General features: G+C 43.6%; 2 protein-coding genes across 3 annotated transcripts; one reads left to right on the forward strand and one right to left on the reverse strand.

The window, feature by feature from the left end:
• Positions 1-9,912: 9,912 nt before the first annotated feature.
• washc5 (WASH complex subunit 5) lies at positions 9,913-89,304 on the reverse strand. The gene is made up of 28 exons (XM_068032436.1): positions 88,803-89,304; positions 86,982-87,127; positions 86,427-86,511; positions 84,382-84,482; positions 78,537-78,729; positions 74,510-74,662; positions 73,879-73,992; positions 73,375-73,546; positions 71,445-71,572; positions 63,184-63,313; positions 56,313-56,425; positions 52,626-52,792; positions 51,391-51,466; positions 49,658-49,768; positions 46,658-46,798; positions 45,504-45,584; positions 41,430-41,531; positions 40,645-40,824; positions 33,617-33,741; positions 27,096-27,258; positions 23,536-23,638; positions 20,562-20,641; positions 18,680-18,783; positions 16,867-16,996; positions 15,453-15,549; positions 11,208-11,364; positions 10,870-10,957; positions 9,913-10,548 (listed from the first exon to the last, which is right to left on the reverse strand). The coding sequence occupies exons 1-28, from the start codon at positions 88,986-88,988 to the stop codon at positions 10,492-10,494; spliced, it is 3,483 nt and encodes a 1,160-aa protein (XP_067888537.1). The 5' UTR covers positions 88,989-89,304; the 3' UTR covers positions 9,913-10,491.
• Positions 89,305-101,842: 12,538 nt separating this feature from the next.
• Positions 101,843-135,793, forward strand: sqlea (squalene epoxidase a). Of its 2 annotated transcripts, XM_068032437.1 has the most exons (12): positions 101,843-101,992; positions 102,301-102,793; positions 109,450-109,705; positions 111,357-111,537; positions 111,835-111,931; positions 116,601-116,714; positions 118,649-118,820; positions 123,057-123,152; positions 124,338-124,480; positions 131,781-131,877; positions 132,733-132,820; positions 133,937-135,793. In XM_068032437.1, exons 2-12 carry the CDS (start codon positions 102,509-102,511, stop codon positions 134,127-134,129), a joined length of 1,722 nt encoding a protein of 573 aa, XP_067888538.1. In that variant the 5' UTR covers positions 101,843-101,992; positions 102,301-102,508; the 3' UTR covers positions 134,130-135,793. The 2 variants fall into 2 exon arrangements, with proteins under 2 accessions (XP_067888538.1, XP_067888539.1); XM_068032438.1 differs by lacking the exon at positions 131,781-131,877 and having other exon boundaries at positions 133,937-134,026.
• Positions 135,794-144,179: the final 8,386 nt, after the last annotated feature.

Here is a 144,179-nt window from a genome sequence, read left to right on the forward strand (position 1 = left end):
TCGCTATCCTTTCCTCTACATCTCTGGAACTATTTGGAGGTCTATCGAAGACTCCCAACAGGGTGACCTCTCCTCTCCTGTTTCTAACCTCGGCCCATACTACCTCAGTAGACGAGTCCTCAAACGTCCTTTCTGCCGCTGTAATACTCTCCTTGATTAACAATGCCACACCCCCTCCTCTTTTACCATCTTCTCTGTTCTTACTGAAACATCTAAATCCCGGAACCTGCAACATCCATTCCTGCCCCTGCTCTACCCATGTCTCCGAAATGGCCACTACATCGAGATCCCAGGTACCAACCCATGCTGCAAGCTCACCCACCTTATTCCGGATGCTCCTGGCGTTGAAGTAGACACACTTTAAACCAAGTTCTTGCTTGCCAGTGCCCTCTTGCGTCCTTGTAACCTTATCCCTGACCTCACTACTCTCAACATCCTGTACACTGGAACTACAATTTAGGTTCCCATTCCCCTGCTGAATTAGTTTAAACCCCCCCGAAGAGCACTAGCAAATCTCCCCCCCAGGATATTGGTACCCCTCTGGTTCAGGTGAAGACCATCCTGTTTGTAGAAGTCCCACCTACCCCAGAAAGAGCCCCAATTATCCAGGAAACCAAAACCCTCCCTCCTGCACCATCCCTGCAGCCATGTATTCAACTCCTCTCTCTCCCTATTCCTCGCTTCGCTATCACGTGGCACGGGCAACAACCCAGAGATAACAACTCTGTTTGTTCTCGCTCTAAGCTTCCACCCTAGCTCCCTGAATTTCAGCCTTAAATCCCCATCTCTCTTTCTACCTATGTCGTTGGTGCCTATGTGGACCACGACTTGGGGCTGCTCCCCCTCCCTCTTAAGGATCCCAAAAACACGATCCGAGACATCACGAACCCTGGCACCTGGGAGGCAACACACCAACCGTGAGTCTCTCTCGTTCCCACAGAACCTCCTATCTGTTCCCCTAACTATGGAGTCCCCAATGACTAATGCTCTGCTCCTCTTCCCTTCTGAGCAACAGGGACAGACTTTCTGCCAGAGACCTGTACCCCATTGCTTACCCCTGGTAAGTCGTCCCCCGCAACAGTATCCAAAACGGTATACCTGTTGTTGAGGGAAACGGCCACAGGGGATCCCTGCACTGCCTGCTGGTTCCCTCTCCTTCCCCTGACGGTAACCCATCTACCTACTTCTTTTACCTGAGCTGTGACTACCTCCCCATAACTCCTCTCAATAACCCCCTCCGCCTCCCGAATGATCCGAAGTTCATCCAGCTCCAGCTCCAGTTCCCTAACGCGGTTCTTGAGGAGCTGGAGTTGGGTGCACTTCCCGCAGATGCAGTCAGCAGGGACACTCTTGGCGACCCTTACCTCCCACATTCTGCAGGAGGAACATACAACTGCCTTAACCTCCATTCCCACTATTCTAAATTCCCAACAAATCTACTGAAAAACCCCAAAAAAAAGTCAAAACTTGTTAGCTTAGCAGTCCGACGGACAGAACTTTTTAAATAAAAAGCTTACCTTATCAACACACAAGAGTCCTTTTTTTTGGTTAGAGGAGGAGGGTGGGTGGGAGACACTACACGTGTAGTGCCTCGGGTACAGCCACCACCCAAATATATAGTTTTCACTTACCCAGCAGTCCCCTGGTCCTCCGAAAACAAAAGGGAATTAACTTTTAACTTTCACTGAAATTGACCTCCCAGCTGTAAGTTCGCTCCGTACCTCTGCTTCTGTCCATGCTGGCTTTTCTTAATTAATCCAGTTTTGTCCAAATGACTGTTAATTTTGTCCCAGATTATCATTTCTAAAAGCTTTCCCACTACCTTTCCCACTACTGACTGGCCTGTAGTTGCTGGGTTTATCCTTACACCCTTTTTTGAACAAGGGTGCAACATTTGCAATTCTCCCCATATCTGACTAGGTTTGGAAGATTATGGCCAGTGCCTCCACAATTTCCACCCTCACTTCCTTCAGCATCCTTGGATCCATCTCATCTGGTCCTGGTGACAACTTTAAATGTAGCCAACTTTTTTCATACCTCCTCTTTTTCAATTTTTAGCCCATCCAGTGTCTCAACTACGTCCTCTTTCACTATGACTTTGTCAGCAGCTTCTTCCTTGGTGAGACTGATGACAGATGACCTCAGCCCTCTGCCTCCATGCTTAAATCCCTTTTTAGTCCCTAATCAGCCCCATCCCTCCTCTTAGTAACTTTTTACTATTTATATGCCTATCGAAGACTTTTGCATTCCCTTTTATGTTAGCTGCCAGACTTTTCTCATACACTTCCCTTACCTCTTATTTCCTTTTTCACTTCCCCGCCAAAATTACTATATTCAGCCTCGTTCTCATTGTATTAGTAACCTGATATCTGTCATACACATCCTTTTTATGCTTCATCTTATTCTCTAACTCTTTCATCATCCAGGGAGCTCTGGGAGCAACTTAATAGAATTCTTTGAGGAAGTGACAATGTTGATTGATGAGGGAAGGGCTGTAGATGTCGTATACATGGACTTCAGTAAGGCGTTTGATAAGGTTCCCCATGGTAGGCTGATGGAGAAAGTGAAGGCGCATGGGGTCCAAGGTGTACTAGCTAGATGGATAAAGAACTGGCTGGGCAACAGGAGACAGAGAGTAGCAGTGGAAGGGAGTTTCTCAAAATGGAGACGTGTGACCAGTGGTGTTCCACAGGGATCCGTGCTGGGACCACTGTTGTTTGTGATATACATAAATGATTTGGAGGAAAGTATAGGTGGTCTGATTAGCAAGTTTGCAGACGACACTAAGATTGGTGGAGTAGCAGATAGAGAAGGGGACTGTCAGAGAATACAGCAGAATATAGATAGACTGGAGAGTTGGGCAGAGAAATGGCAGATGGAGTTCAATCAGGGCAAATGCGAGGTGATGCATTTTGGAAGATCCAATTCAAGAGTGAAGTATACAGTAAATGGAAAAGTCCTGGGGAAAATTGATGTACAGAGAGATTTGGGTGTTCAGGTCCATTGTTCCCTGAAGGTGGCAACGCAGGTCAATAGAGTGGTCAAGAAGGCATACGGCATGCTTTCCTTCATCGGACGGGGTATTGAGTACAAGAGTTGGCAGGTCATGTTACAGTTGTATAGGACTTTGGTTCGGCCACATTTGGAATACTGCGTGCAGTTCTGGTCGCCACATTACCAAAAGGATGTGGATGCTTTGGAGAGGGTGCAGAGGAGGTTCACCAGGATGTTGCCTGGTATGGAGGGCGCTAGCTATGAAGAGAGGTTGAGTAGATTAGGATTATTTTCATTAGAAAGACGGAGGTTGAGGGGGGACCTGATTGAGGTGTGCAAAATCATGAGAGGTATAGACAGGGTGGATAGCAAGAAGCTTTTTCCCAGAGTGGGGGATTCAATTACAAGGGGACACGAGTTCAAAGTGAAAGGGGAAAAGTTTAGGGGGGATATGCGTGGAAAGTTCTTTACGCAGAGGGTGGTGGGTGCCTGGAACGCATTGCCAGCGGAGGTGGTAGACGCGGGCACGATAGCGCCTTTTAAGATGTATCTAGACAGATACATGAATGGGCAGGAAGTAAAGAGATACAGAACCTTAGAAAATAGGCGACATGTTTAGATAGAGGATTTGGATCGGCGTAGGCTTGGAGGGCTGAAGGGCCTGTTCCTGTGCTGTAATTTTCTTTGTTCTTTGTTTAAACTGTTAATTTTGTTGTTCAGTAAAGAAACCTGGTTAGTGTGATCGATTCTGGGGAAAATAGTGTATCTGCTGACTGTTTCAGTAAGTGGGAAAATTTTTAGAAAAATATGTTGTGACCTGTGGAGAAGTGGGACGGAATTAGCAGTGCGCTGCTCCCACCTCGGTTGTAACACTGTCAATACCTGCAGTTTATGTTGTTCATCGCTTAATTGTCCTCATTCTAATTTTTCCTTTGGTATTGATGTGTCTGTTGAATTTTTCTTAATATTCCTTGATAATTTAATCTTGTAGTTCATTTGCTTTCCTTTTTTTTTTAAAACTTCTTTCCTAACCTTTACATATTTCCTTTTGTTATCTTGTCCATTGTTAGCTATGTACTTGGCGTATGTATTTTCCTTTTTTTCAATTTTGACCTTATCTCTTTACTCATCCATGGTGCTTCATTTTAGGCTAGTGTGTACAGATTAAGAGATAAAGGTGGGGTGAAATTGCTTTTGGAGATACAACAAAACTGGCAATAATTGGCAGCCAGGTCTGCACCTCACCCAATTTTCTTGACGTCAATGACCAATTTTACATCTAGGGTCTACTATTTGATCTATAAGCAGGCTTCAGCTGCAGCAGAAGCTTGGAGTAAACCTATTGGATAAAAGTCATATCATTTAGAGATCAAATCAATTGCTTCCTGTGATGAAATTTCCATCAGCAAGTCTCTGCAGAGAAACCTTCTGACTTTCTTGATACAGAACAGCAACTTCCCCCTTTTCAAATTGAAGCATGTTTTCCGAACTGATGAAAGGTAAACCAGAATTTGTAAGAGCTGCTTCAAAAGTAGTTGGCTATTTAAAAGGCGGCCCCGGGGCATATGAAGGAGCAAGTTCTTAGAAGTAACATGTGCTGTGGATAAAAGGGAACAGTTGGATGTACTGTACTTAAATTTCCAGAAGACATTTGATAAGGTGCCACATTGTTACAAATGTGCTTCTTTTAATATTTTTTTTTGGAAGATTTCTGTTAAAACTGAAACGATTCCATGGATGTGTTTTTTTAAATCAATTTCACCGAAAAGACACTTGAGATGTTGTTTGAAAACGACCTGTGCTGGAAACCACCTGTGATTTGGGCTCAGTAAACAACAGAACCCTTGGTGACTTAGGGAAAAATGGTTACAGGGAAGACACATGTCAAGGTTTATGGAGGTCAGGAAGTCGACTCTCTTTGGGGTTTGGATATTGTTTTCAGGTCAGTTGGGGTGTGAACAGTTTGAAGAAAGTTGGGGTTTTCCTGCCAAGGAAAAAGAAACCATCCAGCTCACCACCTTCTCTACCTCTTTGAAGAAATCCTGCAAAAATCCAGCATGAGAGCACTAAAATCCCTGGTGCTGCATAGTTCCTGAGAAGCTGAGAAAAATCCTGCAATTCAAGTGTGTGCTGGTGAAAAAGCCTGATGCCACATTTCTCCTGGAAAGCCTACTAGAATAATTGTCAACATCTCCAGAACCGCTTCTGAAACAATCCCAGTGACCTGACTCCGTATACCCGGACGTCAGACCAAAAAAAAAAGGACAACTGACTTCCTTCCATATCTTTTTTTTGTCAAGAATTAGCAAGTATTTGGCGAAAGTGGTCTTTTATTCTTTGTCTTTTTTTGTAACAGACCTCTGCAGAGAGCATTTCTGTATTTTTCCAGTGTGTTTGTGTGCGTGAGAGTCAGTGTGAGAGAGACAGAGTGTAATTGAGGAATTTAAAGAGGGAACTTTCGTATTTTAATCTGTGTTCATCCTTTGCTTCGTTGCTGGTTAAGTCTTCTTTCGTAATAAACTGATAATTTTGTAGCTCATTAAAGAACCTGGTTGGTGTATTTTATTCTGGGATTGCAAAAAAAAGTGTATGATTGGCTGTACCGTTAACTGGGTAAACAATTAAACATATATTGTGACCCGTGAAGAAGTGGAACTAGAAAAGACAGTGCACCCCTCCTGCCTCAGTTGTAACAACATCAAAGGTTATTGTGGAAAATAAAAGCTCATGGTGTGGGATGGGGGTGGGGAAATAATTTATTGGCATGGATAGGAGATTGGCCAGCTAACAGGAAACAGAGTCGGCATAAATGCGTCATTTTCTGGTTGGCAAAATACAACAAGTGGTGTGCCACAGGGATCACTGCTGGGGCCTCAACCTTTTAAAATTTATATAACAAAGTGATTCCTGACAACGCTGGCCGCCACTGACGTCAGCAGGCTGCGCTGCGGTGCGCACATGCGCAGACGGTCTCCTGCTCTCTGCGCATGCACTGCGTTCCGGCTTGGTTAGCGCATGTGCCGATGACGTCATCGCGTGACATGTGCATCTTCGGCCAACACGCCTGGTCAGCCTCTGCACATGCGCTTTATGCAACGCCAACGGGTATTCATGCATGCGTCAACCTTCGGATAATCATGCATGCGTCAAGCTTCGGCACGAGTTTCTGAAAGTGGAAGGAGGAGAGGTTTCGTCAGGCCTTTTCTCGCATTTTATCACAATTATTTAGTCGTTTCGGAGATTTCAGTCTGCTTCATTTTTATTAGAAAGAGGAGATTGCTCCAAGGTAAATTGCTCTGAAAACATTTCCATTATCTGGGGCATGACATGTGCTCTAGTCCACTGCACTGCACTAAAACCCTTTCCATTGTCTGGGGCTGTATGCAGGCAGTAAATGTGCTCCAGTCCCTGTTGTAATTGGCTCTGAAAACATTTCCATTGTCTGGGGCACTGCATGTGCTCCAGTCCCTGTTGTAAGTTGCTCTGAAAACATTTCCATTGTCTGGGCACTGCATGTGCTCCAGTCCACTGCACTGCACTAAAACCCTTTCCATTGTCTGGGGCTGTGTGCAGGCAGTACATGTGCTCCAGTCCCTGCTGTAAGTTGCTCTGTTCCTGCACCCATCAGAGCAGTGCACATGGACACACAGCCACCTGTTTCCCCATCCGCCCTTGAAACAACCATGCAGAGCCTTGTGAGACTCCGCAATTGCCAGCTGCAACTGTCAAGCAGAGAGGGCGTCCAAAGCGGTCAAGCACTTGGGGAACATTCAGCAAGAAGAAACTGAGCACTGAAAGAAACAAGCATGCCGTGTCTAGTGGTAGCACAAATGTGAATGCTCTTGCTGCGTACACAACTGGTTAGGTGGGAATGCAGCCACAACACACTGTTCTCCATCCTCAATGTTGCTTTAAGGCAAAGGTAGATAACCGCGAAAGAAATGGAAGGTGATGCTGATAGTAGTAGGCTGGATTAAATGGGAGCGGATGGGCAGGCGGAGGAGTAGCATAACCACTAGCAGGAAACAGCTGGGCTAAATGGCCTGCTTTATGTTCATAATCCAAAAGAAATGTGCTTCTTTTTCCAGCACCCTCACATCATTCATGTTTTCCCTGAGAGCAGCATTGAACCATCACGAGATAGGGGCAGTAACATCATCCTGACTCCTACAGCCGAGGTGGGTACTAAGTGATTCATTGGCGGTGTTATCAGTACATGCCTATACTGCAGAACATAAAGCATGTTCAACAGTAATTTCATTGGAGGGAGGGAAGCTCTGACACTGATGTTCTTTCCTTATTTCTTTTCATGTAAAACGTGCCCTTGAGAAAACAATCCTTGAGACTCAAGGACAGCATTCAAGCAAAGGAGGCAGTGCAGGAGAGGACGCAAGGATGTGCTGATTCCTGCATCTGAGGTGGGTAATAAGTGTTCCATTGGCGATGTTATCAATTGGTGCCTTCACTGCAGAACTTAAAAAGGTGTGCGCAACAGTAATTTCAGTGGATGGAGGGAGGCAAGCTCTGACACTGATTTGCTTTATTTCTTTTCATGTAAAACATGCCGTCGAGAAAACAATCCTTGAGACTTAAGGTCAGCATTCAAGCAACGAAGGCAACTGGATCATGCTGCGGAGCTTGTCACGATGTGAAAAGGAACCCTGCATTTATGGATGAAGTGGGAGCGCACATTGGTACGCGCTTGGGGAACATTCACCAAGAATAGACTGAGCTCAGACTCGTGACTTTGCCTTCTTCAGATGGACAATACAGTAGTGGAATAGAGAGCCAAGCGTTCATTCACCACAAGGCTCTCCAGGAACAATCTCTTTAGTTCTGCATAGCAGAGACTCGGCCGGTCTGTGTCACGGGAATGCTGGCGACACAACGCTTATATATCCATGCACAGCAGTGCCTCGAATGCTTAATGTACTTAATAACATTTCTCAATAATTAAACCTGGAATTGTTTAGGTTTTTGATGCTATTTTCCCGACTTTGCAACTGCACTTCAGATATTCAACTGCGGTGTGGTCCTTGGGGGGGCGGGGGGAAAAGAGGGGAGATGGGGGTGGGCATGTAGTGGGAGGGAATTAAATTCAGAAGTTCCTGAAGAGGGGGATGCAAAAGGCAGGGACCAGACAGCTGGAATGCCTACAGTACAGTTGAGAAGTAGGGGAGAGAGCGGCTGGAGGGAACGGCTGGATGGCGGGGGCCGGAAGCGAGAGGCCGTAGAGAGCCTCAGGGAGCGAGCAGCCAAAGACCTTGGTGTCGCCGGGTGCGGAGACCGGCCGGTACGTCTTTTGCTGTTGCAAGTTTATGGCACATGCACAGAAAAACGCACTCCTCCTCCCTCCCCCGCCTCTCTCCGGCCGCTCTGCTCCTCCCCGGTCCATTCGCTTGCCCACTCCGCGGCCGCTCCGCTCCCCCGCTGTCTCACTCCAGCCATGTGTGTGCTGCCAGGTTGCCTCCGTGTGATTATTTGAGCAGCGCCATCTTTAGTCCTGGAAGCTGCCTAAAGTCGCAGACTGTGACGTTTTAGTGGCACATGCTGCATTTGCGCATGTGCCACAGCAGCGCCACCTAGCGGTAGCGTTGTCAGCAAATGCAGCCTTTATATAAATGGTTTGGATGAAGGGACAGAATATATGGTCGCTAGATTTGCTGATGAGATAAAGATAGGTAGGAAAATAGGTTGGGAAGAGGACATAAGGAGGCTAGAAAGGGACATAGATACGTTAAGTGAGTGGGCAAAGATCTGACAAATGGAGTATAATGTGGGAAAATATGAAATTGTCAATTTTGGCAGGAAAAATAAAACAGCATATTATCTAAATGGTGAGAGATTGCAAAGCTCTGAGATGCAGAGGAATCTGGGTGTCCTAGTGCATGAATCACAAAAGGTTAGTAAGCAGGTACAGCACATAATTAGAAAAGCTAATAGAATGTTATTTATTGTGTGGGGAATTGAATACAAAAGTAGGGAGGTTATGCTTCAGATATACAGGGTATTGGTGAGACCACATCTGGAGTACTGTGTACAATATTGGTCTCATTTAAGGAAAGATGTAAATCCCTTGGAAGCAGTTCAGAGAAGGTTTATTAGACAAATACCTGGAATGGATGGGTTGTCTTATATGAGGAAAGGTTGCACAGGCTAGGCTTGTATCCGTGTGAGTTTAGAAGAGTAAGAGGCGACTTGATTGAAACATACAAGAGCCTGAGGGGTCTTGACAGGGTGGATGTGAAAAGGATGTTTCCCCTAGTAGCAGAATCTAGAACTAGGTGTCAATGTTTAAAGATAAGGGGTCACCCATTTAAGACAGAGGGCCGTGGGTCTTTGGAACTCTCTGCCTCAAAAGGCGGCGGAAGCAGAGTTTTTGAATATCATTAAGGCAGAGTTAGATAGATTCTTGATAAGCAAGGGGGTGAAAGGTTATCGGGGGTAGGCGGGAATGTGGAGTTGAGGTTACAATCTGATCAGCCATGATCTTGTTGAATGGCGGACAGGCTCGAGGGGCCGAGTGGCCTACTCCTGCTCCTAATTCATATGTTCATATGCAAGTGCATTATATGGAAAATGTATCCTGTAATTATTTTCCCTTTTTAATAAATGGTCAGCACAACACAGAATGTTAACTATTCTTAAACTAAGTTAAGATGTTAATGCAAGACAACAAAACAACTTTGATTAATCATGCAGTAAAGCTAAAAGTCATGTTGGAGGTTGCTTTTTACTTTCTGGCATCATCGAGACCTCTGCCTGCATTACCATTTACTAGCATCCAAATCAAAAGGAATAAAGACAAAAATTCCTTTAAGTGAAATCCCTACCAACTGTACGTTGTTTGTGGGACAGTATTTAATTTGCACTACAGTATATCTTGGAAAACTACTGAATCTTCCAACACAGTGCATAATCAGAAAGAACTTTTAATGGTCAGCTGTACAGTCAAAAATCTCCTACATTTCTAATGTAAAAATGTATTTTGTTTGAAGGAACAGCAACTTTTTCCCTTCCTAAACAGGGTAATTCTTTCAATTTTGCTTGAAGTTCCAGTTTTTAAACGGACTACAAATGGTAATGTTTTAAACAAAAACATTATTTTTCATAACTTACAGCTCACTAGAATGTAATACATTGTAGCCATGAAATTGTGTTTGTTAATACTTCAAGTAAAAAAAATGTTTTCACAACTTACTTGAATCAGAATTTAGGTTATGTATATCTTGGAGCTGTGAGTTTTTTTTTAAAAAAAGAGGATTCAGCAGATAATGTTACCAAGTCATTTCAAGTACAACATGGGATCTCTTCTGTATTCTCACAATTTCCTTTTTCAGTAAAATTCTCAACAGGAGGAATTTCACCCTTTTAGTGCTTTAGTACTGCCCGACACAGACTTATTTATGTTAACCAAAAAGATTCCAACATTTCATGGACATTAGTACACACTCTGCTTCACTTCATTGCAGGGTAATATCTTCATCTCCGAAATCATTATAGAATCGTCCTGAACTCATCAAAGATGAAACTAGGGACATGAGCTTCCACAACCTAGCAAGGAAATTAAAACAATGTTGGTCAAATCTTCTTATGGACTGCTGTACACCAGCAGTTTAGCCTACCAGAACAATTAAGCAAGGACATTTTGGTTATCAGGTTCTCACATTTTCCTACATACTAGTTGCACCCTCCCTCAGATAGATAAATTAGCACTGAAAATCGTGCTCTGTTACTCACTGGACCAGAAAAGAAATCTATCTGAGCCAGCTGGAATTCTAGAATTCCACAGCTAAAGGACCATCATCTTAATCCAGTGTAGCATAACTCCTTCCTGATGTTGTGCAATATTCATGTTAATGAACATTTCTCTACCTTTCTGGGTAGTTTTGTGTAATAAACATAATTCTCCAAGAACATCAAGGCAGCGACAGCATCTGCAGGCATTTCTGGAATTCTCTGGCTAAATAAGCAAAAAGAAAAGCATCCCTGGGTTAAAAATATCTGAGTTAAAAAGTTTATATACCACACATTTAAAATTATTGCAATAAAATGCAGAAATTTCAGCTTGAGGCTGAACTTTGCAAATTAAATTTGTTTTGGCCTCAGAACTGTAGCGTCCTTAATGAAAATCAGAATCTTAACCATTTAACTGTTTTATGAAACAGTTCAGCATGTAAAGTGTGCCAGCACTGGGTCTTCCCCCACCTTACCTGGTGGTGCACTGCTCCACTGTGGAGCGAACAAACTGGCCAATTAAGGCCAGAAAATGCTCCGTGTAACGTGAGTGGAACTGCTTCAGCAGAGTGACAAGTCCAACTACCAGAGGTGGCCAATCTATGGGATCCGTGGATTTTTTACACAACATTCCTGCACACAGAACAAAAGGCAATGGAACAGTCAAATTATTCTAATGCTTTACATGTTGATTATTTGAGACTTTAAAAAAATCCTTTTTTAATTTTCGTCTCGGACATAAGACCTGCAATACTGCAACACCATCTGCAGATACTAGAACCAAGACATACGTGCTAGATTTTTTAAAATTTACAGTATTCTCTGGATTCCCATTGAAAGCAATACACACTCCACTAATGTTTCTCAATTTTTAAATTAATTTTTATAGTCTTTAATTTCATTATACATCATTTCCAACTGAGGAAACAGGCAAATTGACATTCTCAGCTTTCTGGTAATATTACTTTGGATCTGACTGCAAAATGTCATCCAAATTGTTGGCCTATTTTTATTTATTTTTCATTTTATTTTATTTAGAGATACAGCACTGAAACAGGCCCTTCGGCCCACCAAGTCCGTGCCGACCAACAACCACCCCATTTATACTAATCCTACATTAACCCCATATTCCCTACCACATCCCCACCATTCCCCTACCACCTACCTACACTAGGGGCAATTTACAACAGCCAATTTACCCATCACCTGCAAGTCTTTGGCTGTGGGAGGAAACCGGAGCACCCGGCGGAAACCCACGCGGTCACATGGAGAACTTGCAAACTCCGCACAGGCAGTACCCAGAACTGAACCTGGGTCGCTGGAGTTGTGAGGCTGCGGTGCTAACCACTGCGCCACTGTGCCGCCCATTTTCTCTGGTAACGCTGCAGATGCAGCACTCATACTAATCACCAGTGGCACTACAGAAATTAAAATCAAACCCTGTGTATTTGGCTTAATTCTGTACATAATGTCAACTGTGTTTACCATGGAAAACATTCTTGATCAATATAAACAAATTAGATTTTGGTGAAGATGACTTACTGCAGACTTGAGTAGTCAAGACTTCAGTATCCCTTTTCCAATTTCACAGCCATGCTGAGGTATTTAACCCCACGTTGAGACTGCAACACACTCGAACTACAAGTCATCACCCAGAAGATTCTGATATTAAGATGGGTGGGGTGGGGAGAGAGAAATATCATAGGATATATATTCTCCATACCAAACATAGTTGATTTAGGTGCAGCACAAGATACAGAAATTTACTAGGAATAGCAGAATGAAACCCGCTATTTACTTGGCAGAGAGCAATTCCACACTCAGTATTCATCAGCACAATAAGAAGCAGCGACAAGCAAACAGGAACTTGACAGTTACAATTTCTTGTCATTTGTTGCTTAATTTCATTAGTTCCGCACCAGGAGATGCTGTGACATCAGTAAAGCTGTTCAAATGTGTAGCTGAATGTGGAACAACTTTTAAGCTTTCATAGTCGAAACAAATGTTGGTCAAACTGCACAGAAGAATCTTGGTCTAAATAGGAGCATGGGAAGTTGCTCCTGCAATAATTCTGTTTCTCAGATCTTGGCAACAATGAGGATTCAGGCCTGCTGGGAGGCAGTTTGGGGTGACAAAAGTTTAGCTCCCAAATCATTTCTGGCGAAGCAGAATAATGACTCAACAAATTGGCACAGCAATCAAACATTTGCAATAGGAGATAAAGGTGGCAGTGAGCTGGATTTTAACAGCCCGCCATTGTTCTTGGCGGCAAGCTCAAAAAATGCCACGCCTTAGAGCTGCCACGATCTAACGCGCAGCGGCTCATTTAAATAGCCGGGGCGGCCCACTCCCCCAATCACGTGTAGGGGCCGGGCTATCCGACACCAGCAATGGAGTCAGCTGCCTGTCTGCAGGCGCCATTTTTAAAGGGCAGCCAGCCCTGCCAGCGTATTTAAATTTTTAAAGATACATCCCCCCAAAATTTATCAAATACAATTCCCTTTCCCACCCAACAGTTACATTAACTATTTGCCCTTTCCTCCCCAGAACTTTTAAATCTGACCTTCCCACCCCCACAGACTGCACAAAGTTTAAAGTTCACCCCTTTCCACCAATCCCTACACTCATTACATTTATTTGACCCCATTCATTAACCCCCCCGCCACCAACCCTGAAAATCTTAACTCCTTCCCCCTCCCCACCAGTGTCACGCCAGCTTTCCCCAGAAAGGGAATTGAAGATGTGGTAGTGCCGGCCGCCACACTGAGGACTGCGGCAGGCCCGGAAGATTCAAGGTATCTTCTTTTAAATTTATTCATCTCAATTTAAATATTGAAATTGAGGTCCCGTCGCCCAACGCCAGAGGTGGCTGCCACGGAGCCTCGCTGCTGCCGGGAGAATTGGACTGAGCTCCACGGTAGGCCTCTGCCTCTACCATCTTCCGGCAGCCACCCCACACCCCGCCACGGAGCCAGACGCGTGAGCTTGGTAAAATCCAGCCCAGTATTTTTTCTATAACTGGAAGCAAATATATGGGCCAATCGTGAGCATCAGTCTCCACCTTCATGTTAGTTACAGCACTAAACTGTGATATGGATTAAAAATATCTCACTTTATGCACTGCTTTTTATGACTTTTCAATTGTACCTCTATAATTCATAAGATTATCTTAGTTAGCAAACTTGCAGGAAAAGAAAATGTACAGGCTTTAATATTTGGGACTAAATAGTACCAGAATGCTCTTCAGAGATTCTTAAGACTCTCCATAATCGCTGGTGTGTGTGTCTCTCCCTGTACTTCTTGGACAATATGTTGACCTTGAATCTTTCCCTCATTCTGTTTTCCTAATTTTATAGTCTCTGTGGACTGTGCAACGACTGTGGTGGAGTTATTCCCAGATTTCTGGAGCCAGAGGCTAGAAGGTCTGAAAGAGGTGCCTCCCAAAATGTTGATTTTTCCGTCCAATTTTACTCTCCCTGTGAGAATCTGATTTTTACTTTGGGCTTCCTCACAGCAAGTAATTGGGGTTTGAAACAGTATGGGCAGCAAGCAAGAGAGCAAGCTTAGACTGGGTGGCGCATGTGGGATTAAACACTGGCACAGTGTTTAATAGTGTTTAATGGACTACACTGCCTGTTTCCGTGCTGTGGCAATTCTGATTCTACAAGATTAGCCATATATTTAAAGGCAAGCCCCATCTGACCCGAAAGGAGAGCTGAGAATTCCCAGCCAAGCCACTAGATGGAGCACTGCCTAATATCTGGGGAGAAACTAAAACTGGCACTCACCAGCCTTGCCCTGAAAAACATAGAGCAGCATCAGATCAATCATACTGAGACTCAATCACCCAAACATCTGAAGGAGACAGCAGCAGAGGATAATTAAAAGGAGTAAATTAGAGAGATGGGAAAAGTGACTGACAATTAAAATCAGTAATCAAAAGCATCCAGTTCTGGTTTCTGTAAAGAGTTCAAACCAGAGACACCAAGGGCTGCATTTTCAAAGCGAGGTCAGGAACCCAACGTCTGGATGAATTCTCCCGCGCCTGAGCTGCGTCGCTCTTGCAACACTATTTTTAAACGTAAATGTCCTAATTGGGTAGGAGGCGAACTCAGCGTCCAATTAGTGGCGTCAAACACCTCCAGGAGGCGGGAGCTGCCTGCCTGGCGCCCACGGTAAAGGCAAGGAGTTGCTATTTTGGGGGCTGCCAATGCCTTGCCGAAGAGTGCAGGCAGTTCCTTAGAGAGACAGCAGCATCCCCGGGGATAGAAGTGGCCATGCAAGCTAGATGACGGTTGAGTGCTCAAACCAGCACACATAGGTCAAGGAAAGGTTAGCTTAAATTAAGTTTCCATGAACACACAGCGAACCCAACAGCTGTGCACAAATGTGCAGACTGTTCGGGTTTGCCGAACTGAAGACTGAAAATTCTAATCACGACCACACAGGCCTCTTAACAAGCCCCTTAAAGAGCTTATGGGGCTGTTAATTGGAGGCGAGCCCTTTTCCCGTCCCCCCAGTGCGCCCCCCACCACCCAATGCTAGCCCTTTGAAAATTCACAACTGTCCCGGAAGCGTTGGGATTCCGAGACAATCTCCAGGACCACGATTTTGAAATCTCACTCGCACTGGATCCCAACCCCGCAGCCCTTTGAAAATCCTGCCCCAAATGTCTATTGTGTATTTTACAAAACATACAACAATTTCACAGAATGCTTTACCTTGGTTCTTAATGTATTGCAGTTTTGGCAACTGAGAAATGAGGAACAGGAAGTTCACCACTGGAAAATATGGCAGTCTTTTTGTTGTAATGTAAATCTAGAAATAAAGAAAGTGAATAAAAATACAACTCATTCTAATGATAGCAAGAGAGAGTTAGGTCTCATGTGGCAACTTACACCACTAAGGATATAGGCCGGAATTTTACTTCAGAGTGAAAAGTTGGTGGCGACCCCGCCTCCGGGCCTGGGGATCCAGACCACATTTTACGGTCCCCAGGCCCTTAATTGGTCTTGGGCAGGACTTCCACCTCATTGAAGCAGGAAGTTCTGCCTAATGGAGCTGCTGGCCAATCTTAGTCCCAGCAGCGCCACCGGGTGCGGTGGCCAACGATGGGACTGTAACCCAGCATCAAGAAGAAGAGGAAGGACGCCCAGGGAAAAGGTAAGTTTTTGTAGCCTCCCTGGGGGTGATTGGTCTGGCCCCGGCGAGGGAAGGGTGGTCGATTGGGGGGATGGGGGGGGGGGGCATGTTGAGCATTGGGAATAGTTGGGACATTGGGGGCGGCCCTCTGTAGGGCACAGGGTGCCTGATCATGAGGGCCCACCCGCACTGACCAACCTGTGCTGGTGAGTAAATGTGCTGTGGTACTGAACTATATTGACAAGGAAGATCCCAGGTTTAAACTTCAGATCTATACCGAGTTACCCAATGTCAACTGGGGCAATAACAAAGATTCACATCTAATCTCCGAATCCTCAAATCAGCGAAGGAGTAAAAGAATAGGCAAGGACTCCTGTTCACCACCAACGAAACCTGGACAGAAGGAGGGAGGGAATGTGTACACAGCTATATCTCAGCTGAGATGTCCCACAGTTGAACAGTTTGTTGGCATTCACTGTCCAGGATTATGTTGGAGAATGACTAATTGGCTGAGATACTCCCACTGATATATCCAGACTCCAGCATGAGTTACCAAGTGGGGGGGGCAGCAAATGGCGGGGGAGAGGGAAAAACAAACACAGGGAAAAAAAAAAACAGAAACAGAACCGCACCACAAATTGGCACGGATGAAAAGATGTCATTACAATAAGTTACACACAGTAAAACCAATTGTCAGCAACGTGAGGAAGCATTTAACAGTATGAATAAGCAAAACGCCCTGCAGTAAACCAGAACAGCTAACAAAACTAAAGTTTTAAAGCAGGTATAAAATGAATGAGTCTACCCTAGAAACACAAATACAGTGCAGGGCACTACTGAGTAACCCAACTGGTACCGGCAAAACGAGAAAGGCTAAGGCCTGTCGTCATGAAGCCCATTGATAGTGAGCATTCTAATGTTCCATCAAGCAGCTTAGGTTGAATGTTGCATGATTATTTATGAACTCATAAAAGTATTCCCCCTCCCACTTACTTTACTAAGAGGGTTGTGAATGCCAGCAGCTTCCATGTAAGCTGTGATTTCATAAAATAGTGTGTTATCATCTTTAGGGTATGGCAATGTAGGGTCCTGATAGTGTGCTTCAACGTCAGCTAACAGGGACCTGAAAAGAAAAAAAACCAATCCTGCACGTTACAGAAAGATTACAAAAATGTGAGATTTCTGCTGAAAGTATATGTAATTTAATATTGTTTTTCTTTCAGATACAAGGTTAAATCAAACCCCCTTCTGTCTGTTCAGGTGGATGTAAAACATCCTATGGCAGTATTCAAACAGGAGCAGGGAATTCTCAGTGACCTGGCCAACATTATTCAGCAAGCCATCAAAATGGATTAATTCGTCATATATCTCACTGCTGTTTGTGGGACCTTGCTGTGAGCAGATTGGTTGTATTTGCCTGAGAAGAGATTACACAAAGTAGGGTTGTATTCGCTGGGAGTTAAAAGGTTAAGGGATGATTTGATCAAAGTTTTCAAGATATTAAGGACAACAGATAGGGTAGATAGAGAAAAACCATTTCCACTAGTTGGGAAGTCTAAGACTAGGGGACATCGTCTAAAAATTAGATCCAGACCTTTCAGAAGTGAAATTTGGAAACTTCTACACACAAAAGGTGATAGAAGGTTGGAATTCTCTTCTGCAGATGGAAATTGGTTCCAGATCAATTCCAAATTTTAAATCTGCGATTGATAAACTTTTGCGTACCAAAGGTATTAAAGGATATGGGCCAAAGACGGGTATATGGGGTGTGGGAACAGAACTATGGGAACAGAACTTGGGGACATTTAAAGTGAACTAATCAATTAAGTATAGCCTACTAACAAAATAACTTTAGAGCTTCAGTAGACAGCTTATCAGAAATTAATAGTAGCCTATTCAGTGCTGTAGGGACAACTTATCAGCAGAAACTAACAGGACAGCTGCAGACTGCTTAATAATAACCCTTTGTATAACAGTCAGCCTAAAGGTTCACAAGGAGATAAGGGGATGGGAAATTGGAGTAAGAAGTTAAGACAAATTGACAAGGCAGTACCCCAATCAGGCTCCGACACCAAGAAACTGCAGAAGTTTGTAGACCAATTGGGAACAAAGAGTAGGTGTTACTGATTTGTATGAATAACTATAATAAGGCTTGATTTGGCGCGAAGAGTTCAGTTCGCAGGGGGGGGGTTAGTTCAGGGTTAGTTTAGTGTGTGTGGTGCTTTTAGTTTTAGTTCAGTTCATTGTTAATTGTTACATCTTCAGAAAACTTAAGTACTGCAATAAAGTTTCTTAAAGCTAGTCGGACTTCGTCTCTTTTCGTGTAACCCATGAGATCATAAAAAACTGAGATCCAACAGGGGTTATTGCCACAATCTCACTGAATGGTGGAACAGGATCAAGCAGCTAAATGGACTCCTCCTGTTCCTATTTTAATAGCAGTAAATACACTTCAAAAGCAATTCATTGGGCTCCAAAATGCCTGCTCCTGCCTAGCTCCATGAAACAAATGATTCCAGAACTCAGTGAAAATGACTGAAAATAAAAATCCAAACATTGATCTTCGTGGCAAGAAATAACTCAACTGGTAAGTACCATTCAGCGATGCCTTCTAATGCATTGCCATGTGAAAATAAAAATCAAGATTGGACCTGCACGGACACAGCTACCTTCCCTTTTAATCAGCAGGAGAGTCATCGAATGCTCCATGTACTATTGGCACATGGAAGCTGTATGTAAGGGACTGAAGTTTTGTGCTCCGATAAACATTCTAGTTTGTAGTATTCAGGATGACACGTGTTCTTACTGGTTGAGATTTTCCAGTGCTGCTGCAAGATGCTTCGAGTCAAACTTGCACGAAAAGCTCAGTTCATTGGCAATCTGCTGCCTTAATATCTGCATCTGTCCCACCTGCACATTGAAAATAAGCAAGATTATAAAAATTTAGCCCACAAGTTAACAATACAATAGATTAAGACCACATTTCACTACTGGATATGTATTCATCAGCTGCAAAGCAAGTTTAACTTAGTAGGAAATATAATGGATAGGTTTAAAATTCTTCCAACCGAGGAATAATCAGGGATTTTCATTTGCAATTCCACATAATTTCAATTCACTGTTGGCAAACTCATTAATAAATCAGACATTTTATGATGTGTAAACTAGGCTATGAAATATTTTAGATTGCAAGCAGCTTAAAAGTTTAAGTGAATGAGTTTTGACTCGAGTTAAATTTGGGCCCTAGGTTAAACAGGCAAAATTGATGCAAAATACTTAAAAGAAACAAATGTTGTTTCCATGACTCACCATCCTAACCCTGCCAGACAAACAAACTTCTCTAATTAATTATATATAATGGCTACTCGCGCAAGCCACACACAAATACTGCACAGCAATGCACTGGGCTGGATTTTTTTGATGCCGTGATACACTGCGGATTGACATTTATGACTGAGGTCATTCAAGGTTGGCTGGATGACCCAGTGGCATAAAAGCCACAGGGGTGAAGTACTGCCTTCTAATGCATTGCCATGTGAAAAATAAAATCAAGATCGGACCTGCAAGGACCCGTGTGGTGAGTAAAGTAGTGACCACACTTGAAAAGTGCTGGCAAACTTACCTGCTGGAAATACACAGCAGGTTAGGCAGCATCTGTGGAGAGAGAAACACAGTGACCTTTCATCACCAACCTAAAAAGTTAACTCTGCTTCCCTCTCCAAGGATGCTGCTTAACCTGATTATTTCCAGCATTTTCTGTTTCTATTTCAGATTTCTAGCATCTGCGGCATTTTGGTTTAGCTTCAAAAGTACTTAATTAGCTGCAAAGTACATTGGGGCATCCCAAAGTTGTGAAGGACGCAGTGTGTTGGAAACCAGCATTTTCCCGAACATCACACTCTACGTTCCTCCAATTTAGCCTCGTCTATAATCCTCATCCTCTGCTCCTTTTCATAATACAGGCAGATAGTATAAGGTAATTCATCTCTCCATTTCAAAATGTTACTTTTTATGCAATACACTGCAAATAGCAGGAGACGACGTCATTGAAGCTCTCAAGTAATAAGATGCCCATCTCTCAGCTGCAGATGATGCATAGTGCAGAAAAGCTCAAAAAACGATGAAAGACAAAAACCTCAAAAGGGTCTGTTCTCTCCCAATGGGTGTGAGATAAACTGAGCCATCAACAGTAATGAATGAATTAACACATTAATAAAAATGCACTAATGTTCCATGCTCCTTTTTACCTTACTTCCAAGGGTGGCTCTCAAAAAAAGATCATCCAAGTGATGTTTTTATGTTTACTAAAAACACAAAGGTCTCCTTTGGTCAGAATCCTCCCCATCAGAAGGAATGGCTGAATGACCAGCTCCCAGTTCTCCGGCCAAGCCCTTCTGGATGACTAAGGAAATGTGGAAATCAGCATCTGGACAATTCAGTTGCCATTTTTATCGGCATCCCGGCAGCTTCATTTGCTTTGCCAGAGACAGAATAAGGAGATTATCTTGTGGAGAACTGCAAGATCATTAACTTACAGTGTCAAAGCACATTGCTGCTCTGACACTCAAATAAACAAGAACACATTTTAAAATTTGTATCTACTATAAAACAGAAGGTTCTGAAAATAAAGAACACAACTGAAATAGAAAACCCAACATGATCATAATGTATGAATATAAAGTGAATACCTTTAGAATGGAATCCTGGTAAGATGGCCAGACCTTCTGAGTTTTTGCCACAGCAGCAGAATAAACTTTGCTGGAATTTGCTATAAAGTTGATGGAATGAAAAGTAACCACAGTTAACGCATCCACGAATGAAGGTTTGTGTCGCTTTTTTCCCCCACAAGTCTTTTTCATCCACATTACGTACCTTTATTCTTTCCCCCTAGACAGAATCACCATAGCCCCTCTCCTTTCTGAAGCAGCAAGGAACCTGACTCACTCTTTGCTGACGAACACTGATGGACACTCCAAGGGGCCCACAAGGGCGGCACAGTGGCGCAGTTGTTAGCACCGCAGCCTCACAGCTCCAGGGACCCGGGTTCGATTCTGGGTTCTGCCTGTGTGGAGTTTGCAAGTTCTCCCTGTGTCTGCGTGGGTTTTCGCCGGGTGCTCCGGTTTCCTCCCACAGCCAAAGACTTGCAGGTAATAGGTAAATTGGCCATTGTAAATTGCCCCTAGTGTAGGTAGGTGATAGGGAATATGGGATTACTGTAGCCTTAGTATAAATGGGTGGTTGTTGGTCGGCACAGACTCAGTGGGCCGAAGGGCCTGTTTCAGTGCTGTATCTCTAAATAAATAAAATAAAAAAATAAGGGAGCAGAAATTATGGGGGTTACTTGAAGGATCGTTTTACTCCCACAGTGTTTCTACAAATCGTCCAGAAAAGCACCAGGAAATGCAACAGTGATAAATGGAAAGTAGTATTATAGTCCAGGCCATCTCCCAACACCCTTTACTCAAGCTTTATTGTAAATGGCATTTTCCACAAACAGTCCCACACTTATGGTCCAAAGGCTATGTACAATAAATGGAATGCAGCGCATCTCACATTCTATGCTTTTGCTACAGAATTAAACCAGATTACAACAGGACAGCATAACTTAAGAACATCACCAAAAGAACACAAGGAAGGAATAGGAGAAATTGTTGTACACAATAGGTTTGCTAAGATAGAACAGAAACAGTGGTGGAAGTAGAATCAACAACAACGTTTAAAAGGGAAGTTGATAAATAATGAAAAGAAAAAAAAAATCTGAAGGGAAAAAATTTGCAGGGCTATGAGGAAATGGCAAAGCAATGGGACTAGGTGAATTGCTCTTGCCGAGAGCCGGCACAGGCACGATGGGCCAAATGGTCTCCTGTTCTGTAACCATTCTATGATTCTAAATGGCAAAGAAGAAAGGGAACAAAAGTAAGACTAAGTTAATAGCTTTCAGGAAGCCAGTACAGGCTCAATGGGCTGAATAGACTTTTTCTATGTACCTGACTTTCTTTAATACATAGAATTTACAGCACAGAAACAAGCTGATTGGCCCAACCAATCTATGCCGTGTTTATGTTCCACACAAGCCTCCTCATACCTTACTTCTTTTCGTCCCATCAACACATCGTTCTATTCTTTACTACATCACCTAGATTCCCCTTAAATGTATCTATGCTATTCACCTCAAATACTCCATGTGGTAGCAAGTTCCACATTATAACCACTCTCTGAAGAAGTTTCTCCTGAATTCTTCGCAACTATCTTATATTTATGGACTCCCACAAAGATGAAAATCTCCTCTGCATGTCTGCCCTATCAAACACCTTCATAATCTTAAAAGATCTCTATCAGGTCAACTAATAATCTTCCCTTTTATAAAGAAAACAGCCCCCGCTCAGAAAACAGCTCAGTCTTTAAACATTACATTAAACTGTTTTTGTGAATCCAATGCAAGAAGTCATTCTGAGTTTCATAATCTTTTCAAATTCTTGTGCTGGCATTTTACAAAAAGTATACACCTTTACATTCACCGAGTTGTCTTGCTTCATCTGATGATACAGTTGGTCTAAATGAACTCAAGAAATAGCCAACACACAGATATATCACAACCAAAGAGACCCCTGGATACAGAACTGTAAATGTAGACTGTTCAAAGACACAATGGGATGTCAGGAACATAGGGCCACATGATAAGCACATGGTCACATCACTTCCAGGCCTAGCATGTCCAATAAATGCTCGGATGAGACACAAGATTAATTTTCAGAACATTCCATATGACTGCAGATCGAAGAACCTGATTTATACTTTGCAAAGTGCCCCCTTCCAGGCTAGCATAATATTGTGACTAATAGATGAGGTAGATACCATTTTAACACACAGTTTATTATTCAAAGTTAAAAGTTGGATTTAGAAAATTAAAACATAATGCCACACTGTTGTTCTTTTCAGCAGGATGGTGCTCAGCTTCAGTGCAGCAATTTGAACTCACAACCTTCAGGTTGCACAGAGAGCCAGACATCACACTGAGATAATACAGTCAGTTTAATTATGTTTCTTCTTACTCTTGCCCTTTCTTGGTTGAACAGATGGATTAATTAAACATCTCCTTAGATCTCAGCAATTCACTCCTTCAGGTGGCATGCTTGTGAAATGTGGAAAGTTTTCCATCTGTACTTTCCACAATCTGGCAGTGTCATTGAAAATGTCGCTCAGTGGGGGGTGTGAGGTGGGGGAGATCAGCATATGAATCCAATACCCTCATGTGTATAGGCTTGACTTTCTATGGCAAGAAAAACATGCAGATGTTTGGGACACAGTAAGGGAAATAACTAAACTCAAATCAACAGGCTTTTGGGCTTCCACTAAATATGAAATGGTAGCATTTGTAGAGAAGCAGAAAATGAGTCAAATTCAAATTTTGGACTATTGTCAAGTAATAAGATAGAAACAAAATAATTTCAAAAAAATCTTCACATAATTTTTCCCTCCGGAGAATTAAAACCTCTGACAAATTTTAATAAATGCTTTCCAAATTATTTTTCCATTCATGTAACTTACACTTACATTAAAGTTATCAACTAACCAAATACTGTGAATTCAGTTGGATGAGATAATGCCGGAAGCTGCCATACAATATACCCTCCAAAAGCCTCCCTTTCCAAAATGACTTACCCACAATTCCTTTTACTGGATTGACATGACTCTGAAAGGGTTTAATCGTGTCCATCATAACCTTGTCCCTTAGCACATTTCTATGCAGCATATCTAAGAAAATCTATAAAACAAAATAATTATTTTCCAAAACCAGCACCAATAATCTTGCAAACTGAACTCTGCCTGCTTCGTAATGCTGTCCAAAACTTTAAACTAGGTGACTGAACAGAACATTCCATGTTCAATAACTGAAAAATTTTACAAGCAGTTAGTTTGCTTAAAAGTTGCCTCGCACTAAATCATTGCTTTCTGCTAATTATTTGAACACTAAATGGAAAGTTTTCGCTATTTGTACCAAAATTATAAACAAGAGTAGAAAGAATCCATTTACAATTTTTCAACAAAGAGCAAACTCTTCCCTATTAGTATTTGTATTGCTTTCCCAATCTATGTAAGTATGAAAAAGAACAGGAAAAGATCATCTAGCTTGTCCCGTCCACAGTGCAGCATACATACACCACCCCCATCACATAATCGCCCAAGAGGCAGAAAAACTTAGGTAAATTTAGGGGGGGTAAAAAACATGAGGAAATTTCTCTCCGACCCCCAAAGTCATTCAAACAAAATTCCATTGGACTGCAGTAAGTGCCTACACACCTATCCGCTATAACTCAAGATATGTTTCACTCTCAGGAACTTTTCCAGCAGCCTTTGGAAAGCTGGTAGTGAATCCATACATACTGCATGCTCTGACAATCTGTTTCAGAGGTTGATATTTCTCTGTCAAAAGAAAGATCTTTCCAGCATCCAACCCAAGTCTATAGCCTTGATTTTGACTCGAGTGGAAATCAGGTGAGCGTGGGCTAAGACAACAGTCAAACCCTGGACCTCGGCAGCACGAGGCCTGGGAAATTTCAACTTCCAGACCTAACTTAGATGCCCCCTCCAAGACTGTCCAGAAGCAGCAGCTGACATCATCGCAGCCCGATCTGCATATTTACAAAAAGATCCCGTTGCTTTCTGGCAGGGGTTTCTCACCTGTTCAGACAAGCAGGTTAAAATTGTAAACTGCAGGAAGGGATTGGCACATCGGCAGCTATGTCTCCTGCCTGTTCGACAGTTTCCTCTGGGCAGGCAGGGTTAAAATCGTTCCTTGTGTTTTCATATTATCTAACGATGCCCCTCTGTCCTTTTCTCATCTAACTCAAATAACCAATCCAACCAATTACAAACTATTATAAATAACAACAAGAAATGCTGGAAATATTCAACAGGTCTGGCAGCATCTGTGGAGAGAGAAGCAGAGTTAACGTTTCAGGTCAGTGACCGTTCATCAGACTGGCAAAGATTAGAAATGTAATAAGGTTTAAGCAAATAAAGCAAGGGTGGGGCAAGAGATAACAAAAGAGGTGTTGATAGGACAGGGTCACAGAGAATAACTGACAAGGTGGTCATGAAGCAAAGACAAACAGTATGTTAACAGTGTGCTGAAAGACAAAGCGTTCATGCAGGGAGGGTGTGAATTGACAGAAAAATGAACAGTCCTGGCTCCAAGCACAAACATGAAAAAAAGTGGGCAGGCGCATGGTAAAAAAAAAATGATGACACAAACTAAAATAAAATTTAAAAAAAGAAAAAATAACTGAAAACAAAAAGGGGGGGGGGGGGGGGCCGTCATGCTCTGAAATTACTGAACTCGTTGTTTGCTCCGGTAGGCTGTAGTGTGCCTGGTCGGTAAATGAGATGCTGTTCCTCGAGCTTGCGTTGATGTTCACTGGAACACTGCAGCAATCCCAGGACAGAGATGTGAGCATGAGAGCAGGGGGGGGGGGGGGGGTAAGTGTTGAAATGGCCAGCAACCGGAAGCTCGGGGTCATGATTGTGGACTGAGCGGAGATGTTCTGCAAAGCGGTCACCCAGTCTGCGTTTGGTCTCCCCAATGTAGAGGAGACCACATTGTGAGCAGCGAATACAGTATACTACATTGAAAGTAGTACAAGTAAATCGCTGCTTCACCTGAATGGAGTGTTTGGGGCGAGGGTAGAGATGTGCGAAATGGGCCGGATACAGTTAAGGGCCCTGTCAACAACAGTGAGGGGGAATCCTCGGTTAAGGAAAAAAGACATATCAGAAGCACTGTTGTGGAAGGTAGCATCATTAGAGCAGATGCATCGGAGACAGAGAAACTGGGAGAACGGAATGGAATCCTCACAGGAGGCAGGGTGTGAAGAGGTGTAGTCGAGGTAGCTGTGGGAGTCGGTGGGCTTATAATGAATACTAGTAGACAGCCTATCCCCAGAGATGGAGACAGAGAGGTCGAGGAAAGGAAGGGAAGTGTCGGAGATGGACCATGTAAAGGTGAGAGAAGGGTGGAAATTAGAAACAAAGTTGATAAAAGTTTTCCAGTTCCGGGCAGGAGGAGGAAACGGCACTGATATAGTCATCAATGTACCGGAAAAAGAGTTGGGGGAGGGGGCCTGAGTAGGACTGGAACAAAGAATGTTCGACATATCCCACAAAAAGACAGGCATAACTAGGATCCATGTGGGTACCCATAGCAACACCTTTTACTTGAAGGAAGTGAGTGGACTTGAAGGAGAGGTTATTCAATGTGAGGACAAGTTCAGCCAGGCAGAGGAGGGTGGTGGTGGATGGGGACTGGTTGGGCCTCTGTTCAAGGAAGAAGCAAACAGGCCTCAAACTGTCCTGGTGGGGGATAGAGGTGTAGAGAGATTGGACGTCCATAGTGAAGAGGCGGCAGTTAGGGCCAGGAAACTGCAAATTGTCAAAATGGCGTAGGGCATCTAAAGAGTCACGGATTTAGGGTGGGAAGAGACATATTCCCTTTCTCATTTTAAAAACCTCCATCACATTACCTTGATAACCACAATTAAACATTGGAGACAAAAATCCCTAGTTGCCAGAGCCCATTGAGATAGTGACTAGATATCATTCTGGTGTCCCTTCTCCAGACCTTTCCCAAGGCAATGTTAAAGCCCACATGACTTGTTTGTCTCATTTTATTTTGAGCTATCCTAACTTTACATTGCAACAAACTATTAGCTTTCCTTATGGCCTTGCAACACTGGACATAGAACATCAATGTTGCATGAACTATAACAGTGAAGGTCTCTCTCTTCTCTTGCAGTCTTAAATGGGTAACCTGGCATGATTATCACAGACCTGGAGTTACTATGTCTAAATGCATCATGCTGTTCCTATTTCATACTAAAATTAGCAGTGGGCTGATCATATATGCACTTGAATTGTTTGGGAAGTACTGAAGGGGAATCAGCAAGTGTATGTATGCATGGGGAGGGAAACTGCACCTTCAGTCCCTGAATGCTACAGAATATATTTATCAACACTGCCCTAAATTGGTTCATGCAGGGAAAAACACACAAAAGTAGTTAAAAAAAACATTATTGCTACTACAGGCAACAGGAAAAATACATGAGTTAAAAAAAATATAAACCCTCACACATTGCTAAGCACTGATTGCTAAGCAAGTACACAGAATCAGACAAGAGTTAAAATAAGAGTGTGGGAATATCAGATCTACATTAGGGGTACCTTACCTGGATCTCCTTAACAATCATGAAACAGAGCAGTCTGTCCAGCCCATTCAACCCAAACGTGCCTAAAGAATTTTGGATTTCAGCAAAGAGCTGTTTGTTCGTCACTTCCTGGTGAGACTTCATGTCGTACCACGTGTTTATCTGGTCAATGTAGCAGGTCATTCTGAGTAAAAAGAAAATCGAAAAAAAGGATTGCCCTCCTTCACTTTAACTGGATCAATGTGTAGAAAGTGGCCAGAGAATAGTACAGAGGCCTGGAGTTTCCACATGTTTTCCGCTCAGCTATCAGACCATCTGGGTGGAATCGACTGAAATAGCGAAAAAGATCGCAGAACTTAAAACACGAGTTACGCCCATAACCATTTGCAGTCAAGTTTCTGCGATCTTTAACGATGAGTTAAAAGTCAACTTTCCTGAAGCAGACCCCAGCCACATAACTGGCCACGTCACGGCAAGTTTATACTGGTTGTACATTCATCAAACTGGACCCAGATTCTTGGTGTACAGGTACTGCAGTCACATTAATCCAACCTTAAGGACAAGAACATAAGAAATAGAAGAGTAGGCCTTTCAAACCTGCTCTGCCATTCAACAGGATCTTAGCTGATCTTCTACCTCAACTCCACCCTCCCACACTATTGCCATATCCCCTAATTCCCTTAGTATCCAAAAGTTTATCGACCTTTGTCTTGAATATACTCAACAACTTAACATCAGCAGCTCTCTGGGGTAGAGAATTCCAAAGATTCAGTCCTTTGAATTAAATTTCTCGTTTTAGTTCGACAGGCCAATCCCTTATTCTGCCATTGCAGTGACCAGCAGTCAACTGAAGCCTCACTCAGATCTACTTCTCATACTGAGGCTTTTAAAGTAATTTTCAAGTAATTTATAATGAGTGCAAATTCAGTCAATTGATTTGCCCTTGGTACATTAGACCTGTAGCCAGCTATCAACTGAAACCACTGATTGGCCTGTTTCTACAGTTGCAGCAATGTCTTGAACGCATTTTCCATGTAAATTAGTCTAATTCCGTCACTTTGTAGGATCCATTGGCCATGTTCCAGATACTAACCAATTACGATCCTTAGCACTGTTCGACTGCACTGATTCATGGAAGAGTTTGCATTCAGACATATGCAAATTAATCTGAGCAGAAACTTGGGCGTAACTTTACTTCAATGAGGCCAACACATTGTCCAGCGCATTTCAGACACGTTTTATCAATTGCACCCCGAGTGGATGCTCCAGAGCAAAGAGTTTATTCATTCTAAAAATGCATGAAGAGGACTGGGGAAAAGAAACAACTATATGGGAGTTGAGGAAGTGGTGTACATAGAGTTTGAAGTTGCTGGGTTAGACAGGGTGGGAAAGGATTATCACTCCTGTTAGCAAGACAATGTACCGCTCAGAGAGAACGGTGCTGGACATGATCATTCTTGAAGAGCTGAAACCCCAGAAAATTTCATGCCAAGGAATGCAGTGGTTCAAGGATGAATAATGGAGGATACAAGATTAAATAATTGGTATTCTGGACTTCTGCTTGATTTATCACTGAGTAAGCTGGAGAATCCTTCCACTACCTTTTACTGTGACACAAAATAAGCTGGACACAGCAGATTATACATAACCTAAGGAAGGGGCATAATGCCTTTTTCTCAGTTCACATTTATTTTCTAATGAGACCATATTTTCAATGATTCTACTACTAAAAATGGCAAACTGAAGCATTAAGGCCACCTTATGATACATCATTTTTTAGGTCCTAATGTCAATGCTTAGATATTTAAGATCCCATCACAATGCTTTTATATTTTAAGAAGGATGACATCCTGACCAACAAAGCAGTGGAACTTGAATGGCAGCTGGCGACACTGCGGTGCATTCGTGAGCATGAGAGCTATATGGATAGCACGTTTATAGATGTGGTCGCCCCACAGCTTAACAGTATGCAGGGAGAGATGGAATGGGTGACCATCAGCCAGTCAAAAAGAATCAGACAGGTAGTGCAGGAGACCCCCCTGAGTGTATCTCACTCTCCAACAGGTATTCAGTTCTGAATAGGGAGGACCTTGATGCTTCACCTGGGGCGGGCAGCCAGAGCCAAGTCCATGGCACCACGGGTGGCTCAGCTGCAAAGTGGGGTACAGGCAAGACTGGAAGAGCCATAATGATAGGTGATTCCTGGGAGATTGGGACCGGCTCTGGGGAGATGGGATCTGTACAAGCCGGACGGGTTGCACCTGAACAGAGCCGGGACTGAGTTCCTTGCGGGACATTTTGCTAGTGCTGTTGGGGAAGGTTTAAACTAGGTTGGCAGGGGATGGGGACCTGAGGGCAGACTCAGTTGGGACAAAATCAGAAATGAAAATGGAAGGCAGAAAATTAATGGATGAGTCTGGAAGACAGAGGAAACAAAGGCTTGAAAATTAAAAAAAGTTTGGCTGTGCTCAAGGGTATCTATTTCAATGCAAGGCATATAACAAATAAAGCAGATGAGTTGAGGGCACACAGAGACACATGGCAGTATGATATCATAACTATTACAGAAACATGGCTTCAGGAGGGACAGGAATGGCAGCTCAACGTTCCTGGTTACAGGGTTCTCAGACGCAATAGGGAGGGGGATAAGAAAGGAGGGGAGTGACAATTTTGGTCAAGGAAACTATTACAGCTGTGAGGGGGGTTGATATGTTGGAAGGTTCATCAAATGAGGCCATATGGATTGAACTAAGGAACAAAGAAGGGGCAATCACACTGCTGGGAGTGTACTATAGACCCACAAACAGTCAGAGGGAGATGGAAGAGCAGATATGTAGGCAAGAACAGACAGTAATAATTGGGAATTTTAACTAACCCAATATTAACTGGGATAGTTTTAGTGTGAAAGGAACTGAAGGAGCAGAATTCTTGAGGTGCATTTTTGGCCAGTATGTAGCAAGTCCAACAAGAGAGGGCACAGTTTTAGACTTAGTTTTAGGAAATGAAGATGGGCAGGTGGAAGGAGTGGCAGTAGGAGAGCATTTTGGTGGTAGTGATCATAATTCAGTGAGTTTTAACAATTATAGAAAAGGAGAGATAGAACAGGAGTTCGAGTTCTCAATTGGGGAAAGGCCAATTTTACTAAACTGAGGAGTGATTTAGCAAAAGTGGACTGGAAACAGCTACTTGAAGATAAATCAGTGTCAGAGCAGTGGGAGACATTCAAAGGGGAGATTCAAGGGTTCAGAGTAAACAGGTTTCCACAAAAAAGGGGAGACGGCCAAATCTAGAGCCCCATGGATGTCAAGCAGCTTACTGGGTAAGATAAGGCAGAAAAGGAAAGCTTATGTCCGACACCAAGAACTCAATACTACAGAAAGCCGAGAAGAGTATAGAAAGTGGAGGGGTGAAAACGAAGAGGAAATTAGGAAAGCAAAGAGAAGGCATGAAAGAATATTGGAAAGCAAGATCAAGGTGAACCCAAAAATGTTTTATCAATACATTAAGAGTAAGAGGATAACTAAGGAGAGAGCAGGGCCCATAAAAGACCAAAAAGATAACCTATGTGTAGGGCGGAAGATTTTTGTATGGTTCTTAATGAATACTTTGCGTCTGTCTTCACAAAAGAGGGGGACGATGCAGATATTGTAGTTAAGGAGGAGGAATGTGAAATATTGGATGTGATAAACATAGGGAGAGAGAAAGTATTAATGGGATTAGCATTCTTGAAAGTTGATAATTCACCAAGGCCAGATGAAATGTACCCTAGGCTGTTAAAAGAAGCGAGAGAGGAAATAGCAGAAGGTCTGACCATCATTTTCCAGTCCTCACTGGATACAGGTGGGTGCAAGAGGATTGGAGAACTACTAACATTGTCCCTCTGTTTAAAAAGGGAGCGAGGGATAGACCAAATAATTACAGGCCAGTCAGTCTAACCTCAGTAGTGGGCAAATTAGTGGAATCTATTCTGAGAGACAGAATAAACTGTCATTTAGAAAGGCACAGATTACTTAAGGATAGTCAGTATGGATTTGTTAAGGGAAGATCTTGTTTAACTAACTTGATCAAATTTTTTGAAGAAGTAATAAGGAAGATAGATGAGGGCAGTGCACTTGATGTGGTCTACATGGACTTTTAGCAAGGCTTTTGACAAGGTCCCACATTGCAGACTGGTTTAAAAAAAATAAAATCCCACGGGATCCAGGGAAATGCAGCAAGGTGGATACAAGATTGGCTCAGTGGCAGGAAACAAAGGGTAATTGTTGACGGGTGTCATAGCGACTGGAGGGCTGTTTCCCGGGCTCAGTACTGGGTCCCCTGCTTTTTGTGGTATATATTAACGATTTGGACATAATTGTAGGGGGCATGATCAAGAAGTTTGCAGAAGACACAAAGATTGGCCGTGTGGAAGATAGCGAAGAGGATAGCTGTAGGCTGCAGGAAGATATTGATGGTCTGGTCAGATGGGCAGAAAAATGGCAAATGGAATTCAACCCGAGAAGGGAGAGATGATGCATTTGGGGAGGTCAAACAAGGCAAAGGAATATACAATTAATGGGAAAATACTGAGAAGTGTAGAGGAAGTGAGGGACCTTGGAGTGAATGCCCACAGATCCCTGAAGGTAGTAAGACAGGTCGATAAGGTGGTTAAAAAGGCATATGGAATCCTTTCCTTTATTAGCCGAGGTGTAGAATATAAGAGCAGGGAGGTTATGCTGGAACTGTATAACTCATTGGTTAGGCCACAACTTTAGTATTATGTGCAGTTCTGGTCACCTCATTACAGAAAGGATGCAATTGCACTAGAAAGGATACGAGGATGTTGCCAGGACTGGAAAAATGCAGCTATGAAGAAAGATTGGATAGGCTGGGGTTGTTCTCCTTGGAACAGAGAAGGCTGAGGGGAGATCTGATTGAAATGTACAAAATTTTGAGGGGCCTGGATAAAATGGAGGTGAAGGACCTATTCACTTTAGCAGAGAGGTCAGTGATGAGAGGGCATAGATTTAAAGCAATTGGTAGAAAAATTAGAGGGGAGATGAGGAAAAGCTTTTTCACCCAGAGGGTGGTGGGGGTCTGGAACTCACTGCCTGAAACCCTCAACTCATTCAAAAGGAGTCTGGATATGCACCTCATGTGCCGGAATTTGCAGGGCTACAGACCAAATGCTGGAAGGTGGGATTAGAGTAGGTGGATTGTTTTACGGCCGGCACAAAGATGGACCAAGTGGCCTCTTTCTGTGTCTTAAACTTTCTATGATTCTATGAGGAGGAGAATTGAAGTTTACTTTTCACAAGCAGCATATTGTGACTGCCATTATTTTATTGCATCTTATTTGCACTTGAAGCTTTACTGAAGGTATAAAAACCACACTGATGCAAAATTACTCATGGAAACGATACACAATATAAAAGCACACAGTTTAAAAGCCTATTACTGCAGAAATGGTATCAGAATGCTTGAAAACGGAGTTGTACATTTACAACTTGAATTAAATCAACCTCTTTCTGACCTGTAGCAGCAACCCTTTACACTCAGCATTGCCACAAAGACAATCCTGCAGCTTTACTGACTTCATTCCATTCAATAGCATAGGTCAAAACTGTCACCATTTAGATTTTTTACAAGGCACACTTGTTATCTGAGATCACAGATGATATTTCTGTTCACTTTTTAAAATTTATTCTCAGGATGTGGGCATCAATAGCATTTATTGCCCATCCCCGAGAAGGTGGTGGTGGCCCTTCTTACTGAACCACAGCAATTTGATACAACTGAGTGGCACACTGGGTCACTTCAGAAGACAGTTCAGAGTCAACCATTTCTGTAAGTCATCAGAATGAGAAATGTAATGTTAAAAAGTTGTGCAGGGGCTTGAAAGTGATGGGACAAAGATTCATTGCAAATTCCTGACCACAGCCAGGGAAGGCACTGACTGGAGATTTGTTTGGCAAAGAGAAGGGGCAGAGGAAGAACATTAGAGGGAAAGTGGTCTTTCTCTTAAAACTTCCCTTGGAAGAAGCCTGGGAGCAGGTTGTCTTTTTGATCACTGAGAGAAAAAGCGAAAGTAGAAAATAAATATCACACTATCTTGTGCACACACATACACACACACACACTGTAAACAGGGAACGCAGGTGACATTATGGGAGGTGAACTGAAAGCACCATGATGCTGTAGCATATTGGGAGCATCACTGCATTTTATCACCCTTGGCTCTGTTTCTGCGACACTCACACACCTCAGGACTACTCATTCACAGCAAGGTTTGAAAGTGCTGAATGGAGGCAAGACATTATCCACTGAGGATGTGGAAAAAGAGGGACAGTAAGAAACTTGGGTCAGACACACTGACACCTCCTAGCATCCGGTTTGGAAGAACACGGTGAGGTTTAAGGGAGGGAAGAAAGAAATGGGGGTAAATTTTGTTCTGGCCTCCCAGCTTTCAACCAGCATTTAATTATTATTACGATCCTCAAATGAAAACAAAGAAGTGCTCAGAGATTATCATGGTCATGGGACAGAGATTACAAAACACTCACTTGGGATCGGTGATTCTCAGAATTTCTCTACAAAGCCGACCAATGAACGTCACCGATTCATCGACTGGGTGGAATTTGGGTATGGGAATGTGGGTGGACTGGTACATGCTCTGCCAGTCTAGAATCTACAAGAAAAAAAGAATTTGTTAATCAGATGTGAAAATCTCAGAATGAAAACCTTGCCCTTGACTTGGTTCATCAACTAGGATTCAGTTATCACTCAGAGAGGAATTTCAAAAATGTTTTCATTTAATGCAAACAACAAGGTCCAGTCCGTAATTCAAGTGAAAGACTGATTTGAAAATTCAAAGCAGGCCAAGAAAATATTTAAGGTTTATAAGTTAAAAGGTATATAGCCAGGTTGGAGTTACTCTGCATCCTGTTGTCAGATGGCCTCCTTGTGGGGATCTCACAACATTTGGGTTTCTTAAGCTTGGGAGATACCGCAACTTTAGCATCAATATTGTTACAACCAAGATGGGAAAAATGCACTGTTAATTCAGTCCCATTTCTCCAAGGGTCACAGCATATCAATAGATTTTCCACCTACCGAAGAATAGCCAATTAGACACTCTATTTGTCCCCCAGAATAAAGCACACCAACCAGGTTTCTTTAAACAGCAGCATTAACTATTTATTAGAAAAAAATTCTTAACCACGAATGAGATAAATATATATATGAAAAAACTCCTAATTTCCCTAGCCCTCATGCACACACGCATACATTCAAAAAACAGGTTAACCGGAGGAAGAAAAAGGATTTTTGGTTTACAGCTGTTTCATAGGAATAAAATGGAAAAATAATTCAGTTTGTCATAGAATTATAGAGAGATATAGCACCGAAACAGGTCCTTCGGCCCACTGAGTCCGTGTCGACCATCAACCACCCATTTATACTAACTCTATATTAATCCCATTTTTCCCTCTCACATCCCCACCTTCCCTCAATTCTCCTACCACTTACCTACACTAGGGGCATTTTTTTACAATAGCCAATTTACCTATCAAACCGCATGTGGGAGGAAACCGGAGCACCCGGAGGAAACCCACACGATCACAGAGAGAACTTGCAAACTCCATACAGGCAGTACCCAGAACCGAACCCGGCTATGGTGCTAGTCACTGCGCCACTATGCCGCCCATGTTCTGGTCGGAAATTCCTCGCTTGAGTGAGGTGTCCCAAAGTCAAATAGTCGGATGCCACTTGAAGTCTCTCCAGACAAGGTTGATGAACAATCTGTGATGAGTAGGCGTTCAAGGCAATTTGACTACAGTAGGCATCACATAGATCTTTCAACAGGAGTATAACAGGTCTGCTTAGGACTCACAGCAGCAGTATCGCAGCAGAAGCTTTCTTCGGGTTCCAGAATTTCCCAAAACACAGGAGGCAACACAAACCACACTGGATGCAGGAATTCTTCAGAGTCAGGAGGCAATATGAATCTGACACCTTTCAAATACAAGATTTATATTCTTTTCAAGAGATGCCAGTTTCCTTTAGAGAGAGGGGTCTTTTCTGGGTCTTCCACTTTGATCTCCAGGCAGGTCAAAAAGCCAAATTTCAAATGCCTGCTCTTTGTGCAACTCACTGGATTTTAAAAGGGTCCAAAGTGAAAGTAAACCTTCCTGAGCCGATCACATGACCAGACAGAGTTTCCCTGTCATTCAAAGTGTTGCTCTAAGGAGGTCAAAACATTTGCCTGGCTTCCTCGAAACTGCTTGCTTTCCTATTCTTGTATAGAAAGTCAACATTCAAAATTTTCAGCTATTTACAGGTGTCCATGTCCACCGAAAATCCTTTTTCAGTTCTTTTCAAACATACAGAATTCTAAGATTTTAGTACAAAACTAAAACCTCTTGTAACAATATAAAAGTGCGCCCATTACATAAGCTGTATTTTTAAAAAAAATGTTTTTAAAAACTTCAGGGAATTAAGAGGGTCCTAACTATATCGGAATGTAAGAATCGTTAGACAAGAAAAAAGCCCATCTAGCTCCCCCTCTAGCACCCTAGTCATCACACAATGAAGTTGTTGACCGATCATCATTATGATGGTGAAGATCATGGGAAGATTTGTCTCTGTGGTAGCTGGCACGATTGTTGGTGACTGAAGAGGCTAATTCCTATTCTGCAGGCTCATGAGCAATTCGGGCACAAGAACTCCTGGTCTGGAGGGTCCCTGGTATAAGCAGACTCCTCCCGTTGTTTGCGCTTTTCTTCAGCAGCCTCGCGTCTGTTTCAGACTTGTAGGTTGCTTTCCTGGTTGTTGTGCACCAGTTGTCTCTGTCAGCGGCCTCCTGCTCCCACGCCCATTGGTCAATGTCAGCCAGAGGAGCTGTCTTTTCAGCAGGTCTTTGAAACGTTTGTGAGGTGCACCTCAATCTTGCTTACTGAGCATAGTTCACCATCAAGCACTGCTTTTGGCAGTCTGGAATCCTCCATGCATGGCATGTCCTGCCCAATGCAATTGGCATCGTAAGAGATTGCATCCAATGCTGGGCAGATTGAAGTCCTCGATAGAGCCAATGTTTGTGATGTAGTCGCGCCATCTGATGTTCATGTTTATGTTTAGAGATACAGCACTGAAACAGGCCCTTCGGCCCACCGAGTCTGTGCCGACCATCAACCACCCATTTATACTAATCCTACACTAATCCCATATTCCTACCACATCCCCACCTGTCCCTATATTTCCCTACCACCTACCTATACTAGGGGCAATTTATAATGGCCAATTTACCTACCAACCTGCAAGTCTTTTGGCTTGTGGGAGGAAACCAGAGCACCCGGAGAAAACCCACGCAGACACTGGGAGAACTTGCAAACTTCACACAGGCAGTACCCAGAATTGAACCCGGGTCGCTGGAGCTGTGAGGCTGCGGTGCTAACCACTGCGCCACATTGTTTTTCCATCTCTCAGCGGCCCCTTGCTACAGCGCTGTACGCTTTTTAACTGGACATCTTTTGTGGAACTCCCTTTTATGTTATATTATACTGACCCATTTATGTGACATTGAGAGAATAGTTTAAAAAATTACTCTGGAAGAAGCTTAGGAGTTATTCAGCAAAAGTGGACAGGAAAAAATCTACTTGAAGATGAATCAGTGTCAGAGCAGTGGGAGACATTCAAAGGGGAGATTCAAGGGCTTCAGAGTAAACATATTCCCACAAGGAAAAAGGGTGGGACGGCCAAATCTAGAGCCCCATGGATGTCAAGGAGCTTACAGGGTAAGATACAGAAGAAAACACCGACACCGAGAACTCAATACTACAGAAAGCCGAGAGGAGTATAGAAAGTGGAGGGGTGAAATCGAAAAGGAAATTAGGAAAGCTAAGAGAGGGCAAGGAAAATCAAGGTGAACCCAAAGATGCCTTAACAATACATTAAGTGTAAGAGGAAAACTAAGGAAAGAGCAGGGACCATAAAAGACCAAAAAGGTAACCTCTGTGTAGGGGCAGAAGATGATGGTATTGTTCTTAATGAATACTTTGCGTCTGTCTTCACAAAAGAGGGGGACGATGCAGATATTGTAGTTAAGGAAGAGGGATGTGAAGTATTGGGTGCGATAAACATAGGGAGAGAGGAAATATTAAAGCGATTAGCATCCTTGAATGTTGATAAATTACCAGGGCCGGATGAAATGTACCCCAGGCTGTTAAAGAAGCAACAGAGGAAATAGCGGAAGGTCTAACCATCATTTTCCAGTCCTCACTGGATACAGGTGTGGTGTCGGAGGATTGGAGGACTGCTAACATTGCACCTCTGTTTAAAAAGGGAGCAAGGGATAGACCGAATAATTACAGGCCAGTCAGTCTAACCTCAGTAGAGGGCAAACTATTAGAATCAATTCTGAGAGACAGGATAAAGTGTTACTTAGAAAGGCACCGATTAATCAAGGATAGTCAGCATGGATTTGTTAAGGGAAGGTCTTGTCTGATCAACTTGACTGAATTTGTTTGAAGAAGTAATTAGGAAGATAGATGAAGGTAGTGCAGCTGATATGGTCTACATGGATTTTGACAAGGTCCGACGTGGCAGATTCCATTTCCATGGAATCCAGGGAAATGCAGCAAGGTGGATACAAAATTGGCACAGTGCAGGAAACAAAGGGTAATTATTGACGGGTGTTTTGGCAACTGGAGGGCGGCTTCCAGTGGCGTTCTGCAGGGCTCAGTACGGGGTCCCCTGCTTTTTGGGGTATATATTAACGGTTTGGATGTCGATGTCGGGGGCAAGATCAAGAAGTTTGCAGTTGACACAAAGATTGGCTGTGTGATAGATAGCGAGGAGGATAGCTGTAAGCTACAGGAAGATATTGATAGTCTGGTCAGGTGGCAAATGAAATTCAACCTGGAGAAGTGTGAGGTGATGCATTTGGGGAGGTCAAAAAAGGCAAAGGAATACATTATTAGTGGGAAAATACCGAGAAGTGTAGAGGAAGTGAGGGACCTTGGAGTGAATGTCCAAAGATCCCTGAAGGTAGCAGGACAGGTCGATAAGGTGGTTAAGAAGGCATATGGAATCTTTCCTTTATTAGCCGATGTATAGAATATAAGAGCAGGGTGGTTATGCTGGAACTGTACAACTCATTGGTTAGGCCACAACTTTAGTATTATGTGCAGTTCTGGTCACCTCATTACAGAAAGGATGTAATTGCACTAGAGAGGGTACAGAGGAGAGTTAAGAGGTTGTTGCTGGGACTGGAAAAATGCAGAGATGAGGAAAGATTGGATAGGCTGGGGTTGTTCTCCTTGGAACAGAGAAGGCTGAGGGGAGATCTGATTGAAATGTACAAAATTGTGAGGAGCCTGGATAGAGTAGAGGTGAAGGAGCTATTCACCTTAGCAGAGAGGTCAGTGACTAGGGGGTACAGATTTAAAGTGATTGGTAGAAAGATTAGAGGGGAGATGAGGAAAAATGTTTTCACCCAGAGGGTGGTGGGGGTCTGGAATTCACTGCCTGAAAGGGTAGTAGAGGCAGAAACCCTCAACTCATTTAAAAGATGCCTGGATGTGCACCTCAAGTGCCCTAACCTGCAGGGCTATGGACCTAATGCTGGAAAGTGGGATTGGGTGGCTCGTGTTTTGGCCGGTGCAGACACAATGGGCCAAGTGGCCTCTTTCTGTGCCGTAAACTTTCTATGATTCTAAAACTCTAGAGTAAGGAGGTTTCTTACATAATGGATCAAAAACAGCCTTGATGGAAGCGTTCCAACAGTTGCATTTGTTTTCTGTACAGAACCCATCATTTTGACCCATACAAGCGGATGATCATGATAACCGCTTTGTATAGCTGAATTTTTGTAGAGATGTGTAGTGAATGGTTTCGCCAGTCACGCTTGGAGAGGCGGCCAAAGGAGCTGTTGGCCTTGAACAGTTGATTGTCTATATCCTTATTGACAGTGGCATCATTTGAGATAATGAAACCCAAATAGGTAAACTGTTCTACTGCATTGAGGTTGCTGCTGTCAATGCTAATCTGCGGTGGATTGTAATTTCCTCGGGGCCATGGTTGGTGCAGCAATTTTGTTTTCTTTAGGCTAATAGTAAAGTCAAAGACATTTGCTGCCTCAGAGAAACAGTTTCATTGCGTCCTCCGTGTGTGCCAGAAGGGCACAATTGTCAACAAAGAGACGCTCCAAGATAAGCTCTTCTGTGGTTTTGCTATGTGCCAGTAGTTTTTCCAGGTTGAAGAGACTGCCGTCTGTTTGGAGACCAATATATATGCCCTGTGTCAAGCCTACTTTTACCTCTGGATCATACTAAAGAAAATAGAGAAAATGGTCGGTGCCAGATAACACCCTTGCTTGACACCTTTGGTGATAAGGAAGCTGTCTGAGAGGGCTCCATTCTGCTTGACCTGACCTTTCTGGCCTTTGTGCAGTTGACAGAGAATGATGAGGAACCTTGGAGGGTACCCTAATCTAGACAGTACCTTCCAAAGTCCATCCTGGCTGACTGTTTTAAACACCTTGCTGACGCCTACAAAAGTAGCATATGGGCCGATGTTTTGTTCTCCTGGATCAAAAACAGCCTTGATGGAAGCGTTCCAACAGTTGCATTTGTTTTCTGTACAGAACCCATCATTTTGACCCATACAAACATCATGATAACCGCTTTGTAGTTCGCAGTTCCCCTATTGGGTCTGAATCAGCACTGTGACTTCCAGGGAGGCTTTCTTCAGCTATTGTCAGAACAAGTCTATTTAGAAGCACTGCAGACAAGATTTTCCCTGCAATGGAGAGCAAGGTGATGCCTCTGTATTTTGAACAGTGAGGCTTCTCGCCCTTTGATCGAGTTGTTGGCCTATCATGGTAATCAATCTCCATGAATTAGTCTACAGCAGATCCAGAAATGGCACGAGGTAAACCTCATTGGTGGAAAACTTTGGGGACCTTAAGTCCAAAGTCACCTTTGTCCTCCCAAGCATGTTACACTTAGCACGTGTCATTAATCATGCACGATATCCCAAAATATTACTTTCTTTAAGCAATCTATCTAGTTTGCAACATCTTTTGAAAACTTAATTCAAGATTACAATTGAACATGTAGTGATTCAAAACCAGAGGTTAGACATAATGCAAAGCAGGCAACATACCAAAAATATTTTTAAAACCCTGTAACAAAAGAATCAAATTAATAACTGATACTATTCTTGCTTTGAAGTCCTGTAGATTGAGGATAAATATCTAAGAGGTCTGTTCACTATTTTACCTGTAGCTGACATCTAAAAACAATGATGAGCACAAATATGCAAACTGAAATTACTACTGTATATTTTCTGGCCGGGAGGTGGTTGGGGGCAGGAATTGGGAAAATAAAGGGAAGACGCACACCTAGCAGTGCCTGGTGCTTTCAGGTGGGTGCACTGACAACAAGCTGCCTTGGCTGCACAAGTGTCAAGCCAGGTGGATAGAAAAAGGGGTTAGCATGACAGGGAAAATAGATTAGGTGAAAGAAACCAAAATATTTCAGAAGAAAATATGATACAATTAGTTATGCTAATTTACATATTCCCTGTGAATTACCTTTGTCCTCAGGAAATTATTGCACTCTTGTTCCACATTGTAGTTGATAATTCGAGACACCTCCTCCTGCCATATCTTCAGCCCGTAGATGCTGACGTAATCTTGTATGTATTCGAACGACCGGTAGAATCCATCCATTGTGGCAGCCATCTCTTTCAGTTTGGGCATCAGTTCACTAGTCTGTGTTAAGGGAATGCAAAATGTTTGAGGCTTGTAAAACATATTTTCACCATACATCAGTAGGATTAACAGTATTTTCAGCTAGGTTATCAGTACTTAGAAGCAAGAAATTCTAAATAATGAGCAATATAGAACTCAACCTAAAAAATGTACACATCAAAAGTAGGTTCTATAAAACATGGACAGCCTTCTGAAATAAAAACCTCACTGAATTACATAATGAGATGCAAGAACGGTAAATGATCTTAATCTTAAAAGGGGCCTGTGCTCATCTTTTTTCCCCAGTTGAAGGGTCGTCACTCAAAAGTTAACATGAATTTACTCTTTACAGTCCCATGCAGGGCAGCTCGCAACATGCCTGTATCTTTCATACTCCACACGTCTAAATCCAATGCCACATATCGTTGACATGAGGCTGACTCCACCTCATGTCACTACAGGGTACTGAGTGATAAGTCAGCAGAGAACAGAGCCCTCTCTCCCAGCAAGTTTTCCTTTTTCATCACAAATCTAACTCAGAGCTTTAAAATAAATATCCTTGCAATGCACACCCGGAACCTGTGAAGCATGAAGAAGTACTTAGCATAACTGCCATATCTTCTCACCTTAGCTTTAGGGTTAAAAATGAGCCCTCTGTGAAGGGCAAAGGCAACCCTTCTGACCAGTTCCTTCCGAATCCCATCTTCTAACAACTGCTTCGGATCCACCTATTTGAAAAAGAAAACACAAAATGAAGGGATTTTTAATTCACAGCCTCTTCGAGGCTGAGCTCTTCTGAAAAAAAGCTGAAAAGTTAAAATTCCCTGTAAAACTGTCTTACCCTCAGCAGATCCTTCATTAAAAAAAACAGGCAAACCTGACTGAACATCTGAATATCAGAAAATCAACACAAAAATGAAAACAATGATGTTGGTAAGTCGGTAACTGAATTGTTGTGGCAACAAATGGGTTACCTAGTTTAATACTGACATTTATGGATGGTAATGCAGCTGTTACAAATTGCTGGGTTCTTTAACACTTATCAGTCAGCTCCACCGATGAAACGTTTAAAAAAAAAATTCTGAAATTTCTTGATCCTCAGATTTTTGTTTCAAAAAAGGGGCGTTTCGAATTAGAATCCCCCATCCTTGTTGAAACTAGCTTTTAAAAGCAGCTGAACAGAGTTACTGAATAATGTTTATGATGCGATTAGGCAAGATTTAGGATGTGTAGGATGGGGAAGGAAACTGCAGGGGATGGGCACAAACGAAATGTGGAGCTTATTCAAGGAGCAGCTAATGCGTGTCCTTGATAAGTATGTACCTGTCAGGCAGGGAGGAAGTTGTCGAGCGAGGGAGCCGTGGTTTACTCAAGAAGTTGAAGCGCTTGTCAAGAGGAAGAGGGCGGCTTATGTTAGGATGAGACGTGAAGGCTCAGTTAGGGCGCTTGAGAGTTACAAGCTAGCCAGGAAGGATCTAAAGGGAGGGCTAAGAAGAGCAAGGAGAGGACACGAGAAGTCATTGGCGGATAGGATCAAAGAAAACCCTAAGGCTTTCTATAGGTATATCAGGAATAAAAGAATGATAAGAGTTAGAACTGGGCCAATCAAGGATAGTAGTGGGAAGTTGTGTGCGGAATCAGAGGAGATAGGGGAAGCGTTAAATGAATATTTTTCGTCAGTATTTACAGTAGAGAAAGAAAATGTTGCCGAGGAGATTACTGAGATACAGCCTACTAGGCTAGATGGGATTGAGATTCACAAGGAGGAGGTGTTAGCAATTTTGGAAAGAGTGAAAATAGATAAGTCCCCTGGGCCAGATGGGATTTATCCTAGGATTCTCTGGGAAGCCAGGGAGGAGATTGCAGAGCCGTTGTTGTTGATCTTTATGTCGTCATTGTCGACAGGAGTAGTGCCGGAGGACTGGAGGATAGCAAATGTTGTCCCCTTGTTCAAGAAGGGGAGTAGAGACAGCCCTGGTAATTATAGACCTGTGAGCCTTACTTCGGTTGTGGGTAAAATGTTGGAAAAGGTTATAAGAGACAGGATTTATAATCATCTTGAAAAGAATAAGTTCATTTGCGATAGTCAGCACGGTTTTGTGAAAGGTAGGTCGTGCCTCACAAACCTTATTGAGTTTTACGAGAAGGTGACCAAACAGGTGGATGAGGGTAAAGCCGTGGATGTGGTGTATATGGATTTCAGTAAGGCGTTTGATAAGGTTCCCCACGGTAGGCTATTGCAGAAAATACGGAAGTATGGGGTTGAAGGTGATTTAGAGCTTTGGATCAGAAATTGGCTAGCTGAAAGAAGACAGAGGGTGGTGGTTGATGGCAAATGTTCATCCTGGAGTTTAGTTACTAGTGGTGTACCGCAAGGATCGGTTTTGGGGCCACTGCTGTTTGTCATTTTTATAAATGACCTGGAAGAGGGTGTAGAAGGGTGGGTTAGTAAATTTGCGGATGACACGAAGGTCGGTGGAGTTGTGGATAGTGTCGAAGGGTGTTGTAGGGTACAGAGGGACATAGATAGGCTGCAGAGCTGGGTTGTGAGATGGCAAATGGAGTTTAATGCGGAGAAGTGTGAGGTGATTCACTTTGGAAGGAGTAACAGCAATGCAGAGTACTGGGCTAATGGGAAGATTCTTGGTAGTGTAGATGAGCAGAGAGATCTTGGTGTCAAGGTACATAAATCCCTGAAAGTTGCTACCCAGGTTAATAGGGCTGTTAAGAAGGCATATGGTGTGTTAGCTTTTATTAGTAGGGGGATCGAGTTTCGGAGCCACGAGGTCATGATGCAGCTGTACAAAACTCTGGTGAGGCCGCACCTTGAGTATTGCGTGCAGTTCTGGTCACTGCATTATAGGAAGGATGTCGAAGCTTTGGAAAGGGTGCAGAGGAGATTTACTAGGATGTTGCCTGGTATGGAAGGAAGGTCTTACGAGGAAAGGCTGAGGGACTTGGAGTTGTTTTTGTTAGAGAGAAGGAGGAGGAGAGGTGACTTAATAGAGACATACAAGATAATCAGAGGGTTAGATAGGGTGGATAGTGAGAGTCTTTTTCCTCGGATGGTGATGGCAAACACGAGGGGACTTGGCTTTAAGTTGAGGGGTGAAAGATATAGGACAGATGTCAGAGGTAGTTTCTTTACGCAGAGAGTAGTAGGGGCGTGGAACGCCCTGCCTGCAACAGTAGTAGACTCACCAACTTTAAGGGCATTTAAGTGGTCATTGGATAGACATATGGATGAAAATGGAATAGTGTAGGTCAGATGGTCGGCGCAACATCGAGGGCCGAAGGGCCTGTACTGCGCTGTAATGTTCTAATGTTTCTGATTCAAAGGTATAGACTACCTTTTAAATACAAATGAAGAAACATTCTATGATTCAGAACATTTCCTCGTGGAAAATGCATTATTTAAAATTGCAGTTTTTTTTTAAAAAGTCAACGCATTTCATAACTTTCCCTCTATTTGCATCACTATTCAATCGAAAAAATGGGAAGGCAACCGCCTCCAAGCTTCTCTTTCCCTGTAAGTGATAGTTAGGAAGTGAATCATAGAATGGTTACAGCCGAGAAGGCGGCCATTCAGCTCATCGAGTCTGTGCCAACTGTCAACGAGTAACTCAGCTAGTCCCACTCCACCGCCTTTTCCCTGCAGCCCTGCAAATGTTCGCTCTTTAGATAATTATCCAGTTCTCTTCTGAAGGCCTCAGTTGAATCTGCCTCCATAAGTGCATGAAAACTGCTTTGCAAATCACCCACCCACCCTCCCTGTAACAAAACACATGGCCTCTGCTCAGCATCATGCTATGGTGATCAGGAACTCTGTGCAAGAAACTGCTACAAATCCACATATTGTCAGTAAGTGGCACAGCACACTGAAGCTTGCTTCAACATCACCCTATAATTAGCTATTTTAGCAGAGCCTGTCAGACACTGCATTGCCACATTTTGATCTTTGTACTGTTGAGTGTTATTCAACCAGCATCATTGAGAATAAAATTAGATGAGCAATGTAACGTGGTGTTGGAATATGGCATCATGCAGCCGGGAATGGCACCTTTACCCACTCAATGACCAAGGAATAAGAAGCATTTGACAAAAATGACAGTACAATGTGGGGTAGTCTCTATTGAATAGTTTCCATTGCAGAATGAAACAAAAATCTTATGAATCAGCACAACGAGGAGCCGTGAAGCAGAGCTAAAGCTAACAGCAGGATCAGACTTTATTCTGAAAAAGCAGACAAAAAAAAAACTTTGTTGTTTTACCATCAACGACGTTAAAATCTCAACCAGTTTCTCCCAACCCAATCTACTTCTTTCGTGTAACACGCTTACAACAATGGAGCAAAAATAGGATGTACTTTGCTTTTTGTTGGGAAATTTATGAAGGAAGTTTTAATTATGTCCAAAACCTTTATGCTTTGAGATTATCGATCAATACTGCCCTTTCCCCAAATGTTATCCAATCCAGTTGTGTAAATACGGATTCAGACGACGACCCTGGAATGCGCCCAGTAGCATTTGGATTAAATATTTATGACCCTCGTTTGTTTCCATCACAGACTGCCAGAGGAAAAGTCAAATACATGTAACAGTTGAAACAGTGAGTAGTACTCATGTTTGAGAAAGCAGAATGGAAAATAACCTCAACATCTCCACTGTGATACAAACATGGCTCCAAATGTTTTCACTTGCCTTGATGATGCCAACAAGAGTAGTCTTCATCATGAGAATGCCTTCAGTGAAAATTGATATTGCATGAGTAAGTCTTGCAACCTTTGAGTGAAGAGGATACAAAATAAAATAGCAATAATGATTAAAAAAAACAATTAATTTTCTTTTGGTCTTTTGACATGTCAGCTGGTAGTACATTCACCAGTGGTTTGTGATTTCATAGTCCACAGCAGGACCCAAGCTCATAATCTAGACCAACTGTTCAATGCAGCACTGTGGGGCTTTGGCAGATATAGCCATGCAGGTAGATTATGGATAGGATAGGTTCTGTTATTAAAGGGACACTGCATTCATGCAAAACTGACTGGCAACTCTTTCATTGTTTGGGGAGAGAGACAGAGACAGAGAGACAGAGAGACAGAGACAGAGACAGAGACAGAGAGACAGAGAGACAGAGACAGAGAGAGAGACAGAGAGAGAGACAGAGAGAGAGACAGAGAGAGAGACAGAGAGAGAGACAGAGAGAGAGACAGAGAGAGAGACAGAGAGAGAGACAGAGAGAGAGACAGAGAGAGAGACAGAGACAGAGAGAGGGAAAACCAATGCATCATTGTCACCATGAGACCACCTGCAAATGATGTGACGAAACAAAAAAAATTGCCTAACACTTGAACTTGAGCCCCTTTAACAATTTATTTTAAAAATTGCATAAGACACAAAAAATAGCAGAGGCCACTTCAAAGGAAAACTGCTTTTAACAGCACCGCATAAGACTAGAGTTTTTAATAAAAGCAAAATACTGCGAATGCTGGAAATCTGAAATAAAAACAAGAAATGCTGGAACCACTCAGCAGGTCTGGCAGCATCTGTGGAAAGAGAAGCAGAGTTAACGTTTTGGGTCAGTGACCCTTCTTCGGAACGCTTCGGGGTTCCGAAGAAGGGTCACTGACCCGAAACGTTAACTCTGCTTCTCTTTTCACAGATGCTGCCAGACCTGCTGAGTGGTTCCAGCATTTCTTGTTTTTATATTAGAGTTTTTAATGATGTTCTCACCACCCTCCTTAAGCTCTACCCACAGTGTCTGCACAAGCCAAGCAAGAACCCTGCACCATGCAGACATGTCCAATGGCTACTGCACTCTCTGACCAATCCAAAATCTGTCAGTGCCCTCATACCTCGTATCTGGCACCAAGCTGGGCATAGTCCTTCAGCTTGTCTTTATCCAGTCGAGTTGGCACTTCGATAATGTTGTGCGTTTGAAGCTTGATAATCTTTGCCAAGGATGTAAACATACTCTCTGGAATTATCTGCAAAACCTAGAACAGCACACATGATTTCTTTTGAAATAACACTTATGATTTTCAGTGACATAAAACATAACAGACAAGTTGCATTTGGTTAAAGGCAAGGTTTTCCATTTATATTACAGTACCATGTTTCTCAAAAAAATTTAATCCAGAAGGTGGAGTTAATTCCTAATTAAATACTGAACCAAGATGGAACACTACGAATTTGGTGAAATGAAACACTAAACAAATACATAACTATGCACAGAACCAATACTAAACAAGAGACATTGGATGGGATCAAGTGTCCATCGAACCAATAAAAGCATCAGTAGCTTGAATTTATATAGCCCTTTAAGAGAAAAAAAAATGTCTTAGGGTGCTTCACAGAGGTATAGGGAAAAATGGACACTGAACCAACAGATATGTTAGATGGTATGACCAAAGACTTGGCCAAAGGAGGGAATTTTAAAGGTAGAGGTTTAGGCAGGGATTTTCAGAGTGTGGGGCCTAGATGGTTGACAGCATGGTCATCAATGGTGGGACAAGAGGGAATGCAGGGATAAGCCAAGAGTTGGGGTGTGGGGGAGTGTGAAAGAGTTGTAGAGTTTGAGGTGGTTAGAAAGATAGGGAGGAGTGAGGCTGTGAAGCAACTTGAACAGAGATCAGAATTTCAAATTTGAGACAGTGTGGGACTGCTGGACATGGATGATGACCAAGTGCAACTTGGTGTGGGACCAGAATAAAGGCAGAACAGTTTTGGATGAGCTGAAATTTACATAGATTGCAGGACAGAGATCAACAGGCAAGATTAGAGGTGACAAAACCATTGTTGGCTGCAGGTAGGGACAAAGGCAGGAAATGTTACAGAGCTGCATGTAGATGTCTTTGTGATGGAGAGGAGACTGAGTTGGAAACTCAGCTCAGAGCCCAACAGGATGCAGGGTCTGCGAACAGTCTGGTTCAGCCGGACACAGTGGTCAAGGAGGGAAATGGAAGCCAGAGTACGGAGCTTGTGCCAGGAGCCGAAGATGATGCCTTCTTTTCTTGAGAAGGAGGAGGTATTAATAGCAGTTCTGAAGGGGAGGAGGACGATGCCCAAGGAGATGGAACCATTTACCATATGAGATAGCATGGGGACCTGGAAGGGAAGACGAGTAGCAAGGAGTTTAGTGGGAAAGACATTGACAGAGCAGCAGGAAGATCTCAAGTAAGATAAGGGTAACCTTCCTGCTTTTGTATTCTAAGCCTCGCTTAATAAAGGCAAGTATCCCATAGGCCTTCTTGACCATCTTATCTACCTGCCTAGCCACCCTCAGGGACCTATGGACATGTTCCCCAAGGTCCCTCTGTTCCTGTACACTTCTCAGTAGATGCTAACATTCATTGTGTATACCTTCCCTTGTTAGCCTTCCCCAAATGAATTACCTCACAGTTCTCTGGATTTAATTCCATTTGCCACTTTCCGCCCACCTGACTAGTCCATTGCTATCTTCCTACAGTCTACAGCTTTCTTCTTCATTATCAACCACACGGGCAATTTCTGTAACCATCAGCTCTATCTTCAATATCCTTGTACCCAGTAAGGCTAGCATCTTTACACTCAAATCTGGACCATTAACATGACCATAACTGGTGCACAACTGGCTTGGCCATCCATCATCACATCTGGCTTGCGTGCATAAAGTTCTACTAGGTCCAGTTCTCCTCTGCTATAATTGCTCATTACTCAACCATCATTCTGGAAAACAAAATTGATTACAGTCTTCTTTTACTTTACTACCAGCAACCTCCTTATGCTCTTACACCTTCACCTCTAACAACAACTACAAGAACCTCTTGGATTTCTTTATTCACCGATAGATCATCGGTTCGGCTCCCTCTGCTGCTTTCCCCCGTTCCTAGTGCCCAATGTCATAACTTTCCCTCCTACTCTAGCCCTGAACTTTTATCTTTCTCTCCATCATAATTCACCTGCTGTATAAAACACTAGTTAGGCCATAGCTGGAGTACTACGTGCAGTTCTGGTCGCTGCGCTATCGGAAAGATGCCACTGCACGAGAGAAGTACAGAGGAGATTTACGAGGATGTTGTCTGGACAGGAGAATTTTAGTTATGAAGAAAGATTGGATTAGCTCGGGTTGTATTCTTTGGAACAGAGGAGGCTGAGGAGAGACCTAATGGAAGTGTGTAAAATTATGAGGGAGACTAGATAGAGTGGCGAGAAAGGCCTTATTCCCCTTGGTTGAGGCATTCAAAATCAGGAGGGATTGATTTAGGCTAAGAGGTAAGAGGTTTCGAGGGGATTCAAGCAGAAATTATTTCACCCAGAGAGTGCTGGGGATCTGGAACTCACTGCCTGAAAGGATGGTAGAGGAAGAAACCCTCATAACATCAGAAAAATTCTTGGATATGCACTTTAAGTCCAGTAGCCTTCAAGGCTACAGACCAAGAGCCAGCAATTGGGATTAGGTCAAATGGCCTCCTTCCAGGTTGTAAACTTCTATGATTTCTATGAGCAAATCAGCGAAAGCAGAGTTACTGTAACAAATGATGAAGAGGGGAGGAGGGAGAAAGGAGGCAGGAAGGGAGAGCGAGAGGGGGACAGGAGGTAGGAAGGGCGAGAGGGGGACGGGAGGAAGGGAGAAAGGTAGAGTTGCAGTGAAAGTTATAAGTGGCTGAAGACAGCTTGGCTGGTGACTGAGATCACAGGAGATATATGATGGGAAATGGGGAGACTGAGGGGATGAATGTGGGTGAAATAATTTTTTGTGCGGGGAGAAGTTTACAGGGAAATATAAATATGCAGTTCTGTATTCAGTGCACAGCTAACTGGCATAATTGAATATTTTGAAGTAGACATATATTCCTCAAGCTCACAAGACTCACCTTTCGAACATAGGCCACAAGCTCTCCGGAATAATACTGGGACACGCTCAGAAGGTCAGGACTATTGGCCTGATTTATTCGCATCAGTGGAAGATCGAGGGCTGATGCCAACTGAAACAACAGAACAAATTATCCACCAATATAAAACCTTATTCATAAAACCTCAGGCCTAATGACAATATGTAGAACAGTGGCGCAGTGGTTAGCACCGCAGCCTCACAGCTCCAGCGACCCGGGTTCAATTCTGGGTACTGCCTGTGTGGAGTTTGCAAGTTCTCCCCGTGTCTGCGTGGGTTTCCTCCGGGTGCTCCGGTTTCCTCCCACACGCCAAAGACTTGCAGGTTGATAGGTAAATTGGCCTTCATAAATTGCCCCTAGTATAGGTAGGTGGTAGGGAAATATAGGGACAGGTGGGGATGTGGTAGGAATATGGAATTAGTGTAGGATTAGTATAAATGGGTGGTTGATGGTCGGCACAGACTCGTTGGGCCGAAGGGCCTGTTTCAGTGCTGTATCTCTAAATAAAATAAAAATAACTATCAGTTTCACTTTCAAAAGATTATTTTTTAATTCATTCTCAAGATATGTGCATCGCTAGCAAGGCCAGCATTTATTGCCCACCCCTAGTTGCCCTGAGTAGGTGGTGGGGAGCCTTAGATGAAGGAATCGAGTGCCATATATTCAAGTTTGCTGCAGACACGAAGTTTGGGGTTACAGTAAGTACTGTAGATGGGAACAGAAAGTTGTAAATGGACAACCATTAATTAAATGCGTGGGTAAAACTGCGGCAGAAAGAGTTCAAAGCAGGCAAGTGTGAAGTCGTACACTTAGGACCCAAGAAAGATAAATCAGAATTATTTTCTAAAATGGTAAGAAGCTTGGAACTGTAGATGAGCACAGTGATTTAGCAATCCATACACAGAAATCATTAAAAGCTAGCAAACAGGTACAAAAGTAATTAAAAAGACTAATTCTTGGCCTTGATCTCAAGGGGGCTGGAATACAAAAGGGTGGAGGTTATGTTAGTTACAGAAGACTCTGCTTAGACCCCATCTTGAATGCTGCATTCAATTCTGAACACCATACGGCAGTAAGGATACACTGGTCTTGGAGGGGGGGTGCAGTGCAGATTCACCAGAATGATAGCAGGGCTATAAAGGGCAAAAGGAAAAATGGAATTACATCCAGGTATAATATTCAAAAAGCATGATTTCCAAGGACAGCACTATGTTTAGGAAAATCAACGATCTGCACAATACACTGCTAAGAAAAAGATGATACCTGCAATTCACCACATAATGAAAAGCCAATCTCTGGCCAGCAAAATGCTTTTTCAGGCATCAGTCGCTTCGCTCCAGCAAAGGAGGAGAATCTGAGCACAATTCTTTCCTCTTCATATTTAGATAAGCAACGGCAGAAATCAGGGCACACACTGCCTGCTCATCTTCTCAGCTGTTGTATGGTATAAAACGCAGGGCAATCAAAACAAAAATGGAAAGGGACAAGGGAAGGATCAGCTTTTAATTAAATATGAATCAAATTCTTGTCATTCCTAAGATTGTTGGTGGCATAATGACATAATCATAGTGAGGCTTCTGGGTGACCCAGAGAAATTTAGTGTCAACTATTTCAGGGCAAGCTTGTTACCATATAACAACCCTCACATTCATCATGTGATTCCATCAGTTCAATCCATTTCTGATTCTACTACTCTCTCACTCCTCTCCACTCACCTTTAAAAACGTTGCTTTAAGTTTCGTTACCATGAAGGGGCTGACTCGGATACCTTCTTGCATGATAGTTGTGTAGCTGTGGATAAGTAGTATTATGTTAGCCATAGCCCAAACATACAGGCTAACTGCAGCAATGCACATCTTGATAGGCACAAGTGAAAGACAAAAAAGTAAAACAAAAATTAACTTAAATAAATAAGGAAACCGTTATCAGCCAGCCACTTCATGGCCAGAAATAGTTTTATGGAGTTTGGGAGTTAATCTCATGCACCTCAGCTGGCGACTTCCAAAAGCAATTCATTATTTTGATTTTAATGTATTCGACTTTAGAGCTTCCAACAATTCTGGCTGAGATTGCTGAAGTTTCACATTTTATCTGAAACCTGGAGCATATAATTGCATCGCAGCTATATTCAAGACTTTTGAGAGGGCCGAAGGAATTCAGAGTCATTACATAGAGCCATTATGGCACAGAAGGAGGCTATTCAGCCCATCGAGTCCATGCCAACTCTGTAGAGCAATCCAGTCAGTCCCATTCCCCCACTCTCTTCCTGTAATCCTGCATGTTTATTGGATGAGTACTTGAGGTTCCGATCATTATATCCCAGGAGTGTTGAGAGCTACTAAGTCCTAATCTAGTCGTTACAGCAAAAATTTGTGCCTGGAATTTCTAGCTGCCGGCACAAAGCTAGCCAAGTGTGCAACCCACTAACTCCCTTTTGAAATTACTGATCTTCTCTGCTTCCACTACCCTCGTAGTCAGCGAGCTTCAGGTCATTACCACTCGCTGTGTAAAGAAGTTCTTCCTCACATGCTTGTACCATCAGCTATTCTTGCCTACCTTATCTAAACCTGTCACAATCTTGTACAGCTCTATCAGATTTCCCCTGAACCTCCTTTGCTCCAAGGAGAACTCCTCCCAGCTTCTCTAACCTAATCGACCATTCTGGTAAACCTCCTCTGCACCCTCTGAAGGACCTTCACATCCTTCCTAAAGTGTGATGACCAGACTCCTTTTTCAATAACTCTAGGCAACGTCCCCTCTGATTTTCTTTTATTGTGCGCAGCCAAGTGCACTGGACCTTTAGATTTTTTGTCTGGTCATGCACGCGCAGTAATTTAAAGGGGCCGACTTTAATCCAACACAAGGTCTCCGGGGAGATTCACTTATATAAACTCGTAACATTTAAATGTCAGATTTCAAGACTTCTCTCAAGATCTTAGAATGATCTTACCTGTCAATAAGCTGCCAGGCATATGACAGGTCCCCAATAATCTGCATGGTGATGAGGACCTCTTCTTTAATGTTTATGGTGCGAATCATCTGATGGAGAAACTTGCGAGTGTCAGCCAGGAACTGGCAGATCTGCAAATTTGATTCCAGTTGATGGAACTCTTGTACCTGTTTAAAGAAATTACAAATTCTCACCATTAGCAACACAGAGATACTGAAAGTTAAGACTGTACTTTAACCCTCAAGAACACCAAAATCTCTGCCACACCTCAAGTTCCTTAAAAATATCCAACACTGGAATTTTAGGAGTCTTTCTGGAAATTAAGAATATTTGATAGTCCCTTAATAAATTTATGAACTTGGAGCAACAGGTAGACATGTACATGAATATAACTGAATCTTTCACTGCCACTTTACTGAAAGTATTTATATGTCCTGTCACTTCCCACTTTCTCTTACCGCAGATAGGTTTTAAGGAGTAAATTTAAACACGTACATAAGAAATAGAAGCAGGAGTAGACGATATGGCCCATCGAGCCTGCTCTGCCATTCAACATGATCATGTTGATCTTAGGATTCAGCTCCACTTGCCCGCCCGCTCCCCATAACCCTCGATTCCCTGAGACACCAAAAAACTGTCTATCCCAGCCTTAAATATATTCAACAACGGAGCATCCACAACCCTTTGGGGTAAGAATTCCAAAGATTCACAACCCTTTGAATGAAGAAATTTCTCATCGCAGTCATAAATGATCGTCCCCTTATCCTGAAACTGTGCCTCCGTGTTTTAAATTCCCCAGCCAGCAGAAACAACCGCTCAGTGTCGACCCTGTCAAGACCCTTCAGAATCTTGTCTGTTTCAATGAGATCACCGCTCATTCTTCTAAACTCGAGAATATAGACCCAATTTACTCAGCTTCTCATCATTGCACAACTCTCTCAACCCAGGGACCAAACTAGTGAACCTTTGCTATACTGCTTCCAATGCAAGTACATCTTTTCTTAAATAAGTAGACAAAAACTGCACACAGTATTCCAGGTGTGATCTCACCAAAGACCTGTACAATTATAGCAAGACCTCTTCATTCTTCTACTCCAATTCCCTTGTAATAAAGGTCAACATGCCACTTGCATTCCTAATTGCTTGCTGTACTTGCATGCTAACTTTGTGTTCCTTGTACGAGTACACCCAAGTCTCTCTGAACATCAATATTTACCAGCTTCACACCTTTTAAAAAAAATATTCTGCTTTTCTGTTCTTACGACCAAAATGAATAACTTCACACTTCCCCACATCTGCCACCGTGATGCCCACTCACTTAACCTGTCTATATCTCTTTGCTACCTCTCTGTATCATCCTCACAGCTTGCATTTCAATCAATTTCTGTATAATCACCAAACTTAGAGACATTACTCTCTGTCTCTTCGTCTAAGCCATTGTTATGAAAGTGATTCTTTTTTGTAAAATAATATATTTAAAGGAATTTATGGTTAAGCTGAATTTTTAAAAGTAAGACATCAAGAGGACATAGAGAGCCAGATTGGCAACAATGTTGCTAGTTGTCACATAGCTCAAGTCGGAGAAGCAGCGGAAACCCTGGTAACAGGGGCAGAAAAGTGACAAGTGCTCCTTTGATTGGACAAGCCCTGTAGTAGCAGAATACCTGGGAAGGGCAGAAAAACTGACAAGCTTTCTGGTTGTCAGTCAGAGTGAGTGTGTTTTACCTTCTGGAAGGCGATAAGGTCAAGTGCTGAAGAAGTGTCAAAAAAGGACAGAAGACCACAACTCGGCTCGCTTTCCAGAAACTCCCAATAAAAGACCCTGTGAAGTCCACTGTGTCGATTCATCTTGTTTCCTGTATTTGAGGAAAGCCTGCTAAAAATAATTCTCAAAGCCGCCTGAAGAGAACTGTTCTAAAGATTCTAGTGACCTGTCTACATGCACTCGGAAGTTAGACTGTTTGCCAGTTTGGAACAACTTATCTCATCTGTTTTCTTCAAAAAAAATGAGGAAGTAATCTGCCCAAGTTATTATCCAAAAATCCCTTTTTATTTTTCCAGTTAACTGGTGTGTGTGTGTGTGTGTGTGTGTATGTGAAGGGGCTAAAGGTAAAAAGGGACTTCAAAATTTAGTTAAGGTAGAAAGGGGACTTTTAAAATTTAATGTTGGAACTTTAAAAATTTGATCAGCGTGTTTACGTTTTACTTCATTACTAGTTAGACTTGTTCTATAATAAACTGTTAATTTTGTTGTTCAGTAAAGAAACCTGGTTAGTGTGTTCTATTCTAGGAAAAATAGTGTATCTGATTGACTGTTTCAGTAAGTGGAAACATTTTTTTTTTAAATGTTGTGACCTGTGGAGAAGTGGGACTGAATTAACAGTGCATTCCTCCAGCCTCAGTCGTAACACCATTAATACAGTTTGTATCTCTACTGAGCAGAAGTTACAGATTTCCCCATCCCTCCAGGTTTGTGATCTCAGTTCCACTGTTGCATATAGTTACTGGGTGGAAGACAGAGGGGATGTGGAGGGACTCACATTGCTGGACCCTGCCACTCATTTTCTAGTAACACTCGTAGAGGCCTGGATAGAGTCATCCACCAGTTCTCTCAATTAGTGCATGACCCAGAGAAATCAAAGGGGCTTTGGAACACTTTTGAGGAATTTCATGTCATCAAATAAATTTGAAGTAACAGGAGAAAACAAAGAAAGCCAGAGAAGGTAAAATAAGAAAAACATTTTGAAAAATGATTTTAATATTTTTGTGTTATTGTTACAAGGTTCAGGTCTGCCTTAGATATTTTCTCGGGCACAGCAATATTGGTTACTTCGATGAACAGTCTGACTGTCCCATGTTCAGAAGTGTGCCCACACTACTCAATATCTAATTATACAATAAAGTAACCTAGGGATGTAACAATAAGGCGCCTTTGTGATCAGAACTCAGTACACTGTCTTTCAAACATGCCCTCACTTCTGCTTTTCCAATCTTTTTGAACGCGGGCAGAAACAGTTTAGAGAGACAACGCCAGGTACTAATTATTAAACTGCTTTAACAGAGTAACAGATGTATTTAAATATCACCTAAATTCAACCAATTACAGAATGTTCCTGTTCCCAAGCAATGGGAGGGCAATCGCTCTTGACTTTATCCTGGTTCAGTGATTTGTCAGTAGGCCTTGAGGTTAGGGAAAACATCTCCCATTATTCTCACAATGAAAAAAGGGTCCTCCTGGCTTGACAGGCCCGAGACGAGACAACGAATCCGCACTACCTCAAACTGAAATAAGACTGAAAGCCGCGACATTCCACAAACTGGCTCATATGGTTTTAATATACGTCTTCAGTGTCTGACACATAAACAAATAAACCCTTTAGCCAAGTGGCTTCAGCTGCTGATTTAAAAAAAAAAATAGGTGTGAAATAATTGTTTCAAAAAACAACACATTACTGATTTCCAACTCCTTTGCGTTAAGGCAATGAAAATCAACAAATCCTAGAATGTGACAATTCTACTATTAGATATTTTAATGGCAAAACCTAGCAAATACATCTCTCCTGTTCTTCGGCGACTTGAGTGATATTCTCGGAGTGGGGCTGAATTTCTTTTTTTAAAAAGAGTCCTCAGTAAATTTTCATTTCAACTTGGAGATTTTAAACACATTTTCACAAAAGTTCACCTTACCTCATCCAAAGCCTGGATTAGCTGCACAGTCTTCCTCCCAGCTGCTGTTGAGTCTTCGTAGTTCAAGGAGGAAATCTGCTTTGAGATCTCCCTAAACCAGGCTTGCAGATTTTCTAACAGCAAAAAAAGCATTTGGAGAGGATAATGATTCTGTTGCATTACAATAAAATGCAAATATGTAGAAGACATCACAACAATTTTACATTTTTCTCCATCTCCATGCATCCCAGACCTCCAGCAGGAGAGAGGGGAAGGGTATGGGCCCCAACAACATTCCGACAATAGTACTGAAGACCTGTGCTCCAGAACTTGCCACACCCCTAGCCAAGCTGCTCCAGTACAGCTACAACACTGGTATCTACCCGGCAATGTGAAAAATTGCCCAGGTATGTCCTGTACAAAAAACGCAGAACAAGTCCAACCCGGCCAGTTACCGCCCCATCAGCCTACTCTCAATGATCAGTAAACCGATGGAAGGTGTCATCAACAGTGCTATCAAGCAGCATTTGCTTAGCAATAACCTGCTCTGTGACGCTCAGTTTGGGTTCCACTAGGGCCACTCAGCTCCTAACCTCATTACAGCCTTGTTTCAAACATGGACAAAAGAGCTGAACTCCAGAAGTGAGGTCAGAGTGACATCAAGGCAACACTTGACCGAGTATGGCATCAAGGCGCCCGAGCCAAACTGAAGTCAATGGGAATCAGGGGGGAACCTCTCCGCTGGTTAGAGTCATACCTAGCACAAAGGAAGATGGTTGTGGTTGTTGGTGGGCAAACTTCTCAGCTCCAGGACATCACTGTAGGAGTTCCTCAGGGTAGTGTCCGAGGCTCAACCATCTTCAGCTGCTTCATCAATGACCTTCCTTCAATCATAAGGTCAGAAGTGGGGATGTTCGCTGATGATTGCACAATGTTCAGCACCATTCGCGACCCCTCAGATACTCAAGCAGTCCGTGTAGAAATGCAGCAAGACCTGGACAACATCCAGGCTTGGGTTGATAAGTGGCAAGTAACATTCGCGCCACACAAGTGCCAGTCAATGACCATCTCCAACAATAGAATCTAACCATCTCCCCTCGACATTCAATGGCATTACCATCGCTGAATCCCCCACTATCAACATCCTGGGAGTTACCATGGATCAGAAACTGAACTGGAGTAGCCATATAAATACTGGCTACAAGAGCAGGTCAGAGGCTAGGAATCCTGCGGCAAGTAACTCATCTCCTGACTCCCCAAAGCCTGTCTACGTACAAGGCACAAGTCAGGAGTGTGATGGAATACTCTCCACTTGCCTGGATAGGTGCAGCTCCAACAACACTCAAGAAGCTCGACACCATCCAGGACAAGGCAGCCCACTTTGGGCAACTCACTCCCTCCATCACTGACACACTGTGGCAGCAGTGTCTACCATCTACAAGAGGCACTGCAGCAATGCACCAAGGCTCCTGATACAGCACCTTCCAAACCCGTAACCTCTATCTAGAAGGACAAGGGCAGCAAATGCAGGGAACACCACAAACTGCAAGTTCCCCTCCAAGCCACACACCATCCTGACTTGGAACTATATCACCATTCCTTCATTATCACTGGGTTAAAATCCTGGAACTCCCTTCCTAACAGCACTGTGGCTGTCCTACCCCAGATGGACTACAGCGGTTCAAGAAGGCAGTTCACCACCATCTTCTGTAGAATCAGTTTGGGTGGAAATAAGGAACAGCAGGAAAAGAAATCACGGGTGGGAGTGGTCTATAGGCCCCCCGAGGAGTTGCCTCTCTGTTGGACAAAGTATTAATCAGGAAATAATGGAGGCGTGTAAGAAGGGCACTACAATTATCATGGGTGATTTTAATCTGCATATACACTGGACAAATCAAATTGGCAAGGGTAACATGGAAGACAAATTTGTAGAGTGCATCAGGGATCGTTTCTTAGAACAATATGTTGCAGAACCTACTAGGGAACAGGCCATCTTAGATTTGGTAATATGTAATGAGGTAGGATTAATAAGAAAGCTCGTAGTTAAGGATCCTCGAAGGGGAAGCGATCATAACATGGCAGAATTTCAAATTCAGTTTGAGGGAGTGCAATTTGGGTCTCAAACCAGTGTCTTCAACTTAAACAAGGGCAATTACAGAGGTATGAAGAAAGAGTTGCCTAAAGCGGGCTGGGAGAATAGACTAAAGGGAAAGTCAGAAGATGAGCAGTGGCAGATTTCTAAGCAGATATTTCATAACACTCAACAAACATTTATTCCGGTCAGAAGGAAGGGCTCGATGAGAACGATGAACCACTCAGGGATAACAAAGGAAGATAAGGAGAGTATCAAATCAAAAACAAAGGCGTACCAAGAGGCGAAAGCTAGAGGTAGGCTAGAGGATTGGGAATTTTTTTTTTTTTTTTTTAGGAGCAAGCTGCAGATGACTAAAAAACTAAGAGGGGGAACATTGATTATGAGAGTAAAATGGCAAGAAATATAAAAACAAACAGTAAGAGCTTCTATGGGTATATAAAAAGGAAGAGAATAGCTAAATTTGTGGGACCCTTAGAGGATGAGACTGGGGAATTAGTAGAAACATGGAAAAAATAGGAACAGGAGTAGGCCATTCGGCCCTGCTCTGCCATTCAATACGATCATGGCCGATCATCCAAACTCAGTACCCTGTTCCCGCTTTCTCCCCGTATCCCTTGATCCCTTTAGCCCCAAGAACTATATCTAACTCTTCCTTGAATGTATTTAATGATTTGGCCTCAACTGCTTTCCGTGGTAGAGAATTCCACAGGTTCACCACTCTTTGGAAGAAATCTCTCATCTCAGTCCTAAATGGCTTATCCCTTATCCTTAGACTGTGACCCCAGGTCCTAGACTCCCCCGCCATCGGGAACATCCTTCCTGCATCTAGTCTGTCCAGTCCAGTAATAACAGGGAAAAGGGAAATGGCAGATAATTTAAATCAATATTTTGCATCGGTTTTCACAGTGGAGGACACTATAAATATCCCAACAATAATAGATGAGCAAGGTGTAAATGGGAGGGAGGAACTTGTAACAATCTCTATCACGAGGGAAAAGGTGCTGGACAAACTGATGGGACTAAAGGCAGACAAGTCGCCAGGACCTGATGACCTGCATCCAAGGGTTTTAAAAGAAGTGGCTGCAGAGGTAGTGGAGGCATTGGTCATAATATACAAAACTCACTGGATTCCGGTAGGGTACCAGTGGATTGGAAAACCGCTAATGTGACGCCCCTATTCAAGAAAGGAGGGAGACAGAAAGCAGGAAACTATAGACCAGTTAGCTTAACATCAGTCATTGGGAAAATGCGAGAGTCCATTATTAAGGAAGAAATAGCAAGACATATAGAAAAACATAATGCAATCAGACAGAGTCAACATGGTTTTATGAAATGTTTGACAAATTTGTTAGAGTTCTTTGAGGATATAACAAGCAGAGTGGATAAAGGGCAACCGGTAGATGTCGTGTATTTAGATTTTCAGAAGGTTTTCGATAAGGTGTCAAATAAATGGCTATTGCACAAAATAAGAGCTCAGGGTATTGGGGGTAATGTGTTGGCATGGATTGAGGATTGGCTAACACACAGAAGGCAGACAGTCGGGATTAATGGATCTTTTTCAGGTTGGAAAGCTGTAACTAGTGGGGTGCCACAAGGATCGGTCCTAGGGGCTCAACTATTTATGATCTATATTAATGACTTGGAGGAAGGGACAGAGTGTAGAGTATCCAAATTTGCAGACAATACAAAAATAGGTGGGAAAGCATATTGTGATGAGGACACAAAGAATCTGCAAAGGGATATAGATGGGTTAAGTGAGTGGGCAAAAACTTGGCACGTGGAGTTCAATGTGGGTAAGTGTGAGGTCATCCACTTTGGTAGGAAGAATAAAAAGGCAGATCATCATTTAGATGGAAAAAGATTACAAAATACTGCAATATAGAGGGATCTGGGTGTTCTTGTGCATGAAACACAAAAAGTTAGCATGCATGTGCAGCAAGTAATTAGGAAGGTGTTGGAGAAATTTTCTGAGCTTTGCTAATTAAAACTTTGTAGAAGCAGAAAAGCAGGACACAGCTTGTAGCTAATCTAACCACAACCAACGGTCATAAATTGTAGACAGAGCAGCTAACCACAATCAGACATTATGGCCAGATATGGTGTCTGGAGTGGGCATTGAATTAAGGAAGTAGCTTGTTATTGTTGAAACTGATGTTTCGCTGACCTCGGACCCTGCATGGTGCACCGTTACGTAGGCAGTCTTGTGGGTGCTTATCTAATTGTGAAACTGTTAGCTCTGCCTTTTTTATACTATATAAGTCCACGGCGATCTGTAGCTCTTTGGGAGTAGCGCTGGACCGCATTTAGGTAAGGTGTGCTCCCCCATGATATCATGCAATAAAGGGTTTGATTCTCAACGTCTGAGTCCGGAGAATTTGTTCAACAATTGGGCACAATCTGGATTTTCTCCAACAGAAGGCAAATAGAATTTTGGCCTTTATTGCTAGGGGGTTGGAGTTTAAAAATAGGGAAGTCTTGTTACAACTGTACAGGGTGTTGGTGAGGCCACACCTGGAGTACTGCGTACAGTTTCGGTCCCCGTATTTAGGGAAGAATATACTAGCATTGGAGGCAGTTCAGAAAAATTCACTCAGCTGATTCCTGGGATGAAGGGGTTGTCTTATCAAAAACTGCTGAACAGGTTAGGTCTTGATTCATTGGAGTTTATAAGAATGAGAGCTGATCTTATTGAAACAAGTAAGATTCTAAGGGGGCTTGACAGAGTAGATGTTGAGAATATGTTTCCACTGGTGGGGGAATCTCGAACTTGGGGACATAGTTACAGAACAAGGGGACATACATTTAAAACTGAGATGCAAAGGAATTTCTTCTCTGAGGATGGTGAATCTCTGGAATTCTCTACCTCAGGGAATTGTGGAGACTAGGTCACTACATGTATTTAAGGAGGAGGTAGAACGATTTTTGAAATCTTGGGGAGTCGAGGGGTATGCGGAGCAGGCCCGAAAGAAGAGTTGATGCCTGGGACAGACCAGCCATGATCTTATTGAATGACGGGGCAGGCTTGATGGACTGAATGGCCTACTCCTGCTCCTATTTCCTGTGTTATGTTCTCAAGGGTAATTAGGGACGGGCAATAAATGTTGGCCTAGCCAGCGACGCCCACATCCCATGAATGAATAGAAAAAAAGTGGCCTGCTGCCAGGAGACAGTTACTCTAAGCCAGTAACTGGCACATCCAGGGGAAAATCAACTGGACATCAATTTTCTCCCTCTTTTGAGGACGCAAATGAAAATACTCAGCCCAGTACCACCATGTAGCAACATGCCAAGATTGGCAATTCAATAAGGCAATTGAAGATCCTATGATTCTGTAGCTTCACTGCTCATTAAATGCACTTTTACCTAAAATATACTTCTTAGTAGCAACATAAGAACACTAGAAATAGGAGGAGTAGGCCATTCGGCCCCTCGAGCCTGCTCCTCCATTCAACAAGATCATGGCTGATCTGCTTGTGGCCTCAACTCCACTTTCCTACCGTCTCCCCATAGCCTTGACTCCCTTGTAGATCAAAAATCTGCCTAACTCAGCCTTGAATATATATTCAATGACTCAGCCCCCACGCTTCTCTGGGCAAGGTCATTCCAAAGATGAACGACATTCAGAGAAGAAATTCCTCCTCAATTCTGTCTTTAAAGGGAGACCCTTTATTCTGAAACTGCGTCCCCTGGTTCTAGATTCCCGTGAGGGGAAACATCCTCTCAGCATCTACCTGTCAAGCCCCCACAGAATTTTGTATGTTTCAATAAGATCACCACTCATTCTTCTAAAGTCCAATGAGTATTGGCCCAATCATCAGGAGACAATTAAAAAAAATTTTTTGATAACATTCCAGTTATAACACATGCCCGCAACCACATTCAGCAATGATATGTGAAATTATCAATGGTGGGGGGAGGGGGAGGGGAGGGGGGGGGGGGGGAAAGAGAGGAGAGTAAACAGAGAAATAGTGCATTGGCAAGATGTGAGCTTCATCTGCAATTCCCCACTAGCTGAGGACCTGATTTTAACGGCCATATTGAGGCATATCCCACTGCGGAGAGAAGGAAAATCAAAACGCAAGTGGAAATGTTTGGTTCTCTCACGACTGCTGATGCTTGGAAATAACAAGATCTCTGAAGGCAAGCTCACGCACCCATCTTCCTTCCTGACATATTGCGTAGGGTGTACAGGAGCCTCAACGGAAATGAATAAATGGACAAAGGGATATATTCTGAAGATTGTACAACAATATACAGTTAAAGCACTCAATGGGCTAAATTTTCCCCACAGGTGTTGGGAACTCGACATCGGGACCATTTCCAGATCCCAAGTCTGCATTTCTTGGCAGTCTGTCCGCCAGTGTAATTTGACGGGAGGCAGTCAACGAATAGGGATTCACCGTCCAATTAGGGATGGCAGACATCAAACAGACGTCGGAGGGACAATTAGACAGCCCAAAGGGATGATCGGCTGGCCGCCCCACTGAAGCAGGTGAGCTACAGCTCAGGCATGAACAAGAGGAAACAGGCAAGTAGGAGGAAGGAAGAGAGAAGTCCACATTGCTACAACAGTTCAGTACAATAGCGTCCGACAGTCTCTGCTTAACGGCGATCGGAATTTATCTGATTAAAAAAAAAATCAGCACTTGTCACCACAGGGAGGAAACCCTACTATTTTCTACACCTTTGGCAACAAGATAGAATATTTCAACAGAATCTTAACTAAAACCAGAAACTCAGAGAATGTAGTCATATAATTCATGTATGCATAGAGCAATCTGAGTGCTAATCACATACCATTTTTTTCCACTCTGGTGAGAGGCTTCACTCCAGAGAACACCTCAGCCAGCTCGGTCATTCTCTCAGAACCCTCTTTCTGATAGCTTTCCCATTTGGTTTGCTTTTCTGAGAGCATTTGCTTGAACATCTAAGTGATAAATGAAACAAATGTTATTCAATCACAGACAAACTAGCCTTTCGTGCTGCAAAATGAAAAGAAACTGGAGTGACCATGAAGAAAAACATTTCACCAGGCTGGGGTGACAATGATATTGGACTTTGGAGCAGTAATATTCAGGCCCAACTTCACTGATCCCTGCCATACAGCACCGACAGGCATCTCCCTGCTTGGGAATTGGATAGAAAGAACAAGGAACAAGGCGGCACGCAGCATTGCACACCTGCTGTCCAGCCAAGGGAACCACCCACTCTGTTTACCAACATTAAAAATGTGCACTATACTCCATTATTTACGAGGAGGAGGGAAAGAGAAATCGCTAAACTGCAGATCTGTCAGTTTAACATCAATTGGGGGAACAGTTAATCAGTTTATCATCAGGACAGAGTGACTGAGTACTTGGGCAGGTATAAGCTAATGAAAGAGCGTCCGTACAGACCGGACCACATCGGAAGTACTGTTCAGTGTAGGACAGTGAACCGCGGTGTAGAGACAGAGAGACAGAGAGAGCAGTGGTGGGAAAGAGCGAGAGAGCCGGAGAGTTTAAAACAGCGGATGCTGCAGGAAATAGCGAGAGCACGTGAGACTCGGAGAGTTTAAAACAGCAGCAGGAAACAGAGAGCGAGAGACAGAGTGATTAAAACAGCGGCAGCAGCGGGAAACAGCGAGACATGGAATGTTTAAAAGAGTGGCAGAGGGAAGGAGAGAGGCTGAGCTGGCCTCGCCGGTCCAGGCCACCAGAGCAGACAGACCGCGTTCCGAGAAAAATCAAAGTGAGATTGTCACGGGAAAACAGGTAGTTGATTGGTTGGTGAGTTTTTCTCATTTGTCTCTCAAAAACTCAGCTAATTTTAGCAATTGGAAAGTTTATTTGCTGATGGTAGTAAAGCTTAATAGATTGTCTGGTGAGTATTTCCTATTAATTTAATAAAGTTAATTAAATATTTAAACCACAATAAAGATGACAGGTGATGTGTTGCAGCTGCAGTATGTGGGAGCTGGTGGACACCAGTGTGATCCACAGCAAACATGTCTGCGGTAAGTGTCTGCGGCTCGAGGAGCTTCTGCTCACAGTTAATGAGCTGGAGGCCAAGCTACAGACACTACAATGCAACAACAAGGGGGAAAGTTACCTGGCCACTTTGTTCCGGAAGGCAGTCACACCCCATAGGAAAGGGTCGTCTGAGTTATTAGAGGTGAGGGACAGGAGGGTATGACTGCGAGTCAGGCAGGTAAGGGGATCGAGAAGGTGGGAGTGGACGAGCCTCAGCCCTTGCTAATTGTGCAACAGGATTGAGGTTTTTTCAGCTTGTATGGATGAGAACGAAAGCTGCAGGGTGTATGAGATAAGTGACCATGGCACCCTAGTGCATGAAGCCCTTCAAGCAGGGGGAGTTAATAGGAATGTAGTGGTAGTAGGGGACAGTATAGTAAGGGGAATAGACACCATTCTCTACAGCAAAGAGTGAGAGTTCAGAAGGCTGTGTTGCCTGCCCGTGCCAGAATTCGGAACATCTGCTCAGGACTGAAAAGAAATATACTGCGAGAGGGGGAGGATCCAGTCATTGTGGTCCATGTGGGTACCAAGGACATAAGCAGGCCAAGGAAAAAGATTCTACGTTGCCAGTATGAGGATCTAGGCACCAAATTAAGCAGAACCTTAAAGGGACCTGAATATTGAAGGGTATATAACATTTAGGAAGGACAGAAAGCTAGGAAAAGGTGGAGGGGTAGCTCTGTTAATTGATTATGGCATTAGCACAATGGAGAGGGATGACCTAAGTTCAGGAAAACTGGATGTAAAAGCGTTTTGGGTTGAGATGAGAAATGATAAAGACAAAATCTCACTTGTGGAAGTGATGTACCGGTCCCCTAACAGTAACCACATGGTAGGGAGAGGTATAAAGGAAGAAATTATGGGAGCTTTTCAGAAAGGTACGGCGATAATCATGGGGGTTTTTAATCTACATATAGACTGGAAAAATCAGATGGGCACAGGTATCCTAGATGAGGAGTTCACAGAATGTTTTCGCGATAATTTCTTACAACTGCACGTTCTGGAGCCAACCAGAGAGCAGGCTATACTAGACCTGGTATTGTGCAATGAGATAGGATTAATTAATGACCTCAAAGTTAAGGCGCCCCGAGGCAGCAGCAATCATAATATGACTGAATTTTACATTCAGTTTGAGGGACAGAAGAATGGGTCTAAGACTTATTTTAAACTTGTATAAGGGCAATTATGAGGGCATGAAAGAAGAGCTAGCAAAAGTGAACCGGCAAATTAGGTTAAGAAATAGGTCAATAGACATGCAGCGGCAGATATTTAAGGGGATATTTCAGAATACACAGAATAGATGCATTCCAACAAGAGAAAAAGATTCCAAGGAGAGGACCCACCATCTGTGGTTAACTAAAAAAAAGTTAAAGATACTATCAAACTTAAAGAAAAGGCATATAATTGCACAAAGATGGGTGGCAGGTCAAAAGATTGGACAGAATATGAAAAACAGCAAAGAATGACAAAGATTAATAAGGTGGGAAAAATTAAAGAGTACGAGAGAAATCTAGCTGGAAACAAAAACGGATAGCACGAGTTTCTACAGATATTTAAAAAATAAAAAGAGTTAAAGTGAGCGTTGTCCCTATAGAAAGTAAGTCTGGGGAATTAATAATGGGAAATAAGGAGATGGCAGATGAACAGGTATTTTGCATCAGTCTTCACTGTAGTGGATACAGGTAAATTCCAGAAATCGTCAGGAAAATTACAATCACCAGGGAAGTGGTACTGAGCAAATTGTTGGAGCTGAGGGCTGACAAGTCCCCGGGTCCTGATGGATTTCATCCTAGGGTCTTAAAAGAAGTGGCTAGTGAGACAGTTGCTGCATTAGTTTTAATTTTCCAAAATTCCCTAGATGTGGGGAAGGTTCCATTAGATTGGAAATGTAACTCCTTTATTCAAAAAGAGAGGGAGACAGAAACAGGAAACTACAGGCCAGTTAGCTTAACATATGTCGTAGGGAAAATGTTAGAAGCTATTATTAAAGATGTTATAGCAGGACACTTAGAAAAATTCAAGGTAATCAGGCAGCGTCAACATGGTTTTGTGAAAGGGAAATTGTGTTTAACCAACTTATTGGAGTTCTTTGAAGAAGTAACATGTGCTGTAGATAAAGGGGAACCAGTGGATGTACTGTACTTAGATTTCCAGAAGGCATTTGATAAGGTGCCACATCAAAGGTTATTACAGAAAATAAAAGCTCATGGCGTAGGGGATAACATATTGGCATGGATAGAAGACTGGCTAGCTAACAGGAAACAGACAGTTGGCATAAATGCGTCATTTTCTGGTTGGCAAGATGTAATGAGTGATCAGTGCTGGGGCCTCAACTTTTTACAAATTATATCAGTGACTTGGATGGAGGGACTGAAGGTATGGTTGCTAGATTTGCTGATGACACAAAGGAAAGTAAGTTGTAAAGAGGACATAAGGCTACAAAGGTTAAGTGAATGGGCAAAGATCTGGCAAATGGAGTCTAATGTGCAAATATGTGAAATTGTTCATTTTGGCAGGAAGAATAAAAAAGCATTTTATCTAAATGGGGAGAGATTGTAGAGCTCTGAGATGCAGAGGGATCTGGGTGTCCTAGTGCATGAATCAAGTAATTAGGAAAACTAATAAAGTGTTATCATTTATTGCAAGGGGAATTGAATACAAAAGTAGGGAGGTTATGCTTCAGCTACACAGGGTATTGGTGAGACCACATCTGGAGTAGTGTGTGCAGTATTGGTCCCCTTATTTCAGGAAGAATGTAAATGTATTGGAAACAGTTCAGAGAAGGTTTACTAGACAAATACTTGGAATGGGCAGGTTGTCTTACGAGGAAAGGTTGGACAGGCTAGGCTTTTATCCGCTGGAGTTCAAAAGAGGAAGAGGCGACTTGATTGATACATATACGATTCTGAGGGGTCTTGACAGGGTGGATGTGGAAAGGATGTTTCCTCTTGTGGAAGAATCTAGAACAAGGGGTCATTGTTTAAAAATAAGGGGTCACCCATTTAAGGCAGAGGAGAAATTTTTTCTCTGAGGGTCGCGAGTCTTTGGAACTCTCTTCCTCAAAAGGCAGTGGAAGCAGAGTCTTTGAATATCTTTAAAGCAGAGGTAGATAGATTCTTGATAAGCAAGGGGGGGGGGGGGGTGAAAGGTTCTCGGGGGTAGGCGGAAATGTCAAGTTGAAGTTTCAATCAGATCAGACATGATCTTATTGAATGGCAGAGCAGGTTCAAGTGGCCAAGTGGCCTACTCCTGCTCCTAATTCATATGTATGTACATATGTGGCAGTACAATGCAGATTTACCAAAATTATTCCGGGCTTTAAAGAATTAAATTAATGAGGAACGGTTGCAAAAACTTGCTCTGTATTTGCCCGAGTTTAGAAGTTTAAGGAGCAATCAAGCCTTTGAAATGATAAAGGGATTTGATAGGGTAGACACAGGGAAACTATTTCCTCCGATAGGAAAATCCAGAACAAGGGAGCACAATTTAAAACGCAAGAGCTTGGCCATTCAGGAGATAAAACAGAAAGCATTTTTTCACAGAAAGAGCAGTGGAAATCTAGAACTTGCTTCCTCAAAAGACAATGGATGCTAGAACAATTGAATTGAGATTGATAGATGTTTGTTAGGTAAGGTTAATAAAGGCTATGGAGAAACGGTGTGTAAATGGAGTTGAGGTACAGTTAAGCCATGATCTATCTGAATGGAGAAACAGGCTCAAATGGCCTACTACTGTTTTTATGTACTGGCAGTAAGGAGCCAATGAATCCAGAGGAAACGGGCAAAACAGAAGGATTTTTTTTTTTTAACTGGAGTTTATATCCCTTCAAAGCAAAATTAGCATATTGGATAATACCAATGAACTGATGAGAACTTATTCCCAACTGTGTAGCATAACTGTCAGAATGTGGGAGGCTTGTGGGAAGAGGGAGACAACAGTATCAAATACTCTATCAGATGAAAGATGATAAGAGTTACAAGTATAGCACTTCATCACATCTCTCAGGAAAAAATGTTTCACGTAAGGAGTATTTTTTTTCTGAAGTGCCATGAATATTGCTATGTTGGCAAATGTGACAGCCAATTTCACAAACAATCCCACGAGCAGCTAGATGAATGGCCATGCTACCTATGTTGGGAGGTTGGCCAGGACCCTTTGCTTTTCCTCAAATAGTGCCATTAGCCAACTAATGTCTACCTGAAACATCACAACAAACAGGCAGGACCCCTGGGGTTTAATGTCTCTGCTACAGAATGGCACTTCCAACAATGCAGCATTCCCACAGTACTGCACTGGAGTGTGCTTAGATTATGCCCTGAAGTGGGACGTGCACAATCTTCCAACTCAGAGTTAGGATGATCCAAAGAGACTGAGATGCATCATATTTAAAAAGATTGGGCTGAATTTTACCAGCCCCTTGACGCCGCGGTTCACGGCATGGGGGCTGGTAAAATTCTGCAGGGAGAGGCCAGCCTCAACCCATGACATCAATACAGTCCCCCTGTCACCTGGTGGCAGACCCTTCATCTCCATATGTAAATTAACATTAATAAGATGTAAATGAAGTTACCTGCAGGCGGCAGCCATCCCACGCCGATTTTATGGCCGCCATTTGTGCTTCGCGCACCTTCAGAACTCCGTATTGAGTTCCAAGGTGAAAACCTGGTGTGGAGGGGGTTGGAATAACATTTTCAGGGCAGGAGGGGTGGGGCGCCGGGAAATCAATTTTTATTGGATGTGGGATGTTGGGAAGGGGTTGAAGGGCAAATGTGAAGAGGTTGGGGGGCGGAAGTGCGGGTTGGTAACAGATTTTCTTTTTCGGCCAACGTCCTCAAAAAAAAACAATCGGGGAGGATGGGAAAGGGTCTACATTATGTATTTAATTTTTATTAAATAATCCTTCACAATATTCCTTTAAAAATTAAAATTTCTCCTAAGGGCTTGCAGCCCTTTAAAAATGGCGCCAGCATGGTGTCAGAAAGTCGCCAAGTTGAAAGCGTGCTGCACAGATAACATTCAGGCAATTCTGTCTGCTATAGTACAATCTGTTGTGCGGATTTTATCCTGTGGAGCACTCCTTTTTTCAGCTATTCTGGAGGATCCCTACGAGAATCACAGAATTGTTACAGCACAGGAGGCCATTCGGCCCATCATGTCTGCACCAGCTCTCCGAAAGAGCAATTCACTTTGTTCCATTCCCCCGACTTCTCCCCGTAACCCTGCACATTCTTCCTTTTCATATAACTGTCAAATATTCTGATGAAGAGTCACAGACCTGAAATGTTAACTCTGTTTCTCTCTACACAGATCCTGCCAGACCTGCTGAGTATTTCCAACACTTTTTGTTCTCATTTCAGAATGCCAGCACCTGCAGTATTTTGCTCCCCACCTTCTCCAATCTCATCTTCATAACTGAAGTTCTTCAGCCCTGGAACCATTCTTGTGAATCTTTTCTGTACTCTCTCCAACGCCCTCACGTCTTTCCTCAAGTGCGGCGCCCAGAACTGGACACAATATTCCAGCTGAGGCCGAACTAGTGTCTTATACAAGTTCAACATAACCTCCTTGATCTTGTACTCTATGCCCCTATTAATAAAGCCCAGGATACTGTATGCTTTATTAACCTCTCTCTCAACCTGTCCTGCCACCTTCAATGACTTATGCACACATACACAAGGTCCCTCTGCTCCTGCACCCCCTTTAGAATTGTACCCTTTATTCTATATTGTCTCTCCATGTTTTCCTACCAAAATGAATCACTTCACATTTCTCTGCATTGAACTTCATCTGCCACCTGTTTGCCCATTCCACCAACTTGAATATGTCCTTTTGTAGTTCTACACCATCCTTCACACAGTTGACAATGCTTCCAAGTTTTGTATCATCTGCAAACTTTGAAATTGTGCCCTGTACACCAAGGTCTAGGTCATTAATATATATCAGGAAAAGCAAGGGTCCAACATTGATCCCTGGGGAACTCCACTACAAACCTCCCTCCAGCCCAAAAAAGGTCCAATAACCACTACTCTCCGTTTCCTCTCACTCAGCTAATTCCATATCCATGTTGCTACCATCCCTTTTATTCCATGAGTTACAAGTTTGCTCACAAGTCTGTTGTGTGGCACTGTATCAAGTGCCTTTTGAAAGTCCATGTACACCACATCAACAGCATTGCCCTCAGCAAGCCTCTCGGTTACCTCCTCAAAAAACTCCAGCAAGTTAGTTAAACATGATTTTCCCTTAAGAAATCCATGCTGGCTTTCCTTAATTAACTCACATTTGTCCATGTGACTATTGATTTTTGTCCTGAATTAATCATTCTGGAAGTTTTCCCACCACTGAAGTTAAACTGACTGGCCTGTAGTTGCCAGGCTTATATTTACACCCTTTTTTGAACGAGGGTGTAACTTTTGCAATTGTCCAGTCCTCTGTCACCAATCCCAAGTCTAAGGAAGACTGGAAAATTATGGCCAGTGCCTCTGAAATTTCCACCCTCACTTTCCCTCAGTATCCTTGGATGCATCTCATCCAGTCCTGGTGCTTTATCCAATTCGAGTACAGACAGCCTATCTAATATGTCCTCCTTAACAATTTTAAACCCTTCCAGTGTCTGAATTACCTCCTCTTTCACCATTGCCTGGGTTGCATCTTCTTCCCTGGTAAAGACAGATGCAAAGTATTCATTTAATACATCACCTATACGCTCTGCTTCCATGAGTAAATCCCCTTTATGGTCACTAGTCTGCTTAGAAAGGAAATAATAAAATTTCAACATAGTAAACCACATAAAATGCCTAATGCTGGCAACTACAGAGCATGGAAAGCATTAATGAGGTTTGTAACAGGAAAAGTACTGACCCCATGGCAACAAAAGGAATCGCAAAATAGAAATTAAATGCTCAGGAAATGGAAGTGCTGAGCATTTTCTCAAAAGGCACAGGAGTACTAAAATTTAAATTGTGCATCGACAGTGTAGACTTTTTTGGATATATGCGTCCTTATTATTTATAGAAATGAAAGCCAAGAGGAGCAAGGGTAGCATACCTCCTTCAAAACAAACTCAAACTGGGCACTGTCCAACAAAAGCTGAAAGAGGGTTTTGGGATTGTATTTCGAGTCGACGAAAACTTGATCCTTAATCTGGCGCAGACGTTTGTTGTTTGGATCATACACTGTATAAAAGGAAAACAAAATGGTATTCAAACAAGAGAGAGTCTAACTACTTCTCTGACATTCAACAGCATTACCATAGTCGAATCCCCCACCATCAACATCCTGGGGGTTACCATTGACCTGAAACTTAACTGAATCAGTCATATAAATACTGTGGTCACAAGAACAGGTCAGAGGTTGGGAATTCTGCAGCGAGTGACTTACCACCTGACTCCCTAAAGCCTGTCCACCATCTGTAAGGCACAAGTTAGGAGTGTGATGGGATATTCCCCACTTGCCTGGATGAGTGAAGCTCCAACAACAACACAAGATGCTCAAAACCATCCAGCACAAAGTAGCTCATTTGTTTAAGGTGGTGGATGGGGTGCAGATCATTCACTTTCTCCACCACTGGTGCACCATGACAGCAGTGTGTACCATTTACAGGATACACTCCAGCACTCGCCAAGGCTTTTTCAACAGCACCTCCCAAACCTACAACCTCTACCTTCTAGAAAGAAAATGGCAACAGACTCGTGGGAAAACCACCACTTCCAAGTTCCCCTCTAAGTCACACACCATCCTGACTGGGAAATATATCCCTGTTTCTTCATTGTCGCGGAGTCAAAATTCTGGAGCTCCTCCCAAACAGCATTGTGGGACTACCTTAATCACACAGATGGTTCACCATCACCTTCTCAAGGGCACTTGAGGATGGGCAATAAATGTTGGTCTTGCCAGTGATGCCCACATCCCACAATTGAATAATAAAAACATTAATTGAAAACAATGACTGAGTGCAATGCATACAGTAGCAAAGTGGGACTGTGTTGCATTATTTGAGAACTGAGATCATGGAGGTTACAGAAGTGATTTTCTTTCACCAGTGGGGCTACAAGAAGCAAGGTCTGAATCCAGCCGAGACCAAGGGGATAAAATCTTTTCTCTATATTGGGTGCAATATGAAAGTTTTCATTAGCCTCGACAAATACTTCTTTTATTTTAGCCTTCCACCTTCGTGTAGGCAGGTCTTGCACAACCACACAGCAACACATTAAACATAAATCTACCAGATTTCTTGGACGGATACCCAGCGGAGCCCAGGGTTTTTTTTTTTAAAACTTGGTTTTCCTCACTGCCCCCAGCCGAGACAGGACCAGCACACGCGCTACTCCAGCCGTGTCAACAGCAAGCGTTAGCGATGACATCATGACACCCGTGAACCAAGTCATGGGCAGAATGGCAGGCCCACACAACAAATGGGGCTACATAATAGAAACAGTAAATGTCAGACCGCAGCATAGTTAGCTGCTTCTCCCTGCACCCAGGCGGCAACACAAAAGTGGTTCAAGTGCCTAGTAACTGCTAGGACCACAAAGATTTGGAGAAACTGCAACGGAGAATCAATGCCAAATCACAGAGTTCCCACTGAATTCTGTACCTAGTCATGGTATACCTAAGCAGCTGTTAATTGAGCATAATATCAAGGCATGGCAACTTTAACAAATGTTATATGTAAGACTTTCTATTTTGGGGGGTGGGCGGGGGGAAAGAGAAGATAGTTCAAGGGTCTCAGCACTAATATATATTGTTCAATATTTTATCAGACAATGTCTATCTCATTTATGATTTCCTTTGAAGACCCCTTTTTATCTTGTGATGCTCCTTTAATGCAATGTTTTCTGAAAGATTTTTACACTTAGCAATTAGAAATAAATCAGGTAGGTGTTGGACACTTTCAATATAGCACTTCCTTGAATGGTCCCAAAATATTCCAGGATCTCAACTGTCCTTCGTTTTGAATAGGTTCTCAGACATTTACCAGATTCAGCAGTGTGAAGCATCAACCAGCGAATCGTCACATTACAATCTCTCAGGCAGTTTAATAGCTTAGGGATGTGGTCCAGCACAAACTCTTCCCTCAAGAAACCTTCCTTCAGAAACTGCTGCACCTGCTGGCGCAGCCGCTCAACACTCACACCGTATCGACCTGCCTGCAAAAAGAAAACCCAGGTCAACCTAAGCATCACATACAATGCATTGAATTTGTGTTTTTATACAAACAGTGGGGGTGAAATGAAGTCTTTGGCAATGACGCAAAATGGCAGATAGCAAAACGGCATCCCGTTTTGCACCCTGCCTGATTTTCTTTGCCAATGAGGTCAAAGGTTGTAAAATGGGATGCCAATTCGTTAACGACTGTTATGCATTATCGCCACAGTTCAATTAACACCCCAGTGCATTTTATACAGGGTAAGAAAAGATGTAAAATATCCAATGCATGAATTACAACAAAAAGGGAAGGCCCACCCTTCAGAGATCATACCTGCTCCCTGATGTTCAGCTGCTCCAGTGTATAATTGAGGGCTGTCTTTGCAGCTTTGTATGGTTCCCAGGCCTCAATAAGGTTGACTGTGATCCCCATGTAAATGCTGATCACCTGATGTGAAAAAAAGAAACCCAAAATGCTCAAGTCTTGTTCAAGTATCCTGCCTTTGTAAATTCATCACATTTTGCATCATGTTGCCGACATTACACCAGTGACTGCACTTAAAAAGGATTTTATTGGTTGTAAAATGCTTTGGCACTTCCTGAGGTCATGAAAGGTGCTATATAAATGCAAGTCTTTCTTTCATAAAACAAATTGCACTCATTACAGTGCTATACAATGTTGAAAAACTGATGCAATGGAAGGTTAAAAGAGATCCTCTGGAAACTCATCCAATAGCATGGACTCAGACCTGACCATTAAAAAAAGCCTTCAAAACAGAATTGGTAGTTTTATGATTTCAGCTAGTTGCTCCAAAAGAACATTGTTTTTTTTTCATTGAACAGACTGGCTGCGCGATACAAAGAAGCAGTAAGTAAGTAAGTTTCTGTGCACTGGTTCTTTTTAAACAATCTCATAATATCCTGCAGGCAAAGTTTTGGCATTCATACAGTTCACATTCACTTACCCAGTTGTCTGGAAAGTATTTATCCACTATCTCCCTCATCTTGGCTTGTTGGGTGTGGAGTATGGATGGTTCAAAGTAGAGGATGATGTAAAGCATGGCAGCCTGAGTAGCAAGGGCTGTACTACGGTGTTCTGGCAGTGGATATGCTGAAACCTAATTTAAGAAATACACAAAATTAAAAGGGAAAATTAGTTAAAAATGTACTTTTCACATCATAGAATGATGATTAAAATGACTTTTGCTGGTAACTGAATCAAAGTCTTCATTTTTCACCTGTAAACTGGGCAAATGGCATTGTGGTGGGCGAGGGAGACACATTAGCTGCCCCTAGGTAGGCAATGGCATGCGGCCTTGTAAACGGGCAAGTAGCACACCTCTGTCTGTACGCCACACACGTCCTCATCCAATTATACCAGGTGCTGAACAGCCTAACCAACACTCCTTAAAGGGACCTCTGGGTTTTGTTTAAGGCCCAGAATTTTGCGTGGACTATTTATGTGGGGCAGGAGCGCTCCTTCTGACCCCACAAAATCAAAAATAGCCTGCTGCTGGCCCACTGAACGACCCTCTCCGGGATCAGCTCACCTCCCCTCCCACTGACGACCCTCTCCGGGATCAGCTCACCTCCCCTCCCACTTCCTCGCTGCCACTCCCAGCATGTTCAGCACAGGAGCCAGCCAATTTCCTGCCTTCCCACAACCAACGAGATGCAACAGGGTGCCCACAGCTCACCACTGTCATTCAAATGAAAATGTTTCGGGCCTCCGGCCTCCCAATGCCAGCTTTGGGCAGGCAACATAGTCAATCCGCCAACTTTACCACCATTAACGGGCAGAATTCAACCGCCCCCCCCCCCCCCCATGTATTATTCAGCTGCTAAAGTGAGCGTCTATTCAAAAAGGTAAAAAAAATCAAACTGTTTAGAAAATACAGTACAGGGTTAGAAAGAGATCAATTAAAAAGATTGGAGACATTGTGGAGCTGTTAGAAAGCAGTTAATCTGGCAATAATCCTGTTATTGATTTCTCTTTATATTAATTTCTTTGTATTATCTGTGTCCAGTAACTTTTCAACTGTAGCTGCTGTCGCTCGCAGTTTGATTGTCCCTTTGATATAAATAGATCCTGTAACAAGACCTTGAGAATTCTAAGGCATAGAGGTGGATGTGAAGACAGCATTTAGTAGGCATATTCACCTTTCAACTTCATAAGGATGCAAGAGATATGTGACATTTTTATGGTGGCTGGATGAAGTTGGCAGGAAAGGGTTGTAGTTATCAGACATAAATAGTTGCACATGGAGGCAACCTTTGAAGCCCACATCTGTCAAAGGGATACGGCCTAGGATGATGGAAAATAACACTCTCACAGATGGTTAAAAGGCTTTTGATAGTTACGGAAATTCATGAACTGTCTCCAGCCTAAAGATTTGATTAACAGATCACTCAGGATATGCAAAGATGAAGTTATTTATAAAAGGACACAAAATTAAAGTTAGGTAATGCTGAAATATAGCAGGATTGATAAAAAGTATAAAATAGTGGGTGATGGGGATGGATCTCTCAGAATTCAATGAGGCATGATCAGCCTGGCAAACTTTGAGCTTGAAGCCATTAACATGTGTGAATTCTCCAGTGAATTTGCAAGGTTTTGCCATAGGTGCTGTTAAGTGTATATTTAATTAATGTCAGTAATAGTTATCATATGCTTAATAATTCTGTGAATATCTACCTATAATGCCGTGGAACCTTTATTTTGAATTAAGTAACTTATAATGAAGAACACACAATAGATCCAGTATTGTGTGTTTAGATTAGATTAGATTAGAGATACAGCACTGAAACAGGCCCTTCGGCCCACCGAGTCTGTGCCGAACATCAACCACCCATTTATACTAATCCTACACTAATCCCATATTCCTACCACATCCCCACCTGTCCCTACATTCCCTACCACCTACCTATACTATTGACAATTTATAATGGCCAATTTACCTATCAACCTGCAAGTCTTTTGGCTTGTGGGAGGAAACCGGAGCACCCGGAGAAAACCCACGCAGACACAGGGAGAACTTGCAAACTCCACACAGGCAGTACCCGGAATCGAACCCGGGTCCCTGGAGCTGTGAGGCTGCGGTGCTAACCACTGCGCCACTTGGAAAGCTTTTTTTTTTGAAAGGCAAAAACAGGAAATTAATGCTAGATTTACTGATATATAAATATGCACACACATCCACACGCAACAGATCTCATGTCACACTGCTCACATTAAGTAGGAAGATACACTGCTTCAGAGAGGATAAGGAGTGTTCTCTTCTTAGGCAGTCTCTCGGGAACAGGGATGACTTTCTTCCACACCAGGTTGTGGGTCCTTAGGTGACCGAATAGTCCAATCCTGATATTCCAGGTCCCGAAGATCATTTTGAGGGGGTGGAAGATGCCTGTGCGTGAGTTCTTTTAACGTGGGGTGACCATTACACACCAGAGTGTTATATCATGTTATGGACAATGTATTGATCTGCTAAAATGTCACCTTGAGTCCACAAAGACTAATTATTGAATAAACTGTGGTTCAGGTCAAAGGTCAATTGTTGTTTGGTCAGAGAGCACTGCACATTGGAATATATTTGGCAGTTTAAGAATGTAAGTTAGACAGTTCATGAGCACCCAGTATTTTAAGACTATTTTGCATCTGTAACAAAGTCCGATGTCGGTTGAAGTACTAATTTTTAATTACATGGATGGATTTACGACAAAGCCATTTGTAAATAATAGACAGCAGAACTACTTGACGTTAGGAAGCATATTTTAGTGTGCATGATAATTTACCTATACCAAAGCAATTTGCTCAGGAAATAAACAGAAGACTGCTAAGTTTTCCATTTAGTTTGCATCATGGCTATGGTGATTTGCCCACTTGTGCTATTTTATTGATAAACATATTCTTCAGATCTTAATTATTATTTATTGCCATTATTTGCTACTATTTACCTTAGGTTAGCAGAACATACATAACAGAACATATGCCACATCCAGCGTGATGCCACTACCAAACGCATATTCCCCTCCCTTCCCCATCAGCATTCCGAAGGGATCGCTCCCTCCGCGACACCCTCGTCCACTCCTCCATTACCCCCACCACCTCGCCCCCTTCCCATGGCACCTTCCCCTGCAATAGCAGGAGGTGTAATACCTGCCCATTTACCTCCTCTCTCCTCACCATCCAAGATCCCAAACACTCTTTTCAGGTGAAGCGATTTACTTGTACTTCTTTCAATTCTGTATTTGCTGCTCACAATGTGGTCTCCTCTGCATTGGGGAGACCAAACACAGATTAAGTGACCGCTTTGCAGAACACCTCCGCTCAGTCCGTAAGCATAACCCCGAGCTTCCGATTCCTTGCCATTTCAACACCCCCCCTGCTCTCATGCTCACATCTCTGTCCTGGGATTACTGCAGAATTCCAGCGAAGATCAACGCAAGCTCGAGGAACAGCATCTCATTTACCGATTAGGCACACTACAGCCTGCCGGACTGAACATTGAGTTCAATAATTTCAGAGCATTCTTTTTCTTTTTTATTTGGTTATTTTATTTATTTTTATTATTAAGTTTGTTTCTACTGTGCCTACCCACTGTTTCTGTTTTTTTAATGTTTGTGCTTGGAGTGCTTTGTGCTTTACAGTCTAGTCACACCCTCTCTGTACTAACGCTTTGTCTTTCAGCACACCATTAACATACTGTTTGCCTTTTTTCCATGACCTACTGGTCAAGTTATTCTCTGTGACCCTCTGTCCTATCAACACCTTCTCTTTGGTTATCTCTTGCCCCACCACCCGCTTTACTTGCTTAAAACCTTTACATTTCTAATACCTGCCAGTTCTGATGAAGGGTCACTGACCTGAAATGTTAACGCTACTTCTCTCTCCACAGATGCTGCCAGACCTGCTGAGTATTTCCAGCATTTCTTGTTTTTATTTCAGATATCCAGTATCTGCAGTATCTTGCTTTTATTATACATATTTCTTACCTGATTGTAAATATCATCCGATCGTAGCCGACCAACCACCATTGAGATGAACGTCCTGTTAATTGGCACTCTCTCAAAGTAGCTCTCTGGGTAGTTGGGGGGCCTCTTTGCTCCTGCCAGAGGTGAATACCCTGTGCTACGCACCAGCTTACAAATATCATCCAGATTGGAATCAGAAGAGGAACGAGCAGCACTGTGAAAGACACAAGCACATTATCCTTTTACTGCGAGGACACAAAACTGAAGTCTGTTAGCGAATGCGAGCAAGAGACAAAATAATGTCAAACACCTTCGGCTCACCAGTAGGAATGAATTCATGAATGAAATGATTGGATTATCTTTAACATACTGTCCTTTAGGTTTAAAAAGTTGCATACATCTTTAATTAAATGGCAAGTGGTAGTGACATCATGTGGAAGTGATTGAAGAAACTGATTTACACTTCAGATATAATCCATAACAGATTTCTTCTCATCTAGTCCCTCGGATGAAATCATATTAAAATAAATTCTTCAATAGCTTGGCATGGTGATATTTGTAGTAAAAATGAATGGTAAAACAGAAAATTTTATAATCAGTATAAAATAGCACTGTAATGAGTCGCAAGGATGCAACCATATCCGTAGCAAGGATTGTCACTTGCAAATACAAAGTACACAGCTGGCATAGGCCAACCTGTAGATCTGCAATTTCCAGCTCCATTAGTGTGGAGCAGTAGCAGCTGGAAAACAGCACACTAATGCTGCCAAAGTTGAACAACTTCTCATATCTGTTTAATGTGAATAATAAATCTGTCACTTCTCAGCCTTACCAGGCAGAATAATCTGCTTTTAGGAAACTACCACACCATACCCTTCAACTGAAAAAGTTTCCCCGTCATCGACAGAACTACACCAATGGTCAGAAAAGGTTGAGCAGTATTGAATGTGACCTAGATACAGCTTGCTGGAATGGTAGTGGGAAGGTATGGTGCAAGTGCGAGACAGTAAGTGAGAAATGACTTAGAGTGTGTTTGAAGCTAATGGCACCCAGAGTCCTTACAAATTTGCAAAGCAGATAACACAATTATTTATAGGACTTGATAATTTCAAAGGGCCCTGGTCAAAATCTGCTATATTCTTTAACAGGGGGTGGGGATTTTAAAAACGTAAGCATGGACAGCAATTGAATTGTAGTAATGTGAAGTCACCCTTGTATACTGTTCTAATGAACTGAAAGGACGTGCTGAAAGCCAAGCTTAAAATATGACTCCACCAGAAGTAGATCACATTCACAACTGTACACAAGCACTTACAGCTTTATTAACTACTAAAGAAGCCTGATAATAGATCAGCAGAATTTTCTCTCATTTCAAGTACTCAGCAGCAGAAAGTTGAAGATTCAAGATTGCAGCTGAGCTCTCTGATCGGCTGGATGTGACAAGTAGTGTTCCCGAGGGGTCTGTACTGAGGCCACGGCTGTTCGGCATGTATATAAATGACTTGGATGAAGGAAGAAAGCATTTATATCCGAGTGTGCAGATGGCATCAAGCTAGGAGGCATACCAAGTTGTGCAGCTGGGTGCAGAAAGTTACAAAGGGACATAGATGGGAAAAACCAACGCAGAGGAAGTTTAATGTGGGGGAAGTGTGAGCCGGGGAGGCAGTGGCGGAGTGGGATTGACACTGGACTAGCAACCCAGTGATCCAGAATATTGCTCTGGGGACATGGGTTCGAATCCCACCACAGCAGAAGGTGGAATTTGAATTCAATTCATAAATCTGGAATTAAAAAGCTAGTCTAATGATGGCCATGAAACCATTGTCGATTGTTGTAATGTCTTTTAGGGAAGTAAATCTGCAATCCTTGCCTGGTCTGGCATACATGTGACTCCAGACCCACAGCAAATGTAGTTGACTCTTACATGCCCTCTGAAATGGCCGAGCAAGCCACTCAGTTGTATCTAACCACTACGAAGTCAATAAAAGGGAATGAAACCGGACGGACCAACCAGCATCGACCTACGCACAGGAAACGACAACGGCAAACCCAACCCTGTCGACCCTGCAAAGGCCCTCCTGACTAACATCTGGGGGCTTGGGCCAAAGTTGGGAGAGCTGTCCCACAGACTAGTCAAGCAACAGCCTGACATAGGCATTCTCACGGAATCACACCTTACAGACAATGTCCCAGACACTACCATCCTATCCCTGGGTATGTCCTGTCCCACCGGCAGGACAGACCCAACAGAGGTGGTAGCACAGTGGTATACAGCGGGGAGGGAGTTGCCCTGTAAGTCCTCAATATTGACTCTGGACCCCATGAAGTCTCATGGCGTCAGGTCAAACATAGACAAGGAAACCTCCTGCTGATTACCACCTACTGCCCTCCCTCAGCTGATGAGTCAGTACTCTTCCATGTTGAACAGCACTCGGAGGGAAGCACTGAGGGTAGTAAGGGCGCAGAATGTACTCTGGGTGGGGGACTTCAATGTCCATCACCAAGAATGGCTCAGTAGCACCACAACTAACTGAGCTGGCTAAGTCCTAAAGGACATAGCTCCTAGACTGGGTCTGTGGCAAGTGGTGAGGGAACCAACAAGAGGGAAAAACATACTTGACCTCATCCTCACCAATCTGCCTGCCGCAGATGCATCTGTCCATGACAGTATTGGTAGGAGTGACCACCGCGCAGTCCTTGTGGAGACGAAGTCCCGCCTTCACATTGCGGATACCCTCCATCGTGTTGTGTGGCACTACCACCATGCTAAATGGGATAGATTTCAAACAGATCTAGCAATGCAAAACTGGGCATCCATGAGACGCTGTGGGCCATCAGCTGCATCAGAATTGTACTCAACAATCTACAACCTCCTGGCCCGGCATATCCCCCACTCCACCATTACCATCAAGTCAGGAGACCAGCCCTGGTTCAATGAGGAGTGCAGGAGGGCATGCCAGGAGCAGCACCAGGCATACCTCCAAATGAGGAGTCAGCCTGGTGAAGCTACAACAGAGGACTACTTGCATGCCAAACTGCATAAGCAGCATGCGATAGACAGAGCTAAGCGATCCCATAACCAACAGGTCAGAACTAAGCTCTGCAGTCCTGCCACATCCAGCCATGAATGGTGGTAGACAATTAAACAACTAACTGGAGGAGGTGGCTCCACAAATATCCCCATCTTCAATGATGGGGGAGCCCAGCACATCAGTGCAAAAGATAAGGCAAAAGCATTTGTAACAACCTTCAGCCAGAAATGCCCAGTTGATGATCCATCTCGGCCTCCTCCTGACGTCCCCAGCATCACAGATGCCAGACTTCAGTCAATTTGCTCTGCGTGATATCAAGAAACGTGTGAAGGCACTGGATATCGCAAAGGCTATGGGCCCTGACAATATTCCGGCAATAGTACTGAAGACCTGTGCTCCAGAACCTGCCGCACCACTAGCCAAGCTGTTCCAGTACAGCTCCAACACTGGCATCTACCCGGCAATGTGGAAAATTGCCCAGGTATGTCCTGTACACAAAAAGCAGGACAAGTCCAACCCAGCCAATTACTGCCCCAACAGTCTACTCTCAATCATCAGGAAAGTAATGGAAGGTGTCATCAACAGTGCCATCAAGCAGCATTTGCTTAGCAATAACCTGCTCAGTGACGCTCAGTTTGGGTTCCGCCAGGGCCACTCAGCTCCTGACTTCATTACAGCCTTGGTTCAAACATGGACAAAAGAGCTGAACTCAAGAGGTGAGGTGAGAGTGACGGCCCTTGACATCAAGGCAGCATTTGACCAAGTATGGCATCAAGGAGCCCTAGCAAAACTGGAGTCAATGGGAATCAGGGGTAAAACTCTCCACTGGTTGGAGTCATACCTAGCGCAAAGGTAGATGGTTGTGGTTGTTGGAGGTCAATCATCTGAGCTCCAGGACATCACTGCAGGAGTTCTTCAGGGTGGTGTCCTGGGCCCAACCATCTTCAGCTGCTTCATCAATGACCTTCCTTCAATCATAAGGTCAGAAGTGGGGATGTTCGCTGATGATTGCACAATGTTCAGCACCATTCGTGACTCCTCAGATACTGAAGCAGTCTGTGTAGAAATGCAGCAAATCCTGGACAATATCCAGGCTTGGGCTGATAAGTGACAAGTAACATTCGCGCCACACAAGTGCCAGGCAATGACCATCTCCAACAAGAGAGAATCTAACCATCTCCCCTTGACATTCAATGGCATTACCATCGCTGAATCCCTCACTATCAACATCCTAGGGGCTACCATTGACCAGAAACTGAACTGGAGTAGCCATATAAATACCGTGGCTACAAGAGCAGATAAGAGGCTAGGAATCCTGTGGCGAGTAACTCATCTCCTGACTCCCCAAAGCTGTCCACCATCTACAAGGCACAAGTCAGGAGTGTGATGGAATACTCTCCACTTGCCTGGATGGGTGCAGCTCCAACAACACTCAAGAAGCTCGACACCATCCAGAACAAAGCAGCCCACTTGATTGGCACCCCATCTACAAACATTCACTCCCTCCACCACCGACGCACAGTGGCAGCAGTGTGTACCATCTACAAGATGCACTGCAGCAACACACCAAGGCTTCTTAGACAGCACCATCCAAACCCGTGACCTCTACCAACTAGAAGGACAAGGGCAGCAAATGCATGGGAACACCACCACCTGCAAGTTCCCTTCCAAGTCACACACCATCCTGACTTGGAACTATATCGTCGTTCCTTCACTGTCGCCGGGTCAAAATCCTCGAACTCCCTTCCTAACAGCACTGTGGGTATACCTACCTCATATGGACTGCAGCAGTTTAAGAAGGCAGCTCACCACCACCTTCTCAAGGGCAATTAGGGATGGGCAATAAATGCTGACCTCGCCAGTGACGCACACATGCCGTGAATGAATTTTTAAAAATCCACAAATCAGAAATATTTTCTTAACGATAAGACTAGAAGCGATGGAGTTCAAAGGTATTAGGCGTCCAGGTATAGAAACCACAAAGCTAGAGCAGAGGTACAAAAAGTAACCAAAATCCTAATGGAATATTGGTCTTCAGTTGTATGGAGCCTTGGTCCGACCCCATATGGAGCACTCGGTTAGTTTTGGGCACTGTATCTCAGGGAGGATATTTAGGCCTTGGAAGGAGTACAGCACAGATTCACCAGCATGATACCAGGGCTTAAACAGTTAAATTATGAGGACAGGTTGCATAAACATGGCTTATATTCCCTTGAATTTAGGTGGTTGAGAGGTGATCTAATTGACCGATTTGAAATGATAAAGGGATTCAATAGGTTGGGTATAGAGAAATTATTTCCTCTGTTGGGAGAATCCAGAACAAGAAGGCATAATCATATGTTCCTATGGCAGCAGAAGAACTTGCAAAGGTGAAGCGTGACTGCTCTCAGAAATTTATTTGGGGATCAGCTATTTTAATTCTGATCAATACTAACTATCTTATTGCTTTAATACAGAGATCAAACTACACAATTACTCTGGCTGGCTGGCCAGAAATGCGAGTCACATTGTAACTCTTGCAAACCTAATAGCAAAGGCTGTGGCACTATTATCAACATTCTGGAAGCAGATCACCCACCCAGTGAGAAAAGTAGAAGGCAAGATAATAGGCGTTTTTTTTTCTAAAAAGAAAAACATGTTAAAAAACAAAGTACATTTTATAAATTGAAGCATTTGCAAGTGTTCAAGACAGTGGCACATTGAAGAATTCCAGGTTCTCTCTCAATTTGCAACGGTATCTGGACTCAAATTTGTCGCTGCCTTGTACATTCTGTGCAATAAAAACTTGAAATGACGGGACCTTGTGTATACCGTCTTCATACAGTGTACGCTACCTGTATCTGTAGTAGGAAACCAGCATCCTTTCTCTCAACTCTCCTTCAATCTTGTGGTCAATAACCAGCAGCATGACTCCATACAAGTATAAGGCTTCACACTAAACACCAACATCAAAAGAATATATTCAGCCAAGGGGAAAATAATCAAATAGAAGTACATGATGGCTGCCACAAGTTTATTAAGGCTGTGAGAACACCACAACTTTCACTTTTCTAAGCTTTTGATCAAGAACTTTATAGTTACTGCTTGCGGATAAGAACAAATAAAATAGGAGACAAGGCTGCCCGCAATGACAGAGGTCCACACTCACACTTCCCCAACATACTCCCACTTCTGGGCCTAATGTCAGGGAAAGTGGGGAAAAAAAATAAACACAGCAAAGTCACACTCCTTTACAGCCCCCGGCAACTAAGAGATGATATATGGATTCTTTTTAAAAAGGGGAGGTGATGGAATTCACTATCATGAATGTGCATGTAACTATTTGGTTGTTTTCCCAGCACAGAGTAGGCTAGACTATTACTTGCATATACAGTACAGGGAAAGGGGAAGAATTGAACTGTAATGGACTTGAAATCCAGGCTGAGGACTGGATAAAGAGAAAGAACAAATATTGATGTCAGGAGAAGCTTGATTATATCCCTCATACCTCATCATTTTGTTCTTTCTTTTCCTGCTAAGGATGTAACCACTTACCATGATAAGGAACATTTCAAAGAATTTTGAGTTAAAACAAAATAAAACCAATCTTTCCACTTTTCATTTTGTATTAGTTTACTTTTTGGTGATTTATCCTGCTCATCAAGGTGAATCATAGCAGCCTTGTGAAATGGAATGTTTCCCCACTTTTTGACTTTAAACATCAAACATTCGTTGGTTAGCTACAGTATATGCTGCACATTAAATAAAGATCCCTATTAACAACGTATCTTAACCCTCAACTTTGGATCAATACCTAGTGAGACGATTCCATCTCACATACTAACCACCCTGTAGCCTTCCCTCAAGTTAACTGCCAACTCTGTTCATACACCTTTCAGTTACATTCTCGCTTTCTGTCATGAATGGTTTGAACAGGTCATTTCAAAGTTGGCAAAATTATAGCCCACTAAAGAAATAATCTTAAGCCGAGACCAGTCATAGATACGTGTAGGTCTCTAATTAATTTACTTAATTTTTCTTGATTTTACTTTGACTTCAAATTTGCTGTGCCAGTGGAGAACTAGCTCCGAGACCAGAAGCCAGCACTAAAATGGTGATTGGGAACAAGTGGCCATTTTTTGCCACTTCTTGGATCAGAGGTGTTTCAAATATAAAAGGAAGTTGCTTCATAAATCAGAAGGCAACAAACCTAAATGTTGATCCCAGAGTATGACTCCTGATCACAATATAAATCAGGTATTAAATTTTGGGTGGTTCTAAATTGTGAATTCGTGTTCACTATAAACTGGATTGAGACGGCAATAAAACTTTCTGCAATATCGATAAGATGGATTTATATCCGCTGGAACTTAGAAAAGTAAGAGACGACATGATTGTAACATATAAGATCCTGAGGGGTCTTGACAGGGTGGATATGGAAAGGATGTTTCCCCTTGGGGAGAATCTAGAAATAAGGGGTCGCCCATTTAAGACAGAGATGAGGAGAAATTTTCTTCTCTCGGACGGTCGTGAGTCTTTGGAATTCTCTTCCTCAAAAGGCAGTGGAAGCAGAGTCACTGAATATTTTAAGGCAGAGGTAGATAGATTCTTGATAAGCAAGGGGTAGAAGGTTATCGGGGGTAGGTGGAAATGTGGCCATGAACCTACTGAATGACAGAGCAGGCTCGAAGGGCCGAGTGGCCTACTCCTGCTCCTAATTCAAATGTTCGTATCTAAGTAAAGGATTGTGCACTACAGTTTGCATTTATATAGCGCCTTTAACTGAGTGAAACATCGCAAGATCCTTAACTCACTTGTGTCTCACTCAGTTTGTTTCTCCATCTCCCCGTCCAAATTTCAAACAAAATACTAGTGTTTTGGAAATGCTATATTAACTTACAAGTAGTTGCTTTCCATCTTCATTTAGGAGCACAGTTTCAAGGGTCTGCTGAATGTATACACCTTCATTGAGATCTTCAAGGAATCTGAAATAATCCATCAGAAAAGTAGAATTCAACATTTGATACAAATTTAACTCAACGAGTAAAGCTGAGACAGTCATCGCACAACTCATGGAATTGGTTCTTCATAACACACTCACAGTTGCATCACTTAATTTGTTCCGCAGTTTGGTTCATACACTATGAAATCTTTTAGCACACCTGTATTTGTGCAATATCATATGTACAGATCACAAGAACAAAATCAATTAAAATAAAAGGGAAATCTGCATGTACATTACAGGCTTTGTTCACTACTTATCATATTCCCTTTTGGTGTTCTTGTCAGGCAAAAATTTCTTTACAGTTAATTTTCAAACAGGAAAACAAAACTCTTATCACCTACCAACATTTCAAATCAATCCAGGTATCCAAACATTATTCACAAATTAAGCGGCTGAAATTCAACTCTGTAAATGCAGGGATTAACAACAGGCACATGTACACATTTTTACCTGTTCAGATCAAATATGTATTTGTGAACACTTTCAAAGGCAAGGTAGAACCGTGTCAATATTTCAATGTGATTTTCACGAAATTCTTCATCTAAATCCTGAAGCTCTGGTTTAGACTCCAACTTGCCTTCATAGTACTCAGGACCCTAAAATAAGATTAATTTTATCATTAAAATAACAGAGTCTTTCCTTTAAAAGATATATTAACTCATCAAGGGAAACTAATTGCGATGGAATAATTTAATCAGTTATCAAAGTATAACAACAGCCCAAGATGGCTTTGCCGGATTTTTTCTTCATCCCAATGTTGCTCGTGTTTTCCCAAAGCTATTGTCAAGATAAGGGTTAGGTATCCCACTACTTATTGGCATAATAAGTTTGAGCACCAGTTCTTTCATGGTCCCGGATTTTGCGGTGATAATGATAGTGAAACTGTTAGCGTTTGCGGTCATCATTCCACTGAAATTGTCAGCAACTTCAGGAGTCTACATATGCTCAGAATAATGTGGAAACCCAGAAGTTGCTGACAATGGTTCTGCACTCCACCAAAGGGTGTGCCGTAATGTGCGAAGCAATTGATGAAAACTTCCATTTTTACCCTGTTAGTCTCACTGTAAAAACACTTTGAAAAAGTTACATGTTGTTGAATGAGATGTAACTGGATTTTTAAACAGTGTACTAACTTCATAACTACTGCTGAACACCATCACTGGCCCTGAAAAATGACTGTATATTTGTGGAATATCAAATTTCTCTATTGTGATAAAAAAATTCCACATTTTTAAACTAATATCAAAATTAAAGTTTGTTTATATGATTGGATCAAGATCGCAGCTAAAACATTATAATCACTTATTTCACTACCTGAAAATCACAAAATCCAGATTTTACCTCAATTACCGATAACTTGATTGTGGCATTGCCCACAGAGAATTATGCAGCATAGTTCTTTTTAATATACAGGACAGCAATTGAGTGAGGAGACATTAGAAAAGAAAGAACTTCCATTTACATCGTGCTTTTTAAAACCGTAATATGCCCCAAATGTGGACACGGCACTATTTTGAAGAGCAGTAAGGGAGTTCTTCCTGGTGATCCGGCCAATACTTATCCCTCAAGCAACATAACTAAAACAAATTATTTGGTCATTACCTCATTGCTGCTTCTGGGAGCTTGCTGTGTGAAAATTGGCTGCAGATTTTCCTACATTACATCAGTGTTTAGACTTCATTAGTACTTCATTGGCTGTGAAACACTTTGAGATGTGAAATTATGAAAGGCAAAGGCACTATATAAATGCAAGTCATTATTTCAAACCACATTACAACTCTCTCTTTGGGCATTACAACTGAATGGGAAATAATAGTGTGGCAATTTACAACAGCAAATATATCATAGAAATGCTTAATGGTGACAACAGGAAGTAAAGTTTGTGGGCAGGAAGTGCACATCTTACAGGAGATTTTTATACATGTCCTCAAAGATACTGATAAATATTTCACCTGCAAGAAAAAAATTGAAATGGTGACAGCTCAATGTGTATTTTGCTTTTTTGTTTAGGTTAATGCATGTCTCATGTGTGGTTGCTGTAGGTGGGGATACTGGTTAAAAACTTTCGTCCAAAGATTGAGGGAAGTCAATGAGGTTCTGCTAAAACTAGAAAGCCTGATAAACAAGAGAGAGCTGTACAAAACAAATGTGTTGCATTCATATTTGTGGCCAAATATCACAGGTAGAACGATGTAATGAACTTTTAATCAGGTTGTTTTCCAGCAGATACTGAGAACATGTCCAAGAATACTCAAGACCAGCAGCTCTCACCTTGAAATAACTGAAGTCACAGATGATGTCTCCATACTTCTGCTGCTCGGCCTTGTCTCGGAGTCTGTAAACACTCGGGATGAACTCGGACAGTCTCAAAAGTTCTGCTATGATGGCGTTACCTCGGGACACAATCCTGAGAATTGCCTGCCCGCAGAGGTTGTTCTCTGCCAGAAAGTCCACCATGGTTGAGGGGCAGCTTCCAACAACCAAGGGGGTAGCAGCAGCAGACCAGTCCTTGCACCAAAGGAAGAGCCTGATGCCGCTGGATTTATTGCAACCACCCTGACTTCAAGCTCCAGTCTTCCTCTTCGCTCCGCACAGCGTCTATAGGGAGAATGCAAGCCCCAGGACTGAATCAGCCCGTCTTCGATGCTCGCCCCTGCATCTCTCGCTGAGGTGCAAACAGAAGAGGAATTCTTCAATGCTGTTGTTGCTTGTGTGTCTTTAGCAGGGTTCAATCCACAGTGCTCAGCCCACCTCTTCCATGTTGATCATATGATTTCCTTCCTGTTAACCCAACATGTGACCAGTAGGCGCATTTTGGTGATGTTGAGCAAGCAGCTAAGACAAGTTCTGCCTCTGCTCAGCTTTTTCCAAATCAACCAACGCCCAGTGTAAACAAATAGCAAGCAAAAGTGTCCCTTTTTCTGCAATAGGGCACAACTAATAAAAAAGTAACTTTAAAAAAAAAGGAAACTTGTCCCTTGCTTGCAGAATGTATTTCAAGCCTTACTGCTTTGAAAGTATTTTATTTATTTTGAAAGCTGATCTCATTCAAAATACACCGAATCTAAGCAATCGTTTGCGAAAACAACATTTTGTTAGCAATGCAGTTTTTATTGAATGTACATATTATTCAATGTACAGCTTTGTTTTATTTTTCTATGGGGAAAAAACTGAGGAGATTCAACAATTTTCACTGCTGAAAATCACTCAAATGCAAAGAGCGGGGATGGGTCAAGGCAGCAGTTGCATCCTCTGAAACAGTCACTCTATCCTCCCCTTCTCCTCTTGCCCTGACTAAATGTGAGAGTTGGTACTCTAATTCAGGGTGTTGTTATAAAATCCTGAGAAATTTATAATTTTACATGTAAAATGCTGCAATTTAGTATATTTTCAGGCATGCATGCCAACCTAGAAAACTAGCAAAAGATGGTGAACAGCTTCATAAAATTTGGCACAGGCACCAAAAAGCTGACAAATCCTTTTCTGTATCTGCATCTTAGTTGGTTACAAACCTACAACATAAAACCAAGTAGTTACACAGGTTTCGTGACTTAAGCTGTAGGTACATCAGCATTTCTTCAATCAAATTGGTAAAGACAAAATGGGAGGAGGCTCATGTGGAGCTTAAAAACCAGCATCAACCAGTTGGGCCAAATGACCTGTTTCTGTGACATTGTCGGCTCAATGTAACTTGATGTAATGATGGAGTCACCGGCATCCTTTTACAGGAATGGCTTGTATTTATATAGCACCTTTAATGTAATAATGTAATGCGGCGCAGTGGTTGTGGGCGGCACAGTGGCGCAGTGGTTAGCACCGCAGCCTCACAGCTCCAGCGACCCGGGTTCAATTCTGGGTACTGCCTGTGTGGAGTTTGCAAGTTCTCCCTGTGTCTGCGTGGGTTTCCTCCGGGTGCTCCGGTTTCCTCCCACAAACCAAAAGACTTGCAGGTTGGTAGGTAAATTGGCCATTATAAATTGCCCCTAGTATAGGTAGGCGGTAGGGAAATATATAGGGACAGGTGGGGATGTGGTAGGAATATGGGATTAGTGTAGGATTAGTATAAATGGGTGGTTGATGGTCAGCACAGACTCGGTGGGCCGAAGGGCCTGTTTCAGTGCTGTATCTCTAAACTAAAAAAAACTAAACTAAAATGTTCCAAGGCACTTCACATGAGCATTATCAAACATATGATACCAAGGCAGATAAGGAGATATTCAGTCAGATGAATTTGGTCAAAGAGGTCGGTTTTAAGGAGTGTCTTAAAGGAGGAAAGTGAGGCGGAGAAGTGTAGGGAGGGTATTCCAGAGCTTAGGGCCTAGGCAACTGAAGGCGCAGCCACCAATGATGAAGCAATTAAAATCAGGTTGCTGAAGAGGCCAGAGTTTGATGAGTGCAGATATCTTGGAGGGTTATGGGGCTGGAGGAGATTACAACGATAGGGAGGGATGAGGCCGTGAAAGGATTTGAAATTAAGGATGAGAATTTTATAATCAAGGCGCTGCTTGACTGAGAGCACAGGTGTGATAGGGGAATGGGAGTTAGTGTGAGGCAGCAGAGTTTTGGATGACCTGAAGTTTACAGAGGGTAGAATGTGGAAGGCTGGCCAGGAGAGCATTGGAATAGTCAAATCTAGAGGTAACAAAAGCATGGATGAGGGTTTCAGCAGTAGATGAGCTGAGGCAGGGGCAAAGTTGGGCGATATTACAGAGGTGGAAATGGGTGGTCTTAGGGACAGCATGGATATGTGGTTGGGAAGCTCATCTCGGGGTCAAACATGACACCAAAGTTGCGCACAGTCTGATTCAGCTTCAGACAGTTGCCAGGAAGGGGGATGGAGTCAGTGGTTAGAGAACAGAGCTTGAACAGAGGACTGAACACAATGGCTTCAGTCTTCCCAATATTTTAGTGAAAGAAATTTCTGCTCATCCAGTATTGTCTGTTGGACAAACAGTATTACAATTTAGAGACAGGGGAGGAGCTGAGAGAGGTGGTGGTGAATGAGAGCTGGGTGTCGTCAGCTTACATGTGAAAACTGACCAAAAAGTTGGGCAAAGACACAGGTTTTAAGGAATGATTTAGAGGAGCAGCAAGAGATAGAGAGGTTTAGGGAGGTAATTACAAAGCTTAGAGCCCAAGCAGCTGAAGGCACGGCTGCCAATAGTGAATCAATTAAAATTGGTGATGTGCAAGAGGCCAGAATTGAAAGGGTGCAGGGATCTTGGCAAGACCATGGATGGATTTGAAAACAAGGATGAAAGTAGTAAAGTTGAGGCATTTTAAAATACAATCATATCAAGCAGCAAAATGTAAGCATGAACTTTAATTAACTAAACACAACTCTCGTGTGCATAGCCCTGTTCAATGAGCCTCAGTATGTCTGTGGGCCTTTTGGAAAATACATTTACTGGTTTCACTTACCCTTGTTTGCTTGCTAGCTTTCTGAGGATGAAAGTGGTGCTCAGCAGACTTGGACACTGGGGAGCTCACAAAAGCACAATTTTTTGTCATTTTAACTGATGCAATTTACTTTTTTGTCCTGAACCAAATAGAGACAGACAGCCTCCCTATAAACAAGTCAAACCCTCAAAAATGCATTCTGGATTAGGGAGCCCCGAGACAACATTAGGCTGGCTTAAAATGATCCAATTTCAGCTGTGAAGGTTACAGATGCAGTTAATCCCTTGCATCTTTCTTTTTTCGGTAAAACTTGAGAAAAATTGGGAGACATTCCTGGGGCCACTCTGTAAATTTCACATTTTTTTCTATCCCCAGTATGCTGCTCTACATGTAGGATCACATGTACAAGTAAGAATCTGTTACAGGTGGGGTATATAGAGTGATAGAGAGAGTCGTGCTGCTGTGGAGGAGTCAGGGAAATTATTTTTACTTTTATTTTCACAAGCAGACTGACTGAATAATTTACAAGGCTCAGATGGTGTGATGTGGTTGACATAGAAATCTTCTTCTGTTCCTCTAACCTCCCTTCCTCTTCAATCTCTTATTGTGTTACACATGTTTCAGTCTGTACACATTCTCTTAAAAGATGGAAATGAGACGGAGGGGAACAATTTTTGTGTGGCCAGAAGGAACAGGAGTGGAGGTGTTGGGGACCGAAAAATCGGGATGGACGCACTTGCCTGGAAACCCGTTGTCGTGACGTCGGTTCCGAATTTTGGCAGCGGCGGGAAAGCTTGGAGGCGGTGTCACTGCCCTGATGCAGCGGGACTGCCATTTAAATTGCTGAACAGCTCTTTTAAATACATTTTCATGGAAGTGTTTACTATGTTATGGGAAGTTTTGAATTTTGTCAATGGCGCACTTCTGTTCCCGGCCATTTAAAGATGAAGCCTCAGTGATGTCACGGGAACGCAGCTGTGGGGAGCATTAGAAAGGAAGGTGGGGAGCGGAGCCCATGGTCGGCCTGCAGTGCTGGGTTCTCTGCCCTGTTGGGCCATATCTTGGGTGCAAAGGTTGGGTGGACATTGTATCAGACTTTCCGCCCAGTTGGGCTATATACATCGGGTGCTGGACTAACTGCAAAGGGGGCACAGAGGGGCATTAGTGTGTATTCAGAGGGAGTAGCAAAGTGAAAGGTAACAAGGCAATTAATCAGGGATAGTCAGCATGGCTTTGTCAGGGGGAGATCATGTGTAACAAACTTGATTGAATTTTTCGAGGAGGTGACTTGATGTGTCAATGAGGGTAAAGCAGTTGTTGTAGTCTACATGGATTTCAGTAAGGCTTTTGATAAGGTCCCGCATGGGAGATTGGTTTAGAAGGTAAAAGCCCATGGGATCCAGGGCAATTTTCTAGCAGCCCATTGAGGGAGCAAGGCTGATGGCAGCATCTCCCAATTCAGACATGAAAGATTGAACAATGAATGTGAACTCTATTTATGATACAAGCACAGAAAACAATATGAAAGGCAAATGTAATACACCCGTGAATCCTGAGGTATCTCTATGTGGTTTTCTTAATATGTTTACAAGTGCTTCTATGAGGTGTAACTCCTGCACTAGTAGCTGGGCTGGAGGCAGGCTGCTGATCAGGCTGCCCCTTGGCCTGGGATGACTTCAGCGGCCATCCTCTAGGTGCCTGAGGCCTGGAAGGCCCCGGCTGCCTGAGGGGTTGATGTACTGGTGCAGGACTTTCCTCAGGCATCGCAGCTGCTGGAGCTGGGCTCACTGGCGGAGGGGCTGAAGAGCTGCTGTCCACACTCAGAGCGCCACTGGGGAGCCCCCAGCCTCTCCTCCTCTTTCCAGGCTCACTTGAACCTCCCTGCTGACCAGAGAAGGACAAGGACGTGGAGAAGACTCCAGGCTCCTCATCTTTTTCTTGCCTTGCCAGTGCTGAGTAGAGTTCATGGCCAAGGCGCTGGTGTGCAGTCTGTGCGCATCTGTGGATCTGGCTTTCCATGGGGATTGCCAACCTTTCGATGAAGGAAGCCATGCACTCACGTGCCTGAGACATGACAGCACCCACAGTATGGATGGACTCCTCCAGTGTCTGCCAGATGTTGCCTTACCTCTCTCTGAAACTCCAGCATGCCCTGTGCTGTCGACAGAGGCACATCATCAGCCTGGGGTTCAGCATTGGCCTCGACACCCACAGTCCTCCAACTGTCAGAGGTCTTGGCTGTCTCAGCCTCAGCAGTGCTCTCACCAACTTGTGACCCTGAATCTAAGCCCAAGTGCCTACCTGCTGATGTGAATGTATCTTTGCTGGTGGAAGGTGCAGGAGAATGATGTGACAGTGCATCCTCTGACTTCTTCTGCTCAGAGGTTTACGGCTGTCCCCCGTCACAGTGTCAGCATGATCCTCCTGTGGATGACGACTTGCACGAGAAAACACAAACATTTGTGGGTTTGGTTGTACCGTCTCCTCACCATGTTTGATGTGGATTTCCAGAAGTGTGGTGGAGGACACATGAACACAACCCTCACTCTCTCGTGCAGAGACTCCTGTTTCACCATCCACTATTGAGCAGCCACCCTGGGCCCCCACTAGCTCCAATGCCTTCTCCTCAGCCGAGGACAGAGATCGAAGATCTGGAATGCCTCTGCCAGTCCTCGAGGTCTCCCTGGTGTTATGGGCCCATTTATCCAGCAAGTGGAAAGAGGGGCACAGTAAGACCTGGCAGGAAGAGCAACAGGACAGTTCTGCACGTGGCAGCCCCTCGTCCTCTATGGGGTTTCCAACATGGCTCCTCCCCACATACGCTCTCAGGGTAGTAATGGGGGTGAGCTGTGAAAGAAGGCCTGAAGCAGCCATGCATCTACCAGGACGTGGTGATGCCTCATTCCCTTGCCATCACCTTTGTGGTGCTTCTGTTCCCATGTTGCACTCGCTCCCACATGGCCACACACGAGCCCCAAAGCGGAGAGCGCTATGGAGGACTCATCTTGGCAGAACGAAGGAGGTCATTGACTCTCTTGCAGCACTGAACCCAGTTCTGGGGGGTGACCCCACAACTGCTGACCTCCTCTGCGATCTCAATCCAGACTTGCTTGGTCAGGTGGGAGGATCTCTTCTTGCCATCCCTGGGGAAGAGAACCTCCCGCTTTTCCCTTGCAACCTGGAGGAGAATCTCCAGGGAGACGTTGCCTAACCGTCTTGCCTCGGACATGGTGCCAGGTCACTCCAGCTCTGTCCCAATGGGTTGTTAGTCCTCATGCAGAGGCAGTCCAAGTGTCGTAACAGCTTCAGCAGCACTCCAGCTTCACTGCCTCACTGAAAGGCAGCAACACAAGCAGGGCTGGCACGCTTTAAATATGACATCAGCACCTGTTTTGGAGTCATCTGATGCCGCAATCAGTGCCTTGGAATTCGGTCCCGGCATGCAATAGGACGGGGCCCGTGGCTCCATTATGGTAGGTGGCCACCCATGTGATCACGGTCGACTGGCCGCACACGTCACATGTGGTGACGGCACCTTCTTCCGAGTCCACTGCCAGGACCTGCGATGGGTTCACGAATTCAACCCGTTATTAATAAGACTTGACGTGGAAATATAACTAACACAATTAAAAAGACATGGAGTGATAATATTTCCTATGCCAGTTCCAATTTTATACATTATAATAAATATATGCCAAATATTTAAATAAATCTCCTGCCGTGACCAAGTTCTGAGTAGAACAGCTGCTTCGAGAGTCTGGTGTCAGGCATGAAAATGACATGTCCCGCCCAGCGGAGCTGGTTTTGGCTGATTAGCACCCTGTTACTGGACAGGTTAGCTTGGGAGAGGACGCTGCTGTTGGACTGCTTTTCTTGTCATCGAATTTGGAGGATCTTGCAGATGCACCTCTGGTGGTACTTCTCCAGTTCTTTGAGGTGCCTGCTGTAGGTTGTCCAAGTCTCTGAAGCATGTAGGAGCACAGGGATCACTGCTGCCCAGTAAACCATGATCTTAGTCCCAGGTTTGAGATCCTGATCCTCAAATACTCTCTTCCTCAGTTGGCTGCAGGCTGTCTGCCTTCGCCAAGAGGAGGCTCCCAAGGTATGGAAAATGGTCCACATTTTCCAGGATCTTGCCATTAATCTTGATTGATTGGGGAAGGTGTTGTGCTGTGGGAACTGATTGGAAGAAGACCTTCACTTTCCTACTGTTTAATGAAAGACCCATTTTCTCATATGCTTCGGAGAAGGAGTTGATAATGATCTGGAGCTCAGTTTCAGAGTGAGTGCACATGTAAGCATCATCGGCATACTGAAGCACAGCGACTGAAGTTGGAGTGATTTTGGTTTTGTACTGAAGGCGGCATAGGTTGAAGAGTTTACTGTTTGTTCTGTAGATTATTTTCACACCAGTGGGTAGTTTGTTGGAGGTGAGGTGTAGCATTGCAGCGAGGAAAATGGAGAAGAGTGTTGGCGCGATGACACAGCCTTGCTTGACCCTGGTCTTGACTGAGAGGATCTGTGATAGTTCCGTTGGTGAGGATCACAGCTTGCATGTCATCGTGGAGTAGACGGAGGATAGTGACAAACTTCTGAGGGCAGCCAAATTTGAGCAGAATGCTCCATAAGCCTTTGTGGTTAAAAGAGTCAAAGGCTTTTGTGAGGTTGAAAAAGACCATGTACAGCAGTTGGCGTTGTTCCCTGCATTTTTCTTGGATTTGCCACACAGTGTAGATCATGTCTGTGGTGCCTTTCAATGGGCAAAAACCACACTGCGACTCCGGAAGGAGCTCTTCAGCCACTGGGAGGAGGTGATTGAGGAGGATCCTTGCAATGATCTACCCTGTGGCAGACTAGTTCATGTATTTTATCTCCCACAGGGACTTCACGTGTACAGCAGGATGGGGGGAGGGATGTTCAAGGAAGTGGTTCGTTGCTTACAGAACTACTTTGTGTCAGGGGCATAGGGGTTGGAAAGTTGGAACAGTGGCTCCACTGGTGCAATCTAAATGAACTTTGCATGAATAAGGCCTTACCTGGCATCCCGGACAGCTGGGGGTATATTGCACTCATCACCATCCTCCTCCTCTTCTTCTTCCTCTTCTCTCTTCGAACCATCCGAGGAGGATTTGAGATCTTCGCTTTGGCTCCTGTTGCATGTCTGAACCTCCCTACTGTGTGATGTTGTGCAGGGAACAGGAAACCTGGAGACCCTTACTGGTAAGTACTGAAAGGCACCTCCAGATCTGTTGAAGTGCATCTTCTGCTGATGACCTGTTCAAGAACATATCTGGTGGTGATGTGGCATTCATTGTAGTGCTGTTAGGCTTCAGTGATTGGGTTTCTGATGGGTGTCACCAGCCAAGTTTGCAGTGGATATCCTTTGTCACCTAGCAGCCACCCCTTACGTCTGCTTAATTCCAGGTTGGAAAAGTTCAGGTAGCTGCGACTGCTGCAGGACAAAACCATCATGATAGCAGCCCGGGAATCTTGCCCACACCTACATAAAGACCTTTTCGTGTTTGCACACTGATGGAATAGAAGATTTGCGGTTGATGAATACTCCTGGTTATTCTGGAGTCCTCAGATTGTCATGTGTTTGTAGTTGGTGGTGCCCTGCTTCTGTGGGAAACTAGCCAGAACCACAAAGCTGAGTGCCTGCTCATTCTAACTGAAACCATCACAGGCAAACTTGACATAATTGTTGACTCTGGCAAACAAGCTATCAGTGACCTGTCTTATGCATTTGTCAGTGGCTGACTGCGAGATCCTGGATCTTCCTGTGGCAGAGCATTGGAAGCAAATACGTTGAGGGAGGTAGTGACTTTGGCATCGTGGTCACCAAATCCAGCGGGCAGCATATCTTCTAGGAGGCTGCAGTTGTCAGGCACCATCTGATGTGACATTTTGAGACTTCTGAGACACTGGTGTTCAAGGAAACTGAGGCTTTGCCCGTAGACCCTGTTTCATGTGCTGCACTTTGCTGCTGATGCCCTCTCTGCTGCTGCCCTTTCTGCTGCTCTCCTCTCTCCTGTGTAGCTAAGGTCTGTGACCAGCAGGCTGCTGCAGGTTCTGTTGCTGGTGCTATGGCCGGTTACCTTGGTCCTCTTCTGAGGCCCAATCTAAGGCAGCAGAAGCGTCACCCATCCTGATGTGATAGAATAAATGTCCAAGGTGTAGAAAGTAACCTCTTAATGAAACTACTGTGAATAAACCCTTTCCCACTGGCAGATAAGAAAGCAGTTGTGAGTAATGAGTATTTGTGGGTATATTTCCCCAAGATTGATTCAGCCTCCTCAATTGCCTTTGTGCACTTGTCTTGGCTTCACTGGCGAGTTTCGGGAAGCGCAGGAAACCCGCGAACCCGACGTTAAACTGAAAATTGTGTTAATTTATCACTTTAACTGAACGATAAACATATGTTAATTGGAAACCCGCTTCTCCCGAAAGGGTTGTGCGCACACAGCCTAATGTGCTCAATCGAGTGAAATGCAAAAGTTGACTGTTGGAGCCGGATTCCTGCTTCACTGTCAATTTTGAAGGTTTTAAGCCCCACTCGTTCATCCATCACCCCTGTGCTCGTTTGACCTGCATTGGCTCCCGGTTAATCAACTGCTCGATTTTAAAATTCTCACCCTTGTTTTCGAATTCCTCCATGGCCTGGTCCCTCTCTATCTCTGAAATCTCCCCCAGCCCCACAACCCTGCAATCCTCCAATTCTGGCCTCTTGTGCAACCCCAATTTTGATCGTTCCACCATTGTCAGCCATGCCTTCAGTTGCCAAGGCCCTAAACTTTGGAATTCTCTCCCTAAACCTCTCTGCCTCTCTACCTCGCTTTCCTCCTTTAAGACGCTTCTTAAAACCTATCTCTTTGAGCAAGCTTTTGGCCATTTATAGAGGCAATATATAAATGCAAGTTGTTGTTGGTGTGTGTGCCCCCACACCCTCTGCACTCAATAGCCCTGATATTTAAGAGAGGCAGGAAGTGTGTGGGAGAGGGTGGGAATGACCAGGAAACATGTTGAAGCCAAGACATGCGCATGTCATGCCGAATTCAATGTCAGGACCTCATTATAGATTTTACTCTTCTGTTTCCCGCCAGGCAGCTGAACAAATTGGAAGGCCCTTGGACACAGTCCTGGGGGGGAGGTGGTGGGGGTGGTGGGGATCCGGCCACAATTGTGACTTGCAGTGGTTATCAGTGCTTGGGTAGGGAAAGTCTTTGATTGCAGCGGGCGAGGCCGAAGGTTTCCTTGAAGGGCTGAGGTGGGGGGAGCACTCCTGCTCTGCCTGGCCCACAAGAAGTGCTATAAAAGGCGCTTACCTTCTTGATCCGGTAGCTCCGGCCTCTGTTTTACTGCCCGATTTCCCAAATCCTGGTAAACCCGCATGGTAAATGTTAAATTGAAATAAGGTCCTCTCCAAACCATTATGAGAGAGTTAATACCGAGGCTGGGTGGCTCGTTTTTCAGCTGGCACAGACACAATAGGCCAAGTGGCCTCTTTCTGTGCTGTAAACATTCTATGATTCTATAATTTTTAAGCCCACAGGGAGGTCATCTCGATTTACTGGGTGACCTCTATGTGTCGTGGAGGCACTCCCCGACGCAGGTTAAATTCCAGCACTGGTGGGAAGAAGCCTTTAAATGGCCGTTAATAGGCCACAAGGGCCTCAATTGTCCTCTGTGCAGGAAGGCCATCATCGGCCTATCCCGCCCCCAACAAAATCATGTTGCAACAGGGAAGTGATGAGCCCTCCGCCCACCGCCTCCCGTCACAATTCTATGGGCCCCCCTGCCTCTGAATCAATCTCAGGGGGACCCATAAAATTCTGCCCTATGGGAGGAATTTTCTGCCCATGGGTGGGCTCCCGGCGCCAGGTCAAAAAGGTGGCGGGGAATCCTGCCTTGGCCTGGAGCCCCTCGGAGCGCTTCTAGAGAGCTGGACCAATTAATAGCCCAGGGCCAGGATCCCCGTCCCTTTAAAGACGAAGATCCCATCTCCAAAAGCTTCTGGCCAATCACAGGGCCTTTTTTTAAAATTCCAAAATATACTTTATTCATAAAAATCTGTAAAAAATATATTACAAAACAGTTCCAAAAAGCACCAAGTCAAACAATACAAAGAATGCAAAGGATATCAGTTTCCTTCAATACAGGACTGAGTTGCCTCACAACTCTTCCATTTCATTTTTCATGCCATGTACATTTTACAGCAAACAAATATTTTCTGGATGCAGTTCAAGGGGTTTCCCATGGATCCAGCCCCTCAGTTCACCTTGGTGGAGGGACCTTACACAGTGGTCTTTCCCCATTGAGCCTTTGCCGCGGCTGCCCGAAGCTTCAGTGCATCCCTCAGCACGTAGTCCTGGATCTTGGAATGTGCCAGTCTGCAACATTCGGTCGTGGACAACTCTTTGCACTGGAAGACCAGCAAGTTTCGGGTAGACCAAAGAACGTCTTTCACCGAATTGATAGTCCTCCAGCAGCATTTGGTGTTTATCTCGGTGTGCGTCCCTGGGAACAGCCCAAAGAGCAAAGACTCCTGTGTTACAGAGCTGCTTGGGATGAACCTCGACAAAAACCACCACATCTCTTTCCACACCTGTTTTGCAAAGACACATTCCAGAAAGAGGTGGGCAACCGTCTCTTCCCCACCACAGCCACCTTGAGGGCACACAGGGCCGGGAGTGCCACTGGGAGCTGTGGTCACTGTTGGTACCGCAGAGGCCTCGAACCCAGACTCTGCGCTAGAAGCCCGGACCTCAGCTAGGTGAGGCGGGGTCGCTGGGGCCAATCTGGAAAGCTCTGGAAATTTGGGTGATGGGGGAGGGTGGACGTTGAGTACAGGGGGAGGGGGTTACAGGGTTTTGTTTGCTGGCAGGGGCCCACCGTGGGCCACAGATTGCTTAATGCCAGCAGGGGGGAAAGAGGCCCTTAAGTGGCTGTTAATAGGCCTCTTAAGGTCCTCAATTGGTCTCTGGGTGGGAAGGCTGTTGTCGGCCTAACCTGCCCGTATGAAGCAATTAATGTCAGCAAATAGCTTGATTGAGGTCTTAATTACATTGATTGCCTGCCTGCCTCTGTCGTGTGGGTTGCCTATTACAATGGCAGCCCGCCCCAGAAGGCTCGCCCAGAGGTAGGACCATATTGGGGAGTCGCTCGACAGGGTTTTCCACTATTTTCCCGGTACCCCATCCAGCCTCCAAGGGGCCGGGAAAATTCCCCCAGGGTGTCAGACACCTTCCCTTCTGCACCCAGTATGTGTCAGCCACCTTCCCGTCTGCACCCAGTGTGTGCACCCTCCCCCTGCACCCAATGTGTGCCACCCTCCCCCTCTGCACCCCAGCGTGTGCCACCCTCCCCCTCTGCACCCCAGCGTGTGCCACCCTCCCCCTGCACCCAGCGTGTGCCACCCTCCCCCTCTGCAGCCCAGCGTGTGCCACCCTCCCCCTCTGCACCCCAGCGTGTGCCACCCTCCCCCTGCACCCAGCGTGTGCCACCCTCCCCCTCTGCACCCCAGCGTGTGCCACCCTCCCCCTGCACCCAGCGTGTGCCACCCTCCCCCTCTGCAGCCCAGCGTGTGCCACCCTCCCCCTGCACCCAGCGTGTGCCACCCTCCCCCTCTGCACCCCAGCGTGTGCCACTATCCCCTGCCTGTCCCTTTGACACTGACTCTCGGCAGGGTGGGCGGGGGGAAATGGTGCTGATGATGATGATGTCGCCGCCACCTCTTTGTGACATCACATCATGCTAGGAGACGGGAGAAGCCATTATCTCCTCCGCCGCCTCCTATTGGCCAACCTCCAGATAGCGTGAGCTCGGCTCATCCGCACGCCGCGCTGCGATTGGTCCTGCGTGGGGCAGAGGGGCGGGAAGAACCTGCTGCCGGCGGTGTCACTGCAGCTTCATTCATATCCTATCACAGCCCAGCCGGCGCCAGCTGATAGAGTGAGAGAGGGACAGAGCCTGGATCAGCGCATCAGTACCCGGGCACCCGGTACACTGCCTGCCTCGCTCGGGGAAAGACATTCCTGGGGAAAGATTGCAGCAACAAACGTGTAGGTTACTGCAGTGGCTTTCTGCTTTAAAATATTAATCCTGATGGCACAGGCACGATGGGCCAAATGGCCTCCTATCATTTCTAAGATCACTATGTTGAACCTGGCAGCTGAAATTGCATTTTTCCCAGAAAGATAATACTGAATATACAGAGGGATTTTTAAATTCTAATTTTTGTGAGAAATCATAAGTCAGAAATTGTTAACTCTGACCTGCATTTGACAGAGTTCAGATATTTTATTTTTGAGCTGTGAAGGGATTGCATTTCTCTGTCTATTTGAATAATGTTTCTCTTTTCCTTCCACAGTACGCTGAGTGAAGATTATTAATAGGCTAATTGAGAGAAAAATCAGTGAATAAATTTTTGAAGACCTAAATGCAGGAATGTGCCAAGAAATTAGTCAAAACGTTAATTATGCTCTAGGGTTGCTTTGAGATAAATACTGTTTGGCCTTTTCTGGAACATTTTCTGAGGCTCAATTAAATTTGAGGGGGGCATAACTTTTAGTTGAAAAATGTGGACTTTCCTGGGAATTGCGACTTTTACTTATGTCTATAAGAAGTGCGATGACTTACTGAGCGTGAGCTACGCTAATAAGGAGGTGCTGGGGGCATTCCTGGTCTTCTTCTCTCTCGGGTTGATCCTGTCCTATCGATACCGGTACGGACAAGGGAAAGGTAAAAAGCAGCCTTCAAACATGGGGTTCATCTCCCAGCTCATCTCAGCCCTGCCCCTGGCAAGCTCATTCTTCAGCGGACCCACAGACTCCAACGGCACTGAGCAAGGCAAAGCAAACCAGGTAGGCACGGAGTGACCAGTGTTTATTATAAGAAGGCGAGGGGGAGAGACATTATTAATGTGACACATTATTATTCGTGTCACAATGTATTGACGAGTGCTAAATATGTTGTAAAACACCGACTAAAACTACTGTGAGCTTTTAATTTATCAAGTTACAATACGTCGGGAGAGTAAAATATTTGGAATCACGTTTTGAAACGTTAATTTTTCCGGATTAATAAATGTAAAGTTGATAGAATAGTTCAACATAAATACGTTTCTAGTGGTTGGGAAATTAATTTGTTGTCCCCTCTCTGGTGTGTTGTTTGAAGAAGAAAATGACTTCAAGAGAGAATGGTAATGCACTGGCAAAGTTCGAAGAACAATTTAAAAATAGAATAAGTTTGGAATATAAAATCATTAAATAAAAGTCCGCGTTAACAACCTATAATCATAGCATGTGGGGAATAAACCTTGGATTATTTATTTAGATATCTTGAAATGTTTTGGGTTGATCTGTCTAAAGATACAAATGCTTAAATGGCATCAGAACTTTTAATGACCAAACTACTTTTTTTTTTTGCTCCACAATAAAATTGGTTAGGAATACAAACTGAAACAGCATTTACGTTTACTGTTACCTTATGAATTATTAATTATCATTCAGAGGCAGCAGCGGTGAGATATTGAAGCGTCAGATCATTTCTGCATTGATAGTTCAGTGCCTAACTAAACATTAACACATTGTTTTTATGCAATATTGTATATATTTAATTTCATGTTTATGTTGAATTATAACATTTTGTTACAAAATAAATTAAACAATAAAATTTATGTCTTTTTTTTTAAATGTAAATTATGCCCCAAGGCACTTCACAAATAAATAATGAGGGGCAACAGATACCCAATCAGGAAGGAGACTATTTGGATTGTCGGAGAGATTGGTTAAAGAGATGGGTTTGGAAAGGAATTATTAAAAGATGGTGGGACAAGTGAAAGATTTTTAGGGGAGAGTTCCAGCGAGCAAGGCAAAGGCAGCAGAAAGCTCTGGCCATTACTAGAGGGGTGAAGGGAAATGCAACCAGGAACAATTTTTTCCAAATTCAAAACTGCTAACAAGGATTTTGACTGTGCTCAAAAACATGGTAATGACTATTAAAGCCTTAATAATAATGGGCAGATGAATTTGGAAGGGGATAAAGTTTAGATGATGTTCATGTGGGCTGAGATCCGTCCATAGTAAAAGATCCACTGAGAAATAGTGATCATAATACCATTGAATTTCATGTTAAGTTTGAAAGTGACACATTTCAATCACAAACAAGAATCTTAAACTTAAACAAAGCCAATTACACAGGTATGAGGGGAGAACTGGCTAAGGTTAATTGGGTAAATAGACTGGAAGATAAAGGCCTGCTACCCAACCCGAACCCGACAGGACCCGACGACATGTGTCGGGATCGGGTCGGGATGGGCCCCTCTTCCGGATCGGGACGGGCCCCTCTTCCAGGTCCGGCTTTCGGGCTCGGATCCGGATCAGGCCGGGTCTGGGTCGGGCCAGACACTCACGGTAAGTGCTCTGCCGGTAAGTATTAAAAGTAAAAACTTACCTGACCTAGGAGTCTGGGACGAAACTGAATCTGCGCGGTGAGTGAGTGACATCTCTATGATGTCATCATGCACATGCTGCAGCTTCCTGGAGGTTCTGAGTCGGAAGGTAAGTCAAAGGATGGTCAGGTCGGGCTCGGGGCAAAATTGGAGGGACTCGGGCTGGGTCGGGCTCAGGTCTGTTGTGGATCGGTCGGGTTCGGGTCAGATTCTTTTTCCCAACCTGAGCAGGCCTTTACTTTTTTTTTTAATTCATTCATGGGATGTGGGTGTCGTGGCTAGGCCAGCATTTATTTCCCATCCCTAATTGCCCTTGAGAAGGTGGTGGTGAGCTGCCTTCTTGAATCGGTGCAGTCCATACTGGAAGGTATGGGGGTAAATGAACAGTGGGAAACATTTAAAGAAACAATTCAAAGGGTTCAACAAAAGTACATTCCATTCAAAAACAAAAACTCCAAGAAAGACCCATCCATGGCTCACTCGGGAAGTTAAGGAGAGTATTAGACTAAAAGAAGAGGCTTACAATGTTCAAAAAAGAGTAGCAAGTCTGAGGATTGGGAGTGTTTCAGGAACCAGCAAAGGGCCACCAAAAGTTGATAGAAAGGGAATAAATAGAATGAGTAAACTAGTGAGCAATATAAAAACAGATTGTAAGAGCTTTTATAAGTACATAAAAAAGAAGAGAGTAGCTAAAATAGACATTGGTCCCTTAGAGGCAGAGACAGGAGAAATCATCCTGGGGAATGAGGAAATGGCAGAGGCATTGAACAAATATTTTGTGTCTGTCTTCACAGTAGAAGACACAAGTTCCCTACCAGAAATAGGCAGTAACCTAGGGATTAAAAAGAGTGAGGAAATTATGGATATTGATATCAGTCGAAAAAAAGTATTGGAGAAACCTGAGGGACTAAAATCTGACAAGTCCCTAGGACCACATGGCCTGCATCCTAGGGTTCTAAAAGAGATAGCTGCAGAGATAGTGGCTGGCTATGATTTTCCAAAATCCCTTAGATTCAGGAATGGTCCTGTCAGATTGGAAGTTGGCAAATGTTACACTGCTTATCAAGAAAGGAGGTCGAGAGAAAACAGGGAACAACAGGCCAGTTAGCCTAACATCAGTTGTTGGGAAGATGCTGGAAACTATTATTGAAGTCTTAACATTGCACTTGGAAAAGCATAGTATAATTAGAACAAATCAGTATGGTTTTATTAAAGGGAGATCTTGTTTGACAAATTTATTTGAGTTTTTTTGAGGATGTAACTAATAGGGTAGATAAAGGGGAACCAGTAGATGTCGTATACCTGGATTTTCAAAAGGCATTTGATAAGGTGCCATATAAAAGATTAATAGGCAAGAAAAGGGATCATGGTGTTGGGGGTAATATATTAGCTTGGATAGAGGTTTGGTTAACAGACAGGAAGCAGAGAGTGGGCATAAATGGGGCATTTTCAAGTTGGCAGGCAGTGAATAGTGGGGTGCTGCAAGGATCAGTAATGGGGCCTCAGCTATTTACACTCTATATTAATGACTTGGATGAAGAGACCGAGAGTAATGTATCTAAGTTTGCTGATATAAAGGAAAGTTGCGGGGAGGATATAGAGAGGTTGCAAAGAGATATAGACATGTTAAGTGGATGGGCAACAAGATGGCAAATGGAGTATAATGTAGGGAAGTGTGAAGTTGTTCACTTTGGTCGTAAAAATAGAAAAGCAGAATATTTCTTAAAAGATGTGAAACTGGTAAGTGTTGATGTTCAGAGAGGCTTGGGGGTACCCGTACAAGGAATGCACACATTTAACATGCAGTTGCAGCAGGCTAATTGGAAGGCAAATGACAAGTTGGCCTCTATTGCAAGGGGATTGGAGTACTGGAATAAAAAAGTCTTACTAAAACTATACAGGGCTTTGGTGGGACCACATCTGGAATACTGTGTGCAGTTTTGGTCTTCACATTTAAGAAAGGATATACTTGCACTGGAGGCAGTGCAACGAAGATTTAGTAAATTGGTCCCTGGTGATGAGGGGGTTGTCCTATGATGAGAGGCTGAGTAAATTGGGCCTATATTCTCTGGAGTTTAGAAGAATGAGAGGTGATCTAATTGAGACATACAAGATTTTGAAAGGGCTTGATAGGGTAGAAGCTGAGAACTTGTTCTCACTGATCAGTGAATCTAGAACATGGGGACACAGTCTCAGGATAAGGGGTCAATCATTCAGGACTGAGATGAGGAGAAATTACTACACTCAAAGGATTGTGAATCTTTGGAATTCTCTACCTCAGTGTTGTGGATGCTCCATCATTGAATACATTTAAGGCTGGGATGGATAGATTTTTGGTCTCGCTGAGAATCTAGGGATGTGGGGAGTGGGCAGGAAAGTGGAATTGAAGCCCAAGATCCGCCATGATCATATTGAATGGCGGAGCAGGCTCAATGGGCCGTATGGTCTATTTCTGCTCCTATTTCCTGTATTCTTGTGTCCAATAGAATTATTTATCAGGGTGGTAAACATCACCAAAGCATTTTGTCATTTAATACTGTGCACAGCTCATGGCAATGACATGATCACATTGTCGTGTAGAATGTAATAACTATACATCTTGATTTATGCAAAATAGATTACAGCACCAATCTGAACGCTTCTCGTGTGGTGTTGGGAATCAGCAGCATTGTATGCAACAATACATTTCTATTATAAATATACTTAATACATTTCTATTCACATTCCAGTTTACGTACATGAAAAAGGCAAGCTGAACCATGCAAAGTCCCAACTTTTTTACTGCCACCGTTGATATATAAAGCGTATCCTAAATATTTGTTAATACTTGTCAATATTAAATACTGATTTTTTTTTTTGGACCGCTCCCTGAATTTGTCTCCACCTTCTCAAGTTGTTGATTCATGCTGGATAAAAAGAAAAAAGATTTGCATTTATATTACATCTTTCCTGACCTCAGGACACCCCAATGCACTTTACAGCCAATGAAGTACTTTTGAAGTGTAGCCACTGTTGTAATGTAGGAAACACAGTGACCAATTCATGCACAGCAAGCTCCCACAAACAGCAAAATGACCAGAATATCTGGTTTAATAATGATGGTTCAGGGATCAATATTGGTCAGGATACCAGGGAGAATTAACCTGCGCTTCTTCAAAATAGTGCCATGGACTCTTACGTCCACCTGAGAGAGTAGACAGGGCGTCGGTCTAACGTATCATCCAACAGACGGCACTTCTGACAGTGCAGCACTCCCTCACTATTGCACTGAAGTGTCAGCCTAGTTTTATTTTTGCACTTGAGTTGCTGGAATGGGGCATGAACCCATAACTGTCTGACACAGAGCTGAGAGCGACCACGACTGACACTACAGGGGCTGGGTTTTTATTCCGGGACCGGGAACCTGACGCTGGAACGTTTTACAGTCCTGACCCTGCACTTCAGCAGTGTTGCTCTTGCGACGCAATCTTAGAATGCCAATGCCCAAATTGGGCAGGAGGATAGCTCAGGGCCCAAATAGAAGCACTGAGCACCTCTGGAGATGGGAGTTGCCTGCCTGGGGTCAGCAACAAAGGCTGGCGGCAGCCATGTTGGGGGCTGCTGCTGCCTTGCTGTGGAGTGCAGGCCACTCATGAAATGGCCAGGACGGTGACAAGAATGGAAAGTGGCCATGGAGGCCAAGTGAAGGGACAACACTTGACCCAGCGCTAGTTGGCCCCTCAAATTTATATCCATCACACTTAATAAACTTTATTTGGCCATGCGGTGACCCCAACAACTGTGCACTAATGTGCACCAGGCTGGTCAGGTTGCCGAAATCAATTGAAAATTGCCTTCCTGAACGCCCCAGCCCCTTAAGCCCCCAAAAGGAGCTTAATGGGCCATTAATTGGAGGCAAGTGGCTTCCCCATTTTCCCGCGCCCCCCCCCCCCCCCCAACCGCCTTCACATTGAAAATTGCGGACTGTCCTGGAGCCGTTGGGTTCCAGAGATGACCTCCGGACCGTGATCTTCAAATTGTATCCACTCCAGTTCCCAATCCCACAGCCCTTTGAAAATCCAGCCCCAAATGTTAGCCCTTTCTACTATGCCTTTCCCAAGTAGCCATTCTTCAGGATGTGGGTGTCGCAAGTGAGCACCAGGTTATTTAGTCAAGGGGAGAAATCACAGTTGAACCTGATCCTATCCTCAGGTGATTTGTATACACTTGTACTTACTAGCTGGAGTCACTGGATAGTGATTAGGAAACAAGAATAGATTTCTCCTTTCCCTAGCTTCAGGGCACTAAGGCGTCACTGTCACTTCACCCGAGCTCAGTTAATTCAGCACAGACTGTAGTTTGAGTCCAGAATCTTCTTGCTCCTTAGAGTTCAGTTCCACACTGTACACTGCATTTCGAAATTGAATTGTTGAGGGAGCCCCATTGATTTTTAAAGGTATCGAAGATAATTAGAATGAAATAGCCAAATGAAATGGCCAATTGAAATAGCTGTGCATAGGGCCACCGAATGGCCAGCAAGGTTTTAATCCTCACAGTATAGTTTCTAATCTGACTGGGACACTGGCATCTGCAGAGTGGAAAATGCTCTTTGAAGACTAATGAAATATAGATATAGCTACAACTAGATATGATACCATTGTTCTAGGAAACAGTTTAGAAGACACAACATTGTGATAGGACAGCAGATAGCTTTCCCAACACACTGAACCATGGAGTGATGGGCAAAACTTATAATTACCCACATGGACAGCCTCGAATCTTGGCTGCGACGGTATTGGAGAAGATACCAGTCACATTTTAATTATGCACTATATATAAATGCAAGTTGTTGTTGTCTCAATTTCAGTGAATACTCCAATTGTGAAATATTTCAAGATGTTTCTCCTGGCTTCCTACCATAATTTTGGCGGAACTCCTAGAGAAATGGGGTCGGTGGCCATTTCGCGCCTTTATGCCATTCTCTGGGATTTCTGCCAATCTTACAGCGAGAGATCAGGAGAGCCCCTGCAGAATTTCAAGACTAGTAAATAAGACTGAACCTTTCTCATTCCTTCTGTCCTGATGCAGTACAAGAAAAGGAAAGTCAGTTTCTCAGAATCTGTTCAGACAGAAAACTCTCCAAGCAACAGGATTACTTCCCAGTTTGATCCAGAGATCATCATTGTGGGCTCTGGGGTCCTTGGCTCCGCTATGGCTGCTGTCCTTGCAAGGGATGGAAGGAATGTGACAGTGATCGAGAGAGACCTGAAAGAACCAGACAGGATTGTTGGAGAGTTGTTACAGCCTGGGGGATATCGTGCATTGAAAGCACTTGGTCTTGAAGGTACAAAAAAAGGCACTGAGGACTAGTGTTATATTAACATTGAATTAAAAATAATAGTCAAATCATGGCTATGGTAGCATAATGGTTATGTTAGTGAACTATTAATCCAGAAGCTTGCACTAATAATCCAGAAACATGAGTTCAAATCTCATCTCAATAGCTGGGGAATTTAAATTCAGTGAATTAACTACATCTGGAATAAAAAGCTAGTATTAGTGATGGTGATCACAAACCTATCAGATGAAACCTGCTGTCTTTAGCCAGTCTGGCCGACATGTGGCAGTATGTGGCTGAGCCTCAACTCCCCTCTGAAATGGCCTGGCAAGCCACTCAATTGTATCAAAGTCTGCTACAATGGTTCAAGTAGGTGCTTTACCACCACCTTCTCGAGGGCAATTAGGGATGGGAAATTACGCTGGCCTTGCCAGCGACGCACGCATCCCGTGAATTAATAGACATAATAAAATCAAACCAATAGACAGTTGAATATTTTACTCAGGAAAGAATAATGCTTTGGACACTGCCTATTTAAAAATCAGTACATTTGAGGTGTTGCAAATATTTTAAATTACACAAAATGCTGGAAATGTAGAGCGGGTTGATCAGCATGTGAAGGAGAAAGATAGGTTAACATTAATTCTTGTGGCAGGTTAGAAACAAAACATTAACTGTCCTTCTCTCAGATGCTGATTGATCTGCTCTGCATTGCTGTCTCTTTCCACTTTTGGTGCCGAGCTCCTGTATTCGTGCCTTTCCTTTACAAACATATGAGAATGGACGACAAAAAAATACCAATTGGTCCATCCAGACATGGTGCAGTCTATGTGCACCAGTAACTCATCTCCCAGATCCCAAAACCTCCTGGGAAAGCACCGCCCCCACCCCCCTGCAAGCTAGGATAAGTAAATGTATGTCGGCTCCGTGCTTTGCTATCCCACAATCTTTTGCTATTTGCATTTGAAATCAAACCAAGCAAATTTTTTTTAACGTGAACATATTAAGAAAATGAAAAGATGTACAATTGCCAGACTTGCTTGAAATATAAAAACTTAAGAAACCACGGAAAAAGAAAAGGTCAGTCCAATCCCCCCCACCCTCCCCCTTCATTACACCAGGCACCCCTCTTTTCTCTTTCCCCCCCACCCCCTTCACTTTCTTGGCTTCTACCAAAATCAATCCAGAATTTCTGAGAAAGGTGAATGAAAAATCAAAAGCAACAAACAAATTCCATATATTCTTGTCATGTAATGAATGACATTCGGCAAATGTTGCATAAACTAATCACCTGTGTCTAAATCTAGTACATTCAATCCCACTGCCTTGCCAGATTTGTTTGTAAAGAAGCTCTGTAGGCTAAGTTGATGTTCACGCATCAATCTACACAAACTCTAGCTTCCCTTGAGGCATGACCATCTTGAATCCCTCCAGTTCCAAAATCACAATTTTGGCCCAAAATCTATGTTGTCTCTTGTGGCTGCATCATTTTAAAGACTTGGATCATGCGGCTTCTCAATCCTCCTTTCTCCAGTGGAAAAATAAATGGTTTCTTCAGTTTACCTTTGCAAAAGTTTTAAGTTTTGGAATCATCCTAGCCATTCTTTCCTCTAACGCTCAGCATCTTTTGTACATTGCTCTACATTCTCCTCAACAGGAACTGTTGAAGGTCTTGATGCCCACATAGTAAATGGTTATGTCATACATGACATGGAAAGCAAGACCGAGGTGGAAATCCCTTATCCTCTGGATGAAAACAGTCAAGTGCAATGTGGGACAGCATTTCACCACGGACGTTTCATCATGGGTCTCAGAAATGCAGCCATGGCAGAACCCAAGTAAGCATTCGTTGTACAACCATCATTAGTTTAGAATGTCTACAAATTTTATTCTAATTATCCTGCCAATCAGTTTTAAAAAAAAAAACTAATGCAGTTTACATACATTATAGAAGCTGGCCATTGCAACATCCATGACCAGGTACGATATTAAGCACTACCTGAGAAATGCCAAGATAATCTGTAGCAACTTCAAAGTTTTATGTAGCCAAATGTCGGACTAATAATTCTAATTTATCTTGGTGAAGCTTAGCTAAAGCAGAAGAATAAGCTAACTTCCCAATGGTTGTGTTCTAGTGTAAGATTCATCGAAGGAACAGTGACACACTTACTGGAAGAAGACGGTAAAGTTACAGGAGTTCAGTACAAAGAAAAAGAAAGTGCAGAGACAAAGGTTTGTAAGTTTTTCATCGAAAATGACACTGCGCAGTTAAGCCTGCAGCTCAGTTGTGCAATACCAAGTGATGGGCAGAAATACTGAATACATGAGCCACGTAAATTGTTTTTCCAGTTCGAAAGAATAATAGCAATTCAGTGGGGTAGAAATTAGTGTGCATTGCAACTGTTTTTGGGGTGTTAAATGGGCGAATACTGACAAATTTAGCAGTGGGACTGCTCAAGCCCAATCTGCGCACACAATCAGGCTACAGCTAAATTCATCAGTCTCATTTTCAGACTTATTACTGATGGGTAGGAACGGTTTCAGCCCTGTTCAGGTTGCTTTGGCTGCCAACTAAAGCTACATCCTGCCGAGCCAGGAGGAACAGGGATGCCCCCCTGACCCTGAAGTTTTCACATTTCCCCACCCTCCCAGTAGTCCGCTCCTGTGGAGCAGGACAGGCACTGGCAACCCATGTAAAAATGTTAACGAGGACCGATTTTGAACTGGTTTTGAACCGCACCAAAGCCTGAAAACACATTTCTACCCCAAATAGGCCAGAACAGCAGACTCAGTGGGCATAATTTTTACTTAGCTGACCTGCCAGTTGCAGGTCAGTCAGGAAGCTTTGGGGAACCCGCACTTCGGGATTCCCCAACATGCAATGAAATTTCTGATGTCGGTGATCAGATCCCTGCCCAGAGGCCCAGCCTGATTGACTGGCCTCCAGACAGCTGGGGAGCTGCTCACTGACAGCCACAGTAGCAGGTAAGTCCATGTAGGGGATGGTGGGGTGCATTGATTATTGATTGGGGGGGGGGGTGCAATCGGGGTGGGGGTTTGTTGGCCGGGTGGGTGAGGAGTCATGGTGGCCAATTGAATGGGCGGCCAAATCTGAAGGGGAGGTCAGAGCCTGGTGGCGTTGGGGGGTATCTGATGCCTGAGAGGGGGTTGGAGGCATTAGAGGTGAGGTGTTTGGGGCTGGGGAGGATCAGAGGTCTTGGGTTGGCAGGGGAGTGGGTGGATTGGGGCCTGATGTGGGGGAATCAGAGGCCTCAATAGGTGGATAGTTCAGGGCCTGGCGATGGTAGGGGGTTCAGGGCCTGGTGGGAGGCCTCGGGACAGGCCCTTGGTGAGAGTGTGTGATTACGAAGGATCCTCAGGCAAGCAGCTGGATCCAGGAGGTAGCTGTGAAGGCACTTGTCTCCTGAATCCACCAAGCCCTCGCCTCGAGGAAGCTGCCGGGTGACCCAGCACTCCGGCGTTGCGACCAACAGCTGTTATAGCTTGAAACCTGTCTGACAATGAGGCTCGCAGCCTCATTAACATATTTAAAGTTCTGAAATGGTTTAACTGAAATATAAACAGAAAACTGAGCAGATCAGGCAGCATCTGTGGAGAGAAAAACAGAGTTAACCTTTCAGTTTGACAGCCTTTCATTAAAAGTATTATTCTGAGTTGTTAATGATGTACAAAATAAAGTTCTTAAGTGCTGAGTTAAATCCCTGCTTGACAGATTGAGACATTTAATTTCAGGAAAACATCTTTGATACTGATCATACACATTACGGCTGAATTTTGTTCTAGTGACAGGGAGATCCTGCCTCAGCCCTCAGTCGGACTCCAGTTGTGATTCCACGGCTGGGGGAGGGGGGGCCCTGGATTGCCCCCAAAGGAGGTACCACCCCTGACCCCACTAGGAGACTGCCAGATTTTATCTGACGGTGTCTCCTTGTGGCACTGGACCCTTCCGCCTTATTAAATTGAGGTGGAGATGGGAAGAGCCTGAATTGGCCTGGGGCGGAGGAGTTGTTCTCGATCTTCCCTGCCCCAAACTAAATTGGAAGGCATCAGGAAGGTGACGAGCACTCCTCCCCCTCCTGCCTTGTGAGATATTTTATGGGTCCCCCTGCCTCCAATTACATCCCTAGGGGGTCCATAAACTTCAGCCCCTTGGATTGTCAGTCAAGGAATTACCTCAAGCGGTCTGGAATGCAATTAAACATTTCATTACAGGATTCCGATCTACCTGACTTTAACTTTCCTGGAGCTGATACAGACCCAAGAAACAGCACTGATATGTCTTGATGTAAACATACTTCGACAACATGCTTTTTTTTAATTCGTTCATGGGATGTGGGCATCGCTGGCCAGGCCAGCATTTATTGCCCATCCCTAATTGCCCTTGAGAAGGTGGTGGTGAGCTGCCTTCTTGAACCACTGCAGTCCATGTGGGGTGGGTACACCCACAGTGCTGTTAGGAAGGGAGTTCCAGGATTTTGACCCAGCGACAGTGAAGGAACGGCGATATAGTTCCAAGTCAGGATGGTGTGTGACTTGGAGGGGAACTTGCAGGTGGTGGTTTACCCATGCATTTGCTGCCCTTGTCCTTCTAGTTGGTAGAGGTCACTGGTTTGGAAGGTGCTGTCTAAGGATCCTTGGTGCGTTGCTGCAGTGCATCTTGTAGATGGTACACACTGCTGCCACTGTGCATTGGTGGCGGAAGGAATGAATGTTTGTAGATGCGGTGCCAATCAAGCGGGCTGCTTTGTCCTGGATGGTGCCGAGCTTCTTGAGTGTTGGAGCTGCACCCATCCAGGCAAGTGGAGAGTATTCCATCACACTCCTGACTTGTGCCTTGTAGATGATGGACAGGCTTTGGGGAGTCGGGAGGTGAGTTACTCACCACAGGATTCCTAGCCTCTGACCTGCTCTTGTAGCCACGGTATTTATATGAGTACACCAGTTTAGTTTCTGGTCAATGGTAGCCCCCAGGATGTTATTGGGGGATTCAGCGATGGAAATGCCATTGAATGTCAAGGGGCGATGGTTAGATTCTGTCTTGTTGGAGATGGTCATTGCCTTGCACTTGTGTGCGGCAAATGTTACTTGCCACTTATCAGCCCAAGCCTGGATATTGTCCAAGTTTTGCTGCATTTCTACACAGACTGCTTCAGTATCTGAGGAGTCACGAATGGTGCTGAACATTGTGCAATCATCAGCGAACATCCCCACTTCTGTTCACATACTCTCTTCAGCTGTGGATAAACTACATTAATCTCATTCAGCACAGAATTGAAATGAATCAGACCACTTAAAATGTTCTTGACTTTTGTATAATCCATGATCCAAGCACAATGTTGAAATACCAAGTCCTGATAAAAAAAAAAATTATATATATATAAAAATTTACCTGTGAGTAGTTCTAAAATGAGAAATGAGTTCCCCTTATATTTTAATGAGTAAATGAACTTTAAGGTGTGAGACCCATTCATTCAGGCCAGGATGATCTCCGGTTCAATCGTTGATATATCCTGAATTCACCCAGATCAGTGTTGAGTGATAATGATACGAAGCCTGTAGCCCTGTAACTTGGCATCTTATCCCCTTAGGAGCTCCACATATTGAAACATAACAAGGAAGTTATGATAAACCTGTATAAAATCCTGGTTCAGCCTCAACTGGGGTATTGTGTTCATTTCTGGGCATCATACTTTAGGAAAGAAGTGAAGGCATTAGAAAGGATGCAGAAAAGATTTACGAGAATGGTTCCAGGAATGAGAGACTTCAGTTACGAGGACAGTTTGGAGAAGCTGGGGCTGTTCTCCTTGGAGAAGAGAAGTTTGAGAGGAGATTTGATAAAGGTGTTTAAAATCATCAGGGGTCTGGACAGAGTAGACAGGAAGAAACTGTTCCCATTGGTGGAAGGGTTAGGATCTAGAATGCACTGCCTGAGAGTGTGGTGGAAGTAGATTCAATCATGGCTTTTAAAAGAGAATTAGATAATTATCTGAGGAGAAAACATTTGCAGGGCTACAGGGAAAGAATGGGGGAGTGGGACGAGCTGAGTAGCTCTTGCAGAGAGCTGGTATGAACACATGGGCTAAATGGCCGCCTTCTGTGCTCTAGCCATTCGATGATTCTATGTCCTCGATTTAATGAGGACAGGCTGGCCCGCCTCCACTGGCCCTGGAAGCCACAATGTTATTTTGTGTGGTTCAGGCAATTAATTGAGGTCGTGGTTTCCACCCCCCTGAGGCAGGCTGTCCCACCTCCAAGAGCTGCCAGCTTCAAAGAGCAGCAATACCACCAGGAGTGGTGGCCACTGCTGGGACTGCAGCAGTAACACAGAATCACACACAGTCCCCGGACCCAGCCAGCGATGGAGACCAGAGAATAGGTAAGTGGGTCGGGGCTCACTGGGGCCAATCACCCAGGCCCCAATGAGGGAGATGGAGGTCGATCACGAGGTCAGGGTGAGTGGTGGTGGGGGGGGGGGAGAAAGAGTCTTCCAGCAGGGACAGACTGTGCCACTGGGGGCAGCCCTCCAAGGGGCACAGCATGCCCAATTAGGAGGGATCCTTCCCCCACCCCCGAGTCCGTGAGGCCACCAGGTTTTACAGTGTGTCCTCCCCAGGTGCCGGTGCCCATCCCCTCTGGTAAAATGCCAGCAGCAGCGAGAAGAGGCCCTTGAGTGGCCATTAATTGGGCACTTAAAGGCCTCAATTGGCCTAAGGTTAAACACCAGTGAAGGCAGGTTGGCGACAGGCACAGCACCCCCATGTCTTTGCACCCCACTTTACGCCCCCCTGCCTCCCAGCCCACTCCCGGGGGCAGGGGGGTCATAAAATTCCAGCCTATGATTCAATTCTATAACCAACGTGAAGTATTTTTCTAATGGCAGGAACTCTATTGCCCATTGACTGTGGTTGCTGACGGACATTTCTCGAAGTTCAGGAAAAGCTTGGTGAAGAACAAGGTTAATGTTTCATCGCATTTTGTTGGGTGCATTATGAAGGTAAGACTTTTCAAACATGCATTGCAGTGTTTTTTTTTTTGCATACTGCATCTAGCTTGAATTCACCGCAATGAAACTTGTTTTATATGTTTTTCTTTGATATCAGTTTTCCAATCTAAATGACCCTCGGGTATATATTTCATTAGTTGCTAATGTGAGTGAAAAGGTGGCAGGATTCCAAAATAGGATTCCAGAGTTTTATACACACATTGACATTAATGACCAATGGAAAATGTACTCACCCATCAACCTTCATCTCCTGCAGTTCAGCAGAAGTGTCAGGTGTCATACCTAAAGTATCTGTGATTATACCACCAACTGCCTGGTAATTGGAATCAGAGAGCTGGAGGTGGGTACTTGTGGGGATATGTGAGTGTAAAAATATTTTTAACGAAATCGTCATTGATTTATTGTTTAGAAAAAGAAGTTGCTGTAGAATTGCTCCCCAATGTCCTTCCTAAATTCAGTGGAAGATCAGTGCCAGCCCTGGAGAAATGGTATAAGATGCCATTTCCCCAATCTCCCACCAAAGGCAAAGCCGATAGCCCTGAAAATTGACATTTCATCGCCTTAGAAGATTCACATTTTTAAACATAACTGTCCAGCAATATTTTCCTAATTCTCCAGGTTTCTGCCCCAGAAACGCCACATCCCAAATTCTGACCAGTGAGAGGGTGGGTTAGTTTTCTGCTGGCCCATCACCTCCACAGCCAGCTTCAGGGGCAAGTCAGGGTATATCTTCCAGCTACCCTTGGAGTTCCACCATCCTTCAGCCCAGTTGGGAACAGACATGGGCTCAGTAGTGGACCTTGCAGTTATGTGCAGAAGGAATCTGCTACCTCCAAGTGCAGGCTCCAGTTTTCCTACAGAAAAAAAATAATGACCATTTCACCTTCAACCTGGCAAAGGCCACTGGCTTTCCCACTTGGAGTGACAAGGTGTCATTCCCAATTTTCTGCCGGGCACACAGAATGGATATCTTGTTAGGTTGCACCTCCTTCGGTATGGTCTGCCTGCCCCAGATATTAAAATGACCACAGGGTATTTTTTTTATCTTTGCTTCATGAGCTTTAAGTGTGGCCTGGGTGAAGTGCAGAACTGAAAATCTGGCTTAAAGCTTTGAATGCTTCTTACAGAATGGGTTTTCCTTCTATTCATTTCAATTAATGGAAAATCAGGTGAGTTCTGCCAAAAACACAAGACCTTCATCAGATTTTCTTGTGGCCTCTGCCCAGGCGATTAAAGACAAAAATCTACCCTCCATCCCCAACAGGTTGAGTGGTTGGCAGCCACAAGTCCCACTCTGCTGTGCTCCCGATGGCGGAGCATGCAAGAAATTGCAGACCCTCTCTTTATTCATTTGTGGTTCATTTAATTTTTTAAAACAACATTGATTGCGAATTAGATCATGGCAGATACTGGGTTATTCAATCTGTTAATGTCGAGAAACCAATTTAAATTTAGTGAAGAGGTAAAATTAACATACACTTGAAAGCAAAACATCTTAAAGTTAGTTGCTATACCTCTTCCGATGTTAAGCGATACCCCACATACTGCTGTGGGAATTGCCCACAATGATACTAAAACTTACTTTAAACAAGAAATACTTAACAAATTTTAGGATCTTGAATGGGTGTCTTCAATTAATTGCACTTGCCAACTGAAAACTCCAAAACTGTTGTTGGAATAAATAGTGTTTGGAAAGTTATTTTCTAATAGTTGCATTCAACTGTAAGGAGCCTGTATGTATTAAAGTCAATGATCCCTTGCAGCTGTTTAATTTTCGTTATAAAAAGGGTACCGATGATGAAAAAAAGCACCCACTGCCACTATCAATGTTACTTTTTACAAATCAGATAATTTCACAGGAATGTTATGCTAAAGTAGAAATATAGCATGGGGCTAATGTTTGATGTCTGTATTTATGATTGTAGGATTCACCACAATTCAAACCGAACCATGCAGAACTTGTTCTCGCCAACCCTAGCCCTGTTCTTATCTACCAAATTTCATCCAATGAAACACGGGTGTTAGTGGACATCAGAGGGGAAATGCCAAGACATCTGAAAAACTACATGATTGAGAAAATCTATCCACAGCTTCCAGGTACAATGGCATGTCTTTTGACTCCTGAGATTTTGAGTCTTTTTATTTTCCCTCCAGTGCTCCTGGAATTTGAATTCTATTAATAAAAAAAAAACTGGAATTAAAAAGCTCGTGTAATGATGGCCATTGTCGATTGTCGCAAAAACCCATCTGATTCACTAATGTCCTTTAGGGAAGGAAATCTGCTGTCCTTACCTGGTCTGGCCGCTATGTGATTCCAGACCCACAGCAATGTGGTTGACTTTTAAAATGCCCTCTGAAATGGCCTAGCAAGCCACTCAGTTGGACCTAACCGCTAAAATGTCAATAAGGAATGAAATGGGACCGTAAAGCCTGGCTCAGGTATAAAGTTAAAGCCCGACCCGGCCACAGCCAATCTGAACCCGAACCAGGCCAGAGTCCAAGTTTTTTCATGCCCGATCCGACCTGAAAATATCAAACATGTTGTTCACACAGAAAAGAAAATTGTGTCAAAACGTAGATTAACAAGAAAACAATACAAAACAAAACCCGAACGCAGCCAACCCGAACCCGACCCGACCTGAGCCTGAATGCTGGATAGCGAATATAGACCCAACCCGAACCCGACACGTCGGAGTTGGTCGGGAAACCAGGCTTGACTGGACAGACCACCCGGCATCGACCACAGAAACGGCAACTGCAAACCCAGCCCTGTCGACCCTGCAAAGTCCTCCTTATTAACATCTGGCGGCTTGTGCCAAAATTAGGAGAGCTGTCCCATAGACTAGTCAAGCAACAGCCTGACATAGTCATACTCACGGAATCATACCTTACAGACTATGTCCCAGACACTGCAATCACCATCCCTGGGTATGTCCAGTCCCACCGACAGGACAGACCCAGTAGAGTTGGCGGCACAGTTGTATATAGTTGGGAGGGAGTTGCCCTGTGAGTCCTCAACATCGACTGCATCCCATGAGGTCTCAAGGCATCAGGGCAAACATGGGCGAGAAAACCTCCTGCTGATTACCACCTACCGCCCTCCCTCAGCTGATGAGTCAGTACTGCTCCATGTTGAACACCACTTGGAGGAACTACTGAGGGTGGAAAGGGCACAGGTGGGGACTTCAATATCCATCACCATGAGTGGCTCGGTAGCACCACTACTGACCGAGCTGGCCGAGTTCTAAAGGACATAGCTGCTAGACTGTGGCTGCGACAGATGGTGAGGGAACAAATGAGGAAAAAACGTACTTGACCTTGTCCTCACCAATCTACCTGCCGCAGATGCATCAGTCCATGACAGTACTGATAGGAGTGACCACGGCACAGTCCTTGTGGAGACGAAGTCCCGCCTTCACATTGAGGATACTCTCCATTGTATTGTGTGGCACTACCACCATGCTAAATGGGATAGATTTCGAACAAATCTAGCGATGCAAAACTGGTGTACCGTGGACCATCAGCAGCAGCAGAATTGTACTCGACCACAGTCTGTAACCTCATGGCCCGGCATATCCCCCATTCTACCATTACCATCAAGCCAGGGCATCAGCCCTGGTTCAATGAAGAGTGCAGGAGGGCATCCCAGGAGGAGCAGCACCAGGCATTCCTCAGAATGAGGTGTCAACCTGGTTAAGTTACAACCCAGGGCTACTCGTGTGCCAAACTGTGTAAGCAGAATGCGATAGACAGAGCTAAGCGAGCCCACAACCAACGGATCAGATCTAAGCTCTGCAGTCCTGCCACATTCAGTCGTGAATGGTGTAGGGCAATTAAACCACCAACAGGAGGAGGTGGCACCACAAATATCCCCATCCTCAATGATGGGGGAACCCAGCACGTCAGTGCAAAAAGATAAGGCTGAAGCATTTGCAACAATCTTCAGCCAGAAATGCCGAGTGGATCTCGGCCTCCTCCTGAAGTCCCCAGCATCACGGTTGCCAGTCTTCAGCCAATTTGATTCACTCCGCGTGATATCAAGGCACTGGATACTGCAAAGGCTACGGGCCCTGACAACATTCCAGCAATAGTACTGAAGACCTGTGCTCCAGACCTTGCCTTGCCCCTAGCCAAGCTGTTCAAGTACAGCTACAACACTGGCATCTACCCGGCAATGTGGAAAATTGCCCAGGTATGTCCTGAACACAAAAAGCAGAACAAATCCGACTCGGCAAATTACTGCCCCACCAGCCTACTCTCAATCATCAGTAAAGTGATGGAAAGTGTCGTTGATAATGTTATCAAGCGGCACTTGATCAAGCAGTAACCTGCTCAGTGAGGCTCAGTTTGAGTTCTGCCAGGGCCACTCTGCTCCTGACCTCATTACAGCCTTGGTTCAAACATGGACAAAAGAGCTGAACTCAAGGTGAGGTGAGAGTGACTGCCCTTGACATCAAGGCAGCATTTGACTGAGTGTGGCATCAAGGATTCCTAGCAAAACTGGAGTCAATGGGAATCAGAGGGAAAACTCTTCGCTGGTTGGAGTCATACCTAACGCAAAGGAAGATGGTTGTGGTTGTTGGAGGTCAATCATCTCAGCTCCAGGACATCACTGCAGGAGTTCCTCAGGGCAGTGTCCTAGGCCCAACCATCTTCAGCTGCTTCATCAATGACCTTCCTTCAATCGTAAGGTCAGAAGTGGGGATGCTTGCTGATTGCACAATGTTGAGCACCATTCGCAACTCCTCAGATACTCAAGCAGTCCCTGTGGAAATGCAGCAAGACCTGGACAATATCCAGGCTTGGGCTGATAAGTGGCAAGTAACATTCGTGCCACAGAAGTGCCAGGCAATGACCATTTCAAACAAGAGAGAATCTAACCATCTCCCCTTGTCATTCAACGGCATTATGATCACTGAATCCTTCACTATCAACATCCTGGGGATTACCATTGACCAGAAGCTGAACTGGAGTAGCCATATAAATACCGTGGCTACAAGAGTAGGTCAGAGGCTAGGAATCCTGAGGCGATTAACTCGCCTCCTGAATCTCCAAAGCCTGTCCACCATCTACAAGGCACAAGTCAGGAGTGTGATGGAATACTCTCCAATTGCCTGGATGGGTGCAGCTCCAACAACACTGAAGAAGCTCGTCACCATCCAGAACAAAGCAGTCCGCTTGATTGGCACCCCATCCACAAACATTCACTCCCTACACACTGCTGCCACTGTGCATTGGTGGTGGATTATCTACAAGATGCACTGCAGCAACGCATCATAGCTACTCAGGCAGCACCTTCCAAACCCGTGACCTCTACCACCTAGAAGGACAAGGGCAGCAGATGCATGGGAACACCACCACCTGCAAGTTCCCCTCCAAGCCACACACCATCCTGACTTGGAACTATATCGCCGTTCCTTCACTGTCGCTGGTCAAAATCCTGGAACTCCCTTCCTGATAGCACTGTGGGTGTACCTACCCCACATGGACAGTAGCGGTTCAAGAAGGCAGCTCCCCACCACCTTCTCAAGGGCAATTAGGGATGGGCAATAAATGCTTGGCTAGCCAGTGACGTCCACATCCCATGAAAGCAATAAAAAAAAAAAAAGGCCTTCAGTTATCCATAACTGAGCGTGTGAATTGGTGACTGCCTCCCAGGTCTCTCTCAATGGTCTTCTGATCTCACTACCAACGTGTCCTGGGGTTTATCTTTATCTATCAAAACAGAATGGGGAAATTCTACAAAATCCCACCTTCAGCAGCAAACCTGGCCACAGGGAGCACATAGCAGAAAGTTGGAGTGCACTCCCCACAATTTATACCTTCATAAAATAAATGCATAGAAAATTATGGAGAGCATGCATCCGAAATCCTGTTAGAGAAAGAAAGAGCTTGCGTTTATGTAGTCTCTTTCACAGGACATCACAAAGTGCTTCACAGAAAATGAAGTACTTTTGAATTGTACTCACTGTTGTAATGTCAGGAAAGTGTGCTCCAAGTTGATGAGGCTACCAATAAGAGTGTGATTTCAGAAAATTACCCAAATAGCCAGCTTCAAATTTCAGTAAACTTTCCTCATAACCTTGCATAAAAACAACGTTGTGGAGACTCCGTACAATATATTTAAAAGTGTGGTTACGTTTTGTTTTAATTTATCAATGGTTCTGTTGTGAATCCACGTAGTTGTGAAGTTCAGGATGGTGCACATATGGCCATGATCATCGCAACAAGCAAAAAATAGTAGTGAAACAGGAGTTTAGCTAAGACTCCTGAAATTACTCTTAATGCTGGCTCTATCATCACTAAAAGTGGATGTTAATTTCTCTTAAACAGAGCACATAAAAGAACCATTCCTACTTGCAGTTCAGACCGACCGTCTCCGTACAATGCCTGCAAGCTTCCTCCCGCCATCACCAGTGAATAAACCAGGTAAAGCCTGTTACTAAGCAAGGTTCAATATCACAAATTAACGCTATGTTTAATGTGTCATTTATGCATCCATTGAACTTATAAATTTATATAAATCCAAATAGAACATTCTTGGTTTAATCTTGAATCACTGAGGTAGATTTTTGTCTTTACCACCTGGGTGTTAAGCATAACCTGGGCAGAGGGTGGAGTGCAGGGAAGAAAATTGGACTTGGAGTATCACACCTGATCCGAAGGGATGCCGCCTAGTTTTGCTCCCATTCACTTAAACAGAAGCATAATCAGGCAATCTCTGTTAAATGTGTCTGATTCTCCCTGCCCGATTTTTCTCTCTACGCTCTGTTCAAATGGTGGTAAGTATTTAAGGTGTTCTTAAATAAGGTGACCTTAAGTAGTTAAGTTGTAATCAACCCCAGTAATCTTTTCAGCAATCATTTTTGCAAAGCAAAAATCTTAAACTATGTTTTAAAGGAGTGTTCCAATCACAATTATATTTTAAAATGTTTTTATGTTTCAGTGATAACTTTGTTCATAAAATCTTTGTTCAATTTAAAAAAAAAAAAAATCCATCAGGAGTTTGTCAGTCACTTCGGTCGGCATTGTCAAAAACATTGGGTATGATTTCATCTAGTATTTAGCAAGATGTACAAACCATTTTTTATACAGAGTACACTTAAACATGATTCATGACATAACAGCCCGGACTACTAAGTGGTGACATCTGTTCAGCAAATTTGTCATAACTACTCCTGCAAAGTACTCACAACAGACATAAAAGGCCTGAAATTCAGGATTAGAAGAGGTTGTAAATCTGATTTTCATCCCCTGGACTACAGGGTGGAGCCCAGATCCATTGGGATTCTGTCCTACTTAAACTAGACCTTTAAATTCCAGTTGTGGAGTGGTGTGGGTCCATGAACACATCTCATGAGTTCCTGGGTTTCTCTCCTCCTCTTGCTCTCTTAAAAGGCCTCAGCAAAACTGTGATATACAGGACACAATTTGACAGACAGGACACCAAGCTAACCATCACTTGCTGATCCAAAGTTAATGAAACCTGCACTTGACTATGGAAATATGACCTGTCTCTTGGTATCCTACTTTAATCACCAGTGGAGGAAAAAAAAACATTTTGGTGACTTTTAAGTTTGCTTTAATACAACGATTGTTACATCTTTTATCTAGGTGTGCTCCTTTTGGGTGATGCATATAACATGCGCCATCCTCTCACAGGAGGTGGGATGAGTGTTGTACTGAATGATGTGAGGATATGGAAAAGTCTCCTGTGCAACATTCCGGACCTCCATGATAATCAGGCAGTGCTAAAGGTGAGACATGTTTCTTATCGTACTTAATTCAGGAAGGTGAGACCTGAATTTCCATGGGAGTTCTTCTGATCTGCTGTGACTCTGGTGGGAGACTGGCAGAGACCCCAGTGAAAATGTCCATTTATGCCATTTCGAGCTGGAAAATGCCTCCGGCAGAGGCCCGCCAGGAAGGCCCGGCCCCATATTGCCGGCAGCAGTGAGGCATCATGTCAGCCCGTTCCCCGCCCCCCCCACCACCCCTGCTGCAAGGTGACGCATGTAAGGTGGAACACTGGTGGGGAGGGGGGAGCAAATAAATTTCTCGGGGCAGGGCGAGCAGGGTAAAACTAATTTCATTCGCCAAGGGGGTTGTGGGAAGGGTTAAAGATTGAAGTTTGTGAATTTTGGTGTGGGTGGGGGGGGGGGGGGGAAGGTCAGGTGCTCAAGGTAAGTACTTTGGGAGGGGTGGGGGGGTAGGCAAGGAATGAATTGTTTGGTCAAGGGGGTGGTGGGAGAGGGGCTTGAAACATTTATTTAATTTGTTTGAATAAATTCTAAGTGACTATTTCTTTAAAAATTCAAATTAAAAGTAAAATGTAAAACAGTGGTGTCAGCGCCTGCGCAATGGCACTGGACGCCGTTGTTGGGGACTGACCGCTTGCCCCCTCCACGTCATCGGTGGTTGGGGGGGGCGGTGGTCAGCCCCGGCCATGTAAATGAGTGTGTGCAGGCCGCCATGTTTTACAGCAACATAAAATACAGCCCATTATAGGGCCCATCTTGTTCTCGGCCTGTGTCGGGTTCTGTGGCAGGGCGGGCCGGACAATCGGAGCAGCAGTGGCCACCACGGAACCTGATGCTGGGATTACCGGACCCGATCTTCCCGGGAGTGGGCAAGCTCCGAGGTGGCCCCTCCGTTGCTCTGCAACGGGACCCTAGTTCAAATATTTAAGATACCTCTCTGCATAAATTTCAATGTCATCCGCCACAATCTTCCCATCCGTTCCCGATTTTGAGCTCGACATGCGGCATTCGCACGGCTTCACTTTCCGGTCCATGAGAAGCTGGTGTCACTGAGGAGGGGAAGGGGTAAGCACTGCATTTTGTGTAGAGATGGGGTGGGTGGAAAGGTGTCAACTTTGCATTCTGTGTACAGCAGGGGTCGGCAACATGTCTGTACACGGACACAGTGTCTGCGGTAAAAATTTTGGGGTCCGAGACTTGCAATTTTAGGGATGAGAAATTTCGCATTGACTTCTTCTTTCCAGACCAGTCTGACTTTAAACAAATTCACAGCTGACAGGTGATAGGAACTGGAACAGCACCTTCCGAACTCAGGACAAGTTTGGGGTTTTCCAGCGGGTTCTGATTTTTTTTAAAAGCCCGCGGAAAACCACAAACATTTCATAGAGCTATACAGCATAGAAACAGGCCCTTTGGCCCATCATGTCTGTGCTGGCCATCAAGCACCTAGCTATTCTAATCCTATTTTTCCATAGAAATGCCATAGAAGGCTATGGGCCAAGTGCTCATCTAAATACTAAAATGTTGAGGGTTCCTGCCTCTACCACCCCTACAGGCAGTGTGTTCCAGATTCCAACCACCCTCTGGGTGAAAACATTTTTCATCAAATCCCCTCTAAACCTCCTGCCCCTTACCTTAAATCTATACCCCCTGGTTATTAACATCTCTGCTAAGGGAAAAAGTTTCTTCCTATCTATGTGGGGCGGCACAGTGGCGCAGTGGTTAGCACCGCAGCCTCACAGTTCCAGGGACCCGGGTTTGATTCTGGGTACTGCCTGTGCGGAGTTTGCAAGTTCTCCCTGTGTCTGCGTGGGTTTCCTCCGGGTGCTCCGGTTTCCTCCCACACGCCAAAGACTTGCAGGTTGATAGGTTAATTGGCCATTACAAATTGCCCCTAGTATAGGTAGGTGGTAGGGAAATATATAGGGACAGGTGGGGATGTGGTAGGAATATGGGATTAGTGTAGGATTAGTATAAATGGGTGGTTGATGGTCGGCACAGACTCGGTGGGCCGAAGGGCCTGTTTCAGTGCTGTATCTCTAAACTAAACTAAAACTAAACTATCCTCTCAATGCCCCTCATAATTTTGTATACCTCAATCAGGTCCCCCTTCAGCCTTCTCTGCTCTAAGGAAAACAACCCTAGCCTATCCAGTCTCTCTTCATAGCTGAAATGCTCCAGCCCAGGCAACAACCTGGTGAATCTCCTCTACCTTTTCCAGTGAAATCACATCCTTCCTATAATGTGGTGCCCTGAACCGTACACAGTACTCCAGCTGTGGCCTATCTAGCGTTTTATATAGTTCCATCATAACCTCCCTGCTCTTGTATCCTATGCCTCGGCTAATAAAGGCAAGTATCCCATATGCCTTCCTAACCACCTTATCTACCTGTGCTGCTGCCTTTAGTGATCTATGGACAAGTACATCAAGATCCCTCTGACCCTCTGTACCTCCTAGGGTCCAACCATCCATTGTATATTTCCTTGCCTTGTTAATCCTCCGAAAATGCATCACCTCACATTTCTCAGGATTAAATTCCATTTGCTACTGCCCTGCCCATCTTACCAGCCCATTTATATCGTCCTGTAATCTAAGGCTTTCCTCCTCACTATTTACAACACCACCAATTTTCATGTCATCTGCGAACTTACTGATCATACCTCCTATATTCACCTCTAAATCATTAATCTACACTACAAACAGCAATCATCCCAGCACCAATTCCTGTGGTACACCACTGGTCACAGGCTTCCACTCGCAAAAACAACCCTTGACCATTACCCTCTGCCTCCTGCCATGAAGCCAATTTTGGATCCTATTTACCAAATTGCCCTGGATCCCATGGGCTCTTACCTTCTAAATCAATCTCCCATGTGGGACCTTCTCAAAAGCCTTACTGAAGTCCATGTAAACTACATCAACTGCTTTACCCTCATCTACACATATTGTCACCTCCTCGAAAAATTCAATCAAGTTTGTTAGACACGATCTCCCCCTGACAAAGCCCTGCTGACTACCCCTGATTAATCTCTGCCTCTCCAAGGGGAGACTTATCCTGTCCCTCAGACTCCTCAGCTCAGAAGCCGCAGTTCCCGCTCCCAGCACCTGCCAGCTGTGAAACTGACAGTTGTGAATTTTTTTTTAAAAATTGATTAATCGCAAAGCAGTTCTGCGGTGAGTTCCTGCTCTCTGCAACTGTCAGAGAGATGGATGGACACGGGAGAAAGAGATGGGCATAGAGAGGGAGGGAGAGAGAGGGGGGAGAGAAAGATCAAAATCACATCCAACAGATGAACGTCTATCTGGACTCTCCCTGTGTAGGCAGGCATTGACTACTTATGCAAGCAAAAACAATGCCAGGTACTCATTAAACAGAGGGAAATGCATTTTAAATCGGACTGTTGTGATAGAATTAGGTTTATATATAAATTAATTGCCCCCATGTCCGTGGCTGAGTCAGTAATTTTGTCAAATGTCCATGGAGCAATATGTTGGTGCCTATCACTGGTGTAAAGATGGTGGGGGAGAGAGACTGGGGACAGATCTACATTTTGTTTGCGGCTGGCAGCCTTTTAAAAATGGTGCCAACACCTGCTTCTGCATTAGGTTATGTTGTTCACTGCGTCACTGATGCCGCCCCACCACTTGATGGTTTGGGGGGGTGGGGTGGTTACCACCGTCAGTATGTTAAGTGGCCACCTGCCACAGAATCGCTCGCAGTGGTAGGGCCAGATCTTCTTGTCCCATGTGTGCAGTAATGATTTTCATCTCCATTATGCTGCTTTACTTGAAAACTTACCATTCCAAAGAGAAACAGCAGAACTCCTGTTGTTGATAGATCAAGGGACACATTGTGCAATACTGCCACCCTCCTACAGCATTTGTCACGTTGTGTAGAAGCAATTATACCAATGTTTTAGTGAGTTTCAAAGAAGAAGGAATTTGAGTATTTTCTAGGTGGGGTGCCGGAGGGTTGTAGAATCGCTATCGTTGTACCTCTGTTTAAAAAGGGAGTGAGGGACAGACCAAATAATTACAGGCCAGTCAGTCTAACCTCAGTAGTGGGCAAATTATTAGAATCTATTCTGAGAGACAGGATAAACTGTCGCTTAGGAAGGCACAGGTTAATCAAGGATAGCCAGCATGGATTTGTTAAGGGAAGATCTTGTTTGACCAACCTGATCAAATTTTTTGAAGAAGTAATAAGGAAGATAGATGAGGGTAGTGTAGTTGATGTGGTCTACATGGATTTTAGCAAGGCTTTTGTCAAGGTCCACATGGCAGACTAGTTTTTAAAAAAAAAAATCCCATGGGATCCAGGGAAATGCAGCAAGGTGGATACAAAATTGGCTCAGTGGCAGGAAACAAAGAGTAATTGTTGACGGGCGTTTCTGCAACTGGAGGGCTGTTTCCAGTAGTGTTCTGCAGGGCTCAGTACTGGGTCCCCTGCTTTTTGTGGTATACATTAACGATTTGGATGTAAATGTAAGGGGCATGATCAAGAAGTTTGCAGATGACACCAAGATTGGCCGTGTGGTTGATAGCGAGGAGGATAGCAGTAGGCTGCAGGAAGATATTGATCTGGTCAGATGAGCAGAAAAGTGGCAAATGGAATTCAACTTGGAGAAGTGTGAGATGATGCATTTGGGGAGGTTAAACAAGGCAAAAGAATACACAATTAATGGGAAAATACTGAGCAGTATAGAGGACGTGTGGGACCTTGGAGTGAATGTCCACAGATCCCTGAAAATAGCAGGACAGGTCGATAAAGTGGTGAACTAGGCATATGGAATTCTTCCCTTTATTGGCTGAGGTATAGAATATACGAGCAGGGAGGTTATCCTGGAACTGTATAACTCATTGGTTAGGCCACAACTTGAATACTGTGTGCAGTTCTGGTCACCTCATTACAGAAAGGATGTAATTGCACTAGAGAGAGTACAGACGAGATTTACAAGGATGTTGCTAGGACTAGAAAAATACAGCTATGGGGAAAGATTGGATAGGCTGGGGTTGTTCTCCTTGGAACAGAGAAGGCTGAGGGAAAATCTGATTGAAATGTACAAAATTTTGAGGGGCCTGGATAGAGTGGAGATCAAGGGTCTATTCACCTTAGCAGAGAGGTCAGTGACGAGGGGGCAGAGATTTAAAGTGATTGGTAGAAAAATTAGAGGGGAGATGAGGAAAAACTTTTTTAACCAGAGGGTGGTGAGGGTCTGGAACTCACTGCCTGAAAGGGTAGCTGAGGCAGAAACCCTCAACTCATTCAAAAGCAGTCTGAATATGTACCTCAAGTGCCGTAATCTGCAGGGCTACGGACCAAATGCTGGAAGGTGGGATTAGAATAGTTGGATCGTTTTTCGGCTGGCACAGACACGATGTGCCAAGTGGCCTCTTTCTGTGCCTTAAACTTTCTATGATTCAATGATTTGTTACTTTCAGTTAACCTGAAGTCACATGGGCCAGGAGAATCCCAAGGATTCTTCAAGCAATGATGCCAAACTCAAATATTATAAAACTGTAAAAACATACGATTTTAATGCATGAAAGTCACTAGAACATTGCTAAGGTCTAAAACTAAGATAAAGGGCTGGATTTTGTGCCTGCGCCAGGCCCAAAAGGTGAGGGAAACCCCGCCTCAAACCTATGGAGGACGCCCTGGCTGTATTTAACAACACTCAAGCAATGAACTGCCTGGCGCCGGGGTCTCCTGTCGCCAAGAGTTGCTGTCCAATCAGGGGGACAGCAGCTTAGCAACCCCAGCAGCACCATTGAGAGTGGTGACCACTGCTGGAAGCCACTTGAAAAGTAGCAGCCTTGGAACTGGACTGAAGGTAAGTGGGGGTGGGCTCGCTGGGGGCACTCAAGCAAACCCCAGCGAGGGGGCTGTGGGTTATTGAGGGCAGGTGGGGATGGGTGATGCCACAAGGACGGACTTTGCTGCCTGGGGCCCTCTATGGGTTACAGTTCGGCCATGGAAGAGGGCCCCCCTCCAGCCCAAATGGAGGCTGCCTAGAGTTACTGGGCGACCTCCCCAGGAGGCAAAGGCACTGCCTGCGATGGTGGGAAGAGGCCCTTAAGTGGCCATTAATTGCACCACTTAAGGGCCTCAGTTGGCCTCTGGGTGCGAAGGCTGTCCTCGGCCTTCTCCGACCCAGACTAAAGTCGAAGGCGGCGGGAAGGCAACGGGCAGTCCACCCCTGCCTTCCCACACAATTTTATGGGACCCACTCCCCCCACCCCGCCCAGCTTCTATTCCTGTCCCTCGGAGGCCCATAAAATTCAGCCCAACACAATGATTTTAGCAATCTATTTCTAAGCTGTAACATTTAGAATCTTTTACAGAATGTTTAGATTTGCTGTTGCTTAACGTGCCTACTTTTAACAGTTTGAAACATGATAAAAGGTATATTCAATGAACGAGACAAATAAGAGACCAGATTATAGTTTCTGTGACTATTTGTCGGCTAACTGTATAAACTACTTTTTTTGTAGTTATTTTGCTTTCTTACTTCTTGGATCACTTGAGGCTCAGTAAATGGTGACCCTACTTCTGAGCCTCTCCTGAAATTGCCCGCCAGGAACTGGCCCTGAGTTGTCTGTATGACCTGTCCTCCACATTTCCTTCTCTGCGAATGCACTTGGCACCTCTCACTAGTGGCAGGCAATTCAACCCATGGGGGAATCACAAATGGGGCACCCTACTGACAAGAACACATTGCACTTGCACCCCCCCCATACTGAAAAACATATCAAAAAGGCAACTTGATTATTACATTTCATGGTAAGGTAACCAAATAAACTGTGCAAGACATTGCAAATCTGAACAATCATGACTAAAAGTTAGGATGTGAATTATTTGGATTTGGGTATTTGTGTCTCAACATGCTTTTTCTTTCCCATCTCTTATCTTTTCTGCAGGCCAGTGCTATTTTCATTAAAATTAAAATGTGCTTCTTTAACCAGTAATGCGTTTTCAAATCTAGAAGTAATTTTGGAAAAACCTACTCACTGGGGGGAAAAAAAAGAAAGACGTGCATTTATATAACACCTTTAACAACCACCACATGTCCCAAACCTCTTTACAGCCAATGAAGAAGTTCTTTTGAATTGTAGCCAATGTTGCAATGTCATGACAACTGATAATACATATTGTGTATAACATGCTCCACCGTGACATGCATGCCTAAATATACAATTAACAAGGACAGCCTTTGGACGCCAAGTTTGCAATGACTGCATACTTTGGGAAAGCAGTTTGGAAAGAAATTTTACACAATCTGTTACTTTTTGCAGGCTAAGAAAACATTTCACTGGACAAGGAAGAAGTCCCATTCCTTTGTAGTGAATGTTATGGCCCAAGCTCTGTATGAGCTATTTGCTGCTACAGATGGTAAGCTCAGACGCCTGTGAGTAGGAGACTCACATGTGCGTTCTCCAACAGGCATAATAGGGTTTGGCTTTACTGTGGTGCACTGTGTTACTGTGACCTCAATTTTAAAGTTCTCATCCTTGTTTTCAAATCCACCCCCCCCCACCCCACCTCCCCATGGCCTTGCTCCTCCCAAACTCTTTAATCTCCTCCAGCCCCACGACTATCCTACATAACTGTGCTCCTCTAATTCTGGCCTCTTGAGCATCCCTGATTTTAATCACTCCACCATTAGTAGCCGTGCCTTCAGCTGCCAAGGTTGTAAGCTCTGGAATTCCTTCCTTGAACCTCTCCGCCTCACTACCTCTCCTTCCTCCTTAAGATGCTCAAACCTACCTCTGACAAAACATTTGGTCATCTTCCCTAGAATCACATTATGTGGCTTGATGTAAAACTTTGCTTTGTAATGCTCCTGCCTTGGGATGTTTTATTACGTAAAAGGTGCTATACAAATATAAGTTGTTGTTACTGTTGTTCATACCACAGGCCTTCTAGATTTGAATTGAAAGCAGAACTGACAAATTCTATTGCACTTTCATTGACTGTCATCAAAAATTTAATTTAGTCATGTTAAATTCTGTTGAGGTTTCAAAAGATGTGATTTTATAAAGTATCAGTGCCCCACAACTTTAAATATATGAATATATGTATTCTTTAAGTTAAATATAAAAAATGCCAATAATCACATTCTGTTTCGAAGTTTATTTGTATTTTTCTAATAGAGATTGAGCTCAATTCCTGTACAAAATACTGCACGTTAATACTATTTTAAACCAAATATTTACATGGAGTTTATTATGTTTCATTTAATTCCAGATTCCTTGCATCAACTTCGGAAAGCTTGTTTTCACTATTTCAAACTGGGTGGACAGTGTGTGACGGGGCCAGTGGGTTTGTTATCTGTGTAAGTCTGAATGCTGAAAATCGTCTGTCATTTGAAAAATCTATGGAAACCTTTTTCTTTTAACTGTGTGAATGGAGAGATGCTGAAAGCTCACTGTTAATCTAACTCTGTTTCATACATGTTTAAGCAAAGCTGTTGGTATCAATAGTGGAAATTGCCTTTCGTAGCTTCAGGAATCCTATATTAGGAGGTGAGAGAGTGTGTCTGGAGATAACTTTTCTCTAGAACAAGTTGCAGAAATGCAGGCAATATTGTTGGCTTCAGCGTTCCCAAGACAGTAGAGGAAAAAATTTTGCCAGCATTCCTGCAGCTCTTTACTATTCAATCACTCCTGCTTCAATACATTTGGATACCAGTGCTGGTTTAGGATTAGATGTGACCTTCTCCATGCACCATCGCACCCACTTCCTCGCCCCCCCCCCCACCCCCACTGCCTGGTCTGCACCAACCAGTTGAATAGCCTGTGGAAAATCATTACCTAATCTCAAACAAAGTGGCCACCTGGTAGGATACTGAGCGCCGGTGGTCCCTATGGATCTCCGGCTTCAGAAGTAAAACTGGAAGCGGAAATTATTCTGAATTAGTAAGGTTTTTATTCTACCTTTCCTGTGTATTCCATACCAATCAGTCAACAGGTCAGTAACCCAGCCCAAGATAAATAACGTTATTGTCTTATTGTCTCCTATGAGGAGGTGCCTTCACAGAGCATTGGGGAATGAAGACTTCATTACCTCAATGTCAATCTTTGTGCTGGGGCTCCAAATCACTGCAACTCCATGAGGCCCAAATAGTAAGGTTATTGTTTGGATTAATGACAACTAGTAGAAATAGATTGGTGCAGATAAAAAGAAGTGCTAATCTACATTGCTCTCATCTCCAAAATTATGAAATTAGTTATTACTGTGGATGCTGTGAATACGTTTACGAGAAAGGGTAATTTTACCAGGCAAGGCTCCTGCATGAAGCGTCATGAGATGGAAATGTGACTCATGCTTTAACACTATTGGGGCAATTCTGTAACCCACACTGCCATCCAGCAAGACTCCATGCTAGAGGAGACTCTTGCAACATTAACTGTTCTTACATGTGATTAATTGCTGCCTTTCTTTCCATTAGGCTTACTCCTGAACCAATGACTCTGATTGGGCACTTCTTCGCTGTGGCACTCTACGCCATCTATTTCTCATTCAAGACAGAACCATGGTACCTGAAACCACGAGCCTTATTCAATGGTAGTGTCATTGTCTATCGTGCATGCTCAGTTATTTTTCCTCTCATTTATTCTGAAGTGAAATATCTTGTTTACTAAATGACATGTGAAAAATGATAAAGATAAGCAAGAACAGAAAAACCAACTGAGCCTTTGCAATAGTTGGACATTTACCTCACTGTTGTGTCTAAAGATTGGATACTGTTGTTGAAAGATTCAAGACCCCTCCTGTGGCCAATTGAGTAGCAGAATGACTGTTTGTCAATCTTACACTTTGTAGACTTATGATCCAACTATGTAACTGCAATATAATTAAGTACATATTTATGGTGTACACATCCAATAGTTGTGTCCTTCAGTGCAAATTGGACACATGTTTTAAAAAGTGCTGATTATGGCTTGTGGCACTGGGCTCGTCACACGCCTATTTATGAAGTGCTTCTGTTGTCCATTTTCATTGTTCAAACTCAAACTTCTATATAAAACATTTGAAAAAGGTGTGTTCCCAAACTGTAATTGCTTCCCAAGGGGGAAAAAAAAAAGGCAGAGGCATCTTGTCAATTCATTCCAGCAGTGAAGTTTCCTCCAACGTTTAGGGGGTGAATTTCCACAGGGATTCTCCTGATCATCCACTGTGACTTCAATGGAAGTGTCGCAAAGACACTACGATTGGAAGAACCTCTGTGGAAATTCAACTATTATGTTCTTCTAAAAGTGCATTTTCCTTTATAAGAGCAGATGGACGATTCATGTATTATCTTTACCTGACTGCATTTAAGTAACATATTTGTAAGAACTAAGATTTGGATTTGCCTGATGATTCCATTACTGCAAAAACATTCCAGAGATAACCCCTTCATTAAACCATATCTCAGAAACTGAACATTTCTTGAAGGCAATGTAGTTTAACAATTTTTCTTTAAAAAAGAGGGACAAGAGTAAGGCCACTTTGAAAAGGCATCACTGGTATTTCAGACTTGCAGAATCAGATGTAATTTGCAGATGCCATTCAATCTTAGTGTTATGGGTGAGTTTTACCAGTTCACAGCTAGTTTGCTAGGCATGGCTCTTTGCAGTTATTGGTCTCCAAAGGGGTTGAAAAATCAATCGAACTAGGCTTGTGTCTCCTGCCAGTAGCAAGGAACAACATTAGGCCAACAGTGACAGAGTGCTACTGGCTCAGGACTGAAGCAAGAACCTAAGAAGGCAGAAGCCAGCAGTGATCTAAGATACGGGGAGAAAAAGACAAAAATCTTCAATCGTTTAGTGGTTTTCCAAGTTCCCTCTGTAAAATGATTGCCCATGTGCCTATATTTTTCTTAATTTTATGTATATATATTTTTGAGTGGAAAATAATTTGTTGTACTGATTTGAAACCACTAGATGTTACCTGTGTCCAAATTTACAAAGCACTGCAGCCATATCTAGAGCTGGCTAAAGAAATTTACTGCATTGCTGAAAATGAGGGATCCAATAAGTTTAGATTTGGTTTTTAATTATTTTCTTTCATCCCTGATCTAAAAAATGAAAATTTGTGCCAAATGGGCCACATATCTTCCTTTAATCACATCCTCTTGATCCTATGTTTGCATATGAAATTTGTGTACTATATTACAAGTGTATATAATGTACAATTATAAAAGCGGTAATGAATTTTCACTGGCTATATTTGTTCATTATCGTTAGTTATTCTACCATTAATTCTATGAATGTTCTATATTAGTATATAAAACACTTTATTAAAAGGTTTATAATTTGTCCAAGGCTGTGCTGAAAATGTATCTTTTCTGTATTTGCACTTCCAAGACGCATTCTGTAAATATCAGATAATTTTACAAAATTTCATTCTTGATGAGGAGGCTGACTTGCCAAGAGGTCATATCACAAGTTGATAATTACAGATAATCCATCTGGGAAGGATAAGCCAGAAAATTATAGGCCAGTTAATCTTTCTTGCGTGTAAAAGTCTTAAGAGCAATTTTTCCAGTCCTTGCTCCCTATGATTTTACATCCATTAATTTCAAATGGACAGAAAATTATGGGGAGGGTGCCTGCAATTGCCCAGTATGTGGTCCTGGCGGGTGAGACTCTGTTTAAACAGTTTTAAAAAAAAAAAATCACCCAGAATAAGGGATTAAAGGAGTGAGTGCTAAGAAAGGCATGGACTAATCAGGGCCAGGCGGCAGCATGGATCTGTAAAATCAGCGGGTCTGAATGCTGGTGACCCTTCTCTACCACCATAGCTGTGGCTGAGCGGGAATCACAAACTCCTGCCAAGAGAGATCCTGACCCTGCTAGTGTTTCTGGGGTCAGGACATTTTATATAAATGCAGTAAGTGTGAGCATGAATATGGGTGCATCTCAGGTGCGCGCTAAATGGATGAAATGTAAGATGTGGAGTTGTGGTGTTGCATTAGTGTAACGTCAACAGGACTGGCTAGAAAGTCCTCTTTTTAAGAAGGCCAATTCAAAGTCGTCTTGAACTATTTACTGAAGTGTTCCTGGCCATGACCCTGGTCTGGAACCACTGTGGGCCCCTCTTCCACCATTCACAAGTATTATATGTATGTATTTTGCCAGTATGCAGTACATTGGGTGCTCAGGAAGAAAGCAGCAGTGATAGAAAACCTAATAGTTGACAACAGCCCTTTGGCTCTGTCTCCTTTTTACACATTTGATCTCCAGAGGCCGCATGGAATATTTGCACATCCTCAGCAAGAATTCCTTGGCAGTAATCTTCACGGTAGTATCCCAGCGTTACCAGGTCCAGTCTCATTTCCTGGCCCTGCCAATTACGTTCTGCTAGACTTCCAGCTCGGGTATGCAATTGGCTCTGAGAAAATTCAGGATCAGAATGTATAGATGAAGAAAATTCAGTGGAAGTATCAATTTCAGAAAGTCTTTGATAAGGTGCCACATGGACACTTGGCACAAAACTGAAGGCACATGGCATTAACGGGAATGTAGCTTCCTGGATAGAACTGACTGTACAATGGACTGGATTATTAATGCAATACAGCAGGAAATCTACAGCCGGCAGGTACTTTAAATCCTTTGCTGATAGCGGAATCCATTTGTTGGTGTGATTTATGCTGCATAACACCAAATGCCATTGCATGTCAGAATTTAAAATCATTCATCTCCAAAACGTAAATGATACATTTTGGTGTTCGTTCTTCTTCACTCAGTCAAAATTTTGGAACTCCCTACTTAGCGTTGTGGGAACTCTCTCACTGCACAGACTGCAACGGTTCAAGAAAAAGGCCCACCACCACCTTCTCAAGGGCACCTGGGTATGGACAATAAATGCCAACCTTGCCAAACAACACCCACATGGTGAAAATTAATGACCAAAATCTTTTCTAGTGACAAGTAGTATAAGACCCAAGAAAATGTACACTTTGAGGGCTTCACAGCTCTTAAAGCTGGTTACGATTGTTCACCTGGCTCTTCCTCATCTTCATTGTCCTGTTCCTTCATTCTTCCTCTGCAGGTGGTTTCAAGAGTTGATTCCTTTGCAGGGTAAAGTTATGGAGCATGCAGCAGATCACCACAAATTTGGAGTCTCTTCTGACGGGGCTGTAGTGCAGAACTCTTCCAGAGCAGTCCAGGCAGTAGAACCCCTGTATCAGAAGACTGGTGATTTTTTCGATAAGAGCTCTGCTGGATTATAGTGCCCAGGTTCCTGACAGTAACAATGGAACACTAATGTAACCCAGGAGGCAAATGCTGCACACCATGTATGGCGCTGAAATTCAATTTTCACCATTCTGTTGGGGGTGGGCATGCTGGTGGAAGAGTTCCCACAGGTCTCCTGGTAGAATTGTAACAGGAGCAATGGGAAAGCCTCTTTAGAATTTCAAGGTTAATATAAATTTCACTGGTTCATAGACACACTATTAACTATTATCTTTACATAAGCCTGCAAGGAGAATTGAAATCAAGAAGATAAATGTTGATTATAATTCAATTTTCTTTCTCCTTTTAGATCCAGAAAAAAATCTTCCTTGGTGTTAAAAAAAAAAAAATAGATGTCAGGAAACATTCATAACACCTGACTAAGCTGAAAGCACAACCTAACCTATTTACATAACAGATGTAGATGTGTTTGGAACACAATTTAACAGGTGTGATAATACTTGTGACATGCTTTTGAATAGCTGTGCATGGATAGCTACCTTTTTCCCTTGTTCTACTAGTTTTTATCTCCTCCCTCACCACTTCTTTCCTGAAGGCATTGGGGGAAGGATTTGATCGTAGTGGGGTGGGTGGAGGGTTCTGATCTCCTGTCCTTACTTAGGCGGAATTTTGGAGGAAGCCCGAGAGAAACGGCGTACATGGCATTTTACAGTGGGCGAACCCTTGGGGAAACACCAGGTGATTAACTCCTTGCTGGTGTTCTGTACATTACCAAAGGGACCACTCTCCACATGGACAGCCAGAAAGCAGATAGGCCAGATGATCAACGGGGAGCATCAGAGCAGAGCTCACTCCTGTCCCCACCAGCCATCAACATACATGCATTTCCAATAAGGTTTGCTGGATAACATGCAGGAACCTCTGGTTTTCCCCCACCCGCTCCTTTGCTCTACCATCCTACTGGAGACCAGTTGACTCAACAAGACCAGGGGCTGAACCCAGGACCTTATTCTACAATAAGACTCTTAACCAGCCGCATCATTAATGGGTCCTTCACTTTCTTTCGCTAATGATTGCAGCTGATCAAGTTTTTTCCTAATTTCATCCCAAGAGATATTTTCAAATAATTTGGAGTTTTCCTGTTTGGTGATGGTGCATCTGAGAAACTGATTCTATCAGGAAGTGTGCTTTCCTCCACATGATAACTGTGTTTTATTTTGGTTCTACCAGAAACGATGAGCTGCCATTTCCTCTGGCTGTGTGGACAGTGCTGGCAATGGTGTAATTGTTTCCTGTCCTGTTATGTGCCTCTTGCCCCCTCCACCACACTGATAGTATCAGGGGCTTCTCATAAACTGGACTGAATGCAGAAACTTTGCACAGTTTTCCCTTCCCTTTCCTGAAGGCACTAATTTCCTTCTTGTGATAAGCTGTCAACTTTTGGATCTGATTAAAAATGCTTAGATACTGACATCTCCAGCCAGCTGTTTGGTGGTGTCATTGACCAGAGTCTTATAGCAGGCTGTGAGTTTGCACATGTAGTTCTACAAATCAGGCCAGGCAAAACTTAAGGGGATGAAAATACGACGATCAAAATGGGAATATATTTGAATGTCCCATAAAAATAGAAGTAAATAGTTTCCAAATCTGTAGTTGATGTTAATCCTAATTTTTCAATTTTTTTAATATCTTGGGGTGATAATTGAGGATTGTTTGGGTTAATGCTTTTATAAAAATATTGTATAAACAGGGGAACAAATGTATTTAGCATTCATACATGAAGTCTGCCGATTGAATGCTTTACTCTTTAAAACTAAAACCCATTTTATTTTGCTTTTAGGCAGAACATTCCTGGTGACAAACCTAACACATCAACGTAATAGGGGTAATTTTGGGCTAGAAATTGGACTCGAGTGGTGGCACAAAATGGGCAGTCTCAGATAGTCCAATGCAGTGTCTGATAGTTAACTTCATTGTCTGCAGTGGAACTGAGTCTGAGATGCTGTGCATAGTGGGCAGCCAATCCGATACCGCCCATTTGGTGCTACTACCTGAGAACAATTTCTAGCCCTTTATCTCTTCTCAATCATTGCGCAAAGAACAGGGGAGCATTTAAAATGAAGCAGCTGCATTTCCCTCTCCCATCCCAACAATTCCCCATTTTTTTGCTGTTGGTTTTGGCAGTGGATGGAGTCATACTCAGAGCAAATCAAGGTCTCATGAAGTACAAGCAACCCCGATAACATTTAAACATGCTCCTGATAAAGCTGTTAGAATAACAGTGAGCATATGAAAGGTAAGATGTAAAAGCTTTCCTTAGCTTTCCTCCAACTCAGCAATGAAGGTCTGGGCCTCTGCTTCTCTGGGATGCCCACCTGCCCTGCCACGAGGCCCACCTTGTCCCCCTGGGCTTAACCTTGTTGCTGGAAACCTTCTCTTGGTGCTGCTGGGTGTCCTCCAGGCTGTTTGACCTTTATTCCCTCCCCCTGCCGGCCCACTGACCACCCGGAGCAGCGAATGGAAGCATTCAAAGGCAGCTAGTCAGATAAAATCTGTCAGATTTCTGAAGACTCCGATGCAGATTACTGTCTGCTCCTGCCGGCTTCCTGCTGGGAGTTAATGTTGGCCCCAGTGTTTCTAATCATAAACATCCTGCTCAATGACAATCCATCTGATCCACAACGAATGTTTAAAATGTATAGGACTTAAATTCTCTACCCAGGTTTATGAACATACGAATAAGGAGTGGGAATAGGCCGCTCGGCCTCTCGAGCCTGATCTGATCAGCCTGGGCAGCTCCACGTTCCTGCCCAACCCCAATAACCTTTCACCCCCTTGCTTATCAAGTATCTATCTACCTCGGCCTTAAAAATATTCAAAGACTCTGCTTTCACCATCTTTTGAGGAAGAGAGTTCCAAAGACTCATGACCCTCAGCGAGAAAAGAATTCTCCTCATCTCTGTCTTAAATGGGTGATCCCTTATTTTTAAACAGCGACCCCAGTTCTAGATACTCCCATAAGAGGAAACATCCTTTCCACATCCACCCTGTCAAGACCCCTCAGGATCTTATATGTTTCAATCAAGTCGCCTCTTCCTCTTCTAAACTCCAGCAGATACAAGCCTAGCCTGTCCAACCTTTCCTCATAAGACAACCCGCTGATTCCAGGTATTAGTCTAGTAAACCTTCTCTGAACTGCTTCCAATGCATTTGCATCCTTCCTTAAATAAGGAGACCAATACTGTACACAGTACTCCAGATGTGATCGCACCAATGCCCTGTATAGCTGAAGCATAACCCCCCCTACTTTTGTATTCAATTCCCCTCGCAATAAACAATAACATTCTATAACCTTCCAAATTCGTGACCTCTACCAACTAGAAGGACAAGTGCAGCAGATGTATGGGAACACCACTACCTGCAAGTTCCCCTCCAAGCCACACACCATCCTGACTTGGAACTATATTGCCGTTTCTTCACTGTCACTGGGTCAAAATCCTGGAACTTACTTCCTAACAGTGCTGTGGGTGTACCTACCCCATATGGACTGCAGCAGTTCAGGAAGGTGGCTCACCACCACCATCTCAAGGGCAATTAGGGATGGGCAATAAATGCTGTCCTAGCCAGCAATGCCCACATCCCATGAATGAATAAAAAGAAAAATTATCTTTCCTAATTACTTGCTGTACCTGCTTACTAACCATATGCGATTCGTGCACTAGGACACCCAGATCCCTCTGCATCTCAGAACTCTGCAATTTCTCACCATTCAGATAATATGCTTCTTTTTTGTTCTCCCTGCCAAAATGGACAATTTCACATTTTCCCACATTATACTCCATTTGCCAGATCTTTGTCCACTCACTTAACCTATCTATATCCCTCTGTAGCCTCCTTATGTCCTCTTCACAACCTACTTTCCTACCTATCTTTGTGTCATCAGCAAATTTAGCAACCGTACCTTCAGTCCCTTCATCCAAGTCATTAATATAAATTGTAAAAAGTTGAGGCCCCAGCACTGATCCCTGTGGCACACCACTCGTTACATCTTGCCAACCATAAAATGACCCATTTATGCCTACTCTTTGTTTCCTGTTAGCTAGCCAATCTTCTATCCATGCCAATATGTTACCCCCTACACCATGAGCTTTTATTTTCTGCACTAATCTTTGATGTGGCACCTTATATGCCTTCTGGAAATCTAAGTACAGTACATTCACTGGTTCCCCTTTATCCACAGTACATGTTACCTCCTCAAAGAAATCCAATAAATTGGTTAAAAATGATTTCCCTTTCACAAAACCATGTTGACGCTGCCTGATTATCCTGAACTTTTCTAAGTGCTCTGCTATAACTTTTTTAATAATAGCTTCTAACATTTTCCCTATGACAGATGTTATGCTAACTGTCCTGTGGTTTCTTGCTTTCTGTATCCTTCCCTTTTGAATATAGGAGTTACATTTGCTATTTTCCAATCTAATGGAACCTTCCCCGAATCTAGGAAATTTAGGAAAATTAAAACCAAAACATCAACTATCTCACTAGCCACTTCTTTTAACACCCTAGGATGAAGTCCATGAGGACCCAGGGACTTGTTAGCCCGCAGCTCCAACAATTTGCTCAGTACCACTTCCCCGGTGATTGTAATTTGCTTGAGGTCCTCCCTCCCTTCCATTTCCTGACTTTCAGCTAATTCCGGGATGTTGCTTGTATCCTTTATGGTGAAGACTAATGCAAAATACCTTTTCAATTCATCTGCCATCTCCTTATCATCCATTAATAATTCCCCATAATCACTTTCTATAGGACCAACACTCACTTTGTTAACTTTTCTTTTTTAAATATCTATCGAAACTTTTACTGTCTGTATATTTCAAGCTAGCTTTCTCTCGTACTCCAATTTTCCCTCCTTATTAATCTTTTAGATTAATTCTTTGATGTTCTTTATATTCTCTCCAATCTTCTGACTTGCCACCCATCTTTGTGTAATTATATGCTTTTTCTTTAGGTTTGATATTATCTTTAACTTTTTTAGTTAACCACGGATGGTGTGTCCTCACCTTGAAATTTTTCTTTCTCGTTGAAATGTATCTATTCTGTGTATTCTGAAATATCCCCTTAAATGTCTGCCACTGCATCTCTATTGATCTATCCCTAAACCTAAATTGCTAGTTCACTTTAGCTAGCTTTGTTTCATGCTCTCATAATTGCCCTTATTTAAGTTTAAAATAATAGTCTTGGACCCACTCTTCTCTCTATTTGTTTGGTATCTGTGATGCGTTTTGCTGCACTTTTTTACCATGCATGTCCTTTAGACTGGCTTCCTCTCCAAGCAGGTAACCTTCTCTTACCCCTATACATAGAACAAGCAGCACAGAAACAGGCTATTTGACCCAGCTGGTCTGTGCCAGTGTTTATGCTTCACACGAGCCTCCTCCCAGCCCTTTTCATCTCACCCCATCAGTATATCTTTCTATTTATTCCTTTCTTCCTCATATGTTTGTTCAGCGCCCCCTTAAATGCACAATGTCCCAACAAGCAGTGCCTTTTCCAATATTCAGGTTGCATTTTCTTCAGGAATTGAGAGAGTCCATTCAGTTTCGTAACAATGTCGTGCCACAGTGTTGCAAGACTAAGGTCTTTCTCGATGGTGCTGGATTAAAAGTTTTATTTTAAAATCAAGAACAACAAATTTGGGATCTTTAAACTCAATATTCTGTCTCCCTTTCTTGCTGGCTTTACATCCCTACACCTGCAAGTAATGATCATTATTGGAAGAACCCTGAATTAACCTTTTTATTGTGTCACGTGTGTTTTTAGCATACAGTTAAAATCTAATGTCTGTACAAAATTTGTACCATAATACATGACCAATTCACAGCAGCAAAGAAGGCTGGATTTTGTAGTTCCACCGCCGCCGCGACCGTCTTGCACATGACCCACGCGGCTGTGCAGCTGTGTTTACATGGCGGGTAGCCACTTACCATAATGATGGCGGCTGCTCCTCCCCCCCCCCTCGCCCCCAATCACGTGGCGGGGGCAGCATTGGCGACGCAGTGAATGGTGTCACGTGATGCAGGAGCAAGTGATGGTGCCATCTTTAAAAGGCTGCCAGCCCTGCAAACAGTGCATCCAAATGCAGAGTTGACCCTTTCTGCACATCCCCCCACATTCGTAAAATAATGCAGAGCTGACCCCTTCCCTGCCTCGGTAGTGCCAGCTTCTCATGGACAGGAAAGTGAAGGCACGTCGAGCTCAAGATCGAGATCGCCATGAGCTACATTCAAATCAATGCAGAGAGGTACTTACCATATTTAAAGTATGGTCCCATCGCAGACTGGCGGGGGTGCTGCCACGGAGCGTCGCCGGCCCCCAGGAAGATCGGAATGTCGGGTTCCATGACGGCCTCTACTGCTCCGATTCTCCTGCCCACCACCCCCCGCCACGAAATGAGAACAAAATCCAACCCATAGTCTGCAAGAAGCGCCAGAGCACACATTACTAAAAGTA

The sequence above is a fragment of the Heterodontus francisci genome, chromosome 5, assembly GCF_036365525.1.
Source record: "Heterodontus francisci isolate sHetFra1 chromosome 5, sHetFra1.hap1, whole genome shotgun sequence".
NCBI lineage: Eukaryota > Metazoa > Chordata > Chondrichthyes > Heterodontiformes > Heterodontidae > Heterodontus > Heterodontus francisci.

Coding starts and splice junctions, on each gene's coding strand:
- sqlea (XM_068032437.1), top strand. CDS start 102,509: ATGTGGACTTTCCTGGGAATTGCGACTTTTACTTATGTCTATAAGAAG. Junction 118,821..123,056: donor AATCTATCCACAGCTTCCAG/GTACAATGGCAT, acceptor TCTCTTAAACAG/AGCACATAAAAGAACCATTC. Junction 132,821..133,936: donor CCAGTGGGTTTGTTATCTGT/GTAAGTCTGAAT, acceptor TCTTTCCATTAG/GCTTACTCCTGAACCAATGA.
- washc5 (XM_068032436.1), bottom strand. CDS start 88,988: ATGGTGGACTTTCTGGCAGAGAACAACCTCTGCGGGCAGGCAATTCTC. Junction 23,639..27,095: donor TGATTGTTAAGGAGATCCAG/GTAAGGTACCCC, acceptor TTTGTTTTATAG/ATTTTCTTAGATATGCTGCA. Junction 11,365..15,452: donor GCAATACATTAAGAACCAAG/GTAAAGCATTCT, acceptor TTCTGTGTGCAG/GAATGTTGTGTAAAAAATCC.